This window comes from Aotus nancymaae, unplaced genomic scaffold (genome assembly GCF_030222135.1).
Source record: "Aotus nancymaae isolate 86718 unplaced genomic scaffold, 86718_ANA_hifiasm-v0.15.2.pri h1tg000046l, whole genome shotgun sequence".
Lineage (NCBI taxonomy): Eukaryota > Metazoa > Chordata > Mammalia > Primates > Aotidae > Aotus > Aotus nancymaae.
This window is the reverse complement of record NW_026988460.1, coordinates 24,681,239-24,824,942: the sequence shown is the minus strand read 5'-3', so window position 1 is coordinate 24,824,942 and position 143,704 is coordinate 24,681,239. Positions and strand designations below refer to the sequence as shown.

Sequence of the window (143,704 nt, the reverse complement as noted above, 5' to 3'; positions counted from 1 at the left end):
TAACCTAAATAGCATAGTACTGGTAAAAAACAAACAAACAAACAAACAAAAAAACAGACACATTGATCAATGGAACAGAATAGAGAGGCCAGAAATAAGGCCACACACCTATAACCATATGAGCTTTGACAAAGCTGATAAAAGCAATGAGGGAAAGGACTCCCAATTCAACAAATGGTGCTAGGATAACTGGTTAGCAATATGCAGAAGATTGAAACTGAACCCCCTTTTTATACCATACACAAATAACAACTCAAGATGAATTAAAGACTTAAATGTAAAACCCAAAACTACAAAAACTCTGGAAGACAAGCTATGCAATACCATTCTACACATAGGGACGAGCAAAGATTTCATGACAAAGATGCCAAAGACAATTGCAACAAAAGCAAAAATTGACAAATGAGATCTAATTAAACTTGAGAACTTCTGCACAACAAAAGCAACCATCAATCTATATATCACCCATCCTGCTGAAGTTCATTTAATCATCACTGTGATTGTCACCACAGAGGAGCCAACTCAGATTATTGGAGTGTGACCTTGTTTGCCCCTACAGTGAACCCAGACTTCTGTACTTTCATTTTTTTTTTTTTTTTTTTTTTTTTTTTTTTTTGACACCGAGTCTCCCTCTGTCACCCAGGTTAGAGTTCAGTGGCATGATCACGGTTGCTGCAGCCTCAATCTCCCAGGCTCAATCTCCCATCTCAGCCTCTGGAGTAGCTGGGGATTACAGGCGTGCACCACCACACTCAGCTAATTTTTCTTTTTTTTTTTTTGTAGAGACAGGGTTTCGCTATGTTGCCCAGACTGGTCTTGAACTCCTGGGCTCAAGGGATCCACCTACTTCGGCCTCCCAGACTGTTGGGATTACAGGCGTGAGCCACCGTGCCCAGCCTTACTCATTTTTAAATAACAGCTTTATTGAAATATGTCACATAACATATAATTTACCCACTTAAACTGTTCTACTTAGTGGATTTTAGTATATTCACAGAATTGTACATTCATGACCAGTATCTAGAGCACTTTCATCACCTCAGAAAGAAACTCTGCATGCCATGTGCCCTAGCTATCAACATTCTATTCCTGCATCCCGTCCTAGTCCCAAACAACCACTAATCTACTTTCTGTCTCTGTGGAGGTGCCCGCTCTGAAAGTTTCATATAAACGGAATCATGTAAGACATGATCCTGGCCAGGTGCGGTGGCTCATGCCTGTAATCCCAGCACTTTGGGAAGCCGAGGTGGGCAGATCATGAGGTCAAGAGATCAAGACCATCCAGGCCAACATGGTGAAACCCCGTCTTTACTAACAAATACAGAAAATTAGCTGGGTGTGGTGGTGTGTGTGTGTAGTTCCAGCTACTCGGGAGGCTGAAGCAGGAGAATTGCTTGAACCCAGGAGGTGGAGGTTGTAGTGAGCCGAAATCACGCCACTGCATGCCAGCCTGGTGCCTGGTGACAGAGTGAGACTCTGTCTCAAAAAAAAAAAAAAAAAAAAAAAGATTATCCTTTGTGACTGACTTCTTAGTGTCAGGCTCTCAGGCCCCTCCATGTCACAGCATGAATGTTAATCCTTCATTCCTTTTTATTGCTGAATAATATTGCATTGTATGGATATATGTGTTTTGTTTATCCATTTTTCAGCTCTTGGAAATCTGGGTTGATTCCACTTTTTGGGTATTATGATTAATGCTGCTGTGAACATTCGTGTACAAAGTTTCACATGAATATATGTTTTCATCTCTCTTGAGTATATACCTAGGAGTGGAATTTCTGGTTCACATGGGAATTCTGTGTTTAACATCTTGAGAAACTACCAGACTGTTTTCAAAGTGGCTGCACTATTGTACATTCCCACCAGCAGTATATGAGGGTTCCACTTTCCTCATATCCTCACCAGCACTTGTTACCTTTTTTTTTTTTTTTTTGAGACGGAGTCTTGGCTTGGTCGCCCAGGTTAGAGTGCAGTGGCTCAGGCTCATTGCAACCTCCGCCTCCTGGGTTCAAGCAATTCTCCTGCCTCAGCCTCCCAAGTAGCTGGGATTACATGCATGCACCACCACCCCTGGCTAATTTTCATATTTTTAGTAGAGATGGGGTTTCACCATGTTGGTCAGGCTGGTCTCAAACTCCTGATCTCAAGTGATTCACTCACCTCGGCCTCCCAAAGTGCTGGGATTACAGGCGAGAGCCACCATGCCCAGCCTGACTTTTTGATTCCAGCCATCCTAATGGGCGTCAAGTGGTACGTTACTGTGGTTTTGATTTGCATGTCCTTTATGACTACGTATTTTTATTCTAATATCTCTTTTCATTAGCTTCCCTATTTCCTCCCAGCCCAAGCTGTGACTATCACATTTCATTACTACCAGTGTTCTTGCCCTAAAAGCCCTTCATTTCCTTCTTAACAACTACCTTTCATTTACTGTGAACTGGAAATCCATATAACCCAACTTGTCAGAGCTATGTTCAAAGTCAGATTAGATGGATTCTAAACAAGCCCCACAAATAAGATGTGTGCTTGGATTTTGTGACTGCTTATCTGGCAGTTTTGACACTATTTCTGCTTAAAACCAAGATTTTATTAAAAAAAAAAAAAAAAGACAAAAGGGAAGGAAGCAAGAGAGGGAAGGAGAAAGGGAGGGAGGGAGGGAGCCAATGCAGTGTAGCCTAGTACAAGTTACTCTGGCCTGGGCTCTGATCCCAGCTCAGCTTCTCACTAATTGTGTAACCTTGGACAAGGTCCCCTAACTTCTTGAACCTCCATTTCCACGGATGGTGAGGGTTTGAGCTAGACGATCTTTTAGTATTTCTAGCTCTGCCAGTCTGCCTCCGTCCTCATGCAGGCATCCCATCTCTGCTCACATCGTGCCTCATGCTGCTTCACTCCTCTGCACCTTTGCACACTCCACTCCCTCTTCTTGTAATGAGCACCCTCCCACATCGTTTGTCTACCTGGCAAACTCCTATTTATTCTTTTTCCTCCAGCTTATGATTGACAAAAATTGTGTGTGCATGTATATATATACACACACACATATATATATATACACACACACACATATATATATACATACATATATATTTTTTTAAAGGCAGTTGCTCTATTGCGCAGGCTGGAGTGCTGTGAGACACCATCATGGCTCATAGCAGCCTCGACCTCCCAGGCTCAAGTGATCCTCCCACCTGAGCTTCCAGAGTAGCTGGGACTACGGGTGCATACCATCACACCTGGCTAATTTTGAAAATGTTTTTAGAGACAGGCTTTCACCATGCTGCCCAGGCCAAGCTGGTTTCCAGCTCCTGAGTTCAAGTGATCATCCAACCTCAGCCTCCCAAAGTGCTGGGATTATAGATGTGAGCCACTGCAGAGAATGGATAATTGCATTTTTCAATATGAGAAAGACATGAGATTCAGGGCACCAGGGACGGAATGATATGGTTTGAGTGTTTGTCCCCCCCAAATCTCATGTTGAAATGTAATCTCCAGTGTTGAAGGTGGAGCCTGGTGGGAGGTGATTGGTGGGAGGTGATTGGATCATGGGGGTGCATCCCTTATGAATGGCTTAGCGCCCTCCCCTTGGTGATGAGTGAGTTCTTGCTCAGTTCATATGAATTTGAAGGCGAGATTTGGTTGTTTAAGAGAGTGTGGAACCAGCTGGAGTTGCCTCTCTCTCTTTTGCTGCCTCTTTGCCATATGATGCCCTAGCTCCCCACTCACCTTCCACCGTGATCGTGAGTGTCCTGGGACCCTCACCAGAAGCCAATACTGGCAGTATGCTTTGTGTACAACCCACAGAACAGTGAGCCAAAACTAAACTTTTCATTATAAATTATCCAGCCTCAGTTATTTCTTTATATCGATGCAAGAATGGGCTAATATAGCCCCCAAATAGCCAAAGCAATCTTAAGAAAGAAGAACAAAGCTGGAAATATCATATGTCCTGATTTCAAACTATATTACAAGGCCATAATAATCAAAACATTATGGTGCTAGCATAAAAACAGACACATAGACCAAATAGAGAGCCCAGAAATAAACCCATACATATTTGGTCTACTAATCTTTGACAAGGGCACCAAGAATATGGGGAAAAAATATTCTCTTCAATACACGATATTGAGAAAACTTTATATTTACATGTAAAAGAATGAAATTGGACCCTTATGCCATACAAAAAAATTAACTTGACTTTGGGAGGCTGAGGCGGGTGCATCACGAGGTTAAGAGCATCCATCCAGGCCAACATGGTGAAACCCCATCTCTACTAAAAAATACAAAAATTAGCTGGGCGTGGTGGTGCACGCCTGTAGTCCCAGCTACTCGAGAGGCTGAGGCAAGAGAATCGCTTGAACCCAGGATGCAGAGATTGCAGTAAGCTGAGATTGTGCCACTGCATTCCAGCCGGGCGATAGAGCAAGACTCTGTCTCAAAAAAAAAAAAAAAAATTAACTTGAAATAACAGCTTAAATATAAGAGCTGAATAAAACTGGCTTCTAGAAGAAAATGTAAGAAAAAAGCTCTTTGCCATTTATCCTGGCAGCAATTTTTGGAATATGACTTTTATTATTTTAACTTTTTATAATGAAATTGCCCAAAAATCCACAAAAAGAGTATAATGAACTACTATCAATAATTACCGACTTCTTTTTTTATTTTTATTTATTTATTTATTTTTAAGATGGAGTCTCACTCTGTCACCCAGGATGGAGTGCAATGGCGCAATCTCGGTTCACTGCAAACTTCATCTCCCAAGTTCAAGGGATTCTCCTGCCTTAGCTTTCCAAGTAGCCAGGACTATAGGCACACACCACCATGTCCAGCTAATTTTTGTGTCTTTTGGTAGAGATGGGGTTTCACCATCTTGACCAGGCTGGTCTCAAACTCCCAACCTCAGGTGATCCAACTGCCTTGGCCTCCCAAAGTGCAGGGATTACAGGCATGAGCCACCATGCCCAGCCAACAATTACTGACTTCTGGTCAACCCTGCTTCATTTATACCTGCCCTCCACTTCCCACATCACTTCAAGCTGAATCCTTCTGAAGTAAATACCAGATAGGATACATCATTTGTCTTTTTTAGGGGGCGGAGGGGGGTAAAATGGTGTTATTGTTTTGTTTTGTTTCTGGGTGAAACTCATAGAACATTAAATTAACCATTTTAAAGTGAAAAACTGCATGGCATTTAGTGCATTCACAATATTCTGCAACCATTACATCTATCTAATTCAAAAACATTTTCATCAACCCAAAAGGAAACCCTATACCCATTAAGCAGTTGCTCCCCATTCTCCCCTTCTACCCACCCCCGGTAGCCACCAGTATGCATTCCGTTCGCATGGATTGACCTATTATGGGTGTTTCATACAAGTGTAATCACAATACGTGATCGTTTGCGCCTGGCTTGTTTCACTTAGCATGGTTTCAAGGTTTACCGGTGTTGCAGAGTATGTCAAGACTTCATTCCTTTTTATGGTGGAATGATATTTCACTGTATGGATGGACCACACTTTGTTTATCACTAGTTGAGGGACACCCGGGTTGTTTTCATCTGTTGACTATTGGGAATAGTGCTGCTCTGCATCTAAGTGTGCATGCACTTGTTTGAGTCTGTTTTCAATTTGTTTGGATATATATCTAGGAGTGGCACTGCTGGGTCATGTGGTGATTCTAGATGTAACTTTTTGAGGACTTAGGGAGCCTGTCCTGATGTCCTCATATACACACAGTTGAGCTCTCCACCTCTGTCACACTCTCTGTAGTAGCACCTATCCATAGGTGTAGCCACTGCACTTCTGGATTCTCAGCTGCCTCTGCTCTCAGACATCCACTGAGTAAAGGGCAGATGGGCAGGGACGGAGGCTCTTCGAGACTTTCCTCTTCCTTCTCCCTTTTCTCACCCACTCACATCATCCAAAGATCAAGCCCTGAATTGCTGAATTGGTTCTATTGGTTAATTTGAGGTTTTACTATACTGAATCCTTCTTCTGGTAAACTTTCTCTCCCATCTTCATTCCTGTGAACAAATGTGAACCTGAAAGAGCTAATCCTTCAGGATGGATCCTTAGTGGCTAACTGGGCCTAAATTTAAAGTAGAACCAAGTGGCCATTTGCTGACTAGAGGTCACACACATACTGAGTTCCCTGAAAATCCACACCTCTCTGTTCAACTTTGGGGTGTTCAGAGCTCACCTGCACCAGTCACTCACAGCTCAGTTATGTCAACCAATCTGAGCTCAACTGTATCAACCAATCAGGGCTCAGCTGTATTGACTAATCAAAACTAAGCACGTTTCAATCCTTCATTTGCATAAACAGACCTGATTGAGAACCTGGGCAGGGACTTTCCCTATAAAACCTAAACTCTCCCTTTGTTCTCTGGAATACACCTTCATTTTATACCAAAGGCTGCATCTCTCTGGCTTGCAAACTGTTCACTGGAATAAAGTCTCTTTCCTGGCCAGGCATGGTGACTTGAGCCTGCAATCCTAGCACTGTGGGAGGCCAAAGCCAGAGGATCACTTGAGCTCAGGAGTTTGTCAAGACCAGCCTGGGAAACGTAGTCTCTATAAAAAGTTTAAAAATTAGCAAGGCATGGTGGTGTGCATCTATAGTCCCAGTTCCTGAAGTGGCTGAGCGGGGAGGATCACTTGAGTCCAGGACGCTGAGGCTTCAGTGAACCATGATTGTGCCACTGTACTCCCGCCTGGGCAATGGAGCAAGGCCCTGTCTCAGGAAAATAATAATAAAATAAAGTTTCTTTTCTCCAAAATCCTTTTCAGAGAACTTTTGTTCACATTCCCTGTAGTTCACATGAATCTAATTCCCACCTGACCTCTGGCTCAAGGGATGGACAAGTTATCTAAGTCAGGCCAATTAGAGTCGGTCCTGGGACTCCTGATGGCTGCATTCAGAGAGGAGCTCTACTCCCTAAACTTACCACCTACAAGGACCCTGTGTAGCCAGAGCTGCCAGAGCACAGTCTGGATAGAGCTGAGCATGAAGTCACAAGGGAGGGGGGCAAAGCCCAGACACAGAGGCGAGAGTTGGGTTTCTGATAAAACCAGTCTAACTCCTGGATGCAGCCCCACCTGAAGCCACCTTCATCTCTTGAACCTCCCTTGTCATGAGCCAGTAAATTCTCTTTATTGCTGAAGCTAGTTTGAGTGGGTTTTGTAACCTGCGGCCCACTGACCCGTGTGGTGTTAGACCTGTAAGACACTGCCAGTGCCTCCCCTCACGACCACACCTCCCTTCAGCCTTGCAGTCTTCATGGGAGCCACCACATTCTCAGTGTGGGGCTGTGGAGCTTGGGACCAGAGGGAGGCAGTGCCAGTTCTTGGGGCCTAAGGACAGGTAATTGTGAATTTGATACCGGAGCACCGTTGGCAGGGAAAGGCAGCACCCATCACAGCCCCCGGGGTGGAGCCCACCCTCCTGTGGCCACAGCATACTCACCCTCTGCATGGCTCGGCTGCTCGGCCTGTCTTTTGATCATGTAAGAGATGCCAGTCCACTTTACACTGATCCCTTGTCTGGTCTAATGCTCTTCACCAGTTCTCCAGTGTCCTGTCTCTTTACCTCTTGGATCCTGCACCTCAACACAGCATAAGGGACACCCCATGACCCTGTGAGGACTCCACAGCCCTACATCTAGTGCCCAACATGTGGGTGCCCTACAGTCATTATTAAAGTTACAAAACAATGGATGCTGGCATGGGTGTGGTGAAAAGGGAATGCTTATACACTGCTGGTGGGGATGTAAATTAGTACAGTCACCACGGAAAACAGTATGAAGTTTCCTTAAAGAACTAAAAGTAACTCTACCACTTAATCCTGCAATCCTGCTACTGGGTATCTAACCTAAAGGAAAAAAGATATGAAAAAGACACTTTCACACGTGTATGTTTATAGCAGCACAATTCACAACTCCAAAGATGTGGAACTGACTTAAGAGCCCATCAACTAATGAGTGAATAAGGAAAATGTGATAAATACACACCATGCAGTACTACTTAGTCATAAAAAAAAGGAGTAAAATAACGCATATAGCAGCAACCTGGATGGAGGTGGAGGTCATTATTCTAACTGATGAGTAACTCAGGAATGGCGAACCAAAAGCCATGTGTTCTCACTCATAAGCTGTGAGTACATAAAGCCACACAGAGTGATAGAACCATCTTCAGAAACTCAGAATGGGGGGAGAAAGGGGGAAGCGGGGAGGATAGGAATAAATTACCCATTAAGTACAATGTACACTACCGGGGTGTCCAGTGTGCTGAAATCTCAGAATTCACCACTATATAATTCACCAATGTAACAAAATAACACTTGTAACAAAATAACCTCAAAAGCTATAGATAAAAAAAAATTTTTTTAAAGTGCAGACCAAGGCAACAGGTCCTTCACATATAGCCAAACAGCCTGTGCCCTGCACACCCCAGGTTGCACCATACGTAGACCAAAAGGTGAAGGAGTTGTTCTTGGGATTGCACAGTGCGCAGCCTGCACAACCAGACCTGGTATCCCTTCACATAATTCACTACAAATTCCTGTTCCAGAAGTCAAGAAGTCTGAGTTTGGACACTGATTTCTCCAGTAACTTACCGAGACGACTTAAGCAAGTCCCTTTCTCTCTCTCTCTGCCAGTTTCCTCTTCTGTAACAGGACTTGTGTCTGAAGTTTCCTCCTGCTATAAAATTCTGTGATTCTACAGAAGCAGATTTCAATTTTTGAAGGGCTACTGTACAAAACATGAAATAAGCTCCCTCACCTGGCTTGAGAGAGAAGAACCATGAGTTGAGGAGGGATATTAGATGGAAACAGTTTATACCTCAGTCAGAAATAAACTCTTCCTTATGAGCAGGGCACCCAGCACCGATGAGGCAGCTCTGGGAGTGATGGGCTCCCCGTGGCTGGAGGATTTCAAGTATACTGGGTAAGCACCTGTTAGAGGTGGGCGGTCTCTTCCAGCACGGAGAGTTTATTGCTGTAAAGCTTGGTTCGGCCTTCCCCAGTGCTAGGAGGCGCTCAGCTGGGCCTGGGTCTTGTCCACACCTGCTGATAGTTATTAATGCAATGGACTTGTCGGTTCTGCCTCTCTGCCCCTGCTGCAGCTCGCACAAGTCCACATTCTCCAAATTAAACTCAGTCTCTCGGGCCATGCTGGTGTTTACCTTTGCTCTGGCAAACCAATCCTTTCATCCTAGAAAGAACTAACAAATAAATAGCCTTACCCAGACTCGGGGCAGGGAGAAGATGGAGTCGGGACGGGGAACCACGCAGAATACTCGAGAGAATTATCCACACAAACACTTCCTAGCAGCTCTACTCCAACAGCAGCTAATGCTAATTGCAAATCACCCTTATCTAGGTAAGACCACGGGTCCCCTAGGAATCCCTAGCAGCAACAGCTGTGTAGGACTGGTTTAAGTTCCTGCACAGGAGGGAAAAGAATCAGAGGGTTTTTAAAAAACAAATCACAACCATTTTTTTCCCCTTAATTCAGATCAGGTGCCCCCAGACAGTGTAGATGGTTGAGGGTGAATTGCTTTGCCTTTAAGTTGCGTCCACAATTCCATGAGGAATGGCAAGATTTGGCAAACCCCACCTTCCCAATTCAGTTAGTCTTGGGAAGGTGGGGTCAGAATACCCCCACTGTTCAATAACTTCAGTGTTTTGCTCTCACTTTCAAAGTGAATCAATTTTTAAAAAATCAGCTTAGATGTAGCTCTTAAAGACTTCAATTCAGAAATTTAGCTCAGGGCACTGCTGGAGGCATTCAAACCAGAGTGACTCCATTTTGAGTGAGGGCTAGGAAAATGAGGCTGATACTTGCTGGGAGGCATTCCCAAAAAGTTAGACATTCCTAGCCTCTAGATGTTTACAGTTAAGGGAACAAATTAATAATGTTTACTAAACAGACCCAGACTTGGGAGTGTCCAGATATCCCAATATCCGGAGAACAAAGGCATTCCTAATTTTGCTTTAAAAATAATACTAGTTCTTGCAAGATATAGTAATTAAGAAAATCAATCCTTTATCCCAAACGCTTGTAGCAGAGCACATCTCCTGAAAATCTTTTTTAATCCTATACATAAACAAGCATTATACCTAGGGTGGATGTGTTTCTCCTCCTACATTCAGGAACACCCTACTCCATGAAGTGGCTGTACTTTCACTACTTTACTTTCTTAATAAACTTACTTTGCACTGCACACTCGCCTTGAATTCTTTCTTGAGTGAGATCCAAGAACCCTCTCTTGGGGTCTGGATTGAGATCTTTTTAAAAAATATATACTTAAAGTTTTAGGGTACGTGTGCAGAACACGCAAGTTTGTTAAATAGGTATACACACGCCATGATGGTTTGCTGCACCTGTCAACCCATTGTCTAAATTAGGTATTTCTCCTATTGCTGTCCCTCCCCTAGCCCCCCCACCCCCTGACAGGCCCCAGTGTGTGATGTTCCCCTCCCTGTGTCCATGGGTTCTCATTGTTCAACTTCCACTTACGAATGAGAACATCTGGTGTTTGATTTTCTGTTCTTGGGTTAGTTTGCTGAGAATGATGCTTTTTAGCTTCATCCATGTACCTGCAAAAGACATGAACTCTTCCTTTTTTATGGCTGCATAGTGCTCCATGGTGTATATGTGCCACATTTTCTTTATCCAGTCTATCCTTGATGGGCATTTGGGTTGGTTCCAAGTCTTTGCTATTGTGAACAGTGCCACAATAAACATGCATGTGCATGTGTCTTTATAGCAGAATAATTTATAATCCTTTGGATGTCAGTTTGGTAGAGACACAGGGTGCAGGAATGAGAGAGGCAGTCACGGTAGGTTCCTGTATATGGACTTGGACTTAATCCACAGGGTTGCCACAACCCTGTGCAGACTGTGCCTTCGGGTGCCTGGTCAAAGGGGCAAGTGGAACTGAAATTCAATAAGGCTCAGCTCGCCAAGTTATGTACCCTGTCACAGATTTTGATCCACCAGGAGAAAGTGGTGCAATTTCCACAGTGCCCAAAGGTGCTGTGTGGTCTAACAGGAGCCCCGTTTATCCTGACCCTGGCATCACACCTTCAAAGCCTTTTTACACACAACTCCATGTTCTGTGTTCTCACTGTGTTCTCACAACTCCATGAAGAAGGGATTGTGAGCACAATTTTATAGATGAAGAAACTGAGGCTGAGATGTGAAAAGACAAAACCTACAGGAGCCATTCTTAGAGGGGTCTCCTCAGGTTCCAGGGATTCCCCTTTGGCTAGAAGATCCTGGGAAAACCAACAAAACTCTTGGCCATTTGTCTTCCGGCAATCTTTTTGTCATGTGGAAAAACAGGTTTGATGTATACAACTGACTCATGGTGTACACTACATTACATAGCCACAGATACAAATTTTAAAAGGTGAGGTGAAATACTAACTACTTCCATCGTTCTAAGATTTCCCCCACCCCAACAAATTGTCTTTGTAGGAAACTCATCCATAAAGGATGCCAGCAGAGACCAGGTGATGTCTGTGTTTTAATTTTGGATGAAATTCCATTTTGTGGCCCCTCCTCAGCTGGGGAGGGGCCTGCAGTCTCACACATTTGAAATAAATTTTGCTGAGAAACCAGGGCAGGTAATATCTGATTCTTACCTGTACTAGCTTGGGGAGATAATAAATGGGACTTTAGGGAAATTGTCCCCAAATTTTTGGTTTATAAAAATTTTCATTCTTGGCTTAAAAAAATCAGAGCCTAACCAAGAGAAGAGAATTTCCCCTACGTTGGCCGAGTCCCCTAAAGCATAATGGCAACATTGTAGGAAAAGACTGTGAGTGAATTCAGATCCCTAATGAGCTTCTGAGTAAAATGGCATGGCTTGCTCTCTGAGGAGTAGATGATGGTACTGAAACCCTTGGGGGCAGTAAATGTCATAATACTCCCCTTCCTTTTTATATCTAGAAAATTTATTCAACACATGAAATTCATTGAGAATTGTACGAAAAAATATACGCGCTGTCTATAAAACAAATGCTAAGGGGCTTTCTAAAAGTTCCAATAACCAAGTCAGTTAATAGGTAAGCCGACACTCGGTGGCCATTAGAGAAAGCCTTTACTACAGTTCTGGCGCCATCTCGTGTCTAACATTGAGCTCGACACTTAGAAAATACAAAGAGCAGAGGAATGTACTGGGAGGAGTGAGAGGCCAGGTGTTCCTGAAAATTTACAGGAGGGATGGGGAGATGCAACCGGAAAAGTAGGTTAGGGCTCGCTTATGATAGTCTTCATCTCACAGGCACTGAAAGGTTTTTAGCAGCTAAGTCACATGATCAGATCTGTGTTTTAGAGTAATTCAGCAGGAGGCACACAGGCACGGTCGGTGACAACAGATTAGACAACTAAGGGCTCACTGCTCCCTACCCATGTTCACTGCTTGAAGTCTTGTGCCAAACCACTGGATCGGCAGCTCCTACTGGGATGTATGCAGGCATTACTGGTTGATTTGTTCACATCTATATCCCCGCTGCCTAGAATAGTGCCTGGTACCTAAACGTTTCTATTTTAAAATAAAAGGGCATTTTCTTCCATATATGACTACATGATAACACCGTTAAAATACAGAGCCCACACCCCATCCAGCTTCACAGCAGCCTGAGAGGAAGGCATCGCTTTCCTCATCTTACAGATGAAAACAGAGGGGCTCAGTGAGGTTGCCCTGGGAAGGGTAGAGGCGCAGCCCTCCGTGTATAATTCTTTCACCGCCTGGCTGCAGGGACCCCCGGCCTGTTGCAGGTAAAGGAGCTGGATTTCGGGATCCAGACCAGGCTTCCCTGGCGTCCGCTGCGTCACGCGCTGACCCTCTCTGGACCTTCAAATTGCAGCATCTACACAGGAGGCGCCAGGACCATTCCCCAAAAGGAAATTCTTTAAAGTGACATTCCCCAGAACCCCCACCCGCTCCCAGGTGAACTAGATCCCACGGACTCCAGAGGAAGACACCATATCCGATCCCACCCGAATATACGAAAAGTGGACCCTAGCGGGAAGCCTAAAGCTCCACACACTTGTCTTCGGGAGCCCTCCCCTGCCCTAAAGTTTTAAATGAGGACTCTGAGGCTGCCAATGAAAAAGATTCTCGTCGGTGGTTACAACTTGGGCAGGAGGAACCCAGGAGCCCTAGTTTCCCGTTGGGACGGAAACAGTGGGATCCAAAACCGACACTATGCAGGATTTCCAGAGCAGCCGTATCTCAACAGCTCCCACCGCCTCAAGCTGGCCCGACCCGCTCCGCCTCCAGTTCACCCGCTCGGCTCCGCCCACCCGCTCGGCTCCGCCCACCCGCTCGGCTCCGCCCACCCGCTCGGCTCCGCCCACCCGCTCGGCTCCGCCCACCCGCTCGGCTCCGCCCACCCGCTCGGCTCCGCCCACCCGCCCGGCTCCGCCCACCCGCCCGGCTCCGCCCACCCGCCCGGCTCCGCCCACCCGCCCGGCATCCGCTCGGCTCCGCCCGGCACCGGCTCGGCTCCACTCATTTCCACTTGGCCCCACCGGACCCTCGCCTCCTCTCCGTTCGGCTCCACTCGGCTACTTTCGGCTGTGCCCAACTCCCACGGCTCGTCCACTCGGCCCCACCGGCTTCGCTTGGCCCCGCCCCCTCGCTCGGCTGTGCTCGGCCAGCGCGCTCACCCTCTTTGGCAGGTGGAACAACGCGGTATCTCCTGTTCACCCCGCTGGCCTCCGGTGGAGCTGTCTGCTCCATCTGGCTTAGCCCATTTCGGCCCACAGCGGTTTGCGTCGGGTACAAGTAGTCTCCATCGGGCCTGCTTCGCTCCCCAACTTCGGTCACCTACGAGGTCCACGCGTGCACCTGTCTCCCCTTCACCTACCCCACCGCTCTGGAGCAGCTCCGTTCGAAACGACCCATGAGGGGTCTTGCAAAGTCTTCCATCATCGCAGGCACCGCGCGGCCTGAGGAACGAACCGAGCTCCGTATCTTAACTTGGCGAAGCGTCTGGAGCCCCCACATTACAACTGGATGCCCTAGGGCAGCCCTCTCACATCTAAGTCTCAGTCTCCCCATTTGCAAAATGCAGCCGTTGCTAATTCTGCTCTTCCGGGTCCGGCGGGAGAATTAGGGGCCAGTGAGCACGTGTTGAGCGCCCTCTGTGTGTTAGGCAGAGGTCAAGGCCCTGCATATGGAGGCCCACACAGAAGATTAAACCTGCCTGTTTGCAAAAACGCCTGGCCCTCAGCCTTTTCCGCTGGCTGTGAGACTTTGAACAAGTGGTCTAGCCTCTCGAGCCGTTTCCCCTTCCTAAGATGAGCAGAGGTCCTTGACAAGCAAGAACTGTCCGTGTGTGCCTTGCTCTCCAGCCCCAGACATCTCACAGAGGCAGCACAGGTGTCTGTGTCCTGCACCATCCTTCAGAATGTTGGGTCGCAGTTAGGATGGCCTATTATAATGACCTTCTGCATGACTACAATTCATTCCACAAACCTCTGAGGGCCTGGAACACAATGCTGGGGAGACAGGGACAGTTGGGTACTTAAGTTGCAAGCTGCAGAAACTGACTTGGCCACTTTAAATAAAAACAATTTGTTGGAAGGATACTGGGGAGGTGGTGGAATAAGGGAAGCTTGAAGACAATATCCAATAAAGCAGAAGTTGGGCTACGTCAGGTGATCTTGGTGCCAAAACCCTCTGAACAGTCACCGCTGGACACTGCTGCTATGTGATGCCTTTTTGCTATCCCGGTTAAGTCTCCAGAGAGAGGTTCTGATTGGCTGGGTGTAGGTGTCAAGGACTTCTTCACATTGAACTAGGTCTTGAAGGATGAGTAGAAATTTGCTAAAAGGAGAAGGAAAGAACATTCCAGGTGGAAGGACCAGCATGTACAGGGCATGTACATCACCGGAAAGAAATCTCAGGGCCATCTTGGACTTATGCTTTCCTCAGTGTCCCAGGTGCTTTCCTGGTCATGTCATTCAGTGCTCAAAAGAACCCTATAAAAGGGATATGATTAATTTTTTGGAAGAAAATATTGTATTGTCTTTTATTAAAAGGCGAAGTGCTTTTATAAACCATTCAAGCTATATAGCAAAGTGTTGCCAAAATGGAGAGAGGAGAGCAATCACTACAAGCCATAGTGCCCCAAACCCCAGAACTAATATTAGGCAGCATCACTCCAGATGTTTTTCTAGGCATATATTTGGAAGGAGGGGTGGGAATGAAAGAAAGGAAGGGAGATGGAAGAAAGGAAGGGAGATGGAAGAAAGGAAGGGAGATGGAAGAGAGTGAGGATGGGGAGCAGGAGGGAAAGAAGAGAGGCAGGGTGCAAGGAAGGAAGGAAAGGAATTTTATTAAAACGAGATTATATTACATGTGCCAATTTAAAAAATAAAATATTTGGAGCATATTTCCAAATGAATTTAACAAAAGAAAAGGAAATTTGAGTGAAATAAAAGCAGTTGTTAACTTTACATATTTGATTTGTTACCAAAATGAGTATTTTTTACAAGATTCCCCCAGGTTTGTGGAGAACATTGAGATTAAGGGCCATTTCCTCCCTAAATTACATGTTTAAATCTTAGCATTTATTTTTCCCTGTTATGAAGAATGAGAAAGTTAAGTCCTTCACACTTTCTATCATGCCCACACCGAATTGCTGTTGGTTATTGATTTTATTTATTTATTCATTATTTTTTGGAAACAGTCTCGCTCTGTCTCCCAGGCTGGAGTGCAGTGGCACAGTCTCTGCTCACTGCAACCTCCACCCCCCAGGTTCAAGCAATTCTCCTGCTTCAGCCTCCTGAGTAGCTGGAATTACAGGCGCCCACGACAACATCCAGCTAATTTTTGTGTATTTTTTAGTAGAGACGCAGTTTCACCATGTTGGTCAGACTGGTCTTGAACTCCTGACTGCAAGTGATCTGCCTGGCACACCCTCCCAAAGTGCTGGGATTACAGGCAAGAGCCACCACACCCAGGAGGGCTATTGATTTTGTAATGCCAAGGTCTATAATATTCACAGACCTTGTAATATTCTGCCACCTCCCTTCCCTTGAATATTTAATCCTAGCTCTGGGTTGGTCTGTTAGCACTGCTCACCTATAGTCCCTTTCTTAGTTTCTTTCTTTCTTTTTTTTTGAGACAAAGTCTGGGTCTGTCATCTAAGCTGGAGTGCCAGTGGCATGATCTCAGCTCACTGCAACCTCTGCCTCCTGGGTTCAAGCAATTCTCATGTCTCAGCCTCCTGAGTAACTGGGATTACAGGCATGCGCTACCACGCCTGGCTAATTTTTTTGTTTTTTTGTAGAAATGAGGTTTCACCATGTTGGCCAGGCTGGTCTTGAACTCCTGGACTCAAGTGATCCGCCCGCCTTGGCCTTCCAAAGTGCTGGTATTACAGGCAAGAGCCACCATATCCCTTTCTGAGTTTCTTATTCAGATTTATCTCTTGGTTGGCATAGACCCACCTTATGGATAGGAACATGAAAACTTGTTCAAAGACACATTGCCCGTGGCACATCAGTGCAGAGCCAAGATTCTGACAAATATTTGCCTGACTCCAGAGGGAGAGCTCAGGAGACCCATGGCAGCTGTGAGATTTTGGACTTGGGTGTTGGCATCCAGGGAAGGAGGGAGTCACCTTCTCTTCTTGAACTTTCTGGGGCTGCCAGAGGAACCTGGTCAGGACTCGGGGCTAACTCTGCTTCAAGGGGTCAGATTAAGAGTTGAACAGGTTTCCCATAGTGCCTCTTGCCCAGCCCTAGAGATCTAAGGAGGGAATTAGTGATTCCTTCCCTAGAAGGTGGCTGATTCTCTTGGCCTAGATTTTTCTTGAGACTGAGCACTGAGAACAGAAAGTAGGACAATGAGAAGGCCCAATGCATCTGTTTTTCTTCCACTAGAAACAAAAATCTCCCAACCCAGAGGCCTAAACAATAAGAGATTTTTCTGTCACTTAAAAAAAAAGCCCAGAGGCAGGCTGTGAGGCTGCTACAGCAGCTCAACCATGCCATCATGTCCCAGGTTCCTTCTCATTTTCCATTCGACCATCCTTCTCAAGATGGCTGCCACAGGAAGGGGAAACTCAGGGGCTTCGGATTACATCTCCTTCAACAGAACAGAGTCATGGCTGCCCCTAGCTGCAAAGGATGCTGGGAGGTGTAATTTCTAAAGTCAGTCACAAGCCAGAAAGAAGTTTATTTTCAGGATAATTAAGATTTTTCACCACTTTTTAGTCTACAATAATGAAAACAACTACACTTAGTCATTTGCAGATACTCATTTGAAGTGCCATCTTAGGGACTAGGCACAGAGCTAGCTGACTTGTGTAAACTGGTGAAAGAAGGGCTTGTCCTATCCTCACCTGACTTACTTAGGGAATAGTCACTGTGTTCAAAGTACTTAATATCTATTACTTCATTTAATGTTCATAACACTACTGGGAAGTAAGTATTATTATCCCCATCCTACAGACCAGTAAACAGAAGCTCTGAGAGGCTAATGATCTACTCAAGGCTCCATAATTATATAATGGAACCAGAATTCAAACCCATGTTGAGCTAGTCCAGAGCTTCAGCCATTAATTATTCCATTCTAGTAGGTTCCATCCCTAGCTGTGTCTTAGAACCTCTCTGAAAGCTTTTTATATGCTCCACAGAGATTCTAATTTAAGTGGTTGGAGGTAGGGTCCAAGCATCAGTATGTTTGTAATTATCTTATTTAATCCACACAACTGGAGATGAAGGTATTTATCTTTCTATTTAAAATCAGGGAAACTAAGACCCAGAGATGTGGGCTCACTTGCCTAAAGTCACACAACAATTCCACAGTGGAACTAGGATATGTGTTCACATCCATCTTCTCCAAAGAGCTGTCCTTAGCTCCAGAAAAAGGCAGCCTCCCTAAAGCTGGGGAATATACTGGCCAATCCCTCTGCTCCAGCCCCAGAAGCCTCCCAGGGAATGTGCATGAGGGGCAGAGCGCCAGGTGGCAACTGAGTGATAAACAGACCAGGACGTGCCAGGATATGTGCCGGAAGCCCAGCCCACTGAAGGCAGAGGTGTGGCTGGGCTGGGGTGGGGGCCGGACGTGGGGATGCACTTTTTCCCCAGCACAACAAGCTGTGGGCTTCCTCCCTCCCAGCTGAGCCCTCCCTGATATGGCAGGCCCAGAATGGGTCACTAGCTAGGGACTGGAGGGCTGGCAGGCGGGCAGGGGCTCAGGGCCAGTCCCCAGAGGAAGTCACATGGCTGGGGGCACAGGCATGACCCAGGAATGGTGAGGGGAGGGAGATATTTCAGGCCCGAGAGGAAGGGCCCAGCCCATGAGATGAATCACCCAGGCCGGAGATTATCCTGAGGAAGACCTTGGGGCTGGAATGGCGATAAGTGCTCTCCTCCCGAGGTGACCAGGAGCCCACAGGAAGCTGGCCAGTGGCCGGTGAGGCAAAGTGTGGCTGGGAGCACACAGATGAGTCTCAGAGTGCCCACCAGCTCCAGGTGCTTTCCAGAAGGGATGTCTCAGTGGCTCTACAACACAAGGGGAAGCCCTGGAGACCAGTCACTTGCACAAGGTCACAGGGCCAGAGATCGGGTTTGGACTGGGAGTGTGCCTTTCTGTTTCCACAGCGTGTCTCCCCAAAGCAGGGAGCTAAGACTGCCACAGCCCTCCTGCTCCAGGGGCTTCCTGGGTGGACATGAAGCATCACAGATAAAATACCAGGCTTTAGACTCCAAATGGCAAACCAGGTGTCAGAGCTTATACTTGCTCCTGGATGAGGCACTAGACTTGTCCCAGCTTCTTATTACAGGAATGGGAAGTCAGGAGTCCAGAGGCTTACCCAGGACTCCAGAGCAGGCTGGACAGAGGCCAGTGGACCTGAGTACTGCCTCCCGGCCCACAGGTGATGATCTTCTGGATCTCTAAGTGTGGCCATCAGCATCACCATGGAACTTGTTAGAAATGCACATTTTGGGGTGCATTTCATTCAGCTCCAGATGGACTGAATGTGAACCTGGACAGTGGGCATCCCTCTGTGTGTTAACAAGTCCTACGGCAGGGGATTCTCATGCCAGCAAAACCCAAAATCCACACCCCCCACACCCCCACACCCCCACACACACATTCATCGGTTGGTATTTGGTATAAAATGGCCTCACACTGGTCTTTACCTCAAATTCAATTAAAACAGTCCCATCCACCTGATGGTCCATCCATGGGCTCACAAACCATGAGAGTGCACAGGTCTTTCAAAATCAACAGGAATTTGTTTCTCACACTTGAGGGATATGTGGGCTCCTTGAAAGGGGAAGTTGCTTGTACATTACTCGCCCCCGCAACACAACACAACAGTGGTTTAACTAATTTTTATTACACTATTGCTTAGGTATATACTATCATGAAACTAAGTGTAGGCTCTTATGCTATTAAAATCTGCAAGTTCCAGATGAAATATAAACTAACATCAATGCTACAAAACCTCACTTTTAAATGAGTGATAATTGACATATGCCAGAGAATGTTACTTTGCTAAAGTTGAGTGGCAGCTTGTAGCCTGACCATGGTGTCACCTGCCACCACGTGGGGCCCTTTAAATTTGGCGCCATGTATCACCCTCCATCATGAGATGAATCAACCTCCCATCCCCTTTCCCCTAGCCCTCCTACTCCTAACCCTTTCTTCACACAGGGCAGGGGCTTCAGTGCATTACTGCTTTCTTCTCCTGGGCTCCAAATCACAAAAGTGGTTTTCCTGGGAACCTTATGACCATAAGCAAAAATGCAAACTCAAACAGGAAAGGTAATTAGAGGACAGTTCTCAGTTATAATGAGGTCATCCTGATAGTCTGAAATATGAGGATGTTAGATTCATGTTAAAATAAAAAAAAAAAAGATCATTTTGAAATTCTCACTCTTGGAGCCCTGAGCATGCCTCTCTGAAACCTGGGAGTCCATAGACTCCTTCTGGAGAGACACAGACTTAGAGATAGCATGCCTTACCCCATTTCCGAGCTGGAGAAATCAAGGCCCGAACAGTGGGGACCCACTTTTCCCTTCTCTGATCCCTCTAACCTCTATCAGCTGATTTCTCACTGGTATGAGGAAGAAGTGTCCCAGTCACCATTGTACCCAAATGCAAGGGGCGCCCGTGGGATGAGTGAGCCGCTCTCCCTGAGAGAGGTTTGAGTACGTTGGCCACTGCTCAGTGGAGACGGGATAGACGTCTCTCCACCTCTTCCAGGAAGTCCAACTTGGGAGGCCTTGAGGGGGACCTGGGCATCTGTTTCATACCCAAGTAATTTAGATGCACATAGAAGTTTGAGAAACAGTGGCCCCAATGATCTTTAAGATTCCTTCTGGGCCAGGTGTGGTGACTCACGCCTGTAATCCCAGCACTTTGGGAGGCCAAGGCGGGCGGATCACGAGGTAAAGAGATTGAGACCATCCTGGCCAACATGGTGAAACCCCGGCTTTACTAAAAAAATACAAAAATTAGCCAGGCGTGGTGGTGCATGCCTGTAGACCAAGCTACTTAGGAGGCTGAGGCAGGAGAATCGCTTGAACCCAGGAGGTGGAGATTGCAGTGAGCCAAGATTGTGCTACTGCACTACAGCCTGGAGACAGAGTGAGACTCCGTCTCAAAAAAAAAAAAAAAAAAAAAAAAAGATTCCTACTGATCCTAGAGGGCTGGATTCCGATACATATCATTATCGCTATCATCATCAAATAACTATCATGTGTTGAGTGCATGCTATGTGTCAGATGCTCTGCTAAATGTGTTACATATATGATAGCTATAACCCTGAGGTGGCATTATTATTACCATCTCCACACAGATGAAGAAACAGGCTAAGGGAGGTTCATCACTTTCCTAAGGTTACACAGCGAGATGTTGAGCCGACACTCAAAGCTGGGTGTGTTGCCCCAGTGCCCTCAGCAGTATTTCACATCCAACTCTGTCCCTAGCTGACCATGTGCCTTGGGAGCCTCTCAGGCCTGCTTTGGGGCTGTCTCCCCACCTGTGGGATGGATTGTCTCTTTGCAGTCTCTTCCACAATCTTGTCCCCCAGATTCACAAACCGGTTGATGGTTCAGCAAGGGAGTCAATAGGATTTTGGCAGCAGGAGGAGAGAGATACCAATTTTCCAGCCCCAAGGCCCATGTTTCAGCTCATCCCAGTCAGAACCACCTTACCCGTTCTGCCCCCACCTCGAGTTCCCTTGATAACGCTGAGTCACCAGCCTGGGTGAGGCCCACCTCTTGCATAACAGTGGGCATTAGGAATGCTGGGATGGAGATGAAAGCTATGTGGGTGAAATCAGTGCAAAGGACCCTATTCTTGGCAGGGATGAGGAGATGTGGGATAAGACAAAAAGGGAATGGCGACACGTGTTAAGTGCCAGACACTCAGCTAGGTGCCCAGCTAGATCCTGGGTAAGCAACTTAACCCTTCAACATCTCAATTTTCTCTTCTGGAAAATGAGGTTGTTTTGGGGAGTGCATGGGAATCATCCAATTATTCATTTGTCTAAAAACTATTCATCGATGGCCGCCCATGTGCCAGGCATCTTTCTAGGAAATGCAGCCATTAGGTAACAAATATCCCTACTTTGTGGGGCTGACAGTGCAATGAGGAAGACAAACATGTCAACAAATAAAGATACAATGTAAAGTTGGGGTGGTACTGATAAATAAAGCCAGGGTAAGAGGTGGTCTAGAAAGTGCCATGAAAGGGCAGGGTACTCAGGGGCCACCCCCCTGGGGTAGCCATGTGAGAGGTGATATTTTGCTTGAATGAAGTAATGGGTGAAACATACAGCTATCTGGGAAAAGTGCTGCCAGTAGCAAAGAAATGTAAGGCATCCATCAGACAGCCTGCACATAGTAGGTCCTCAGTAAATCATGGATGCTATGACAGTGCAAAGAGAGAGGCCATTTCCTTATTTGAGCAGATGGATGGTCTCTGTGTTCCTGCTGCTCCCCAGCTATAGGAATGCAGTCTTCAGGCCCCAGCATTTTGCCCCGCCTGGTCTCATCCAGGGAGCGAGGACCTGTGGGCCAACAGCTGCAAGGCAGGAGGAAGAAGAGATTCCATCAGAGGCAGCACAGCCTCCCACCAGCCTGGCACACAGAGGGGGGCTCCCCAAGCAGACACCATGGTGCCAGTCACAGGGGGTTGAATGCTGGATAGCCACAAAATAATAGAGGCTGATCTCACTTGTGAAAACCCACATGGGACTGTGGGTTTATTACTATTATTTCTATCACAGCCCTGCTCTGACAATGTGGGTACCTTCCCATCAACAGGATGAAGCCTACAGTCCTTTACAATTGACACCCTAATGGCCTCTGCCACCTCCTTCCCAGCTCTTCTTTTTTCCAACTCCTCTGCTTTCCACGGGCTGATTACCCGGAGTCCTGTGAGCATCACTGAGTGTGCAGCTCTGGGTCCCCTGTGGAGGTGCTCATGTCAGGGATGGGGAGCAGACAAACACACAGGTAAGGCTGAGCCGGCATGGTGGCTGCTTGTGCAGGGGCCAGCGTAGGGGCTGTGAAGGTCAATATCCCCTTGGAGGAGTTGGTCAGGGATGGCTTCTGGGGGAGGCAAAATGAAGCTTCAAGGGTGTTTTTCATTGTTCAGTTCTCAGCACATGTCTGCTCTTCAGAGAGGCCTTCTCTGGTCACGCTACCCGAGGTTTCCCACCGAGCTGCTCTGTGTCATAACTCTGAATTTCATTTTCTTCTGAGCACTATTCCATATGAGAGTATTTCTTCCCTTCATCCATTCATTCAACAAAAATGATGCTCCCAGTACAGGGCTCCCAGCAGCTCCAAACACTTTAGTACTAAAAGCTTTGGCTATGGTTTGTGCTGCTGAAATTTTCTTCTAAGCATAAATGAAGAAAATGAAGGGATCAAACACAGGTGAAAGACTACAGTCTCACCCTGGGGACCTGTCATTGGAGACCACCTTAAACACAAACACCCTTTCTTGATCCGTGGCGGCACCAATGGTGGCAGTGGCCTCTCTCTTAATTTAATTTACAAGCATGTACGCAGCACTGGCTATGTTCCCAGTAATGTGATAAACTTGACATATAATATCTTAAACCTCAGAACAACCCAAGGAGGTAGAAACCATTACTGATCCCAGTTTACAAATAAACTGAGACAAGGAGGGATTTAAGTAACTTTCCCATGGTCACAGAGATAATAAATGGTGGAGCCAGAATGTGGACCCCTCTAGAGGCCTCACTGACAGCAGTGCCTGGTATACAGCAGGACTCCACATCCCTTAGTGATTATCGTTGCTGCTAGAGGTCTAAGCTGATCTCCTTCTGTATCCAGCAGGGGGCGACAAAGCACCTGGCTGACCGTGCACCTGCCCCAGGTATGATTGGCTTGGCTTAAAGAGTAACAGTACCTGCTGAAGAGATATCCTTCTCACTCCCTAATCCAGGCAGAGGGAGCTAAATGGAGAGAAAATTCTGGACTAGCATGACTCTGCCAAAGAAGAACTTTCTGCAAGGGGTCCTCCCATTGAAACAGTCATGAAACCGTTATTCACACTAGGTTCCAGGTTTGGGAATGAATCAAGTATAGTTCTCCCCTTGGGGGAGCTCCCAGTGAAGTGAAGGATTAAATGACCTGAACATTATTCGGCCCACAGAAATCCGAACAAGTTAAAAATAAACTGTTCTGGATCATGAAGCTACTGAGTAGCAGAGCTGGGATTCAAACTCAGACTTATTTGACCCAAAAGTCTGCATTCCTTTTACCAAACCATGGTCCTCAGTTGATGCAAGCCCTGTCCTGGGTGCTGGGGACAGAGATGAAGAATACAGCATCTTTCCCACAAGGAGATTATGTGCTGATGGAAGAGAGAGGGAAGTGAGTTCAGACAACATTCAGGGTGGGAAGGGCTCTGCCAGATCAGCACAAGACAGGTGGGAGCATAGAGGAAGAAATGCGTTAAAAAGTGGTCCCTTTGAAGATCATGTCCACTGTGTTCACGGCTGTACCCCAGCATTGAACCCGGCCAAGGGCCCAGCACAGTTTAATCCTCAACAAATGTTTGATGACTGAATGAATGAGGAAGAGACCAAGTGCCTAGGAGTAATGTAGATCAAGGAAGGCTTTTCAGATGAGTTGATATTTGGGTGGGATTTGGAGGATAAGTTAGGAGTTTACCAGGTAGAAAAGACACCTAAAGGCATTCTAGACACATGCAAAGGAATGGCAGGCTCTCTCAACTTTTTAAAAAATCACAACCCGCAACGTATACACATACACATCCAACACACACAGACACACACGAACACACACACACAGTTGGAACCTTACGCATAATGCCCTCTGTTATTTTCTGATCTATTTCTTTTGGTAAATGCTGGTGGCAACCCACTAATTTGTTGTGATACAGGCACAAGTGTTTGGGGAAAGCGGAGGCTGTAAAGGTAATTTTGAGTTAGACTATAAAGATCTCTCAATGGTAGGCTGATAAGATGGAACCCTTTTCAGTTCTGCCACTCCTTCCTCCCTGTGAAGCCAGACACTGCAAACTCCTTTTTCCTTCTCTGGCTCTCTGATGAACTACCTCTCTTTCAGGCTTGTCTTTGTTAACTCTAGTCATTCCATTTCCCCAGCTGGTTCTTTAAATCATGCTGAATTCCTGGGGCTCTGCACTGTGCCTTCCCCACTCATCTCTCTTGGTCTCCCAGGATATCCTCTCCATGCCTTGATTTGAATGTCTGCCCACTTCTACCTAGCTGGGAAGATCCAAGCCAGAAGTGACAGCCTCAAGCCTCTCCCCAAGCACCAGTCACCCTTCAGTGACCTACAGACACTTCAGACTCAGCATGCCCAAAACCAAGTTCCACTCCCTGAGACTTTCTGCTCCCCAGTTTCCCACTCTGTGTTTTTCTCACCAGCCACACTCTCACAGGACAGGACACTGTCCTGAAGGCCTTTTCCATCCTGTCCACCCTGCCTTCAAACTCATTCTCAAATCCACTCCCTTCTCTCCCCACCATCCGCCACCATCTTGTCCAGGCTGAGCCTTCTCTCTCACGGGTAACTGTTTGAGACCTCCTGACTTGCCCTCCTCTCTTGTCCCTTATGTTGGCTCCCATGACAGTCACATGAACCTTCTGAAACATAAACCTGATCATGTAACACCCCTACCCCCTTAATATGCCCTGTGTCCCTAGACTGCCCATTGGGCCTCTTCCCTGCACATCTCCTTCCACCCTTATTCCCTCGAATCCCCCAATCTCCAGGCATCTTGAACCTCCACGGTCCTGTTTCCTCTGGTTTCAAAAACTCTACTTGCTTAATACCAACTCATATTTTTAGCATCCCACTTTAGGAACACTTCCTCCAGGAAGCCTTCCCTGATCCACTGAGACTGGATGAGGAACTCCTCTGTGTTCCAACGGCCCTTTGTGTACCGCACATCTTGTGCCTAATACCTTCTTTCCTATTGGAGTGTCCCAAGTCTTCCCCCCACCTCCATTAGATGGGCAGCCTAATGGGACAGGGTGGGCTGGGTTATGAACAGATGCTGAAGTCAATATTCTCTAGGTTTGAAGCCCAACTCAGCCATGCACTGTCTGTGGGAATTTGACAATTTATTTAATCCCTCCCTGATTCACTTTCCTCATACTATCAAATAATGATGGCTGTGATAATCATATCAACAAGTGGAGCACCTATCTCTTGGCATTTTCAGGGTATTGAGTGAGTTGATATGCTGAGGCCACAAATGACAGTGCCTGGCATGTAATAGTGCTACCTACATATTTGATCATTAGATCAGTCCTCAGACGGGTTGCCCCAGGAGGGGCGCAGACTGGATTTATTTGATCTACTGATCTGCCTTGCCATATTCTTCCCTCCCATATTCCTTCTCTTCTTTCTCCTCCTTTTCTCTCGCCCCTCAATGCTTGCAGCACCTGCACTGACCTGCTGGTATGTGCCTAGCACCTGCCCTGACATCGGGTCACAAGTACACCCCAGCATTCATGACATGAATGAATCTTTGGTTTAGGAATGATGGTGAATGCAGAAAATAAAGGGCATATTTGAGAGATTCTTTGGAGGTAGACTGCTCAGAGCTTGTGCTGACTGCATCTGAGGGTACAAGAGGAGGAAAAGGAGGAGGGAGAATGCAGGAGGGAAGAACACGGCCATGAGAGACCTACTGGTTCCCTTACCAAACCCTTAGCTCCTCCAACCATCTGCAGATCATTACATGGCACCTCCATTCACCCAAATACTCCAGCCAACATCGGGTCACTTATCCTCTTTCTCTACTCCTGCCCCTCTCCCCTAAATGCTTTCAAGTCTTATCAGTGCACAGACCTTATGTCCAAGGTCCCCTTCTCCTCTCTGCGTCCCACTTCCACCCTTACCGTCCCAGTTACAATTGTTGTGTAACAAGCCCCCCCCCCAAAACTTAGTGGTGTAAAACAATCAATATATTCACAAGTTACAGGCTCAGGAACTTGGGCAGGGTACGCTGGGAATACTACACAGACACCGTCCACCACGCCTTAGCTTGGCAGACACAAAGCCAGCATGACATGATGGTGGGGGTACCTTTACCCACATTTCTGGCACCTGGGCAAGGTGACGCCAGTGCTGGACTCACCTGGGACTGTGACTGGATCATGCACAGGTGGCCCCCGCCTATATCTGGGCTTCCTCACAGCACGGTGGCCTCCAGGCCTCTTCCGCGGTGCTCAGGGCCCCAGCACCAGTGCTCCAGCCAACAAAACAAAGACTGCTGCATTCACTGTCTTCTATCATGAAGACTTGTAATTTTTGAGCATCACTTCTACTACACCTTATTAGTGGAAGCCATCACAAGCCCCACCCCAGATTCAAGCAGGAAGAGCACAGAGAACCCAGCTGTTCATGGGAGGAGGGTCAAATAATTTTGTGGTCATGTTCTAAAAGCACCGCCCTAACCCGAACCACCAATGTCTCACCTGGACCCCCGCTGTCATCTCCTCTCTGGTCTGCTTGACGGCGCACTTTACTGGCCTATCTCTATCCGTACACTGTACTCCCACAGGACAGCCACAGGGAGCTTCTGAACACACAAATTAGATGAGTCACCCCTTCTTCATCCCTCCAGTGCCTCCCAACTGAACACACCACTGAAATCCAGCCTCCTTGATGTGCCCACACAGCTTTGTGGATCTGTGTAGCCCCGTCTACTCCCTTCAAGCCCAGGCCTTCTCTCTCTCTCTATCACAGCCCAACATGTCCTCCCTGGGGCTCATGCCCACCTCTGAGCTTTTGCACCTGCTGGTCCCCTTCCTGCAGTGTTGGACCCTCGATGCTGTGTCCTTCAGGCCTCAGCTCAAATGCCACCCCCTCAGATCTAAATGTACACACCAACACCCAGTATTCCCTCTCCCATTCCCTGGCCCCAAGAGGAAAGACTCTTGCCTTTCTTATTCCTTGTATCCACAGTGCCCACAATCATGATTGGCACAGAATATGGAATGTGAATGAATGCATGAATGGTGGCTTTCAGGGGTGTGTGTGTGTGTGTGTGTGTGTGTGTGTGTGTGTGTAATTTAGAAAGGCAATCTTGAAAGATAGGCAGGCCTGGGGGTGGGAGGTTACTACAGGTGGGCACACTTTGTTTCACATATGGCTGTGCCACTCGCCAGCTGGTGACTCTGGGCAAACACCCTCAACTCCTTGAGCCTCAGTTTCTTCAGCTAAAACCTGAGTCCAGGTTTGCCGGATCCGGGCATAAGGACAGCAGTTCCAGCAGGAACACCAAGCCAGGACCACAGCTGCTCCCAGGGAGCTCAGTCCCTGGAGCCCGAAAGGAGCGCTCTCAGGAGGCACGGGCATAGCGGCTCCTAGAGACTGGGCAGTCCCCCAGGTGGCAGGCGGGACAGGTACCCAGGGGGAAGGACATTCACTGACAAAAACATAAACCGCCGCTCGGGGTCTTGGCAACATTCAATTTCCAGGGACATTTAGACTTCCCTAGCTCTCTGAATGGGGTGTACACCAAAGAAGAGGGTCAGCCCTCTCTGTCGGCTAGCACGCTCAAAGCATTCTGTCCCCGGGAGTGAGGCCGAGGTGCACCACCCGCCGCGTCCGCCTGGTGTCGCCGCGAGTGCGCTCTGAGCGGCCAGCTGCGCCCCTCACACTCCCGCGGCTCAGGCGCCCCACAGCTGTTCAGCGCGAGGCCACTGGGCCTCAGCCAGACTCTGTTAGCTAACAGCAGGATCCCAGAGGACACTGCCTAACCTGGGCACCCCCCTGCCGCCACTCTAGATAGGTGGGGGTAAAGAAGAAATACACTGAGCCAATTATCCCGGTCCACCCGTCGCTCCGCAAAAGGGGGCGCCCTCCCCTGAAGCTGGGGTTGGGGAACTGGGGTGTGCCCTGTCAGCCCCAACTCCCTGTACCGGGCTTCAGGGAGCGGGGCGGCAGACCAAGGTACTAGGGCTCTCGGCCGAGTCTGGTCCCCTCCACCCGAGGGCAGCCTCTGGACGCCCACTCGTCCCGCAACCTGTGAGTTAGTGACAGGTGGAGGCGAGATGGCTCCTACCGCCTCCAACTGGGCTGTGCTCCCCGGCCTCCCACAGGCACCCCGGATCAGGGAGGGGGGCCCCCGGGAACGCGCATGGAAAGGCGTGAGCGCGCACCTGGTGCAGGCGGTCCCGTCCCGCGGGCGCAGGGGTGCGGGGCGGGCGCTCCAGGGAGGCAGGCGGGGGAGGGGGCGGGGGAGGGACGGGGGAAAGGAGGGTGGGGCGGGGGCGGGAGGTAGCAGCGCCCCCGCACTCCCCGTGTCTCACTCTCTTGCACCGGTCGCTAGCGCGCAGCCCGGCGTCGCCCCACGCCGCGCTCGCTCCTCCCTCCCTCCTCCCGTTCCGTGGCTCCCGCGCTCCTGGCGAGGCTCAGGCGCCGAGCGCGCGGACGGGCGCACCGACAGACAGCCCCGAGGACCCCTCGGCCCCCGCCTCCCGGGCGGGCTATGTTGATTGCCCAGCCGGGGCCGGCCCGCGGGATCAGCACAGCCCGGCCCGCGGCCCCGGCGGCCAGCAGGGACTATGAATCGGAAAGCGCGGCGCTGCCTGGGCCACCTCTTTCTCAGCCTGGGCATGGTCTACCTCCGGATCGGGTAAGGGCTGCCTGCGCCCTTTCCGCGCGTGTCTCGGCAAAGTTGGCACGGCCCGGGGAGGGAGGTGTGCCGCCTGCGAGCCTCTGCGGGCCACAACTTCCACAGCTTCTCTTAGAGGCCGAGTGGGCGCGATGTGGGAGCGGTGGGCGCACAAAGGCCCCCAGCAGGCGGACGCCCCAGGAGATATAGGCAGGGGGACTGGCCATCCTGAGGACGTCTGAGTCTGGAATCCCCCAGGACCAGAGACAGCCGGTGGGGACGCTCCTGCCTGAGGGACTCTGGGGAGGGCTAGCTGCTACAAAGGTTCAGCCCATCCCGGCGACCCTTCGGACCTGCGTACAGGGGCGGCAGGTCCAGCAGGAACACCAAGCCAGGACCACAGCCGCTCTCAGGGAGCTTAGTCCCTGAAGCCCGAGAGGAACTCTCTCCGGAGGCGCGGGCACAGCCGCTCTAGAGACTGGGCAGTCCCCAGGTGGCAGGCGGGGCCGGTCCGTGCAAACAGGGAACAGGTACCCGCGGGAAGGACATTCGCTGACAAAAACAGAAACCGCCGCTCGGAGCCTTGGCACCACCCAATTTCCAGGGACCCTTAGACTTCCAGAGCCCCTTCCCGGACCAAGGGGACAGCACGTCCCACCCCCCAACAAACACACACACAAAGGTGGGACGAGAGGCGGCCTGAGACACCCAGGGAGACAAGCTCTAGAGAGGGGCGAGACACCCCGCCTCCTGGAACTGGACAGCCTAGGCGGCCGGGCGCGCGAGCAGCACCCCGGCTTCACCCAGCGTTTCTGTGGAGGTGGGGCTCAGGGGCTCTCTGGCCGGAAGGTGGGAGGGGGCAGCTCGGGACGCGTCCTGGGGCTGCTTGTGCAAAGCCCGTCACCCTTTGTATTTAAGACATAATGGGTGTGAGGCTCGGAGCGGTGGGGGTTGGGGGCGTCTAGGCATGGATAGAGGTTCTGGCGCTGAAGGGTCCGCTTGGTAGGTCTCACGCACCCTGCCCCTCCAGCCCCCAGCAGTGAACCCGCTACCGCTCCTTTTGGGGAGGGGTGGACCGCGAGGCTGCGGCGAGGGGGTGTGTGTGGCAGATCCTTTGTGTTTTGTCACTACTACCCCCACCGCCTCCCGCGTCGCTTCCCAGTCCGCGACTCTGGAGCGGGGTTTCGCAAGCTGTCGGGCCGCGGCGGCTAGCAGGTGCGTGCGGAGCCGACCAGGGTCCGCCAGCCCGACCAGCGGCGGAGAGGCGGCTGCGGGGCTTGCGCACTGTCAGCCTGCCGGAGTGTTTTAAGTGTTATTGATTCGCCCGCGACTGGGTGGCTTTTCTTTTTTCCCCTGCTTTAATCTTCATCTTGGCCCGCGCCCCGCCGCCCCGCGCACATCCAGCATCCAGGAAGCCTGTCGGGCCGATTGGCTCGGGCCGCGTTCTTTATCTCCTTTTTAATTAGAAACCGGGAGGAGGGACCCGGGTGGCGGGGGAGAGAGAAAGGGAAAACAGCAGAAAATAACCTCCCCTGGCCGCCCCGCCCGCCCGCGGGCCGCCCTCCCTCCGGCGCCGCGGCCTCCCCGGATTGGCCCTGCGGGGGCCCAGCTGCCCGGGAGGGAGGGAGGAAGGGAGGGAGTCCTGCAGGGCGCTGGCCTTCCGCCCCCAGCTGCCCTCTGGGGTGGGGAGAGGTCCAGGTCGGGGAGGTGGGAGTTGCAGGTGACTTGGGGTCAGGAACTGCTGCTCCCTGCACCTCGGGTTACTCATCTGTAAAGTGGGCATGAGGGTTGAAGTCTGAACGTCCCTAAAAGGGTTTTTCCAGTTCCCCAGATGTGACTGGGTTCTACCCACTTCTGGCTGATGGTGGGGCATCAGTGGTATTCTTACTTTACTCGGATAGTTCAGGTGACTCCAGCACTAGCCTGTTACAACAATCAGATTCAGTAAGAATAATGATAATTACAACACCACTACCACATTTATGGAGCACTCACTATGTGCCTGGCACCTTCTAAGCACTTTCCATGTTCTAGCACATTTGGTTTTCACAGCAGCCAATGAGGTGGGACTAGTTATCAATACCCTAATTTAGCCACGGAGAAACCGAAGTGCAGAAAAGGAAGGAAGCTTGCCTAAGACGGCACAGCTATAAGTGAGGGAAGCTTAGATGGGAACCTAGGCCAGAGCCTTAGGGGCTAGTCTATTACACCTATGAATTTTTGGCCCCAGTGTGCCAACACGTCCACTCTCTGCTGGTGTAGAAATGTCCTGGTGGCCAGCTAGGTGCTCAGAGGGTCCTCCTGACAAATTATGCCAAAACATCTCCACTTAATCTTCTCATGCTGCTTCTTCCCTAGACATTCCTAGCATTCTAGTGTATGTTAGACTCTGGTTTAGGGCTGAGATGCAGATGCAAAGCCAGGCTCTCCCACCTCCAACACCTGCTAGCTGAGGACCTTCCTCCAGGTCCCAACCTCTGTGAGCCTCAATTTTCGGATATGTGAAATGGGTGTGATGATTGCTGGCCCACAGAGCTGTGTGGAAAGGTCACATGAGCTTCTGCTTGTGGCAGCACCCAGTATACTGCCTTGGCACATAGTAGGGACACTGCCCAAGTTTACTGATGCATTTCATGTATATTTGGGGGCACCTGCCATGTAGTAGGTACTCTCCCAGAGCCACATCTTTGAAGTGCCACAATCCGTTTTTTCAGTCGTCATTTAGTGAACCAGCAGACAGCCTCCCTGCCCTCAAGGAGCTCATCCTCTCAGGAGGAAGACAAGGGATCAAGTGAGCATGCAAATTAAAAACAAACACATACATGAAAACATTTTAGTAGACCATGAATAATCAAGAATATCCAGTAAACAAAACAGAGATCGTGATGGAAAGTTATTAGGGGTAGGGAGGGGAGGGAGGCTCCCTTAGCTGGGCTGGGCAGGGAGGTGACCCTTGAGGTCATGTGAATAATGGCAAGAAGCCAAGCTTGTGAAGATCAGGGGTGAGAGCACTTCCAGGGAGAGGAGCCAGCAAGGACAGAGTGCCTACTGCAGGGAGAAGGCTGGCACGTTGGGGGAACCTAGGGAAACAGGGCAGGACTGGTCAGCTGTGTGCTTGGAGGGTGTGGGCCTACTTCACCTCCGGAAGTTATTGATACAGGAGAACCTCACTGTAACAAATTGCAATTCCAGAACAACTGCCCACAGCTGAGCCCCAGGACAAGGCACTTGCCCAGTGGCTCTACCTGCAGCTGTAACACTGCCACCAGGCCAAGCCACCACCACCCTTAGCCTGCCTGGTCCCTCTGCTCCTGCTCTGGCACTGCACAGGCCCTTCTGACATGGAGCGGGGACCACCAGGTCATGTTACTGTCCTGCTTATGCCCTTCAGTGCTTCCTGATGCTGCCTGATGCCCTCAGAAAATGCCAGCCCTCAGCCGTCTCCCCTCCCCAGGATCTCCCCGTTTCTCAAGTCCCAGTTTTGCATCAGCTTCTATTCCTTGAAGATCCCGAGCTTGTCTCCCTCCTAAAACTTTGCATTTTCTGTTCCCTCTGCACAGAATACACTTCTCCAGATCGTCCCACAGCTGCCTCCTGGCCATTCAGATCTGTGTTCCAATGTCACCTTCTCAAGGAAATCCTCCTTGATCACCTCAGCTAAAGCGGCCCCCACTTCCCTCACCACCCCCACACTCTAGTTGCCATCCCACCATCTTCCTTTACTTTCTTCATAGTGCATATCATTGTCAGAGATGGCCTGTTTTATTCATTTTTGACACCTGTGTTGTCACCCTCCCTAGTTCCTTGAGGGCAGGGTCTTGCCCATCAGGTGCTCAGCTGTCTGCCAGCATGGTACTTGCCATATGATGGATATCCGATATATATCAGTGAGTGAGTTGAGGAAGATAAGAATTCCCCTCGTAATAGTCACACACATCCTTTAGGCCAGTCATGCCCGGAGTGGGATGCATATACTCCATTGGCAGCTGGAAGAAAATGCCAGGACTTCTACTTACAATTACTTTTTAAGGTATTTTCAATAATAAAGTATATGTATACATGAGAGTATATGTTACATATACATTTAAAAAACAGATTTTTTAATGAACGTTAGTGCACCCATCCCTCCTTCAGAGGCACCTGCTGCATGAAACTTTGAAGACATCATTTCCTTGCTTGCCTTTACAATTTTGCCAAAGAGATAATTCCTTAGCAATACAGGGTTTCTTTTACATGTTTTTGAACTTCATCTCAATTACATCCTACCATAAACTCAAAGGCAACTTGCCTTTCTCACTCAACATAATGTTTGTGACATACATCATCTTTTTTTGTTTCCAAAAAGGAAATCAAGTTTCAGTGATATTGAGTATATACATTGATACAAGAGCCTATGTAGAAATTGTAGGGTCTAGGCGAATGGACATGAGTTAGGGGTACAGGATCAAAAAAGTTGGGAGACTACTGCTGGGGGGAGCAGGGTGGCCAGGGCTGGACACCTAGGAAGGGTCCCTAGGCCATGTCCTTTCGTTGGCCTAATGCTCCATCTCTCTGTGTCTCTCCCTCCAGTGGCTTCTCCTCAGTGGTAGCTCTGGGCGCAAGCATCATCTGTAACAAGATCCCAGGCCTGGCTCCCAGACAGCGGGCGATCTGCCAGAGCCGGCCCGACGCCATCATCGTCATAGGAGAAGGCTCACAAATGGGCCTGGACGAGTGTCAATTTCAGTTCCGCAATGGCCGCTGGAACTGCTCTGCACTGGGGGAGCGCACCGTCTTCGGGAAGGAGCTCAAAGTGGGTATGTGCTCACCCAAGCACCCCAGCAGGGTCTTACAGATTATAGGGAGACCAGAATACCCTTGAGTATCCTCTGGAACTGCCTCGCCTACCCCTGCTAGAATGCCCTTCAGTAGGGGGTCCTGCAGGTGCATTGACTTGCATTCAGGACTCGCAATGAGGGTCAGGTCTCTGGTTGAATCCATACCCCCGCCAACTGTTTATTGACAGAGGTGCAAACCAGCAACCAGTGACATGAATGCTAACCTCTGATACACACAGTGCTAATGCTGTGTTTTGAATTGAAGCCCAAACTTTAAAACTTGTTGTTACACCTAAAAAATAGGAATTTCTGGCTTCTTTTGGAAAGTGGACAGATCTACTCATAATTTACATGTGTACCTGCGTGGTTGCAAAGTACTGAAACTGAGAACACAGCTCCCTTTAGTTATAGCAGTGAATAGGCAACCCATTCACCGCCGCAGTCCCCACCACTCCTTACTGCTATCCAGCCTGCACAATCCTGTGACATGATCCGCTGGACTCCTATGGACTTTTACTCTGCAACTGTCTTATGGGAATGGTGCCTGCAGACACACACATACACACAGAGTTTTGAGACGCACATTTGACTTCAGAAGCAATTATAACAAAAGTCCGTAGAAAAGGGTCAGAGAGAGCAATGCTGGTCTCCAGGAGGCCCTGGTCAGTTGGGGGAGGCCACACTGTGTGTCTTCTGGCCTGTGTGCATGTGCATTAGGGGACCAGAAACTGCCGCCGGCTTGCTTCTGCACCGTGAACTTCCCTGAAAGCAAGGTCAGCCTCAGATATCTTTCGGTATCCCCACTGCCTCCCCCTCATGTCATACTGCTGTCACATCTGGGCTCCCAGGCTGATCCGTGCTCCCCCACTTCATCTCCCTTTTGCCCTGGCCATCCGGCAGAACCTTCTGCACCCAGCATGCAGGATCATCCTTTTAAAATGGAAATCAGATCATGTCACTGTGCTGCTTAAACCCCTCTGGAGGCTTTCTTGCATCAGAGTGAAATTCCCTTGCTCATCTGGCTGTTGCTGACCTCCGCCTGCCTCTGCTTCCATCTTCCCCCTTCGCCTTGCTCACTCGGCCTTGTCCTTTTTCCCAAACACATCACACTGGACACCACCCATTCATTCTGCCTTAGCTCCTTTCCTTAGCCCTGTGCCCCTCACACTGTCTTCTAGAGCCCTGTTGATCACCTATCAAAAGTCCCCTCCCACCTCAAAGCTCCACCCCCTCGGCCAAGCACTCCACACTGTCTGAATCCATTCCCAACTGGTTTGCAATATCAGCCTCATGAGGGCAGGGCTCTCCACTCCCCTGCTTACCATGAACACTTTCTTCCCCGTGCCTTTTGGAAGGAAGCACAGCCTCACCAGCCTGCAGCAGGCCTGGTTTTGTCCCCATATTCTGTGAGTGCCTTCTTACTCACACCATATGGAACTGCAGGCAGGATCTCAGTATGGGGTCCTGCAGGGGCATTGACTTGCATTCCGGACTCCCAGTGAGGGCCAGGTCTCTGGTCGAATCCATACCACCCGATAGTTTATTGACGGAGGTGCAAACCAGCAAGCAGTGACCCAAATGTCACCCAGTGATACCCAGGGTCACTGGTGAAGTTGGCAGAGGGCCTTTCCACAGGTAAGCCTTTTCCAGGGTCTTTGTTGTGCCTTGCACCATCTTCCCTGCTTCTCCCTCTTCCAACCCTAGGGCTCAGTTATCAGGTGGAAACAGAGGCCCAGAGAGAGAATGGGACTGTCCCAGGTCACACAGTGAGTGGCATCAACACTGGGATTCCAGTTAGCCTGCCGAATCTGTCTTGTAAGGCTTCCCTTGCTTGTCACCTGTGGTTTTTGTGCTTTCTTCTACTCAGACATCACACACACAAACACACACACACACACCCCATTCCTGGGACCCAGGCCTGGGCTCCAGCATTGTTTTAAACCTGCACCTTCCAATATATAAGATGTTACAGATGAGGAAACTGAGGCTCAAAAGGGCCTCACCCAAAGTCAAAAAAAGTGAGTGGCAGGGTCTCTCAGGACTGGGTTCATTCCAGTACAACTTTCAGTCTCAGAACAGCCAGTACATCAGCTGGCATTGGAATAGTCCCTACAGAGGTCTGGGGCGCGGCAGGAGGGCTGCAGTGCAGGACAGTGTCTGGACAAGGATCCCCTCCTGTTGAGCAGCCCCCAGCTGGCCAGGGTTGTAGAAGTGAGGCTGGGGAGGAATACTGCCAGTGCACACCAGTGAGGAGCAGAGTCCACTGACAAGAGGCATTCTAGTGGGCTTGGCAGGCAGAGGTGGCTGGGGAAATTCCAGCAAAGAGAGGTGCCCGAGAAAATCCATGGGACAGCGATGCTAGGACGATTGGCCTGCGGAGCCTGGAAGGAAGTAGGAGCTGGAGCCAGGCGGTATGTAGCCAGATACAGATACAAATGTAACAAGTTTGAATTTCTGGGTGGGAGCTGCTGGAGGATTTTGAGTATGGGAGTGACTGCCAGAGGATAGGCTGAACTTATGAAATTGTCACTATGCAATGATTTTTGGCCCACAAAAATGGCAACATAATATGATTCAACCCAATAGGAATTTTAGAAGATTCATGAAAGAGTGGGTATAAGTTCAGTTCATTATAATACTTGTTGATTTATTCATGCATTCACCAAGTTATTGGGTGTCCATTGTGGCTGGAGGTGGCTGTTCCAGTGTGTGTGGCCAGGGAAGGGCTCTGGATTTGTGAGGAGGTGAGGTATGGGCATGTCTGGGGGAACAGCATGTCAGGCAAAGGGAACAGTAGGTGCAAAGGCCCTGAGGTAGAAAATGCTTTGGGGGTGGCATGAGGAACAGCAGGGCTGGGGTGGCTGAAGTAGAGTGAGGGAGGCTGAAGGGGAAGGCTTAGGGAGCCAGGAGCTGGATGGTGCAACATCCCTCAGGCCAGGGCAGGGGTCTGGGTTTCCCTTCATGGGAATGGAGACCCCCTGAAGGGGCGACAGTAAGGGAGGGACAGCATCCACCTTTGGGTTTAGCAGCATCACTCTGGCTTCTAGAAAAAGCACGAACTGCAGGGTGGGGTGGCAGTGGGGTCAGGAGTCTGGCTGACTCTTCCAGGAAGGAGATGATGGTGGCTCAGCCTTTAATAGCCATGGAGACCCGCTTTGAAAGCCACCAGCCAGTAGGGAGGGAGAGTGACAAACTAAAGGCTAGCTAGGAGGGAGGAAGGGTGACAAACCAAGGGCCAGATAGGAGAGAGGGTGACAACCTAAAGGCTTGCTAGGAAGGAGGGAGTCACCCTGGCCTGGGCTTCTAGGGTGGTAGCAGTGGGAAGAGGAATATGAGTCAAGACAACAGCCCTGACAGTCTGAAACCCCCCAGAGCGTAGGTTTCCTCATATGTAGACAGGTGTCCTGCTCCAGGACGTCGAGAAGCAAGCATCACATTTAGGGTCTCTGGGCTCCTCCCCAGTGCTCTCACCCCCATCAGGTTGCAACTTTCTGGGGATGACCAGCTAACAAGGGCTGTCTTGTTGGGGTGAGGATCAGGGCTGTGGTCTTCCGCATTTGGAGCTGTGGCCATCAAGTCCTGACTTTGAACAACAGGACCCATTGCCTGCCTTTAAAGAGAAACTTCCCAAAGCTCCACCCCATACTTCTGCTTACATATCATCGGCCAGAACTTAGTCACATGGCCACACCTAGCTGCAAGGGAAGCTGGGAAGCATAGTCTTGTATTCAGAGTGGACATGATACCAACTGGAGCTCTGTGACTGAAGAGGAAAAGTTCTTCGTCCCATGCTTGGTTCCCTTCTGAGTGTTCTGGTTTCCTGCATAGAGCTGAGGGGCAGCAATGGGCATGTACCAGGCAAGGCCCCCTTGCATGCTAGAAACTGAATGCCAATTTGAGCCGCCTCTGGTGAAAGGGGGACTCATGTATGCCTAAGGAACTGGGGTGCCAGGGGAAGGTGCTCACTTTTGGAATGGGCTGGATCAGAGGTAGTGTTGGCATCCGGCAACCCCAGGGCCACCTCTTGGGGCAGCAGGATGGCCTTTGCACCTCCAGTACCACAACTTCCAGGTTCAAGTACCCCCAGGCCTTGGCCTTTCTCTGGGAGCACCTGCAGAAGTTCTAAGATTCATTCGGGTTGGACCAGCTAATGGGGCTTGACTTTCGGTTGTGTACCCATCCCAAACTAATCACAGTGGCCAAGGGCAACAGTGCTATTTCTGGCCCAGCCTGGGAGCCCCACTCAGACCATCTCTCAGGGGAGAGGAACTACTCACAAGTGTACTAGTCTGTTAGGGCTGCCAGAACAAAGCCCTGCAGACCAGGTAGCTTAACCAGCAGAAATGTACTGCCCAGTTTGAGAGGCTGGACGTCTGAGATCCAGGTGTCTCAGGAGCCTCTCTCTTGGGCTTGCCACCTTCTCCGTGGGTTCTCACATGGCCTTTGCCCTTGTACATGTGCCCCAGGCATCTCATGTCCTGGTCTCCTTTTTTATAAGGACACGAGTCATATAGGATTAGGGCCCATACTAACAGTCTCATTTTAACCTAATTGTAAGACTAAAATTCCTATCTCCAGATGCAGCCACACTCTGAGGTATTGACTCAGTCCATAGCAATGAATGACCAGAGTGCAGCATGGTCCAGGCTTTAGGGAGAGGCATAGGGGGTATGGTGGACTCTCAGAAGTGAGACCTCAGGATGGAGGAGGGGTCTGGACAGTGGCGATGGCCCTTGATCTGGGACTTAGAAGGTGGGGAGAAATTTACCAGTCAGTGAATGGGATCCCAGGCAGAGGAAACAAGGCAAAGACATGGTCATGTGAGCGCTAAGGAGGGAGTGAGCAGGGGCCTGCAGCTGCAGGAGACGATGGCTCAGGGAGCCCTCTGTGAGATGGCAGGCTAGCTGTGAAGACCCTTGAATGCCAGGGATTGTCTGAGTGAGGTGTGGCCCCACATTAGTTTGACCAACTGCTACCGAGGTGCAGTGTGACCTTTGAGGGGTCGAAGAAGGCCTTCACTTCCCTGTAGACGTTTTTCTTTCTTTCTTTCCCTTCTTTCCTTCCTCCCTCCCTCCCTCTCTCTCTCTCTTTCTCTCTCTCTTTCTTTCTTTCCTGGCAGGGTCTTGCTCTGTCACCCAGGCTGTAGTGCAGTGGTGCAATCATAGCTCACTGCAGCCTCCACCTCCTGGGCTCCAGGAATCCTTCCACTGGGATTACAGACACATGCAACCTCACCCAGATAATTCTTTTCTGTTGTTTTGTAGAGACGGGGGTCTCACTGTGTTGCCCAGGCTGGTCTCGAATTCCCAACTTCAAGCAATTCTGCCTTGGCCTCCCAAAGCAATGGGATTGCAGGCATGAGCCACTGCATCCGGCCATTTATTTTCTTAAATAATACAGTGACCTTCCTCAAATTCACCCCCAACACAACTTGTCATCCACCTCTGTGAGCCTCCCTCATGTCCCTCCTGCCTCTCCCTCCCTGGCTACGCTTTCCCTGTCTTCAATCTTGAGTTTCCCATTCCCTTGCTTATTTGTGTTTAATATATCATATGGAGATCTTCCCCAAAAGTAAATGACTTCATTTTGGTTGGATTGAGTTGCTATTGTGCCAAGTTCCTCCTCCGCTGGCCAGCGGCACAGCTCCAACACCGGGACTGGCCAGCTGCTTGTCTGCCCAGTGAGTGGGTGAGAAAGGCAATCTCACCAGCATCCTGATTTTCACTTCCCTGAGAAGTGATGAGCTTGAAATCTCTTCCTGGCTGTGCATGTTCGCTCTTCCCTGAGTTACCTCTTCGTGCTTTTTGCGCATTTTTCTGTTGGGTGGTGGGTTCTCCCATTGGGTTTGGCCAATGTGATTGTAGTCACAGTGCAGGGAAACCAGGCAATGCCTCGGGATGAGTGGGTTCCTTGGGGTGAGTGGGCTTTGGGGGGTTTCCCTCTATCTTGTATCTTTTCACTGAGGATCAGTGTGGACCAGGAGCCAAGACAGCACTTTCTCATCCATCACCTCATTGGGTCCTTGGCACCCCTGAAAGAAAGTATGTCCACCTCCATCTCATTCCCAGGAGGCAGGCTTAGAATCAGGCAGAGGCTGACCAAGATCATGTGGCTGGGTTTTGTGGCAGAGCCGGAATCCATTGTGAGCTCCTCCTTGCTCGAGGGATTCTTCTGTTTGCGTGATCCTGCCAGAGTTGAGATTGTCAGTTTCGGCCATATATCTGAGAACCCCCCGTCTTGTTGCAGGTGTGGGGCTGCCAAGTGAGCACTGAAATCAGAGTCACATGGCCAGCTTTGCATCCTAGCCCCATCCCTTCCTTGCAGATGACTTTAAGTGAGTACTCGCCTTTCTGATAGTCTACAGCATGGGGGAGTCACACACCCACCATGCTAGGTGGCAGTGGCATTACATGATACGGGATGTAAGAGCCTGGCACATCGTTATCAATTGGATGCCATCCCCTTCCTGCTTCCAGGAGGCCTGTGTGCCCATGTCACATGAACACAAGCTTAAGGAACCCGGGACCCCTGCTCTAGATTTTATTGGTGATTATGAACCTAAGCTGACCATTTTGACTCTACCTCCAAAACATATCCCCCAATTTGTCCAGTTTTCACCACCTTCACCACCACCTCCTGATTCTAACCGCCATCTTCAGGGACTTGTTGCCAGGACAATGACATCAACCTCCAGCTGCACCCCACCTCCTCCCTTTCCTCCTGCAACCCGTGCGGCCATCCAGCATGACATCTTCCCGTGTTGCTCGGAGCGTGGCATCCTGCTGTGTAAAACCCTCCCGCGGTTTCCTGTTGTTCTGAGAATAAAATGCACATCATCCCCTGCTCCTTTATGGACCTCTGCCAAAGTCCCTCCCGCCTCAGGGCCTTTCCCTCGCTGTTCCCGCTGCCTGGATGCTCTTTGCCAGCTTGGCTCGCTCCCTCTGTCTTTCTATCCTCTGCTCACCTGTCGGCCCTCGGAGAAGCCGTCGTTACCCCGCTCTAGTGTACAGTGCCTGTCCTTGTCCGCTTTTCCCACTTCATCACTCCAGGATGTATTCTCTCCGACTTGCTCAACTGTGCAGCACTGTGTAGCAGTTCAGCCCTGAAGCTTCCTGCTTGGTCATTTACCAACAGTAAGCCTTGATCAAACGGGAGTGATGATGGCATCGTTCTCACAGGCGGGAGGATGAGGCTACTTACTGCACTCAGAACTGTGCTTGGCACACAGGGAGTGCCCCATACATCATAGCTGTGTTGTTACTATTGTCTATCTGTCTCTCTGGCCAGAAGGCAGCTCTATGAGGGAGCAGGGGCCTCTGACCCAGTGCTTGGCACATGGAGGGCACAGTCCCCGTGGAGGTGATCAGCAGGTGTAGGGACACCACGGCTACCAGAGCAGCCCCCCTGCCCCAACTCCTCTCTGCAGCAGGAGATGATGCAGAGGGCACTTGGGAGAAGCAGCTGAGTGATCTCCACTCAAAGGCCACCTCCTCCAGGAGGTCTTCCTGGACCATCCTGCCTGAGACAGCACCCTCCACCCTTCCTCCACAGGGCACCCTGCACTGTTGTCTTTACAGTACTTACCACTTCGGGAAGTGACTTTGTTTACTTTTGCGAGATCCCGTCTGACATTTGTTTTCTCTGCCATCATGAGGCTCCATGGGGCCCAGATCTGCTGATCCTCTTCTCCCCAGACCCCCCGCGTCTTTCCTGGGGCCTAGCACACAGTAGGTCCTCATGGAACACGTGGAGAAGTGCATGGCCCCCAGGCAGGTCAGCTCCTTTCTACCTCATGTGGCCCCAGTTGCTCTGAGCCCTTGAGGACAGGCCTGGCCTCGTTTATCTTCTGAAGGCTGGGTCTGGGAGTAACTCATGCACAGTAGGTGCTCCATATTCTGTTGTGTGAGTGACCACTGTTCATTTCTGACCCCAAATACAAAACTGCACGTTCATGTCTGCACATTTTCATTTAGATCCATTCTAGCCAGGCAGTCTCATTCATCAAGATTTTTTTAATGTCAATTTGACCAACCATTCTGTTAGCTCTCCTGTCCATCTCTGCATTGGCTTAAAATGGGATAAAAATGTTGACTAAGTCAATGCCTAGGGAAGACCCCTACGGCATGATTCAAGAGGAGCTGTGCCCAGGATCTGCTCAGCAAATCACCAGGTCCCGGGCTCCACACCCCCACTACTGCCAGCTGCCCTGGGGAGAAAACGATATTTCCATGGACAATAAAATGGGAGGACTCAGCATACTGTGCTCCGTGCTCCTGGAGAGTCAGGATGCCTGCCAGTATATTAAAGGCTCTGAAAAGTCCTGCAGACAAGATAGCAGCTTGAGCCGACTCAATCTGCAGGGTCTGCTCATTTCCATCCATGGACCCGCTGACTGTACAGTGGAGCTGCTCTTCAGGGGCACACACACTGGGGAATATCACCCTGGAGAGCCTAGCAGAATGACCATACTCAGAACATGGTTTATGGATCAACTTGGAATCTACCAAAAAGTATATTCACCCACCACCAATTTCCATATCTTTCCCCAAAGGTACAGAAGACGCACATCCTAGCTTCTGACTTTGCCATGGACAGTGAAATCTATTCTAATCCATATTACCCTTGAAAGTCCCTTCAATCATACATAAAATTCAGAATACCTGAGTTTCCATACAAGTACAGGAGAGCATGAACTTACATGCAAAATGCATATACAGCAATGCAGTATATAGAATGAAGAGTATATATCTACAATATAAGTATAAAATATTTCAACTTTTTTCTGGTGCATTTGGTTCAATTTATGCAAGCTAAATGTTCATGGGATAAGACTCCCTCACCTCTATGTTCACTCATTTATTTATGTCTTCATCCCACAGAAATTTAGTAGAATCTCTGCAGTAAATGCTGGGGTGCAGGCTCTGTCTGGGGCACTTGCTGTCTGGTGGGGGTAAACTGGGAAGTCAAGGCTGAAGAGTGCTCTGGGGATCTGGTGGAAGAGACACAGGCACTGGAGATGAGCAGAGAGCTGCCTTCAGGGGTCACCTGAAGTAGGGGCCCTCCACAATCCAGGAGGGGAAGAGGAGCGGCGGCAGGAAGGGCTTGGCGAGGTGGCCCAGACAGGAGCCCTGGGATCCAGAGCAGCTTGGCACGCGAGACCGCAGGGTGTGGGGTGTGGAGGGCAGAAGAGGCTGGGCAAAGAGGTGGGGCCAGGCATCCCACAGGGTTTTGGGACCAGACTCAGGGGGTTTGCTTGGGAGGGCAGTTGTCAGAAGGATTTAATCAGAGGAGAGACAGGATGTAGGAAGATAATCAAATTCTTTGCACACACAGAACTTTGCTATGTCTCCAGCATTATCATCGGCAAAGCCATGGTGATTTCCCGCCATGTGCTCCTGGGGATGGGTACATTCTTTTCCACATGCTCACGACCTCTTGTTTGGTACCCTCCTGCCAGAATTTTTCCAGGGATGGGCACAAATGACCTAGGAGTCAACCCCTGGAGTCCACCCTCCTCTGTCTACAATCTAGGAAACTCTGATGCATTTCTGGGCTTCTGCCTCTGTTGAATTTGTCACCACTTCTCTTGGACAGTCACTTAAGCAGCTCTCTGCTCTCTCTGAGGTGACTGCCTGGGATGAGGGTCCCATGTCTGGGGATCCACACACCTTGCAAAAAGGACTCCATCATTTTTTCCCTCTAGGGCTGTCAGAGTGCAACACATGTCTGGTGAGCTGGTGAATGCTTGGAAGGATGGATTTGAAGACCTTTCCAGTGAGAGAGACAGAAGCAAGGGGCGGGCCAGCTCCACTTTCTCTCTGCCATTTCTTAACAATGCGCCATCTTGCCCAAGCAAAAGACCTATTCTTTCCTTATTCTTGCTTAGAATGCAGCTAACAAAGGACTTTTTGTCTCGTTTGCATTTTTTTTTTTTTTTTTTGCAAGCCTCAGTTCATCCTGGGTTTTAGCTCTCCTGACACTATTCTTTGAGATGAGTCTTTTGTTATAATGTTCTCTTTCCAGCTTTCATATGGTAGGCAGACAGGCAGGCAGGCGTGCGCACACGCACGCACACACACACACAGACACACACACTTGCTTTCACAAGCACATTCATTCATTCATTCAACTGTTGAGGCTTCACAGATAAACAATTTAGGTCCCCACAAGCTAGCAGCAAGAAACTGATCATTCAATTCAATACAAAATAAAGATGTACAAGGTTCTGGGCCACAAGTGGAGGGAGGGGATATCTGGGAGGCCTCTCAGAGTAGGGAACTTGGGAGCCGTGGCTTGATGGATATGGTGCTAACCAATAATGCATCTAATAGGAGCTGCTGTTTATTGATCCCTTACCAAGTGCAGGCTGAGCTTACCATGTGGCATTGGCTTATTTAATCCTCGCAGCAACCATGGGAGGTAGATATTTTGTTACTCCCACTTTACCAATGAGGAAACTGAGGCCTTGAGAGGTGAGTTAACTCACTCAAGGTCCCACCACCAGGAAGAGGGAGCCAGGATGTAAACCCAGATTTATCTGCCTCCAGGGCTCTGCTTTAAAACCTCCTGGGCTACATTCATTGCCCCTCAGCAGGCAGATGGAACAAGAAGGGCCATTGCAGGCTGAGGGAACAGCATGTGCAAAGGTGTGAAGCCAGGAAGGAGCAATGTTGACCGTTGGGAAGTGGTCAGCAGTGTGCTCTGGCCTTGCTCACTGGGAAGAGCGACCCTCGGATAGGGAAAGACAGAGGCTGGGGCTTGCACACGCCCTTCCCCAGTTTCCCTAGCTGTGGGCCTGTCACCTTACCAAGCTCAGCCCAGACACAGCTCCCTGTACCCCCAAATCTTCCAATTGTTCACTGAGAGGCTCCCTACTTCCTCTTGATAAGATAGCCCCATGTGGCATTCTGAGCCCAGGGGGGTCGTGAACTGCCATGCCACGAGGCTGGCAAGAGCAACATTTTTCCATCTGTATATTTTCCAAATCATATATTTCAGCTTGTGTCACTGCAGATTGCTTGCTCTCTGACCCACTGGCTTTAAATAGCAAAAGAAAAAAAAATACAATGCACTTTGTGGTTTCCAGTAAGATACCGTAAATACACCCAGATAATATTCCGGTGCAAACCATTTACTGTGGCTGCATAGGGCGGTGGAATGGAATCTTTCAGGCAGGCTTGGACATCAGTTTATTTCCTCTGTACCCGCCGGGATCGTTATGGAGTTGGAACCACAGAGGGCATCAGCTGGGTTCCCCATTTTCATCGCAGTGATAATACTCATTGTTCTTTATCGAGCACCTTCTGAGGGCTCCATAGAGGCTTCATTCCACAGAGGTCTCACTTAATTTTCACAACTTGGCAATGTCCTCCTAAGAGTTCCCATTTCATAGATGGGGAATCTGAGACTCAGGAGGCAGAGTTCTTGCTCGGGGTGCCCCAGTGAATGAGAAGTAGACAGGAGAGACTGACAAGTTCCACCTTATCAGCGTTCTGAGCTGGTCACCTGAGATATCCCAGGAGGGAAGGTCCCTGGGCTTCTGGGAGCCAGAGGAGCTTCTGGTCTTGCTGAGTCACTGGTGACCTTGGGCAAGTCTCCCATCCTCCTGGAGGCTATCATTCCAGTAGGAGCCCTTGGGCTTTGTGTCTGTGGCTCTAGGAATCTCTTCTCAGATTCTGGGGAGAGGTAGGGCTGGCAGAATTTACAGCCGCCCACAGCCTCACCTACTCTGGTGCCGCGCTGGCTCACCGGCTTTCGCCACTAGCTGACCACATCATGTCAGGCCATGGCTCAGGGTGTCCCTTGGCCCGATGCCTTCTCTGCCCCCCCCACTCAAGTCACCACCCCAGATGTCCCCCACTCCCATCACTGCCCTGTGTTACCTTCTTCAAAGTCCTCAGCTGCCACAGAGTGGCATGATCCTGCTACTTGTCCTTCTACGAAGGCAAAGCCATGTCTGAACTCCTCATCTGAGTATTCCCATGCCCTTGAACAGTGCCTGGCACATAGTACATGTTCAAGAAATATCTGCTGAGTGAAGGAACAGATGGCTTGGTCAGGGAGGCGGAGGGGAGGGCAGGATTTGAGGGAGGTTCTTCCTCTGCTGCTGGGCAGGAGTGAGAAGCAGGTCCTTCACAGCAGGCTGTCCCCACTGCCAGGAGTGGAGGGTCTTATCCTAGAGGGCACACAAGCTGTGGTGGCCAAGCCCAGGGTCCACTCACAGGCTCCACATGGATGATCTGGGCAACAGTGTGGGCCTGGAGTCAGTAGGACTGGAATGATTATCAAGACCTTGAGGCAGGGAAGTGGATCAAACTCTGGGGTCAAGCTGTCCAAGTTTAAATTCTCACAGGCTGTATCACATGGGCCTCAGTTTCCTCATCTGTAAACTGGAGATAATAGCGACCCCCACCTCACAGGGTTGTTGCTGTGTATTGTAGATCTATACTGAGTGCTTAGAACAGAGCCTGGTGAATAAGAAACATTTTGTATGTCTTTGCTCGGCTTTTTATGAACTATATGCCATTGGGCATATGATCTCATCCCATTCCCGCAGCAATACAGACATCTTCGAACCACCCTTACGGTATCTCCTAAGAGAAATGAGATGGCATTCGGGAAATTACCCACCTGAATGAAGGGGCTGCCCCAGGCAGCTGAGTGAAGGGCTGTTCCCGGAGCAGTGGGCATGCCCAGGGTCCAGGAGAGTTCTCAGGAGTGGGGAGGCACAGCAGGTGACCTCCAGGTTTGCATCCTGCCTCTTCCTGAGCAAGTCACCTCACCTCCCCAAGCCTCAGTCTCCCCACCTCACCTGGGATGAGTAAGGAGACAGGCATGGATGGAGTCTGAGATTTATTTTAAGATTCCAGGAGCCTTTTCTACTTTCTTTCTACCATCAAACCCTGTTCTCAGCTCAGCAAGCCATCCAATTTGAACGGTTCTGATCCATTATTTATTGATAAGTTTTAATTGATAACAACTGAACACCATCTCCTTTTAGAAGTAAGTACATTTTGACAAGAGTTGATGTCATAAGCCAGAAGAATCTCTAACCGTGGGGTTTCCATGCACTGATGGGCCAGGAAGGGAGCTGGCGTGGGGCTGAGGAAGGATACTGCCCAACTTGGGCCTTGAATCCCAGATCTGGCCGGTTTCTAGCTGGGTGACCTCAGCAAATCACTCTAACTCAGAGCCTCCATTTCCTCAAGTGTAATACCGTGGGGAATGACGTTCACTCGGTGATAGCAACAACAGCAAAACTACAACGCAACGGCTGATATTTCCCAAGCACTCACTACACGCCGGGCACTGTGCTCAGCACCGCTCAGCACCCCCGGTCGTGATTCGGTTCACTCGGTGATAGCAACAACAGCAAAACTACAACGCAACGGCTGATGTTTCCCAAGCACTCACTACACGCCGGGCACTGTGCTCAGCACCACTCAGCACCCCAGGTCGTGATTCGGTTCACTCGGTGATAGCAACAACAGCAAAACTACAACGCAACGGCTGATATTTCCCAAGCACTCACTACACGCCGGGCACTGTGCTCAGCACCGCTCAGCACCCCAGGTCGTGATTCGGTTCACTCGGTGATAGCAACAACAACAAAACTACAACGCAACGGCTGATGTTTCCCAAGCACTCACTACACGCCAGGCACTGTGCTCAGCACCACTCAGCACCCCAGGTCGTGATTCGGTTCACTCGGTGATAGCAACAACAGCAAAACTACAACGCAACGGCTGATGTTTCCCAAGCACTCACTACACGCCGGGCACTGTGCTCAGCACCGCTCAGCACCCCAGGTCGTGATTCGGTTCACTCGGTGATAGCAACAACAGCAAAACTACAACGCAACGGCTGATGTTTCCCAAGCACTCACTACACGCCGGGCACTGTGCTCAGCACCACTCAGCACCCCAGGTCGTGATTCGGTTCACTCAGACACACAGTGCTGTGATACTGTACCCATTTCACAGAGGAAGCAACGAAGGGTCAAAGAGGATGACAGGCCTGACGTTAGTCACACAGCCAGCTGGATGCCCAGGGCGGTTTCCTCCATGGTCAGTGTGGGCTGGAGTGGGCTTGGACCATCCCAGTCTAACGTGGGTGGGTTAGGGCAATGTTAAAGTTCATGGCAAGAGTCCAAAGTGACTATTTTGCGTCCGGAAGCATTGGACTTTACCAGCCTGTATCTGGGTCCCCGAGAGCTCTGAAGCCAAGAATGACTGCCCTTCATCCACCCCTTGACTACAGCCTTCACTTCTCAGGGCAGTGAGTGCTGAGGAAGCCCAGCTTGGTGGGGAGGGAAGGCCACCGCACGTGATGAGACCGCACTCTGGGCTGTGGGGGAGAAAGCTCTCCCTCTGGAGCTCAGGGAAGTGAAATGCGCCCCAGGGTACAGCTGCCCTTCCCCACCTTGGGGGTGGGATGGGGATGGAAGCCTTCTGCAGTTAGCTGTCCATCTCTCACCATCTGCACCATTGTGCACTGCTCCAGAGACAGAGACCCAGGGACGGTCACTACTGGGCTGTAGAGCAGAGGGCATGCAAAATTACCACAGGAGTCTTGGGCGGGCAGCCTCCTCCTGTGCCATCTGCTTCCCCCACCAGAGAGAAGCCAGGGAGAGGGGCCAGTATTAGAGGACAGGACAGGCTCTCTGTGCCCCCTCTACTCACACACTCCATTCTTGGTCTGATAAAGAGGACACAGTCTCCTATCAACTGCAGGACCCTGCCAGTGGTGCCTGCTCCCCGCACTTGGGAGTCATGTCATCCCTGGGAGCAGTTATTAGTCTATATGGGGTGCCCACAGGCTGGGTCTGCAGCTCAGCTCTGCTGCCCACATGTTGAGTGTCCTGAGGAAGCCAAAACTTTCTCTTGGCCTCAGTGTTTTCAACTGTAATTGAAAAGCCCTCCTCCTTACCTCTCGGCCCTCTTCTACTTGTAGAGACTTGTTACCTCCATCATAGATAAGAACTGTAATAATTGGAGTACTCGGGGCCACATTCTCATGCCAACCTCTGTGCTAGTGCTTTAGTATTGTTAATCTTTACCATCACATTTTACAACAGAGGAACTGGAGCACAGAGAGGTTAGGTGACTCACCCAAGGTCACACAGCGAGAAAGCAGTGGAACAGATTTCTTCCCCACCCTCCATCTGATTGTCCTTTTCTCTCATGTCCTTGAGGGTCTATACTGATGTTGACTGTCTCCCGAGGGCTTGGTTTTCTTGTGCGTGTGATACTCTGGAGTGTGAGCTGGTGCCTATGGTTGGAGAGCTTTCTCTTTGCTCCTCCAGGGGCCTGGGGAATCACTGGACCAGGGGTGAGTCTTCCCACTTGCCTTGGAGCCACTGGAGCATGCAGGGGGATATGTTTGAGCCTCAAATCTGTGCAAATGCAGGAAGCGGCGACCAATTTCCAGGAGATTCTGGCTTCCTCCGACCCCACCCGCCCACCTCCTGCGCTGGCTGTGGACCTGCGTGCTTGTCTAGCTTTGCCGGAGGATGGGGACAGGTGCAGACTTTCCATCTGTCTGCCCTTTCTCTGCCCGAGGATCTATCCATCAGGCTCTATCTCTTTTCAAAGGCCCTGCCTCAGTAGTGCTCAAAGCCTGGTCTTCTGTCACCTTGTGGGCTTAATCCCAAAGCTCCCTCCTTTGCGGAGCTCAGCAGCGTGAATTCTGTTCCCACCTATCTTGCTGGCAGTTCTGTCTTCAACTTGTGGCTGAGACAGGTTCCCTTGTCCTCCTGTGGCCCAGTCCAGCATGGCAGATCTGACACAGCATTTCTTGATTTCATGTAGCAAAAGCATTGTTGGTTTTATTGCTGGACCGGAAGTTGAGCCTGTGGATGTGCGCCATGGCTCCCCTGTCCCCGCTGCCCTGTGCCAGGCCCTCTGATGGGCACGTGTTGCTCAGAGATGTTTTCTTTTCCTTTTCTTTTCTCTCTCTTTTTTTTTTTTTTTAAGACAGAGTTTCGCTTTTATTACCCAGGCTGGAGTGCAATGGCGCGATCTCGGCTCACCGCAACCTCCGCCTCCTGGGTTCAGGCAATTCTCCTGCCTCAGCCTCCTGAGTAGCTGGGATTACAGGCACGTGCCACCATGCCCAGCTAATTTTTTGTATTTTTAGTAGAGACGGGGTTTCACCATGTTGACCAGGATGGTCTCGATCTCTTGACCTCGTGATCCACCCGCCTCGGCCTCCCAAAGTGCTGGGATTACAGGCGTGAGCCACCGCGCCCAGCCTCTCTCTCTTTTTTTTTTAAATGGAGTCTCACTCTATCACCCAGGCTGGAGTGCTGTGGCACAGTCTCGGCTCACTAAAACCTCCACCTCCTGGGTTCAAGCAATTCCCCTGCCTCAGTCTCCCAAGTAGCTGGGATTACAGGCGTGTGCCACCACGCCCAGCTAATTTTTGTATTTTTAGTCAGGATGGGGTTTCACCATGTTGGCCAGGCTGGTTTTGAACTCCTGACCTCAAGTGATCCACCCGCCCCGCCTCAGCCTCCCAAAGTGCTGGGATTACAGGCGTGAGCCACCGCACCCAGCCCCCTCAGAGATGTTTTCTAGTGCAAAGGAAATGACAAATACAGAGAGTAAGGAGCCCAGTAGGTGCTCAAATAATATCCTTTCCCGATCCCAAAGGTTGAGTTGAGTTCCCCAGGGGCTCCATTCCCCTTGGTGCCAAGTTTCATGTTTGTGGAGCCAGAAACTGGCTACGCATTTCTGCATTTGGCATGCCCCCTCCTCTACCTTCTCAGCAGCTCCTGTCAGGTAGACGTTGGCACTCTCCACGTTTCATCAACGAGGAGACTGAGGTGCCGAGAGGAGAAGGAGCTCGCCTGAGTCCCAGTCAGTAAGTGGCAGGGCTGGGACTTGAGCCCAGGCCTTCTGGCTCCAGAGCCCCTGTGTTAGCAGGGACGCCGTGGGTGGGCTGGCATGGCACACCACGGCAAAGCCAGCCCTGGCATGGAAGCCGTCCAGGCCGGCAGGTGGACAGGCCTACCTTCTGCAGGGTGGGAGGGCAGCGATTTGGGTGGGGGGGCAAGTTTTTTGTGTCGATATCCCTCCTGGGGAGAGAGGCCCCAAGGCGAATGAGGAGGCGGGTGAGGAAAGGACCTCCCTGGGCATGGGACAAAGTGACCTGAGAAGCAGCTTGGAGCAATTCATCCACCTCCTCACGCACTGCTTAAGCCATCTCCATCCCAGCATTCTGAAACACCTTCTCTGGCCCCCCTTTGCCTGCTCCGGGCTCAGGGGCCTCTTCTTCCAGGTGCCTTCCCTGAAACCCACCCAGGCTGCATGAGAGAGAACTTGCCCAGTGCTCCCCGGGGCTTACACCACTCACAGGGCTTCTCATCGGTTGCTTTGGTCCGTCTTCACTTGTAAAGCAGACATAGCCCTCGAACCCATTTTGCAGCTGAGGAGACTGAAGCCCAGAGAGGCTAAGAGGCTAGGTAGCAGCACCATATTTATGCCAGCTCTGAGTACCTGCCTGCCCGCACTGTCTCCTGCACCCCAGCTGCTCAGGACCCTGTCCCTCTACTGGAGATACAGTCTAGTGAGGGGGCCACAGAAGAAGGGAGGGGATGGACGTCTGAAGTAGCAGGCGACACACAGAAGGAGTAACGGTGGTCATGGAGACAAGAGGCAGGGTGCAGGCGGGTGCCATGAACCCAACATGGAGCCGAGAGCTTTGCATGGACCAACTCTTGTTCTCCCTCATGGCCATGAGAAAGCTACCAATGATATGCCCCCATTTTACAGCCAGAGAGACTGAGGTGCAGGAAGGGGTAGTCCTTGGCTAATAGTCACAGAACCAGGGATTCATGTTTCTGGGATTCAAACTCAGGCCTTCTGGCTCCAGAGCCAGTGCCCTCTGTGGGTGTTGGAGAAACACTGCTCTACGATGCTGTGAGCTTTGTGCACGTGTGCAGGTTACATGGTCATGTCAAGTGTGCTCGGGAGTGAGGAGTGGGGACTGATGGGCTAGAGGAGTCCCCCGATCTGGCCTTCCAGAGCCTGGGCAACCAGCCCACATGCCTTCCCCCTTTATCACCCAGTTGACTCCCCAGGGAACTGGGGGTTGAATGGATGTGTGCATAATGGGAGGTGCTCAACTCAGCACCCCAAGAGGGAGCTTTTTTGGAAGTTAGGAACGGGTACTCAGTCGAGCTTTGGAGAGCCATTGCCTCAAGCTCAGCCTCACTCCTTAGTCAGGCCCAGCCTCCTCCCAGATGCCTGGGACCTCACCCCAGCTTGTCCCCTCTTCTCTCCTCCTTGCAGGGAGCCGGGAGGCCGCGTTCACCTATGCCATCATTGCCGCCGGCGTAGCCCACGCCATCACAGCTGCCTGTACCCAGGGCAACCTGAGCGACTGCGGCTGCGACAAGGAGAAGCAAGGCCAGTACCACCGGGACGAGGGCTGGAAGTGGGGTGGCTGCTCTGCCGACATCCGCTACGGCATCGGCTTCGCCAAGGTCTTTGTGGATGCCCGGGAGATCAAGCAGAATGCCCGGACTCTCATGAACTTGCACAATAACGAGGCAGGCCGAAAGGTAGGCAGCCAGGGAGGGCAGCTGGGCGGCGCTCGTGGAGACGCTGCAAAATGGCTTGTTTGTAATGTCTGGTGCTGGGTGTCTGGTGAGGAGCCACAGGGCTCTGCCCTCAGCCGCATTCTGCTTGGTGCTGGCATCAGCTTGTGGCTGGTCAGGATTGTGTATGGCATGAAACTTGTCAGTTACTGGAGAAGCTGGATAACTGAGTCTCCCTTAAGACCAATTGGATGTTACCCAGCAAGATGGGAAGAGGGACAGATGTGAACTCTTATCCTTGGGAGGGGCCAAATAAGCCTTTCTCCCTTGCTCCCTTCCTGCCTCCCTCCCTCCTTTTTTCTCTCCCTCCTTCCCTCCCTCCCTCCCTTTTCTCAGGCTTCTGGCCACATCCTGTGTGTCAGAGCCTCCCAGGTGGCCTTGGTGAGTCACACAGAATTGCTCACCTGGTCTGCCCCAGGATGATGTCCTGGGGGAAATTACCAGGCCCTGCCTGTCTAGTCCCATGTCTGGGAGCACCTGCCCAGGGTGGCACATCCCTGCAGGGGTCCCAGCTGCTCCTTCCTCCCAGTTTTTGTGATCAGATCACCCTGCAGGTCTCAGGTCCCAGGTCCCAGGCTCCCTCCTGCCCTTAAAGCCCTCACTTTCTCCAGGCAGACTGGAGGAGGACAAGTGGCTTCCCTCTCCAGCCTCAGTTTCCTCACCTGGCTGGGCCATAGTGAGAATTAAAGGAGAGAATAGTACGTGGCCTGCAGCAAGTCAGGGCCAGGCTGGGTCCTGTGGGAGTGTTTTCTGTGAGCCACACAGCTCCACCGGGTGTGAGGCTTATGGTGGTTGCTCTGTCGTGCTGCCATGAGCCCGTGGGTGACACAGACACAGGGAAGTGTCAGAGGTTATAAGACCAATCTCGGTGGGCTTCCTGGAGGAGACAACCCCCAAAAGATGAGTGAGGTTTGACTAGGCAGGGAAGGGAGATGGAGGCAGCCAAGATCTGGTGAGTGGGGGAGAAATGGACACAAGCTCAGAGGTAGGGGCAGGGGGCCAGTTAGGAACCACACCGACTGGTCTGTGGACCTCTGAAAGGGGAGCCCCTGCGGGATGGGCCGAGGAGCACAGCCTTATGTTCTGCCCCTGGATCTGCCTGTGGCTGCCATCTCCTTGTCCTTCACGTTTCGGCCACGATGTTCTATGCCCAGAGAGGCCTCCCTTTCCATTCCTTCCTAGCCTTTTCTCGGAGTTGCCTCGTGCCGTGACTTTCTCCCCTCTCTAGACTGTGAGCACCCTGAGGACGGGGGCCTGGGCTGTCTCAGCCACAGCAGCACTCCAGAGTCGGGCACACAGTAGGCACTCTACAAATAGGTATGGAGTGAATGGATGAGTGCTTTGTGGTTGCTGGGGAGCCACTGATGGTTCTGGGGCAGGAGAGGGGCAGAAGTCAAAGACCCTTGGGAGGCAGAAGGCTACCTTGAGTGGGGTCAGGAACTGGGTCTGGGTGGAGTGCAGGCCGGGCCTGACCTGATGTTTCTGAGCAGGAACAGCTCTCCCAGCTCAGGGAAGCCCAGCGGAGGGCCACACATCCCCCTGCCTGCCCCGTGCTCTCTGGTTAGGGAGGACCCTTGGGGCTGGCTTTCTAGAAAAGCAGTTCGGTAGGCACTATGTACTTCCTGAGCCAAGAGGTGGGACTGCGGGCTCCCTGGTATCTGCAGAGAAAGGCCTGAGCCACACCTGCCCCGCCCCTTTGTGCCACAGGGGTGGAAATGGAGGCTCAGCGAGGGTACCAGCTGGCCCTTGGGGACTTAGGTCAGTGACCACACACACCACTCAGCCAGAGCATGGCAAGGTGATCTTCTGGCCTGGCCCCAGGTGGCCAGACCCTCACATGCGGACACGGGTCACCCCAAGAGCCCCGACAAGGGCAGAAACAAAGACAGCCACCAGCTGCTGTGGGTTCCAGACCCTCCTGTGACCTCAGTTGCCACATCTGTTGATTAGGACTATGACCCTCACCCTGTTCTGACTGGTGCCAGTCGGTTCCCCAGGATTTTGCAACACGCCATTTACTCGGAGGCTTGGGACCCCACCCCAGAAACCCCCACCCGACAGGCTGCCACGGGCCCCACGCATGGCAGAGCTGGGGAACCAATGGGAGCAAATGGGCCAGCCTGCCGCTGCTCCTGGCTGAGCGCCTCGGAAAGTCTCGCAGATGTGTTTATCACCCGCTCCCTCACTCCTGCTGCGAGGAAACAAGACTCAACCTGACCACAGGCTCTGGGGCTTGTTGGCAGCTGGTGTGAGAGAAGGGGAAGTGGGGAGGCCAGGGTGGGGGGGTGCACCATGTGGCTTCTGCAGACCTGATGAGGGGCTGCCCCAGGGCTGCAGAAGAGCCCCCGACTCCCCTGGCAGACAGGGGGGAGTGAATGCTGCAGGGATGTCCTGCCCTCACAGGTCTCCAGTTTGAGTCTGAGCCCAGCAGGGTGTGGGCCATGGGGCAGGAGCAGCACCGCAGGGAGGCTGCGGGGCATCCCTCCTTTCCCTCACTGCCTCATCAGTTGTGTGGTCGGCAGGCCGAAGCAGAATGGTTAGGTGCCAACATCTTTTGGTGACATGATTTTAGAATTACAGTTTCCCCTATTGGCATTTTGGATTGAAATCAGTGGCCGCTCAGGTCGGGGTCCTAGAATACGAAGTTCACAGCCTAGCATGTGATGTGTGGGATCACAGGCTCCTCAGGTGGGAGGAAGGGAAGGGTCAGAGGCATTGTGTTGAAATCACTGGATGGTGGAATCTTTGTGGCTTTGAATAATTTCTTTCCAGCCTTTTGGACAGCAAGGAAATTAACTACCCACAGTTTTTGCCCTCAAGACTAGATGCTCAGTCTAGTGAGAGAATCAGGTACGAGAAGCAAAACTTGTGATTCAGGGCTACACATTGTAGGAGAAACGTGATACAGAAAGTGCAGAAAAGAGGTCAGAGGAAGAGTGGTTTGTTTTCTCTTGAAGACTGAAGAGTGCTGGGCAGAAGAAGGGAACTCTTAGCAGGGCTTTGAAGGCTAAGGAGTTCTCCTGGTGGACGAAGCATCAGGAAGGAAGAGGGCAGTCCCAGCAGCACAGCCATGTTCAAAAAGCATGAATTCCTAACAAGGCTACTGTGGGGGCTCCGTGTGGCTGAGGGTGGGGAGGATGAGTGATGAGGCTGCAGAGGGGGCTGCATCAAACACTTGGCCTTGAATGTCAGAACAAGGAATGGGACTTCGTGTTAGGCTGGAGGTGCCCAGAAGAGGCTTTGGTGGGGCAGTGCTTGGCAGGTTTCTGGCCCTGTCTGGGATAGAGTGGAGTACAGAGTGAAGGGGCTGTGGCCACGGTTGGTGCCTAAACCCAGCAGGGGCCTCGGGGCACATGGCTGGGGAGGCTGTTTAGGAGGCATAATGGGTAGGAGCTGCCTCAGGTGTGTTTGGGGTAGAGGGGCAGGGGGGTAACGGAAGCCCTGGTATTTGTAGGATTGCCTGGTGGGAGGGTTAAAGGGGGAAAGCAGGAGAGAGCCTGGCCACAGCCTGGGCAAATGGGTACTCAGACAGGAGGGCTATGGGAGGGGAAGGGCAGTCAGGGAGGCTGGAGGAGAAGCAGGAGAACCCGGGCCTTCTGGGTGCATTTGTGAGTGCATGTAGACATCCCTCCTCGGGGGTGCAGAGAAGCCTGGGCAGCTGCTTCCTAGACCTGGAAAGCCAGCCAAGAGCCAGGGGTCTCTGAGCCTCCATGATAATATTGTACCTGGCAAGCCAGGCTTTAGGACTTACTGTACAGAGAAAGAAGTGCACCAGGGAGCTCCAGGGGGCCTGGGGGAGGGGGGCCCTCAGCAACCCCTTCATGAGAGTGTGGTGACTGAGCCCAGGAGAGGCAGCCCTGGGGATGGGGGCCCAGCTGGGATGGGGCTGGCCCCTGCTGGAATGTGCCGCTTGCTCCAAGGGAGGTGAGCTCAGGGGGATGGAATTCCACCGGAGTGAAAAGTCACCTCCCAGTCCCTGCCCAGCCTCTTGCACACGGAGAGGTGTCGGTCTTGTCCCTTCCTGCCCTGCCCCGTCTAGTCCGGGTGCTCCTGGGAGCTGGATTCCCACCCCTGCCCTGGCTGCAGGCGGGCGTGTGAGTCAGGGGACACCAGGGACCAGCCCCTGGCAGCTGGGGTGGAGCCCAGATAAGACCTGCTCAGCTATGCTCCTCTCTGCAGTCCCGAGGGCCACTTGCATATTTGACCAGATAGAGTGGCCAGTGGTGGCATGTTGAGGGCCTGAGGAGCCAGGCCCCGCCCAGCCCGAAGCTGACTGGCCAGGCCTGGCTGGGAGGAGGCATCCTCAGGCTGCCGTGCCCTCCATTCCTGCCCCGCCCCTGGGCACAGGTGTGGGTTCTCGCCCTTGAGAATGGAATTGCAGCCAGGACTCAGGGGACTTGAATCAAGAATAGCCTTGGGCACATCGTAGCCCTTCAGAGCCTTGGCTTCTTCCAAGGCAGGAAGAAGGGAGGGTCTCCAGGTCTGACATGCAGGGTGGAGAAGGACACGGGGTTCTCGGGACCATTGGACCCCAACCTTGTCTCCAACTACTCTCCCACACACACCACCCTCCAATCACACACTCCCGCAGTCAACCAAGCTTGTTCCCACCCCAGGGCCTTTCCACGGGCCGCTTCCTCTGTCAGAAAAGCTCTTCCGTTGAATCTTTGCAGAACTAGCTCCTTCTATTCCTTGAAGTCCCTGCTCAGGTGTCGCCTTGCCAGGGAAGTCCTCCCCGACTTCCCTCCCCACTGTCTGCCTCATCTTTCCCTATCATCCTGCTTTACTTGCATGTGAAACCACCGCACAGAATGATCTCACTTGCACAGCTCTTTGTATCTTTATTGCTTGTTGCCTCCCACTGCAGGGTCAGCACCACAAGGGTGGCGATGGCCTAAGTTCACCCCTGTGCCTAGAACAGTGCCTGGCGCATAGTAAGTGCTCAAGAAATATTTGTTGAGTGAACAAATGACATGGCAAGGACTTGCTCTTTCTTGGGGGGATTTCCAGGAGGAGGGTTGCCAGGTATATACAGGACTCCCACTTTGAGTTGAATTTTAGATAAACAACAAATAATATTCTTATAAGTATGTCCCAACTATCGCACAAGACATACTAAAAAAGGATTTGTCATTTATCTCAAATTCCGATTGAACTGAGTTTATTTTTGAGCTGAGCTGATAATTGCAGATTCACATGCAATTGTAGAATACGGAGAGATCCTGTGTACCCTTTGCCCAGTTTCTCCCAACGGTGACAGCTTGCAAAACTATGACAACGTCACAACTAGGATGCTGATGCTGGGACAGTCAATATGCAGAGCACGCAGCGGTCCCCAGGCTGCCCTTGTATAGCACTCCTTCCCTCCCCTCCCTAATCCCCAGCAAGTGCTGATTTCTTCTCCACTTTTATAGTTTTGTTGTTTTAACAATGTCACACAGGTGAATCTTACAGCATAACCTCTCGAGATGAGCTTCTGTTCATTCAGCACAATTCCCTCAAGCCTCCTTCAAGTGTTGTGGATCAGTGGCTGTTTCCTTTACCTCGCTGAATAGTATTCCAGGGCACAGAGGCTCCACAGTTAGTTTTGCCATTCACCTGTTGAAGGGTGTCTGGGTTGTTTGCAGGTTTTGACTGTTACACATAAAGCTGCTGCGAACATATGTGTACAGGTTTTTTGTCAATGTAAGGTTCGATTTCTCTAGAATGAAATGTCCAAGAGCACAATGCACAGTAGCTATCTGTATAGCTTTGTAAGAAGGGGCCAAACTGTTTTCCATCTTGTGGAAGAGTGTTTGTGCCGTTTTATATTCCTGCTGGCAATGTGTGAGTGGCACCGTTTTTCCGCATCCTCAGCAGCATTTGGTTTATCACTGTTTTTATTTATTTATTTATTTTTTGCCATTCTGATAGGTGTATGCTATACCTCATCGTGGCTTTGATCGGCATTTCCTGAATGGCTAATGACGCTGAACATCTTTTTAGGTGCTTGCCATCTGGGTGGTCTCTCTGGTGTAGCATCTGTTTATGTCTTTTTGCCTGTTCTCTAAATAGGTAGTTTACTTTTTACTGGTGAGTTTGGATATTTCTTTATACGTTCTAGAAGCTAGTATTTGGTCACACACGCAGTTGGCAAATATATTTTCCCAGTCTGTAGCTTGTCTTTTTTATCATCTTCGTAGGGTCTTTCACAGAGCAAAAGTGTTTAACTTTGTTAGGTTTTCATTGATAAGGTTCAGTGTATCTATTTTTCCTCAAATGGATTGTGCCTTTGATATTTTCTGAAAACTCTTTGCTCAGCCCTAGATCCCAAAGATTTTCCTATGTTTTTTTCCTAAAAGTTTTATGTTTCGCATTTAACTCTGACTTGCTTTTTAAAAAAATTTGTTAATTAAAAAAAATCAACTAAAATCTCTTTCTTTTTCAAATTGTATGTTACATGTTTATTTAATTGTGATAAAATATACTTAGCATGAAACTTGCCGTGTCAGGCATTCTGAGGTGTGCACCCAGTGGCATCACGCACACTCGCACTGTTGTGTGCCATCCCCACCTTCCATCTCAGAACTTTACCATCTTCCCAAATGGATACTCTGTCCCTGTTCAACAACCACCTCCCATGTCCGCCCCCCACACACACCCCAGCCCCTGGCACCCACCTTTCCACCTCCCATCTCTATGAATCTGACTGCTCTGGGCACCCCACATAAGAGGCAATTATATAGTTTTTGTTCTTTTGTGCCTGGCTTATTTCAGTTAGTATAATGTCTGAAAGGCTCTGTGATCGCTTTGAATTAACTTTTCCATGAGGTGTAAGTTTAGGTCAGGGTTCATTTTTCAGCCTATTTATGTGCTAAATCTGAGAACCCTCCCTAGCCTCCTCTGTCAAGAACAGTGGCCTCAGGACAGTGCGAAGGAAAACTGTAGGGTTGTTTTAGAGCTGGAGATTCTCTCTTCTGGGAGCATTTAATCAATGAGAGACTGAGACCCAGACCTGGAGGGCCCCTGCCAAGGCCACACACACCAAGGAAGTGGAGAGGCGAGAGCTGCCCCAAGGCCTGGCTCCCGGCTCAGACCTCCCTTCTGCTCCCTGGAGCTGGCCAGGGCAGGGGAGCTGGGCTGGATGAGAGGCTGAGGTAGAGGCCAGGAGGTCTGTGGTGGGCTTGAGAAAAGCCTAGTGGGATGACCAGGCCAGGGTGTGTGGGCCCAGAGGAAGGAGCCCAGACGACACCAGAGAGGAAGCTACCAAGGACGGGTTGGAGGGGGACCAGCCCAGGCTGGGGCGGGGGGTGCCCACGAGGCCGGAGGTTTTGCCAGTTTTCTCCGATGACACAGCAAGGGCAGGGCCCAGCCAGGTCCTGTCAGAGATGCCACAGTGATAGCAGCGGATGGTGCCCAGGGAGGAAGGGGATGAGATAAGACAGTCCGCATGGGTAGAGGCAGGGGCAGCCCTTCCCAGAGACTGGAAACATCTGTGACCTCAGCTTCACAGGACCTGGTCCCTGGCATCCCACTTTGGGCTGAGCTGCTAAGACCACCCAACCCCCAACCCAGATGGACATGGGCAGCCGGAGCAGGCCCTGAGGAAGCGCTGGACACCCAGGCCTGGGAGGAGTCAGGTGGCTCAGCCTTGAGTGGGGCAGCCTCAGGAAGGTGTCACCATCCTGCAGTCCTTGAGGACTGGGGGTGGTGTGGTTGGGAGGGTGGCAGGCAGGACCAGGACCCACAGGATGGAAGAATATGGGGAAAAGGCAGTTCAACTGAGAAGGAACTTACTCTCAGGAAGCAGGATGTGGTCCCTGTCAGAGCAGGTGGTGCAGGTGGAGGGAAGGTTTTCATTTGCTGGGAGAATATGGACACAATTCTAATATATCACTTGAAATATAGGTACTAATTTAATACCCACCTTAGTCGTATGAGGTTAGTATTCTCTGTTCTCTCGGTTTTACAAATAAGAAAACGGAAGCACAGAGAGGTTAAGAAAGTTGCTCAATGTGACACAGCTGGCAGGTGCAGCCCTGGGATGTAAACCCAAGCAGTCCAGCTCCAGATGCAGGTCTTAACCTCAAACTATGCTACCAGCCCCAGGGGTCTTGGACTCAGATACTTTTAATCCCACAGTCTCCTGATTCTGAAACGCTGTGATTCCAAGATGTTACCCTAAGATTCACAGATCCTCTGAATTGGGGAACTTGGAGACTACAGTCCTCAGCCCCCAAATGCTATGTGGTCATCTGGGTTGTCGGTCATCCAGGCATGCACATGTGTGTCCTCTCCCACTCTGTCACTGCGGCCTTGGGACAGTCCTTGGGCCACCACCCTCTGCCTGGGAGAGGACACGTTAGGGCCAGGGAGGAACCCGGTTGTAAGAGAAGGTGATTCTGCATGGTACCCTGGCAGGTGAGGGGCCCCAGGCTATCATGGGGGTTCAGGGTGAGACTGCACAAGGAGAGGCCCAGACAGGGACCCATGCCTGGTGCAGGGACCAGGACACCTCCTCTTTTAGCAGAGTTTCTGGGCTTGTTCGGCCTGATGAAGGACAGTGAGGGAGCCTTCCAGGCAGTCATGAGACTCGCCTCGGTGTCTCCCAGAGCCCCGCCTGGGCCTGGCATACTCTTGGTGACATAAAGTGGCACACATCCTAGGCCATGTCACAAACAGCGACCAGAGCACCGCAGGCAGTGGGACTAGGTGTGTCTGTCTCTGCCTTCTCATTCCCACGCTTGCACAGGGGGCAGGCGGGAGGAGGGTGCGCCTTGTGCTTTGAGGTGGGCTCTGGAGTCCACTCCTGGCTTTGCTGCTTGCTAGCTGTGTGGTCTTGGCCATGTTACCCTGCCTCTCTGTGCCTCAGTTTCTCCAGGGACACTTAATGGCGCCCTAGAGTATTATGAGGGTTACATGATTAAAAGAATTTAAAGTGCTTATAGCTGCACTGTCCAATATGATCACAAGCCACATGGGGCTACTTAAATTTAAATGAATTACAAATAAATAAGATTTAAAATTCTGTTTCACAGTCCATGTTTCAAGTGCTCGGTAGCCACCTATGGATCATGGCTTCCTACTAGATGGTTCCATGGTGGCAGGAAGGGCTGAGATGTTGGTGCTACTGTGAAGGGACCTGCAAAGGTTTCAGATGCAGTGGAAGCTCATCCTGTCACCTCCCTGGCCTTCTGCCAGCCCAAGGGGTTCTCAGATGCTGGCCGTCTGATTTCTCTTAGAAGGAATTCCCAGTGTGGCTGCTGGCCCTGCAGCTGGGAACTCATTTGAAACCCAGCTGAGGTGGAGGGGGAGCAGCATGGTGAGGCCCTGAGAGCCCCCCAGGTGAGGTGGAGTCAGGGGCTCAGTTACACCACGGTGAGACCAAGTCAAAAGGCACCCACCACGGACAATTGCCGCCTTTGTCCTCAGGAGGGGGACTGGGGCTCCTGGGTGTTATCAATCTGCCTGGAAGAGGGAGAGAGGGTAGCCGAGTGATGGGAGGAAGGTGGGCAAGAAGAGGGGCAGGAGTGGTCCCAGAGGGAGGGAGAAACAAGGTGTTCTGGAGGGTCTGGCACCAGGAGCTGGCAGCTGTCACTTTTCCTAATCCTCAACACTTGTGTCTTTTGAAGAGAAATCCAGCCGCAACTGTGTCCCTAGGAAGGACTCCTTGCCTGACAAAGGCACTTCTTTAAATCACCGCCTTTCAGTGTGCACGGAGACACTGTCAAGGCTGCTCACAGTGGCGAGCGCTTGCTCTTGCTCTTGCTCTGTCCTGGGTGGGGTTCTAGGTGCTCTCCCCGGGTTATTCCACTTGATTGGCCCAACATCTTTGGGGGACCTTGGTAACTCCATTTCTCAGATGGGCAGCTGAGATCTGGGCAGTGAATGTGAGCAGGATCCCAGGCTCCTGGGCATGAGAGCTGGATTCAGGGTCTCACAGCCTCCCCAGGCCATGGCAGGCATGGGCAGTGAGGCCAATACTCAGCTGCTCGCTGCCAGGCACTGTGTGCCCCTCTCCAGGCCTGCCCTTCCATGTGCTGGCCTCATCCCAAGTGCTCTTTGTAAACGATCTCACGGGAAAGGGTCAGTTGTCATTTCTATTTAACAGATGAGGAAAACTGAGGCACCGAGCAGTTCAGTGGTGTGCTTGAGGTTGCCCAGGTAAAAAGCGTCTGAGCCAGGATTCCCTCCAGCCATCCCAACTCTGCAACCCAACTTCTGTCCATCCTCGGTGCAGCCTCTTGTTAGTCCTCAATTGTGTGTGTGTGTGTGTGTGTGTGTGTGTGTGTGTGTGTTTGGACCTGGATGGACTGGTAGTATTTTGAAATAATAAAGATACCAACAAAGCCAGGCATGGTGGCTCACACCTGTAATCCCAGCACTTTAGGAGGCCGAGGGTAGGTGGATCACCTGAGGTCAGGAATTTGAGACCAGCCTGGCCAACGTGAAGACACCCATCTCTACTAAAAATACAAAAATTAGCTGGGTGAGGTGGCGTGTGCCTGTAATCCCAGCTACTCAGGAGGCTGAGGCAGAAGAATCACTTGAACCTGGGAGGCAGAGGTTGCAGTGAGCTGAGATTATGCCACTGTACTCCAGCCTGGTTGATGGAGTGAGACGCCATCTCAGGGAAAAAAAAGAGATTCCAATATGACATTGGTAAAACACTTTGTGATTCGCAAGACCTTTTTTTTTTTAACATCTTTTCTTGGCCAAGTCTCACAGCTGTCCTCCAGGTGAGCAGTATAACTGCTTGTTTTGCAGGTGAGGCAGCTGAGGCTCTGGCTGGGGACTGCTCAGTACCCTGGAGGTGTTATCTGCTGGGCTGACTTTTGGATGGGAGGCAGGTCAGGAGCTCCTGGCCAGACCACGCGGGGAGTTGCAATGTTCTGGATGTGGAAAGAGCTCCGATGAGAGCCCTGACTGTGCCACTTGTTTCATCTGTGTCCTTGGGCAGTCACCGTTCTCGAGCCTCAGTTTCCTCACTGAGAAGAAGGCAGTGATAATCTGTGCTTGTCAGAGCTGTTGTGCAGCTTATGTGAGTAATGCCCCTAGAGTGCCTCGTCCTGTGCTCTCAGGCACGATGAGTGCTTGGAAAGCAGTCGCTGCTGTTATGAATATCATTGTTAGTATCAGTAGTAGTAGTGATTTTAAAGCCACAGGCAAGTCTTAATTGTTACATTTTATTCCTAAGGACTGTTCTAGCTCTGAAACTCTGCTTTGTCCAGGTGCTGGCTGTAGAGTGTGCTGGTGGACTCAAGGGAAGGAGCGGTCCAGGTCATCATTGAGATTTTCTGCTGCACTGAGCAGGGAGGGCCACAGGACACCAAGCCATGGCAAGGCCACGCTGGTCCTCCTTTATCCAAGATAGGTGATGTCCACCTGGGTCTTTCAGTCCTGCTGAGTAGCCACCTTCAGAGGGGGCCTCTGCCCTTGTCCTTTCAGCCCCATGCCACACATACCCAAGTACACACCACCTGCCAGGACCTTTAAAGTTGTCTATAAAGTCCAGTCTCCAGCCCAGACCTGCCTCCCAAACATAAGCCCCGCGCATCCAGCTGCCCACCCTGTCTCCCTGCTCCAGATGTCTACTGGTCCGTGAGCACTCATCTATCCCAACCTAACTCCTGATCTTTCTCCCACAAAACTGATCGTTCCTTTGTCTCCATCCCCTGGTTCGGTAAATAGTGTCTGCAGTCTTCTAGTAGTATAAGCCAAATCCTGGCCCTGGCCTTGGCCATGACACTTTTCTTTCTTTCACACTCCACATTCAACATGTCAGTTCCACCTACCTCTGTCCAGAATCTGCCGCCTAATAACTTATACGCCGAGCTCATGGTCCAAGCCACCAGCATCTCTTCCCTACAGTGACACAACAGTCCTCTACCCCAGAGTCCAAGCCACCAGCATCTCTTCCCTACAGTGACACAACAGTCCTCTACCCCAGAGTCCAAGCCACCAGCATCTCTTCCCTACAGTGACACAACAGTCCTCTACCCCAGACTCCAAGCCACCAGCATCTCTTCCCTACATTGACACAACAGTCCTCTACCCCAGAGTCCAAGCCACCAGCATCTCTTCCCTACAGTGACACAACAGTCCTCTACCCCAGACTCCAAGCCACCAGCATCTCTTCCCTACAGTGACACAACAGTCCTCTACCCCAGAGTCCAAGCCACCAGCATCTCTTCCCTACAGTGACACAACAGTCCTCTACCCCAGACTCTAAGCCACCAGCATCTCTTCCCTACAGTGACACAACAGTCCTCTACCCCAGACTCCAAGCCACCAGCATCTCTTCCCTACAGTGACACAACAGTCCTCTACCCCAGACTCCAAGCCACCAGCACCTCTTCCCTACAGTGACACAACAGTCCTCTACCCCAGACTCCAAGCCACCAGCATCTCTTCCCTACAGTGACACAACAGTCCTCTACCCCAGACTCCAGGCCACCAGCATCTCTTCCCTACAGTGACACAACAGTCCTCTACCCCAGACTCCAAGCCACCAGCATCTCTTCCCTGACACTGCATGACAATCCCCTTACTCCAGGGTCCAATCCACCAGCATCTCTTCCGTGACATAGCACAGCAGTCCCCTCACCCCAAGGTCCTATCTATCAGCATCTCTTCCCTGCAGGAGCACACCAGCCTACTAACTTGGGCCCCTGCAGGCTTTTTAAATGTGGGTTAAACCCTGCCACCTCACTTATAATCTCACAATGGCTCCCATCCCACCCAGAGTACATGCAGAATCCTTTACCGTGGCTCACAGGCCCCTCCCTCACCCCGTCTCTGTCTCCCTGCAGCGGTCTTCCTGCTGCTCCTCACACCCACTGGGTATGTCTCTGCCCCAGGTCCCTCGCACTTGCCATTCCCTCTGCCTGGAACACTCTCCCCGCAGACACCCACCCTCTCACCCCCTCAAGTCTTTGCTCAAATATCACCTCTCAAGGAGGCCTTTCCTGAGCACCATATTTGAACTCGCCCACCAGTCTGTCTCGCTGCTTCCTGCTCCCTTCCACGTTTTGTTTTTCTGCGTAGCACTCATGGCCACCTGACATAATATTGGTACTTTGCCAAGTGATCCCAGTGTGGCTGGGAAAAGTTAGAGTGGCTGCTGCAGAAGGCCTCCTGTGGGAACAGCGCAGGCCCAGACAGAAGCTGCCCTCCCAGCTTTTTCCCTCTGCGCCTTCGATACAGGCTCCAGTGGGCCAGCAGCACATGAATACTTTATACCTGTACAGCTTTTGTCTTACTCCAACACGGTTCTAATTACTTCATATGCATGAGTTCCCAAAATTCTCATAAGAACTCTGTGAAGTCAGCCCTGGCATTGTCTCCCTTTTACAAATGAGGAAACTGAGGCACAGAGGTTCAGCGGCTCACCCAAGGTCATAAAGTTGTTGATAAGCAGAGAGCTGGGATATGAACTCAGGCAGTACTCTAGCTCTACTTCCTCTCTTTTGTGTATTCATCCACTTACTCATTCATTAAGAATTTATAGAGTGTCTTCTTTGCCTTAGGTGCAAGATTTTAGACACCAACAGATGACTAAAAACTGATCCCTGCCATCAGGAAGCTCAGTCTAATTGGAAACGCTGAACAAGTAAATAAGGGAAAAGGAAAAACATTTATTCAGCCAGCATTCACTGGCACCTGAGATTATTTCCCAGCCTTTAAAAAGTTAGAGGGGGCCAGCCCCTGGTGTGTTCCCTGATAGTGTTCATTTCTAAGCCAGAGAGCCAAATCCCTATATGCCAACTCTGTTTTAGGCACTGAGGTCTGAGATGAATAATATACCATTTCTGAATTTGAGAGGGGTTACATTCTAATGACAGAGGAAGAAGAGTGAATTGCTGCATGTAAATATGACAACATGAACCGGATTTGGTAGAGGAGCATGTAGGGGACTATGGGACCCCAGGATAGGAGCTCTAACCATTTGGGGATTGGTTTGGATGGGTGCATGACTGAGTGGTAGGATGAATGGATGGACGGATGGATGGATGGATAGACGCATGAATGGATAGATGGATGGATGGATATTTGCTAGATAGTAATGGGAAAGCTGGTTGAATGAATGGAATATGAATGAATGAATAGATGGATGGATGGTTAAATGTATAGATCTTAGCAGATGGTTGGATGGATGTTTGGGTAGTTGGATAGATGGCTGGCTGGCTGGCTGGCTGGATAGATGGATGGATGAATAGATGGCTAGCTATTTGGAAGGATGGTTGGGTGAATGGATGAGTAAAAAGCTGAGCTCACTGCTGGAAAGTTGGACATTTTCCCAGTGAGATCACCAGACCAGCTGAAAGAAAGGGATGGAAATCCATGCATTCATTCATTCATTCATTCATTAACAAATATTTACTAAGTACCTATTTATGTGTCTTGTACTGTTTTAGGCTCCTGGCTTAGACATGATACTTGCCTATGGAGCTGACATTCCGGGGGAAGGGAGACAGCAAACAAATAATCGAATATATATGGAATCTATTGTCAGAGAGTTATAAATGCTATGATGAACAAACGAAGCAGGGTAAGAAGGCAGAGATGTCAGGAGCAGGGGCATTTTACTTTAGGCAGTCAGGAGAAGCCTCCTGGAGAAGGTAAGTTCTGAACAGGAAGTAAGGAAATGAGCCATCTGGGGAACTGCATTTGAGTGAGAGGGAATTGCAAGGTCAAGAGCCCAGAGGCAAAGAGGCCAGCGTGGCTCTTAGGGAGGAGAGGAGGTCACAGAGAGGTGTGTTAGAGAGTGGGGAGTGCAGGGCGCTTTTCCCCTGTGAGAGAAAGCTTGGGTTGGCTTGTGTCTTGGAAGCCCACAGAGGACATTGAACCTGGGCTGATCAGCGTTAGGAAGGGCACCACCCTGCCTGCGCCCCGCTCGCTGATTCCCAGCCCTGCTCCCTCCTGGCTGCTTGGCATTTGGGAGGCTGTCAGCATTTTAATTACAGCTCCACGCTTTCAATGGTTTACAACTCGACCGTAAAACAGGCCCTGGGCAACATGCGGCACCTCTGAGTGATTTACTTGCTCACCATTTCTATATTTAGTGCCATTTAATTCTTGTTGGCCAAGTTTTCAGAGAGTAAAAGAAGGAGGAATTTGGTCGTAGAGTGGGGAAGGGGTCGGTTAAGTTTTGTTTGCTTGTTTTTAAAACACTCAGATGTATTTTTCAGTTGTTTTCTGAGATTATTTCCCAGACTTTAAAAAATTACATGGGGACCAGCTCCTTGTGTATTCCCTGATAGTGTTCATTGCTAAGCCAGAGAGCCGAATCCCTTGCAAAGCTGCCCTCTCCTTAAAGTCTGTTTGCACTTCCTAGTGAGGGTTGGGTTTAAAGGACACCACGGGCTGAGGGTGTGACTAAGGGGCAAAGCCTTCGATGACTTAATATTTCACCTGACACGGGCTGGGCTTCAGGCCACGTGCTCCCACCCGCTATCTGGGCTCCCCTCTGAGACTGCCAGCCTCAGGCTCTTCCAAGCTTCTCAAACTTCACCTGGGGAGTGTGTGGAAAAGCAGCTCCTGATTCCATGTGTGGGTCTGGGGTGAGGACTGAGATTCTGCATTTCTGACAAGGTCCCAGGTGATGTGGATGGCGCTGGCCCAGGAACCACACTTTGAGCTGCAAGGATTTCAACCAGCACCATGCAGTAGAAATATAATACCAACCACATGGGTCATATGACATTTGCTAGTTGCCACATCAAAAAGGTAAAAGGAGGTGACATTAAACTTAATAAGATATTTTATTTCATTTAAGATATCCCAAATATCTATCTGATATTGATTACGTATCATTTCAATATGTAATCAATATACAAATACTGAGATACTACTTCATTTTTCTGTAATAAGTCTTTGAAGTCTGGCATTTGTTTTACATTTACAGCACATCTCAGTTCAGACTAGCCACAGTTCAAGCATTCATATAGCTCATGGCTCCCGTTTTGGAGGCTGCAGGTCTAAATCCAGATTAAATACCCCTGGTGATAGGGAGCTTGCTACCTTCTGGAGAGTCCACTCCATACCTACAGGATCCTAGCTGACAGTTGCCCCTTGAGGTTAGCTGGGGAGACCCAGCTTCACTTTCTGGGTCCCTAAGTCAGTTGGCATTCTCTGTCCAGGACAGTCCTGCAAAACTTTGGGGGCTCCAACCAGGAGCTCCTCCTGTGAGTCTCTGCCTCAGCCAGCCCCCACAACAGCCTGAGATGGTTTTTGAGGTAGTTCATAATGATTTTCTTGTTGAAGGACCAGCCTCAGAGAGGTTAAGTGGTATCCTGAGAGTGAGCCAGCCAACAGGTGGCAGAGCTGGGGCTTGAAGTAAGGACTTTAAAACCTTTTCTGCCTTTGCTGTAGGAGACTTCAGTTCCTTCCGCATACCGTGGTTTCAGACGACCTTTCAGGTCCACTGTTGCTCCTGCACACACGCCAGCCAGCAGGCCTAGATGGTGCTAGCAGAGCCTCAGGGACTGCAGGAGGGTGAGGACCCAAAGCCGCGCAGCTGAGACAGAAACCCGCATCCCTCTGGGCCCTGGCTCTCTGCTCCTGCAGCAGCTCCTTGTAGCTCAGAGCACTGAGAAATTGATTATTTCTCAACTACGCCCCCCATGCACTCTGCCCAGGAGAAGAGGCCCCACCGCACCCTCAGCTGGAAACTGCAGACACACAGAGATTATTGGGGTGTATTCCCATTCTCCCGGCTGGAAAAACTCTACCCAACCAGGGGCCGGAACAGAGTATCTCAGAGGAGGTGCCTTTGTGCACGTCCCAGCGCTGCTGCAGGGCAGCATGGAACCTCAGTTCAGGCCAGGCCAGCCTCCTGGATGCCAGCTCCTGCACGCTGGACGCCAACACAAGTCAAAAGAGGCCAGAGATGCTCCTCGTGTCTCAGGGAGCTCCCGTCTGGGATGCGAGGTTCATAGGGCTTCATTCGTAGCTGGCCACCTGGGCAGGGCCTTGCTGGAGCCCAGACGGCTCAGATGGAGGTGGTTAAGGGCACAGAGGGCGTTCAGTTAGGTGTGACCTGGCTCCTGGGCCCTTTCTCCATGTTCCAGAGTTTCGCCACCTGTGTCCCTGCCCCAGAGACTCTCAGGATGCTTCAGCCTTGATCTTCTGTGGTCTAAGCCAGGGCCTCTTCTAAAAGAACCCACCGTGAAAGAATGGCTATCTAGACTCCTGAGCAAGGGTGAATTCATTCATTCACTCAGCAAATGCTTGCCGGGTGTCTCCCAAGAGGCAGACCTCCTCTAGATGCTCCTGAATACAGCAGATGGGGGCTCTGTGTTTCTGGAGCTGACATTCAGGGGAGGAGAGAGCAAGCAAGTCATCCCAAAGTGCCCCGCATGGCTGTGGGGATGTGAGATGGGGACGTGAGAGGGGCTGGCACGGGACACTGTGGAGAGGGGCCAGCCAGGGTGGCTTTACGTTGCTGAGCCAGAGCTGAGGAATTGGAGGAAGGGTGTCACAGGCAGAAGGAACAGCTGCTGCAGAGTCCTGGGGCAGGAATGGGCTTGGTGTGGTCCTGGAATACCTAACATTAAGTGTTCACAGAAGGGTTTTGGCAGTGCTGAGAGGCAGTAGGTGCCCTGGGGCCTCAGGGGACAGGGCAAAGATGGCGTTCTCATCCGAGGCTACCACTTGGCCTCTGGTAGCTGCCCACACCCCCACACCAGACACCCTCAGTAGTGCCCCGCAGTATGCTGGGCTCCAGCCAGGAGGAGCGAGGCCCCTGGGCCTCAGCACTCACAGTCTCGTGGCAGTTCCATCCAGGCCTCCCTTCAGGTTCCAACTTGCCTTTCTTTCCTACCTGGGGCTGTCACGGCTACACCAAGCTTCTCTTCTGCACCCACACCCGCTCCCTTGGTTTTTCCAGCCCCAGGGCATTGCACTCCTGCTCAGGCACCGGTGACACCCTTCCCTTGCGTTTCCAGTGGTGAACTCCTCTTCATCCTTCAGACCCCACAGGTCACCTCCTCCAGCTGCTCACGGGCCCCATGGCAGTACATACAGGCCTTCACTGTGGACCAGTCTCCCTTCTACAGGTCTGCTTATCTCCCTGACTACCTGGGTGTTTCTTGAAGACAGAGACTTTGTCCAGCCACCCTCACTTCACTGGCACCCAGCACAGGCCCTGCAGCGGGAGCTTCCACTGGAGGGTTCAGGAACACCCGTGTGGATGGAGGACATGACCAGGGCTCTCCACCCCTGGCCACATGTGAGATTCCTGAGGAGTTTTTAAAATAGCAGACACCTGGCCACACCTGAGACCAATGAAATCTAACCTCTGCAGGTAGGGTCCAAGCATCAGCAGACTCTAAAAGCCTGGGACTCTGCAGGTGACTCTGAAGCAGAGCCTTGGGAGAGTGTGTGGATGCTGCCATGCCCATCTGGAGGCCAGGGCTGAGCCCTGCACACCCACACGAGGGCTGACGCCCCATCACCACACTAGCAGCTGTGCTCCATGGGCCCAAGTCCCTAGGGACACTGGCCCAATGGAATCTCTGGTCTTTTTCTTTTTTAAACAGTGTTACTGAGATATAATTCTCATGCCATACGATCCACCCTCTTAGAGTGTACAAGTCCATCGTTTTTAGGGTATTCACAGTTGTGCAACCATCACCACAATCAATTTTGAAACTTCTCAGCACCCGTCAAAGAAACCCTGTACCCATTAGTCACTGCTCATTCCCTGTCTCCCAGGCCCTGGCAGCCGCTCCTCCGCTTTCTGTCTCTGGATCTCCTGTCCTGGACATTGCCTACACATGGAAGCATACACTCAGTGGGCTTTTGTGTCTGGGGTCCTTCACTCAGCATAATGTCTTCAAGGCTCATCCATGTTGCAACATGTGTCAGTACTTCATTCCTTTTTATAGCTGAATAATATTCCATTGTACAGAAAGACAATATTGTGTTCACCCATTCATCCGCTGATGGGCGTTTGAGTTGTTTCGCCTTTTGGTTATCATGAATAATGCTGTTATGGACATTCGTGGACAAGTTTGTGTGTAAGTGTGTTTCTGGTGTTACTGTTCCCCCAGGCTTGTGGGGAGGCCCGATCCGTCTTTGAAGTCCACCATCTTTGGGGTTGTTCTGAAAGAGCCAAGGTCTCTGGCCAAGAGAGGAGCATCTGGACTGATGTAGGGGGCCATGCTCTGGTCCTCTAGCTCTGTGTCCTATAGCTCTGCATCCCAATGGGGTTGGCCAGAGCCAGGCAGGTCAGCAGGAGCTGTGGACGCTGGCTCGGCCCTCATCAGTTGCACAGATTGTAGCTGATTTACCACCAAAGGGGCTCACAGAGGCCTTGTCCTGGCAGCTGGCCAGGTGGGCGGTCCTCTGGTTTCTGTGCGCTTCCCCGTTCTCTCTCTGGTTCTGCCTGACTGAGCCTCCACCCTGTGTCTTCCTGCATCATAGGACCTTCCTGCTCAGGTCTCTAGTCTGTCCTCTGCATGAATGCCTGAGAGAGCTTCTCCAATGCCATTCCACATGCGCTCCTCTGACCCCAGCGAGAACCATCAGGACAAAGACCCCGCAGGCCCTCCAGCCTGGCCTACTTCCCTCCTTCCTGTTTCCTGACTGCTCCCTGCTTCCTTCTGCCCTCGGCCTTTGCCCATGCTCTTCCCTCTGCCTGGCCTGCCCTTTCCTCCCTTTTTGTCTCATCAACTCCTCCTCAATATCTGGTTCTCAGCTCAAGAAGGTCACTTCCTCACCTCATCACTCCAGCCACTTTCTTTTTTACTGCTCTCATTCATTTGCAAGTATTTACTGAGCACCAGCTATGTTCCTGGCACTGGTTGAGCTGCTGGGGACACTGCAGGGTATGGACAGACTAGGTCCTTGCCCCTGGGCAGTTTACATTCTAGAGGGAGACATGATAAACACAACAACTAAAATGTGTCCTGTGACACATTTGACGCAAGCAAGGGAGCAAAACAAGCCAGGGCAGGGGTGGGAAAACCAGGGCAGAAGTCAGGGAGAGCCTCACAGGGAAGGTGAGATTTGAGCAAAGGCTGGAAGGACTGAGGAAGGGAGCCACATGTAGAGTGGGGAAGAGTACCCAAGGCAGAGAGCAGCAGGTGCAAAGGCCCTGAGGCAGGAGTGTGCCTGGGGTGCTGGAGGAACAGCAAGGAACCCACTGTGACCAGCGTGGAGTGAACAAGGGCATAGGAGATGAGATCAAAGAGACAGCAGGGGATGCCTGAAAGACAGATGGAGAGAAGACAGTATAATGAGCTCCATGCACCCAACTCCCAGCATGCACCTGACTTCCAGCATGCACCCAACCCACAGCATGCACCAACCCATATGCTCTGCACCCAACCCACAGCATGCACCTGACTTCCAGCATGCATCCAACCCACAGCATGCACCAACCCATATTTTCTGCACCCAACCCACAGCATGCACCCAACTTCCAGCATGTACTCAACCCACAGCATGCACCTGACCTCCAGCATGCACCCAACCCACAGCATGCACCTGACCCACACAGCATGCACCTGACCCACGGCATGCATCCGACTCCCAGCATAAGCAACCCCAGCTCGTGGCCCAAGTCCTCTACTTCGTTTTCTCTCCTCAGGTCCCCACAACTGGAAAGTTTTAAGGAAAACCCTAGACAGCATGTTATTTAACCCACACATGACTGTGTATCTCAAATCAATAGGGACATCTAAAAAAAAATAACAATGGTGTCATTACCACCCTGAGTAAAATCAGCAATTGCTCAATGCCGTCTAATACTCTGCCTGATTCAGATTTCTCTTAAAAACATTTTCCATCCAGGCTGTGGAGGGAACTTCTGAGAGCTGTGACCACAGGAGCGGGGGCAGGTTTGTGCTTTCCTTCAGAGCCACCATTGGTGGAAGCTGGTATCAGCTTAATGCCCCTGTGACAGTTGGTGGCACAGCCACCCCCTCCTCCAGAGCTTAAGCTTCAAGGGAGTCGGGGGCTTGCCTCTTTCTGCCCACCTGACCACCAACCTCAGCACCTGGCTAGGGAAGGGATTAAGTTAATGTGTAGTGGAAAGATGAATGAGTGAGTGAATGAATGAATGAATGACTGAATGAATGACTGAATCCCAAATCCATTTTATGGTGCTCCAGCAGTTGGGAGAAGCACATGGGTTCAGCAGCTCCATGTCCCCCAGTCAGCCTCCCTGCCCCTCATGCTGTGGTTGTGGTCACCCGATTGCCTCACCCCAGGCCACAGTCCCCACTAACTTAGACTCTAGGACAGGCCTGCCCAAGGCAACCCCTGACCCGTAGTCAACCTAGCAGCCTCCAGGAAGGTTGCTTATGAGAGAGAGGCAGCCAGAATATATCTGGGAGAGGCTGCACTGTGTGGGGCTCGACTATTCCATCTCTGAAATGGGTCTGCTACTTTAAATGCTCCAGTTTACAGGGTAGCAAAGCTGAGACCTGGCCCAGGGCCTGCGGGATCAGTGTGCAGTGGGTCCATCTGCTAGCTGCCGCCATATGGGCTCCCTTCATGTTTGAGGGTGTGTGAGTGTGTATGAGCTTGTGTGCCAGGAAGTGTGTGGGCAGGACTGTGTGTGAAGGGCTATGTGTGCATATGTTGTGTAGGGATGGACAGCATGACAAGTACCTGTCTGTGAGCATGTGGGTTGTGCATACCTGCCTGTGAGGGTGCACGCTGTGGGTATGTGTGCACGCTGTGGGTATGTGTGCACGGGTGTGAGGGTGTGTGCTTTCAGTGTGCAGCGAGTGTGAAGGTGTGAGCCTGTGGGGGGTTGCATGGGGCTGTGCCTGGGGAGGTTGTATGTGTGTAAGCACATGGGGGGATGACTTTGTGCAAGCCTCACAGGTTACCTGCGGGGGGTAGAAGCCTAGAAAGAGACAAGTCTGGGGTGAGGGACTATGTGCCCACGGTTCTTGGGCTCCTACAAGGACCCAAAGTTGGGCAGAGACCAGTTCATGGAGAGCCTCGAGAGCCAGCCAGTGGAATCTCCACTTCAACCTCAGGAGCCATAGAGGGCATTTGAGCAGTTGTAACTTGGCCAACACTGAGTTTAGAAGGCCCCCAATGTAGATCAGGAAAACTCTCTGGTTTGGGTGGAAACCCCTCTTCCTGGACCTCCCAGGCTGCATTCCAGGGGCCCCATCCTATGGGGTGCACCTTTTCCCTGCCATCCACACAGTGTCAGGCAGGAATATTTGCTTGAAGTCAGTGCATCCAGAATGACTTAAAGAATGCACCAAAAAGAAAATACTTCAAATGTTTACAGAAAAAAAAAGCCATTTTTTCCACTCTTTCATCTGAGTCGCCCAGAGGTATACAGCTGCAGCTGGTTGAAATGCAGCTTTCTGAAGATGGATCGACATGGGGAGGGAGAGGAGGAGGAATAGGAGGAGGAGGAGCAGGAGAAAGAGTAGGAGGAGCCTGAAGAAGAGGAAGAGGAGGAAGAGCAGGAGAAGCTTGGAAAGAAGGAAGAGCTTGAGAAGGAGAAGGAGCAAGAGGAGCTTGTGGAGGAGGAGGAATGGGAGAAGCCTGTGGAGGAGGAGGAGTGGGAGAAGCCTGTGGAGGAGGAGGAGTGGGAGGAGCTTGTGGAGGAGGAGGAGTGAGAGGAGCCTGTGGAGGAGGAGGAATGAGAGAAGCCTGTGGACTAGGAACCTGTGGACCAGAAGGAGTGGGAGGAGCCTGTGGAGAAGGAGGAGTGGGAGGAGCCTGTGAAGGAGGAGGAGTGAGAGGAGCCTGTGGACTAGAAGGAGTAGGAGGAGCCTGTGGACCAGAAGGAGTGGGAGGAGCCTGTGGAGAAGGAGGAGTGGGAGGAGCCTGTGAAGGAGGAGGAGTGAGAGGAGCCTGTGGACTAGAAGGAGTTGGAGGAGCCTGTGGAGGAGGAGGAATGGGAGGAGCCTGTGGAGGAGTAGGAGCAGGAGGAGGAGGAGGAGGAAGAAGAGCAGGAGAAGCCAGGGACGAAGAAGGAGCCTGTGGAGGAGGAGAAGCCTGCAGAGGAAGAGGAGGAGCAGGAGGAGGGGTGGAGTAAGAGGAGGCAGAGGGGGAGAAGGAGGAACAGGAAGAGCCTGAGAAGGAGGAGCAGGAGGATCCTGAGGAGGAGGAATAGGGGGAGGAAGAGGAGGAACATCATAAGGAGCAGGAGAAGCAGGAGCAGGAACAGGAGGGGAGCGGGTGATGGCAGCTCTGTAGTGCCTCTCCTGTGTCGGCATCCACACTCATTGTCTCCTGGGGTGGGGGTTCCAAGGCTGCCTGCCCACTGAGCTCCACATTGTCTTCATTCAGTGCCTTGGAAAGGGCCCCTGATTTGGACATTTGCAAGCAGGACAGGTCCTGGGCAGGACTCTGGGGAGATACACCTAAGCAGTGAGGAAGGCAGCCCTGGGCATTGAGAGAAGCTGGCCAGTGATGCAGCAGCCACAGGGCCTTCTGCTGGTCCCATGAGAAACCTGGAGCTGGGTTAGCCCCATGGAGGCAGGGAGACAGGTCTTTGTGCCCAGCACCAACCAGTCTTTGGCTGGGGGACTGCCCAGGGAGGGGGTCACAGCCTTGGGTGAGACAGCTCTCATCAGAGGAGGGCAGTGCCTAGAAACTCAGCTGCTAGCCATCAGCAGCAACACTCCTAGCAGCTGCAGAGGGAATGCCTGGTCCTGAAGGACAGATCCTGGTGGCATGTGACAGTGTCCACTACACGAGCCAGCCCAGGGACCATCACCAAGGCCACAAGCCCATCCTAGCCCACCCACCTTCCTTCTATTACACTGCATCACAGCTCCAGAGCCAGACTGCTGGGTTCCAATACCAGTTCCGTGCTTCCCGACTGTCTGACTGTGGCCAACACTGCCACCCCTTGGCTCCCCGGTCTGCTTATCTGTGAAACGGGCTGATGATGGTCAACCTGCCTCAGAAGGTTTCTGTGTGCATTGGTGTCAGGCACTGGACACCGCAGCTACCTGGGAGGCAGCGGCTTTGATCAGAGGTGGGCATGGATGCTGCCCTTGTGCTGCTCAGTCTGCTGAGAAGTTCGGGCACACACATAGGAAGAAATGACACCAAGCAGCTTGGGCCTGAGGCCAGCGTTGAGCCCTAGGCCGAGAAATTGTCCCCCTGCAGAGCCTTGAACAATGGCACAATCCTACATCGTCACAGTGGTGATTATGAGCGCCTCCTTCCCCGGGACTCTACCTTCAGTCATTTAACCCCGATGCTGCACCGCCAGGTGTGTTCCATTGAGCTCATGTCATGAGGAGCCAGGGTCTCGGAGATGGCGTAGTCAGGGGTAACAGAGGAAAGTTCGGGTTAAGGATGACCACAGGGGTGAGGGCAGGATTTAGGGAATCCTAAAAAGGCCTTGGGGCTGGCAACAGTGGGGAGTTTTGACTGTCCTAGAAGGCAGTGTTAGTGGAGAATGTGCGGCTTGGGGAGAGGGGCCGCCAGGCAGGTGCTGAGGTTCCAGGTAGAGGGAGGCAGTCACAGCCGCCATGTGGTCCATAGACAGGGAGTCCAGCATGTCAAAGTCCAGCCTGTATCTCCTCCTGCCCTCCAGTCCCAGTGGGATTTCCCTGAGGCATAGCGGGGTAAGCAGCAGCTAGGGATACCTTCCACCACACACAGGGGACATTGGACCCATGTGTCACTTGGTTGGTGCAGGGTGGGTGCTTGGAGACAAGAAACGTGAAGAGCTGAGGCACAGGGCACAGGAAGCCAGCGGGACTTGGTGACCATCTCCTGCCTCAAGTCTCTGGAGTCTGACCCAGGCATGGCCTTCTGTGGAAACCAAGCCATCAGCCCTCCAGCCTGAGGGTGAGGGGCCTCCATGCCCAGCAAAGCTCCCGCCTGCTTTCTGAGCATCTCCTTGACCAGACCCGCCTTTACCATGTGGTCAGACTGACTTGGATCTTTTTGAAGAAGGTTGAGGAACAAACATGCTGGGGAGAGGGTGGCTGGGGTCTGAGCATGGGAGACAGCGGTACCAGCAATGTGGGTGGGAGAGGACGCTGCGGGGACCAGGAACATATCGTGTGAGGGGAGAACAAAGGTAGCTATTGCAAGGGCTGCTTAAAGATGCCCTGGGGCTGCCACGCCAGGTGGCAGCAGCACAGACAAGCTTCAGGCACTGGGGAAGCATTTGCAAAGGACAGGGGTTCTTTGGTGAGTTGACCTGGGTGTGGGAGAAGGCAGGAGAAAGGACAAACGGCTGGGGCTTCAACAGCAGGGCTCCCCAGGAACTCCTAATGACCTCTCGGGGAAATGGTCACTTTCTCACATCTCTGCAGCTGTTGCACTGCACAGAAATGGACTTTCACCCCACGGACATCTGGGAGAGTATGGATAACTTCAGCCAACCTGCTTCGCTCCTCCCCTTGACCTCCTTGTCTCCCTCTGTCCCCATCTTTCCTCGCCGAGATCACCCTGTGGTGCTGTAGGGAAAACTGAGGCTCAGAGAAGGAAAGGGACTTGCCTGCAGCCACGCAGCAGTGTACAGACAGAAGCAGGACCTCCATCCAACAGCTCCTTCCACCCTACAGCGCCGCTCTCCCTGCCTGCCCTTCCAGCCCTGTGCGCGCTCATCCCAGCATCCACTGCTCAAAATGAGACAAGTTCCCACAGGCTGGCCGCCAGTTCTGTGAGATGCATGGTGCCAGGTCTCAAACAGCCATCTCCTGTTTAACCCACTGTTCCCTTTGAAAGGACTTGTTCCTACTTTACAATGAGGAAAAAATCACTTAGGATGCCTTTGGTTGCAAGTAACAGAATGCCTTACTATTACCAAAAGTGGCTTTGATGACAGGAGATTTTTTTTCCTGCAGAATAAAAGTCTGGACGTGGTTTCAGAGGCTCAACAGTCTCTTCTTGGGCCCCGGCTCTTTTCACCCTTTCACTCTGCCATTGTCACTTTGTCAGCCTCTAGGTCTTGCCTAATGGTCACAAAATCACACTCTTATACCACAGCATCCAAATGCAGAAAGTGAGAAGTTGCTCTCCCGGTTCTCTCTTTTTTTCAGGCAATGCGTTGTGTTTTCAGCCTCCGTGCTCAGAAGTAGGCCAGCAGCAATGAGGAAATGGAGAGCCAGAGAGTGTACCATGTTCCCTTGGGCCATTTCCGCCATCACCAGCATGTAGTGGCAGGGGTGGGATTTGAACTGAGTTTCTTGGGCAACCTGACCCTACCACAGTGCCTGCCCTTCTGCTTCGGGCTGCCTTTCGCCACACGGCTTTTGTGGAGACTGGTTCTGATTGCCCAGGTCACTGCTCATAACCTGAGGTGCAGGTGGTCCAGAACTGACCACTCCTTGAAGAGGAGCCAGGCTGGCCAACCTCAGAGGGGCTCCAGAGGGGAGGCAGCAGCAGATACCCAGCTAACCCAGAGCCTCGAGCTCCAGCCCTCGAGGTCCTGGCCTTCCAAAGGCCTTTTTAGGCAAATCAGTCCTTGGCTCCCCAGACCCATGCCATGTGTGGCTTAAAACTCATCATTTAGGGGCTGGCTATCTGCTTTACAAAGGGCATCTCCACCACCCAGATGAAAGGATTTGTGTTCCAGTTATGGTACTTTAAGCTGTAATAGATAGAAACCCAACTCAAGCTTGCTTAAGAACAAAGGATATTCATTAGTTCCTGGAGTGCAATGGTCTTGAGTTAATGAATTCAGGTCCAGCTTGATCCAGGGTGCAAATGATATTCCCAGGACCCAGCTGCATACACCCCTCCCTCACTCCCTCTCTGTTTCTCAGCTCTGCTTTCCTAGTTGGGGCCATTCTCAGCCCCATGTGGTTGCACGATGCCTGTCCACAGCTCTGGCCCCTGCGTTCCCTCATATTCATATCTGGTGGGAGATAACCAACAGAATCCCCACGACCCACTTCAGTTTGACCCTGACTGGTCTGAATCACCCATCCTTAGCAATGACCAGTGGGGCTACTATGGTGTCGGGGGCTAGGGAAGGCCTCACTGAGGAGTCACTGTTTGCAAAGCTTCAAGGCCTCACTGGACTTGCTAGAAAATAAAGCACCAAGATAAGGACATCAGGTGCTGGGGTCGGGTGGGGCTGGGACAGAAGGCTCTGTGGAGGAGGTGGCACCGTGGAGGGCTGTGGAGGGCTGGGCTGGGCTGGGCTGGGCCTGCGGAGATGAATGGGGACACATTCCTGGAGCAGGGGAGTGCAGGATCGATCCCGGAGCGCCCAGTGCTTCAGGGTGCCTGCCGTGGGTGCTGGGGGCAGGGATGACAGTGAGCAGTGTGTTTAACGCTGGGAAGCAGCTTTTGATTTTTAAAATTAGATGTCCCTCAGAATGCTATGGAGGGTGGCGACTACTTCCAGTCACAGGAGCACCATGTGGCATGGACCCTATGGGAGCCAGAGGTCGCTGTCTGACCTCCCCCTCCCAAGACTCCTTCCTTCTTTCAGGAAGTTCACCCCCAAGTCACCTGGGCAGCCTGAGGGTCTGGGACAGGCCCAGAAGTGCCGAATTCGATAGTATCTATTTGGCATTATGAATCAAGGAATTTTCTGGAGCCAAGTTTCTCTCCAGGCCCCTCCCAGGCCTGAGAACCCCACCCTGAATAATTCCGGGCTCTGGGCAGCACCTGGTACATTGTTGGCACTTCCTGGGGGATCTGTCAGAAAGAGATTGATTTTTCTCCCTCCAGTGGTGCAGAAAATCCTTCCTGCTGCTCCAGACAGGTTTGGGGCATGGCTGGGAGGCAGAGAATGCTCTGGGTTGCAGCCCCACCCAACCTGGTGCAGGAATCCCCTTTACAGACCCCAGCTGCTGCTTACACACATTCCAGGACAGGGAGCTCATTACCTCACCAGCAATGCTCTTGAGCCCTGGTGAGCATTGTTGGGGAGGTTGGCCTCTCACTGAGCTGGAATCTACTGTTCTGTGACTCCAGCCATCAACTGGGGTCCCAGTTCTGCCCTCTGGACACACAGTCCCTCTTGCTCTCTCTGTCCTGGGTCAGGCCTGCAGAGCACGTGGAGTAGTGACCAGGGATCCCAGAAACTACCTTCTCCAGGCTGAGCAGCTCCAGCTCATTCAATGTGGGTCCTCCGGCCCTCTCCTGTAGACATGCTCTGTTTCTTTCCATCTGCTGAGGCATAGTCCCATTCTGAAAACTGCATAGCAAGACTATCCCCTCCTTTATTGTGGGCATTAGGCCTTAGTGAATATGGCCCCCGAGTGTTGGCTTTTTAGTAGCCTCTTAGCTCATATTGAACTTGTGGTTACTTTCAATATTTCTCAGTCTCTCTCATATTGTGATTTTGCAATCAGTTTTTTAGATATCAAAAACTGTAGGTGTTTAGCCCTCTTCTGGCTGGTTTCAGCCGCTTGTTTTATTCTGTGGAAGGAACTGAAGTCTGCCTGGCACTTCACTCATATTGTCCTCTGTAGGTGCCTGAGCTGGCTGGAGTCAGATTTCAGTAGCACCAAAAGACCCTTCTACTCCCCAGGTGCCCTTGTTCCTGGCCACTCACTGTGCCTGAAATGTCCTCACGATGTGCTCAACGTATGCTCTTCCTTAAGCCTGCTCCCTCTTCTGGTTCTCTGCTCTGTTCTCCAGTCTGAAATGCCTTTTCCCCATCTCCCTGAGTTTGGCCAATTCTAAGTTATCCCTCCTGTTATCTTACTCCAGCTCAGCCCCGGCCTTCTTGGGGGAGGCTTCCTTGAGATGCACACAGGAGCAGCTCCCACAGGTTCAAGTTTCCTTCTCTGTCACTTTCACTCCTTCATAGAACTTACAGTGTATGATTAGATGCAGGGGAATTATTAATTCCATAGCTACTTATGATTTGGAATCACAAGCTCAGAGGTGGCAAGGACTGCAAACTCAGGGAAGGTGGGGACTGGAAGCTCAGAGAAGACCGCAACAGCATCTGCTTGTGTCATCATCCTCCTGGGGACTCCCCTGCAGGGGCGACGCCAAATAGCACACAGTAGGTGCTCACTGTAAAACAGGTGCATGAGTGAATGCGTATGTGGACAGACACGCCCTAGATCCCATTCCCCTTACAAACACCAGGCAGCACCGTTTGCATGCAAAGTCCTTCGTCAGAGGCTGGGAATTTAGAGGTGAATGACCTGGCCTGGGGCCCAAGGAGTGTGGCAGGTGGGGTTCTCTGGAAGCGGAGGCTGACATGGAGTTTCAGGTCCCAGCTATTTATTGGGGATCTGTATAAAGGGGAAGAGGAGGAGCAGGGCTGGACAGAGGGAGGACTCGAGCTTGGATGCTGGCCAGCAAAGCCTTGATGGGGAGTGCTGGACTCGGTCCTGCCCATCACAGTGGCCTGCCTCTGGCTAAAACAGCCAGACCTTTAAACCCCTGACTCTCTCGGTCCTCAGATACAGGGCCCCACACCCTGAAGGACCTGACAGCTGGAGGCTGTGTGCTAATCACACTTCCAGGCCAATGGTGTGTTGGGGCCCACTCTGTTGGGCTGGAAGACCCACTACTAAATATTCAGGGATTTGTCAATTGTTGAACTGTCGGTGGCTTAAAGTCAGTCACGGTGGGAGCGTTTACTTTATTCCTCAGAAATTGGGAAACACTACATACAAGGGCTTTTTGGTTTTTTTTTTTTTGAGAGCCAGTTTGGGCAGCATACCACTACCTGTAGCTGTGAAGCAAGTCCTCCCTTGGAGGGCAATTGGGATGCTCTGTCTCTGTGTCCACCACAAAGAACTGCTGGCCTGGGGGGATGCTGACAGATAGGCAGAGCATCCCAGTGCGAAAGAGACAAGGACTCTAACAGCGCAGGCCAGACTCGGAAACCATGAGGGAGTGACTGTCTATCCTGACAATCAGGGAAGGCTTTGTGAAGAGGTGACTTTTTTCCTGATGTGGCAGAAGATTTAAATACTACAAAAGACAATCCCATGAAAAGTAAGGCTCCTGTTTGTCCACCTAGTACCCTGGCACCGGTGTCCTCCCCAGAGACAGCTGCTCTTACCAATTCCCCTCATATAATTCCAGAAATACCCTGTGCTCTTACAAGCACACATGTATGAGTCTTCTTTCTCATATACACAAGCTCCCATGCTGCAAGCTTTTCTGCACCTCGCTTTGCTCTCTTAACTATGGAGTATCCCCGGTTAGTAAGAGCCACCTCATTCTCTTTAGCAGCTATAGGACATTCTAACTCATAGATGTGCCATAATTTATATATCCAGTCCCCACTGGCAGATCTTCAGATTCTTTTGGCCTTTGGCTATTTCAGGTAAGGCCTCTGTGAGGCTGACATTTTGCACAAGCACAAGCCTCCCCACAGGGTACATATTCGGTAGTGGGATTGTGGGGCCATCGTCTGCAGTGGTGATAAAGATTGGCCTTCCAGATAAGGAACGGCAGGTGCAGGGCCGAGAGGCATGGAAGGGTGAGCTTGCTGAAGCGGAGGTGGCTGCTGCGGAGAGAACACGGGCCTGGAGGCCAGGAGGGTGGGGCCCGGCTCCGCCCTGCTGCAGAGGAGCCAGGTGTATCCACTGTGGTCATGGCTGGATGCCACAGGCACACTCAGACTGAGAAGTTAAGGAGTGTTTAGAAAGAGACCGATATTCAACAACCGATGGATGTGTGGATAAAATGTGGCATACCTGTACCAAGGTATGTTATTCAGCCATGAAAAGGAAGAGAATTCGGACACATGCTACATGTGCAGACCCTGAAAACTTGATGCTGAGTGAAGGAAGCTAGACACACAAAATGCCACATACAACGTGATTCCATTTATAAAATACATCTGTCTAGAACAGACACATCTACAAAGACCGCAGGTAGATTAGAGGCTGCCTGGGACTGGGAAGAGGGGAAATGGGGAGTGACTGGAATGGGTAGGGGGTTTCTTTTGGGGGGGTGACTAAAATGTTCCAGAATTAGATTGTAATGATAATTGCATAACTCTGAATATACTAAAAACCATTGAATTGTACACTTTTGATGAGTGAATTGTATGGTATGTGAACTGTACTGCAGTAAGCTATTTTAAAAAAGAAAGAGTTTGCTAATAAGACAGAACAAAGGTAAAGGAACTCAAAGAGATGGTGCAGCACCCTGGAGCTGGCTACACTGGGGAGCTGTTACTCCTTAGGCCTGAAGACAGGGGAGGCTGAGCTGCTAGAATCCAGGGGGCTGTATAGACAGGACTTCCCTGCAGGAGCTGTGACCTTTGATAGGGGAATGCAGACATCTTGAAGGACCCCATAGGGAGCAAGCAGGGGGAATAACTCTTAGAACTTTCCTCTGTCCTCTGATTCGCTGCCAGTGCCTTCCACTGGCCAGACTGTCTGAAAGGGCCTACTGAGGCCAGACACCAGATTCACAGATTTACTTCCTCATTTATTTTTGTCATGTATTGTGAAATCTCAGCATCACAAGATGGCAAAATGGCAAACTCTAGCAGTTTCTTTTCTTTTCTTTTTTTTTTTTTGAGATGGAGTTTCGCTCTTGTTACCCAGGCTGGAGTGTAATGGTGCGATCTCAGCTCACCGCAACCTCCGCCTCCTAGGTTCAGGCAATTCTTCTGCCTCAGCCTCCTGAGTAGCTGGGATTACAGGCACGCACCACCATGCCCAGCTAATTTCTTGTATTTTTAGTAGAGACGGGGTTTCACCATGTTGACCAGGATGGTCTCAATCTCTTGACCTCGTGATCCATCTGCCTCGGCCTCCCAAAGTGCTGGGATTACAGGCGTGAGCTGCCGCGCCCGGCCCAACTCTAGCAGTTTCATGCAGCTGGTCTTTAACCTGCAACCCAATGGTGCAGCCGCCAACATAAAATACTGACATTCTGCCACTGCTCCAAGCCCCTTGATTGTCCCCCTGCTTTGCCAAGGCTTTTCCCTGAATCCTCTCGACTTCACCTGTATCCAGCAATGGGAGGTTGATGCCTGGCCATCCTGGCAGGGCCTGTGGGACTCTGAACATTCAACTGACAATTGCTCAGGCCTGGGACACACTGTTTGTGGAGTGATTTGAATGCACCCTGTTGGTGAATTGCCTTCAGGCGTTTTCTGTGCACCTGCTGTGTGCCAGGCTCTGAGAAGCTGCATGGAGCCGTGTCATCTTAAAGCCTGAGCCTGAAAGCCCTCAGAGCTCCTGACACTTAAGCACAGAGCCTAGGCTGTTCAAGTGGGGAAGGAGCTCAGAAGGTCCCTCGGGCAGCTCAGGAGCCTGGCCTCGAGCAGTGAGGTGCAAAGAGTGCAGCTTTGTCCCTTATACACTTCCTCTGCTGTTGTTCCCTGCCTCGGGAGAGGGCTGAGTGCCCATCTGGTGACCAGCCCTGGCCAGGCAGCTGTGATTATGCCTGGCTTAATGTGGACATAATGCAGTCACTGCAGCTCTCAAAATGCAGAGTGTGCAGGGCTAGCGGGCGGGATGTCACCTGATTGGGGCCCATTCAACACTACCACAGCGTCAGGCCATCAGTGGCCTCAGAGGAACAGGGAGGCCACATCGGGGGCCAAGAGGGCAGGAGGGGCAGCGACTCCCACCCAGGACCCTGGAGCCGCCTTCTGCACTGGGGCCATTGCTTAGGGCCCACCACAGTAGAAGCCCTCGGTATCACAGATGTGGAAACACGCAAGCCTTGGTATTGCTTTCCCACGAGAACCTTCCAGGGGCTTCCCATTGCCTTTAAGAAAACAACTACTGAGGTACAATTCACATGTCATACAGTGTCACCACTTAAAGTGTCAATTCAGTGGCTTTTAATATATACTCGCAGATATGTGCAACCATCACCACAATCAATTTTATATCTTTTTTGTCACCTTAAAAAGAAACATTTACCCATTAGCCACCACTCCCCATTTCCCTTCTTCCCCCAACCACTAATCTCTCACATATCATTATGGATTTGCCTATTCTAGGCATTACATATAAATGCAATCACACAACATGTGGCCTTTTGCGTCTAGCTACTTTCAATTAGCATATAATGTTTTCAAGGCTCATCCACGTTGTAGTGTGTGTCAGTACTTCACTCCTTTTTATGGCTGAATAACATTCCATTGTATACCTCATTTTGTTTATCAATTAATAGTTGATGGAGTTATTCCCTCACATTTTAGCTGTTGTGAATAATGCTGCTATGAGCAATCATATACTCATTTTATTGTGGGCATATGTTTCCATTTCTCTTGGGCATACACTTAGGGGTGGAATTGTTGAGTCACACACTCTGTGACTAACTTTCTAAGAAGCTGCCAGACTGTTTTCCAGGGCGGCTGCCTCATTTCAGATGCCTACCGGCAGTGCAGGGGGGTTCTGATGGCTTCACACCCTCGCTGACACTTGTTATTGTCTTAGCCTCTTCGTGAGCATAAAGGAGCATCTGGTTGTGGTTCCGATTTGCCTTTCCCTGGAGACCGGTGCTACTGAACATCTTCTCATGTGCTTTTGGGCCGTTGATTGTACCCATTGCATTTTTATAAATTGAGATATTGCTTATGTGGAAAAGGTGCACAGAGCACCCCTGTTCACTTAAAAGAACAGTTACAAAGCATGATCCATGTAACCATAACCCATATCAAGGAGCAGAATATTGTCAGGACCCCCAGAAGACCACTGGGTGCTTCTGGCCAACCACAGCCCCTCCACACCCTGGGGCTGACCTTGTCTTGATATTGGTGGATGGGCTCCTAAACAATACAATCCAGTTTTGCCTGCCTTTGAACGTGATCCAAATGAAATCACTCTGTGGAAATCATTTCTGACTTGCTTCTGTCCCTCCACACTGTGTTTCTGAGTTAGTCCCTGTCAGTGTGGCTTGCTAGAGCTGTTCATTGTCACTGCCCTATTGTGTTCTGTTGAAATGCACACGCTGTGGTTTCTCCACTCACTGTGGATGGTCATCTGGATGGTGCCCAGGTCAGAGCGATTATGAACATTGCTGTGTGGACATTCTTGAACCTGTTTCCTTTGCACACACAGTGTAAGTCTCTAGAGTATGTGTCTTGGAAATGGAAGGTCTGAGTCATAGGCATGTGGATCTTCAGCCTTACTAGATACTGGAAAACGGGTTTCCAACATACGTGTACCACGTGTGCATGCCTCCAGCAGTGTCTGAGCATTCCAGGTGCTCCGTATGCTCGCCAAAACTCAGTATTGTCGGAATCCATTTTGAGCATCCCCCAGGCATCTCTGTGACAAAGCCTCCAGCTCAACTGGGCCTGACTGCATCAGAAACAGCTGCCTAACTCTGCCCCCAGTTGTGTCATCACATCTCCAAGTCTTTGCTCTTTCTCTTACTACTTAAGCCAAGGCAGAAAGACAGGCTGGACATTTGGGAACTATCTCCTCACTGACAACCAAAAGGGATATCTATGTTGTTTTGGGGACACAGCCTGCATTTGAATGGACTGCTTATCCATCGTGGGTTGCATGCGTGGGGGTTCTGGGACAGTGCTGCCTACAGGAGGTGTTCTGTGATGCCAGGTGTTCTGGAACCAGAGCCTTCAACCAGCCAGTCCTGTTCCTGAACACCCTGGATGCCTGTGGCATCACTGGCTCATTGATTGCAGATACTGAGGTTGAAATGTGGTGGCTCTCCCTCCCTGGTGGTTCTATTGACCAAATACTGGTCACCACTCCTGGAAGCAGAGCTTTTAGGGCTAGGAGGACCCTGAACACAGACCCAATTTTCAGAAGACAGGGACTTAATCTTTTCACCTCGGAATCCCCAGCATCCTGAACAGGACTGGGGCCAGAGGCAAGACTAGTGAGTGTTTCTTGAATGTCTGATTCTGTTTCAGCACCCTGATTTTGGCAGAAAAGATGGAATTGTCTTCCCTATATGTTAGAGTTAAGGGAGCTGAGGCCCAGAAAAGCAGCACCACATGGGAACTAAGTGGCCAGCAGGCACTGAACTCACCCCTCAGCTCCAAGCCCCTTGCTTCAGACTGTCTCACAGACCAGCTCTGAGACTTAGTTGAGCCTCAAGGTTTTTTTCTATAAAAAGGAGTCATAATCATACTAGCTTCATGGACTTAATAAGATGCCAAACATAAAGGCATGGGCCAGTGTGTGTGCAGGGGGTTAATAAATGTCCACTCACTTACCCCTTCATCCATTCATTCTTTCATGATATAACAGGCAAAAGCAATTTGACGACCTGAATGAAGGATGATGAAAATGCTCATACACAGTGACCAAGCAACTGTGCTCACCGGGAAATCCCCATCTCCATGCCTGGTACACAGTAGGAGCTCAATTCGTGTCTTAGGACGGAGGAGGAAGGAAGAGAAGCTTTAGTCCCAAAGATATTTCTTTGTAGTTTAAAAAGGAAGAAAGGGGTGGAGGTAGGAGGGAAGGAAAGCAAGAGAAAGAAAGAAAAACAATTTTTTAAAGTACCCTAAATAAGTACCCTAAAAACAACCTGAATATCCTGTACACTGGGTAAAATATTGCCTTCTCTTATTGCTGGGCTATTCTAAAACAAAGGTATGCAAAATATGGCTCATGGCCCAACTCTAGTCCACTGTCTTTGTAGGTGAATAAAGTTTAAATGAAGAACGCCCACTAGTCAATTCTTGAACTTCATATAAATGGAATCATAAAGTATATCCTCTTTGGTGTCCAACTTCTTTCACTCAACATTGCCTCTCACAGATCCAGTCTTTGTGCATGTGTGAGCAATTCATTCATTCTCATTGCTGTGTAGTATTTCATTGTATGAGTATGATTAAGCACTACTGTTATCCTCATTCTACATAAGGGGAAACTGCTGCACAGAGGGCTGAGGTGGCTTGCACAGCACAAAGGCTTGAGTGAGAGGGCCTGAAATCCAGGTCTGAGTTTCCCACACAAGAAAGAAAACTAAAGTCAGACCCAGGTGGAGCAGGGGTGGGGCGGGCTTGGCCTTGGCCTGCAGTGACCTGTGCTGTGCTCTTCCCTGCCCTCCCCTGCAGATCCTGGAGGAGAACATGAAGCTGGAATGTAAGTGCCACGGCGTATCAGGCTCGTGCACCACCAAGACGTGCTGGACCACACTGCCACAGTTTCGGGAGCTGGGCTACGTGCTCAAGGACAAGTACAACGAGGCCGTTCACGTGGAGCCCGTGCGCGCCAGCCGCAACAAGCGGCCCACCTTCCTGAAGATCAAGAAGCCACTGTCCTACCGCAAGCCCATGGACACGGACCTGGTGTACATCGAGAAGTCGCCCAACTACTGCGAGGAGGACCCGGTGACCGGCAGCGTGGGCACCCAGGGCCGCGCCTGCAACAAGACGGCCCCCCAAGCCAGCGGCTGTGACCTCATGTGCTGTGGGCGTGGCTACAACACCCACCAGTACGCCCGAGTGTGGCAGTGCAACTGCAAGTTCCACTGGTGCTGCTATGTCAAGTGCAACACGTGCAGCGAGCGCACGGAGATGTACACGTGCAAGTGAGCCCCGTGTGCACACCACCCTCCTGCTGTAAGTTAGATTGCTGGGAGGACCGGACCATTTCCAAGCTGCGGGCTCCCTGGCAGGTCACGGCCTGGATCTTCACAGGGAACCACAGGAATTCTGAGCTTGTCTTTTCTGCTGAGGAGTGTACTTTTCCTGGGTTTCCTGCAGGTATCTGCGGGAAAAAAATCTCTCAGAGCCCTCAGCTATTCTGTTCCACACCCAATGCTGCTCCACCCTCCCCCAGACACAGCCCAGGTCCCTCTGCGGCTGGAGTGAAGCCTTTTGCAGCAGGAACTTTGGACCCCTGGGCCTCACCATAGCAATATTTAACAATTTATTCTGATAAAAATAATATTAATTTATTTAATTAAAAAGAATTCTTCCACCTCGTCGGGATCCGTTTTCTGCAATCAAAGTGGACTGCTTGCTTTCCTAGCGGGATGATTTTGTTGCTAGGACGAGGAGCCGTGTAAAACTGTACATAACTATTCTTTATGCAGACATTTCTACTAGTTGATTTTGCAAGTACCCACCCCCCGCAGTACTAGATGTTTAAGTACAAAAGCAGGCATCCTTTATACATATATAGATCTATATACACACACGTTTATATTTTTTTGCTGTTTGCTGCTACTTATCCAGAAATTTAAGCTGGTCTAGATTTGGAGATGTTTTTTCCAGAGTATGTTTCCCATCCTTTTGCCCCCCAGCCCCACCAAGTTCAAATGTCACCATTAGAAAAATCCAGTTTGGAATATATAGAGAGGAAAAATAATAATAAATTCCCAGCAGTTTCCATCTTTCGGAAAGTGAGCCACTGGATAAGAGAGAATATTTTGTAAGAGACTATTTTTATATGAATATTTTATTTATATTGAGTCTGCTGTATCATTCCACGGCCTGTGCTTCTTCTTAATTCTGGTACTTAATTTGGGGTAAGGAGGGGCGATGCCTGGGTGTGGGGTCAGGCCCCACGGGACCCCTCACACAGCTGGATTCTTGAGTTCTGTTTGCCAAGTGGGCACAAGCTCCCCCTGGATGCCTGGGGTTGAGGCGTCATCTTATCTGTGTTAGCTGGGAAAGAAATCAAATCCCCGGCCTCAGCCTGTTAAGCTCAGGCCTTTCAAGCAGGGCCACTGAGTAGCAGCCTCAAAATGAGTCATTGTGGTGGGTGGTCATGGTGCCCGTCACAGGGACTTGGCCGTCATCATGTAGCAGAGGCCTGCTCAGGGAGCCCCATACCTCACCAAGACACCTGCCATTGCCTACGTGTCCCAGAAGGTGAGATGCAGTCCTCAGATGAGGGGCCAAAATAAAGGTGGGGTGAGGGGCTGATGAGCAGCTGGGCCCAGCTGGGCTTCCTGGATATCCTGTTCCCAAGGCCGAGCAGCAGGGAGAGGCATGAGTGAGCCCACTTTGCTTTGGGTCCAGCTACGCCCAGAGCCTCAGCCTGAAAGCTGTCCTCCAGCAGGCTGGGGGTATTCTAATATGTGTCCATTTGCATTTCTGCGTGTGTGTGTGTCCTTAGGGACTTGGAGGTAGCCACATGACTTGGTGCCTTCTAGTGCCTCTGCTGTGCTCCTGTGTATATGTGTTTGTGTGTTTCCAGGCTACCCAAGTGTCTGTTTCTCTCCATGTGCCTGGGATGTCAGGTCTCAGGCATGGAGCTGCGTGCCTTTGCATCTGCTGCTCCCCAGGGTCGCTGCTTGCATATGGGGGCTGGTGGTGTGAGGCAGACAGCAGAGACTGTGTGTGATTGTGTTGAGCCACCAAGAGATGGCACCTCTGAACTCTGTCCCCACAGCCATGGGTGAAAATCAGACACCTCTGAGACCACAGCCCCGTGGCCCCACCTGCTAGGAGCCTTTCAGTATCTAGGCTGTGTCTGATTCCTCAATGTCCACACTGAGCCTGGATCATAGCATGGGCAAATAAAAGTGACTGGATGGTTACTTGGTTTCTTCCGTTGGACGCTTTTTCCCCCATTTTTCTTTTACTTGGGTGTCTGGAGGAGTGGGCATGTGAAGGAGCCATGGAGTGAATGGTTGGAGGTAGGTGAATGGGTGAATGTGTAGATGAATAAGCAGGTGGGTGGGTAGATGAATAAATGGATGGATGGATGGATATATGGATGGATGAAGGGATAAACAGATGGATGGATGGATAGATAAGTAGATGGATGAATGGATGAATAGATAGGAGAGTAGGTGAGTGGATGAAGTAGGTACACCTACAGATAGGTAGGTGAGGAGTTTCTTGGGAGTCCACAGGTCACATTTTATCTTTGCCTTGGAAAACCTACTGGGTCTGCCATGAGCAGGGTGGCTTCCCAATCCTGCAACACTTCTGCTTCGGACCTCCTTAGCACCTGGGAATGGGGGAGATTCTGACCAGCCTTTCCAGATGAGTGTTCAATGCTAATTATGTAAACGCAACCTCAGAAAAGTCATTCTTGTGTTTTTCCTCACTGTAGGTTCCCAACCCTGGGGCCTGTCCTCTATCTGGGTACCCCACTCAGCTGTGCTCTGAGCCCCAGTTTCTCCACCTGTGAAATCAGAATAATAACACCTACCTCACAGGGCTGTTGTGAGGACCCTCCGAGTAATGACTGTATGGAACTTTGAGTTGCAAAGCAATGGATGAATGTGAAATATTATTAATTATTATTATCACTATTCTCTCCACAACTATGGGATTCTTCAAACATGGCTTATGGTAATAAATATTTGGTTCTGTGTTGGGCAGAGGTATCCACCAGCCCCTCTGGTCTTTTCCTAAAGTTGCTTTTCAACAAAATTGACATTACAAAGGCCAAAATTGTTAGAGGCTGAATAAAACATCAGAAAGCCCAGGACTATAGTGATGAGAAAGCAGATGCCTGGGGTCTTAGCAGGAACCCAGTCTCATAAAGTGAGCTGCTCAACACAAGGACATTTTTGCCACATGGGAATGTGTGCCTCTTCATGGTCAAATCCTCCAATTTTTCAAGAAAGGACAAACATCCAGGTTTTTAAGTAAAATCTCCCACTTTTCAATACTTTGACAAACACCATGAAGATGAAGCAAAACATGACTGCAGGCTGAACTTGGCCTTTATGCTACCAGCATACAGTCTCTGACTTGGGCTCATCTCTTGTTTTAGAACTGGAGAAACTGAGGCCCAGAGAGGGGCAGGGCTTTACTCAAGGCCACACAGCAAGTCTGGCAGAAAGAAAACCAAGCCCAGGATGTGTGCCTCCTGGGGATGGCCTTGCACCAACTTAGTGCACTGATGGAGGCAGCAAAATAATTTGAGGGAGGGGATTAAGAGGGATAAAATTCCTACACACACACACACACACACACACACACACACACACACACACACCCCGAGAGAGAGAGAGAGAGAGAGAGAGAGAGAGAGAGAGAGAGAGAGAGGACTTGAATTTAACACTAGCTCAGGACTTCATGGAGCAGGAACCAGGCTTTCACAAAGGCCCTGAGGAGATTAGCCAGTGCCTGAACCCCTCTGCAGAGGGTGCCCTGCCAGTTAGCAAGACAGCCCCTCTGCAGGACCTGGGTCAGAACAGACCTGGGGAGGCTTTTCCCATCCTGGGGAAGCTTTTCCCACTCAAGGTCAGGACAGTTCTGAGAAGGCTTTTCTGCCCAAGGTCAGGACAGTCCTGGGGAGGCTTTTTCCACCTGAGGTGGGGCTGTCCCCTGCATACATCAAGTCCAAGACATTAGGAAGCCTCTTGCTCCCACTTAACAGATGACAACCAGTCTCAGGTTGTTACCTCTTGCTTCTGGATGGTGGGGCCTTGAAGAGGTGACCAGTCTCCTCCAGGTCTCCCTGCTTCCACTCATACCCCAAGCTCTGGCCAGACCTCCAAGCTCTGCCAGACCAAACCACATCATACCTACCACCAGCCATCGCTTCCCATTGTCCTGTAGTTGACCAGTCTCACCTCTTTAATGACCCACCACCCAGAAGCAAGGGAAGGAAGGCTATCATTTGGACTGTTCCACATCATCTGAGCCATCATCACCTGAGCCTTCCACCACCTCAAACAGAGGCTTGAGGAAGATGGAGGGAAAAGGTTCACGCTGTAGACCACACAGGCTGTCCACGCCAGATGCAGATTGCCATTGTCAACTTCCTCCCCATCACCAGGCACTTTCAACAGGCTGCCAAGCTGTGGCAGTTTCTTCCTGGGGCATCTCATGAGTTTCCTCACTGCCCATCACCTCCTTTGGCCACCATTTTCTCTTTCAGGTGAGAACCTGAAAGAATGCCAAGGCCTCCTCCAGGTCTCCCTGCTTCCACTCATACCCCAAGTTCTGGCCAGACCAACCCACACCATAGCTACTACCACCCACAGCTTCCCATTGTCCTGTAGGTAAAGTCCAAGTTCCTTATCCCACAGTGACCTTGCACCTGCCATGCTGGTGGCCTTTTGCACAGCAGTAGTAGCTTATCTCCTGCCACTTAGGAGATAAGCACTCTGCCGGACAAGGTTCTAGCTGTTCACATGCCCTCTCTCTCATCACCACACCCTATTTGTCTCCAGCACAGAATTACAGTGGTCCCATTTCCCTGTACATCTTGTCCTTTGTCTCTTCTGCCTGGAACACTCACCTTTCTTTCTCCCACCTGACAAACTCCTCTGAAGACGCCTCTGAAGAGTCTGTTTGTGCTGCTGCAGGGAGGATGAGACCCAGGGCCACCCACATGCAACCCTTGCCCACACTCTCTCCCTGACCTGCTAGAATCAGAACCACACTCCCTGATGGTGCTCCAGAGCCTGCTACAGGACCCACTTACACGAAAAGTCACTGACCAGCACAGGACTGGAGCCCATGTCCCAAGCTCGATGACAGGCTCCTTTCCTGCTTATGGATTTATGTCAGTGAGCTATGGCTGAATAACAAACTACCCGCAAACTCACCACCTCCAGACAATATGGATTGATCATTATTCATGAGTCCATGGGTGTGCTGGGCACTTCTAGTCTCTACTGGGCTCTCTCACACACCTATGGTCAACTATGGGTCATGTTGGTGGTCCTGCTAAGTTTAGCAGAATCTTCCACATATTTTTGGGGTCAGCTGTCTATAGGCTGTTCTAGGATGGCTTCTGCTAGGAAGACCAGGGCCTCTTCCTCATGGTCTCATCCTTCAGCAGGCTGGCCCAAGCTGGTTTCCATCAGAGAGGAAGTACTCCAAAAGTGGGAACAGATGCTACAAGGCTTCTTGAGAACCTGGCTCAAAGCGTCACTACACTTAGTTCCTCCATGTCCTACTGGCAAAAGCAAGTCCAGGCCAGCCCAGATGCAAGGTATAGGGACGCAGATGCCACCTCTTACCAAGAGGACCTGCCCAGCTACATAGTAAAGGTGTGGGAACAGGGAAGGGAATGAGTTCCCAGAACTCGACTACGGGACAGAAGACATTTACATCAGGAGAGCTCCTTAGCACTGATGCTGTGGTGGGGACAGAGCACTCTGCTGTGTGGACCCCGGGGCCTCAGCTGCTCACCCTGACAGCTGTGCAGCCCTGGAGTCAGTAGTGGGTCTTGTCTTCCCCTACTCCATTCATCAGCAAGTCCCATTGATTCAACCTCAAACTCTCCCCAAATCTGAGCCCTGTCTGTCTTCACAGCCACCAGCCATTCATGGAGCTAAGTCTGGCTGGCTTTTGTTCGCTTTTTGTTTTCTGAGACAGAGTTTCTCTCTTGTCACCCAGGCTGGAGTACAGTCATGTGATCTGGGCTCACTGCAACCTCCACCTCCAGGTTCAAGTAATTCTCCTGCCTCAGCCTCTGGAGTAGCTGAGATTACAGGCACCCACCACCACGCCCAGCTAATTTTTGTATTTTTAGTAAAGACGGGGTTTCGCCATGTTGGCCAGGCTGGTCTCGAACTCCTGACCTCAGGTGATCTGCCCACCTTGGCCTCCCAAAGTACTGGGATTGCAGGTGTGAGCCACTGCACCCAGCCTTGGCTGGCTTTTTGCCACTCCTAGTTCCTCTTCTTCTTGGCCATGTGACTGCGTTCTACATGATGGAGTAGAGGCCATGTACTCCACTTCCTGGCCCATCAACACCCCCCACACTCCTTACCCATGTGGGCCACAGAGTGCCAACTGTGAAGCCACAGAGGGAAGGGCCCTGGGTTTCTGATTGGCCAAGTGGAGGAAAATCAACCTGCTGGTCAGGAATATCCACAGGTAAGAACTACATGGCTGCTGTGGGATCCAGGAGTTAGTCTAGTACATCACAGAGCCCCTTCCTATCCAGGATCCAGCTACTGTGACCTTCCCCCTCCTTCTGTTCTTCTAACAAGCCAGCTTCCACCCTGCCTCTGGGCCTGTGCACATGCTGCTCCCTCTGGTCATCATATGGCCGGCTCTTTCTTGTTAATAGGGCTCATGTCAAATGCCAACACTTCAGGATATACTCACAACCAACCTGGCTCCCAGCACCCCCTCACCCACTATTTTTGTTTCTTTGTGGCTCTTAACCATGATCTGAAATGATACTTCTCATTAGTTAGAGGCTACACAGTATAGTGATTAAGAGCATGGACCTGGCTCTATTTACTGGCTGTGTGGTTTGGGGCAAGTAACTTAACATTTCTGTGCCTGTATTTTATCATTAGTAAAATGGGAAGAGTAACGGGATTATCACAGTGACTAAATGAGTTAATATATGTAAGTTGCTAAATGTAGTGCCTGGCATGCCGTGAGAGTGTGGAAGTGTGAGCATTGCGTATTAATATGGTCATTAAGTTTCATGAGAGCAGGACTTTGTCTGTCTTTGTGGCTGCTGAGTCCTCAGTGCCAGCACACAGTTGGGGTTAATAAATATTTGTTGAATGAGAATGAATGAGATCGGAGCCTGTTCCCAGACTTGCCAGGCCCCCTGCCTGGGCCCAGCTCAGGGGCGGTGGGCTTGGGCTGGCGTCTGAGTGGAGGAGTTGGAGGACAAGCAGAAGGTCTGTCCCGACGGCCGCCTGCTTGCTCAGGGGCCAGTGGGGGAGTGGACACAGATCAAGCCCCTCGACGTGGTCACAGGCACATCTGCCCCATTGACAGGGCAGCCACCAGTTGCCACAACAACTCTTCTGGCCCCAGAAGAATGTGCTGGAGACAAAGGGAGAGCTCTGCAGCCACTCCCCAGCTTAGGCCTTGAGATGGCAAGCTGCCCTGACCCAGAGAAAGTGTCACATCACGCATGCGCACGAGTGCAGGCACGCACGTGCACACACACACACACGCAGAGTCACCGAGCAAGAGACCCAGAATGAGCCACACAGCCCCGAGAGAAAGCAGATGCTCACAAAGGGAGAGACAGAGCACTGACAGATCCTGTGAGAGGCTTCAGAGACACACACAAGCCACCCTCAGGGGTACAGGGTCAAAGACATATAACGCACACTGGTCCAAAAACAAGCCACTGACCGGGGCTCAGGGAGGCCCCTGGCAAACCTGTCTCATCTAGGGGCCCCTGGCTTGACCTACATCATTCACCTGCAGTCCCCACACCTGCCCAGCAGTAGGCCCAGTGTGTGGATTGCGGGGAGCTGATAGGCAGGCGGGTGAGGGTGTATTGGGTGGAGGGTGATGTGGTGGACTTGGGGATGTGCAGGTTGGAGAGAGACCCAATGCCACCTCCCCGGGAGGTCATATCAGGCAAGAGGTACTTGAGCATAAAGAGAGACAACCTTCGAGGCCCAAGAGAGCACCCTTCTGAGGCTCCCTCCTGCCTCACGCAGAGCAGTGCCCCCTGCACAGTCCCCATTCGTGGCCCAGAAGGCTGGATTCCAATTACAGCTTGCCCCTCTTAGTGTGCAGAGGTTGAGTCATGCCCTTCCACCCTCTGAGCCCTAGCGTCCTCACTGTAAAGTGCAGGGAAGTCCCAGGCATGCCTCCCCAGTGCTACTGCTAGACTCAGCCCCCAGCCCAGCAGGTGCCAGGTGGGCATCAGGGGCTGGAGAGGCCCCTGCCTGAAATAGACCTTAGACAGTGATTCTCAAAGTGAGGTCCTAAGATGTCTCTGAGTATCAGGAAAGCAAAAGGACAAAACTATTTTCATAGCAATAGGAAGATATTTGCCTTCTCACACTCATGCTCTCACAGGTGTGCAGTGGAGTCTCCCAGGGCTACACGTGGTATGATAACATAGCAGAATGAAGACAGCAGCAGATGTGAGAGTCCAGCTGACTTCTATTAAGCCAAGCAGTGAAGAGGTTTGCAAAAATGTAAAATGAGGTCACTTATCACTTTCATGTTCTTTTATAGGTTTTAAAATATAGAGCTATTTTTCATTAAAAATATATTACTTATGTAAACAAAATAGGCTTGTTAACATTTTCAAGTGAATTAATTTTTTCACAGCTTTAATTTCTATTATTGTGAATATGGATAGATACGACAGACCCATACACATCAGCTGAAGGTCTGCACTAATTTTTCTAAAGGTTAAAGGGTCCTGAGATCCAAAAGCTTGAGAACTGCTGCCTTAGACACACTGCTAGCAATTAATTATAGCTCCCCTGTAATATGTAACATAAGTAGGGAGCACATCACCAGGTCTTCACTGTGCATCAGGCCCTATTCTGAGGGCATTAGAAGAGTTACCTCACAGAATCCAGCCCAACAAGATAGGTGCTATTAAGATACCTGCACACACCTGTATATAGCAGCACAATTCACAAGTACGAAAATATGGAACGAGCCCAAATGCCTAGCAATCAACAACAATGTTATATATATATATATTATATATAATATACAATAATGTTTTTTATATATATATAGTGTTCCATCATATATATATAATGGAACACTACTCAGCCATAAAAAGGAACAAGATAATGGCATTTGCAGCAACCTGGATGGAATTGGAGACCATTATTCTAAGTGAAGTAACTCAGGAATGGAAAAACAAACATCGTATGTTCTCACTCATAAGTGGGAGTTAAGCTACGAGGACGCAAAGGCATAAGAATGACACAATGGACTTTGGGCACTCGGGGAAGTGTGAGAAGGGAGTGAGGGATAAAAGACTACACATTGGGTACAGTGTACACTGCTCGGGTGATGGGTGCAGGGAGGGAGGGATAAAAGACTACACATTGGGTACAGTGTACACTGCTCGGGTGATGGGTGCAGGGAGGGAGGGATAAAAGACTACACATTGGGTACAGTGTACACTGCTCGGGTGATGGGTGCAGGGAGGGAGGGATAAAAGACTACACATTGGGTACAGTGTACACTGCTCGGGTGATGGGTGCAGGGAGGGAGGGATAAAAGACTACACATTGGGTACTGCGTACACTGCTTGGGTGATGGGTGCAGGGAGGGAGGGATAAAAGACTACACATTGGGTACAGTGTACACTGCTCGGGTGATGGGTGCAGGGAGGGAGGGATAAAAGACTACACATTGGGTACAGCGTACACTGCTTGGGTGATGGGTGCACCAAAATCGCAGAAATCATCACTAAAGAACTTATTCATGTAATCAAACAACACCTGTTCCCCAAAAAAACTATTGAAATAATAAGTAAATAAATAAATAAAATGAAACCATTAAATGTATGATTTTAGGAAAAGATGGAGGAAGAAACCAAGGCTGAGTTTCCAGCAACTTGATGAAGCTGTGCGCTTGCAAGTGGCAGAGTCAGGACTCAAACCGAGGCCATATGAAGTGAGTCCACCCCACCCCATCCCACCCCACCCCACCCCACCACCTCTCGTCTCTCCCTGTGCCTTGGAATGCCCAGTTTATATTAGAATTTCTGATAAACAACAACAACAAAATTTAGTATAAATACGTTGCAAATATTATACAGGATATACCTATGCTAAAAATTGTTCATTTTTATTTCATCTGAACTTCCCCTTTTCACCGGTGTCCGATATTTTTATTTGCTAAATCTGGCAACCCTAACTGTTCCAGGCTGCTCTGGATGCTGAATAAGACAGGCAGACCCCTGCCTCCTAGATTTCTGGCCCAGACAGGACTACCCGGCTGTTTCCGCTGTACACCTGCAGCCAGTGCCTCCACCTATCTGAGCTGCAGAGGGAGGCATTCTGGTCTCTCTCTCTAGGGCGGAGATGGGGGTAGGTAGTGTGGGCAGCTGAGATGTTGTGGTGATTATGGGCACTTCTCTTTCTGGCAACACTTTTCCCCAAATTCGGTCTCCCCTCATAGCCAGTGAGGCCTGCTTTGAGAGGTTGTCCCTAGAGCTGTGGAATCTGCATACCCCACCTCCTTCCCCTCTGCCATCCCCCAGAGGTGGCTTCCGTCTTCCTTCTGCCTCCCCACCCTGAGTGACCAAGGAGAGGAGAGCTGTGCGCTCTGCAGCCTGGCTCTGACCCTCTCTGGGCACAAGTGTCCTCCAGGAGGACTGGGCTGTGGAGATTCTACTTGACAACAGGATCTGGAACATCTGCAGGTCCCAGGGTTCCCCCATCTGTAAAATAGTGACACCCATTTTACAGCTCAGGAAACTGAGGCTCAGCTCTCAGGATGTGTCCTTTAGCATTTAATTAGGTGTCAGGTGGGCCCTTCTCTCCATAGGGACATCTTCTGCTGGTCCCCACCTGCAGGCCAGCACACCTGCACAGCGGCAGAGTTCACGTAGCAGATGCTCTGACGTGGCTGTTGCCCTTGGAAGACAGCCAGGGCCACATATCCATCAGGGATGCGGGTGGAGAATCAGTGAGAACTCAGGTGGACTTTTTCACTTAATATGTAATTACTTCCTTGAGTAACATCCTTTTCCCGCCAGCCTGGGCCCCTCTCTGCTATTTCATTTTTTTCTTTGATCTCCAAAACAATTTCAGTTAACATGGCTGAGCACCAACCAAGGGCATGGAGGGCACAGGTGGCAGGGATCCTGGCAAAGTGTCCTCAGGAGAGAGCCAGGACTGGAGTCCAGACAGGGCAGCAGGGTGGCCGGGAGTACACGGTCAGGGCGCACACACTGCGTGTGGTGTGAGCCAGGGCAGGCTGCTCAGCCTCCCTGGGCCGCAGCCTCCTCATCCTTGATTGCGTGCTAGGGCGGCCAGGCCTCACCCCGAGCACGTATGCACTCCTGCAATCCTCACAGTAACACCATGGGGCAGGCACTGCTGTCTCCCCTCATAGCCAGTGAGGCCTGCTTTGAGAGGCTGTCCCTAGAGCTATGGAATCTTGCTGCATTTGTTTGCTAGGGCTGCTGTCATGAGGTACTGCACACTGGGTGGCTTCAACAATGGAAATTCATTTCCTCACTGTTCAAGAAGCAGGAAGTTTAAAATCAAGGTGTGGGCAGGGTTGTTTTTTCTCAAGGCAACAAGGGCTATGCTGGACATTAAATGCCATAAGCCATAGGAAGTGTTTGGAACAGTACCTATTAGCTGTTAATATGAGAGTCTGCCAGACCTGGGTTCAAATGCAGCCCTGATCTCTCATGGCTCTGTGGCATGGGGGTTGGGGTTTCATTCCTCTCTCAGATTGGGTAGTAATCCTTCCCCAGACATCTGCTGCCAGGTTCCGACGGGCTCCCAGATGTCCACCTAAGCACATGCCACTGGGCACTGGAACAGCACTGCCATGTGAGTCATTTCTCCTTCTCCCCAGTTGCTGGGACCCTTGATGTCCAAGGCTCTTTAGACCTTGTGATCCCACCCTCCCGTGGCGTCCCTTGAGGCGCAGTCAAGGGCCTGACCCAGGGGACCTATCAGCCTCGGTTGGCAGAAGGGAAGAGGGAGGAGAGGAGAAGAACTGAGTTTAATTCAGGTGAGGAAGGCACAGAATCACTGGGGAAGATGGAGTCACGGCAGCCAAATTTAGGCTCTTAACGTGAAACAAGCAAAGCAGACAAATCCCGGAGACAGTGATTTTCAAGGCGCTGGATTTCAGGCAACAAAGAATGCAATGGTCACCCAGATATGGCCTTGAGAGCTTCCAGGTGGTGGCCCGGGAAGGTGGGGCTACACAGAGCCCGGAGAACTCCTGGGAGTCCAGGAAGACGAGGGCAGCCACAGTTCACAGAGCAAAGTGCCAGAGAGAAGAGAGGAGCTCTGGAGACCTGTAGAGGGCCCCCCCGAGGAGTTGCAGAGCACCAGTCAGGGCGTGTGCATGAGGAAACTAGTTGAGGCCAGGGAAGAACCATTCGAAAGGATTAGAAAGAAGGTTGCCTGCAGTCTCCCAGGGCTGGGGATAGTACATGTTCCTGCCAGCCAGACTGAAAAATCTCACAACTGCCAGGGCAGCAGCTAGACTGCTCAGGAAGGTCTTGCCTCCGTAGTGGGGAATGATTAGTCCTAGCCTGGGCACCTGAAGAGGTTTCAGACTTCTCTATCAAAGCATAAAAGCAAGACCCCAAAGCTCAGGGAGATTCACAGGAACAAAAAAATATTCAGCACCCAACAGAGAAAAACTCACAGTGTCTGGCATTCTACGATTACCAGGCAGGCACAGGAAAACGCCACAAAGAGGAGAAAAATCAAAACCAACCCAGAGCTGGGCTTGGTGGTTCATGCCTATAATCCCAACATTTTAGGAGGCTGAGGTAGGCAAATTGTTTGAACCCAGGAGATTGAAACCAGCCTGGGCAACACGGCAAAACCCTGTCTTTACAAAATATACAAAAATTAACCAAGTGTGGTGGCTTGCATCTGTAGTCTCAGCCACTGGTGAGGTTGAAGTGGAAGGATCTCTTGAACCCAGGAGGTCGAGGCTGCAGTAAGCTATGATCATACCACTGCCCTCCAGCATGGATGACAGAGAGAAATCTTGTCTTCCCTCTCTCCAACTCCAAAAAAAACCAAAAAACAAACAAAAAACAGAACTGCTACAGACAGTAGAATAAGCAGAGAACATTAAAATCGTCATTGTAACTGCATGCTGTATGTTCAGAAAGTTAAGTTGAGATACATATGATATGAAAAAAGCCTTCTAGAGATGAAATTTCTAAAGATGAAAACTACAAGTTCTGAGAAGAAGAAATATACCAGACAGGGTTACCAGTAGATTAGACACTGTAGAAGAAAAGATCAGCAATTTGAAGACAGAGCGATAGAAACTACCCAACATGAAACACAGAGAAAACATAACTTTTCAACAAAAAAGTGCATCAGTGATCTGTGGGACAACTTCAGGCAGCCTAACATGCAAGGAATTGGGGTCTGGGAAGGAGAAGGGGTTAGGGGAACAGAAAAAATATTTGAAAAAATAATGGCCAAAAATGTTCCAAATCTAAGGAAAACTATAAACCCACAGAGCCCAGAGCTCCACAAACCCCAAGCACAGAAACATGAAAGAAACCACACTAAGGCACAGCATAATCAAATTGCTCAAACTCAGTGAAAAAGAAAATCTTAAAAGCAGCCAGAGGAAAAGAAGGCGTTACTTTTGTAGACACACAAAAGGTGAAAGAATTTATTACCAGCAGACCCACGCTACCTGCAAGAAATTCTAAAGAATGTCCTTTAGGCAAAAGGAAAGCACCACCAGCTGGAAACCTGGATTTATTCAAAGGAACAAAGAGCATTGGAAATGGTCATTCCACGGGGTGATGTAAAAGATGATTTTTGTGTTATTTAAATATCTTTCAAGAATAATTGACTGTTGTTTTTAAATGTAGTTTTAGAGATAGGATCTCACTATTTTTCCCAGGCTGGTCTCAAACTCCTGAGCCCAAGGGATCCTCCTGTCTCAGCCTCCCAAGTAGCTGGGATTATAGGCACGCCCCACCACACCTCACTGTTTAAACAAAAATACCAGCCTGTTGCAGAGGTTATCATTTAAATGTGGAGAACAAGGGACAGAAAGGGTAAGTCACCTGCTGCACGTGTGGTGGATGTGAATCCAGGCTTTAAGAGTTTGGTTTCATTTTTGGTGGAAATAAAAATATACTAGTTTTAAGTACAGTTGACTCTGGAACAACGTGGGGGTTAGGGGAACTGGCTCCTCTTGCAGTTGAAAATCTATGTATAACTTTTGACTCCCCAAAAACTTAACTACTAATAGCCTACTGTTAACCAGAAGCCTTACTGATAACATCAGCAGTCAGTTAATGCATACTTCGTATGTTTTATGTATTATGTACTATATGCTTACAGTAAAGTAAGCTTAAGAATATAAAATGTTAGTAAGAAAATCATAGGAAGAGAAAAGATATTTACTATTCATTCAGTGGAAGTGGATCATCATAAAGGTTCATAAAGGTCTCCATTCTCATCTTCCTGTTGAGTAGGCTGAGGAGGAGGAAGAGGAAGAGTTGGTCTGCTGTCTCAGGGGTGCCAAATACAGAAGAAACTCTGAGAATAATTGGCTCCAAGGAGTTCCAACTGTGTTGCTCAAAGATCAGCTGTGAGTGGATATACTTACATATGCATATATATGTATATGTGTGTGTCTGTGTGCATATATATATGTGTGTATATGTATATGTTTGTGTGTGTGTGTGTGTGTGTGTATATATATATATATATATGCCTAGATAGTGAATCTATTTACATGAAATTTGCTTGGAATGGTGTATACAGTGGCTTTCCCAGATGGTGGGCCTATGAGTTTTCTGGAGTTTTTTGCTTATCTGTATTTTGTAATTTTTTTTTTTTTTTTGAGATGAGTCTTGCTCTGTGACCCAGGCTAGAGTCCAGTGGTGCGATCCTGGCTCACTGCAACCTCTGCCTCCCAGGTTCAAGCAATTCTCCTGCCTCAGCCTCCCAAGTAGCTGGAATTACAGGCGTGCCCCACCACATCTGGCTAATTTCTGTACTTTTAGTAGACACAGGGTTTCACCATGTTGACCAGGCTGGTCTCGAACTCCTGACCTCAGGTGATCCACCTGCCTCAGCCTCCCAAAGTGCTAGGATTACAGGCGTGAGCCACCATGCCCAGCCTGTATTTTGTTATTTTACTTCATCCTGATTTGGTACAGAAACTTTAAATCGCCTAGAGAAGAATAAAGCCCCTAGTTTCATGGGGGTGTGGAGACTGTTTTCACAATCTATTTCCTTTCTTATCCATTTTTGAGTAGGTCTCTACAGGGCCCCCATCTCAAGAAGCCCCAGGCAGCATGACTCCCACTTGGAAATACTGTGGCCGACATGGGAGCCCAGAGGCCTGCAGCCACCAGCAGGACCTCACTCCAGAGCCAGCTCTCTACTTGCCTCCTAGACATTGCCATCTGAATAACAGTACAAGAAATAATAGCATCAAAACTATAAATAAAAAAGCAGCTCCACCAGTCAGGCTCCCCGGGTGCACCAGGCACAGCAGATGCCACAGCAGTCCCCGACCTTGGCTGCACATAAGCATCACAGTGGAGCTTGGAGAAGACAAATGCCCAGAGCCTTGGGCTGGGTCGGGGAGCAGCCAGGGCTGGTGGCCATAGTTGCAGCACTTACTTGACCTCCCTAGAACTGCCCTCTCCCCCTAGAACTCTGCAAGGCAGATACTTGGCATTCCCCAGTTATGGATGATACAGTAAGACCCAGAACGGGACTGAGTTCTGACTTGTCCCAGATCACGTAGCCAGGCAAGGGCAGACCTAGGTTGGAACCCTGTTCCCTGCTACAATGCAGCACAGACTCCTCACTCCCCACCTGGCCGAGTCTAGACTCAGCATTTTCTACAAGAATTGTTCTGTATTCCCTATTTGCAGTCTCAGAGAATGGTCCTTCTCCAGATTTTCAGTAACCTAAGGTGGGACCCCCCACCAAAGCCAATCTTGGTTCCCCTTCTCCTCCCAGCTTGCACATCTAATCAGTCACCAGGTCCCACTGATCCCATGTCCCAAATCTCCCTGCTCCAACCCCACTGTCATCACCTACTCAGGCCTCCCCAGTCTTTCCCCGAAATGTGGCCAGGTCTCCCAGCTCTCCAAGCTACGGTCCCACTCTGGGCTCCTCTGACCCTGTACTCCTCTCTCTCTCCCATTGGCTAGTAGCTGCCTATCTATTCCTGCCTCCCCCCACCAGACGGGGAGCTCCTCAAGGACAGGGACCATATCGATCCTGCAACAAGGCCTCAGCACCCTACACAAGCAAGGCACACCGTGGATACCAATAAATGCTTAGTGAATGAGTCAACAAATTCAATGAATGAATTGATGAATGAGAAATTCCCTTCTTCCCCATTGGGCTCCGAGGATTCAAAGTGAAGGATTCTTTCATTCTGCTCTGTGTGCCATACTCTCAGCACTGGCCTTGCCTGAGCAGACCCTAATGAATGTTTGTTGATGGAGTAACAGAATGGGCCTTCTGTTTGGAATGCTCTGCCCCCAGACATCCCCATGGCTCACACTTTTGCCTCCTGCAAGTCTTTGCTCAAATGTCACCTTCTCAAGGAGGCCCGACCACCCTGTTTGAAACCAAAAGCACCTGCTTCCTTCCAGGACTCCAACCTTCCCTCCCTGCCGCTCTGCTGTTTCATCTTCTGACTTAGGATCCCTTTCACTTGCTTATTATGTTTATCATTTATCATCTGTGTCCCACCTGCCACCAGAATAACAATTGCTTTAAACACAGATCTTTGTTTTGTGTAATTTCCCCAGTGCCTAAAACAGTGTCTGTCTAACATGAGTGTCCAATAAATACTTATTGAATGAGAAAATGGCTCTTGCTCTGTGCTGACTGCTCTGTGGTCTGGGGCCAACTCCTTAATCCCTCTGAGCTCCTGCATACTCATCCTTAGAATAACAATAGCAACAACAACAATGTAATGAAGGACTCTCTAGGACCTTGGCTGCCATTGGGTGGGTGGTATGGCAGTCATTGGAATGCTCATAGATATTCCGTCTGTCCAACTTCCAGGCACATAACTGGGCTGTGCCTCCTGCCCCACTGGGGTTCAGCATGTGACCCACCTTGGCCAGTTTGAACGGAAGTGATGAGACTCCATAACTGCCAGCGTACGACTCACCACTCTCTTCTCCCCTCTGCCCAAAGATTGGCAGTGTTCCCAATGGTGGCTGCCCCATCAGCCTGCTCCCCCAGTGAGAATGGCACAAAGTAAAGCCGCTGCTGGCCCATTTGGACGTGTGGCATGCATGAGCAATAAGCTTTGTTGTATTAAGCCACTGGGATTTGGGGCCTTTTGTCACTGCAGCATAGCCTCGCCTCTCCTGACTGATGCCAACAGAATAAGCTCTTTGGTCCTGACAGATCTGAATCTGCAATCTTTGTCTATGTGTTACCCTAATAGCATGCTGCCCCTGCTGCCCACTCCTGACACTGGGGAGGGTGGCCTGGCAGGTGTCATAGTAACAGTAGTTTATCTGTGTTGTGTGTGGACCACCCGACAGCTGCCCCACTTCATCCTCAGCACAACCCAGTGACCAGGTACTGCTATTATCCCTTTGGAGGCACAGAGGGGCAAGAGGACTTGCCCAGGTGCAGAGCTGTGAGGTGCCAGGGCTGGGACTTACCTCGGACGGGCTAGCTCCAGGATCTGGACTCTTTTAAGTGAGCCCCACATCGGGTGGCTCTGTGTTTCTGCCTCTTTCATGATTCAGGTTCTCGCCACCCCCATCCCAGCTTCCAGCTTGCTGTCCAAGGAAGGCTTGCAGCTCAGTGTCAGGCTTCCCCGTTGGATATATTTGGGCCCAGATGGAGGGCAGTGTATGCTAGGCTCCAGCTGGCTTTGCTAAGGGGGTTATGTGGGAGAGGCGCTCCTGGTCAGGGCAAGGACAGAGGTCTAGCAGGCACCAGGACGCAGCCTCTGGCTGCTTGGAACCCTTTAACATGCCCCACACAAGTCAGTGTGTAGATCATCCCATGCTTCTTTGGGATTCCGCTCTTCCCCACTCTGGGCAATTTCTTCAAGAGCATCCACTGCTCCTGGTCCCTGACCAAGTAGCATTGGTTGGGTCATAGAGTATCTACTCACCTGGACCAGCTGGTCCAGCCTCTGTATTTAACAGTGGGTGGGATGGAGGCCCCAAGATGAATGGGCACTTAGCAGAGGCTGCACAGCAGGCACGAAAGCTCAGTTTGCACAGAGCTCTCCTTTGCAAAACTGGTTTCCATGATTAGACACACCCCTGGAGAAGCCATTCTCATGTAAACATGGAGCAGTGATGGCTGATTTCTCCCTCAACTTGGGAAGTGGGGAGAAGGGAAAGAAATATCTTTCTTATGCCAGGAGCTTGGCATAAGAAATCTCACTAAAGCCTCTGAGGCAAGTCTCATGAGGGCCCACTTCACAGGTGGGAAACCTGAGCCTTCCAAGCACTGGCTGCTGAGTGGCAGAGCCAGGATCCACACTCAGGCTCCCAAAAATAGCCAGGGTGTGTAACCGCAAGACCACATTTCACTCGAACTTACAGCCTCCATCTCTGCAGGAACTGCCCCGTTAACAGGGAGCAGAGTAAAACCATTGAAGACAGGACTCCTCTGGGACCTTGGCTGACTTTGGTGAGGTAGAGTCACACACCTTAGCTACTGACTCTCTGCGTGTCTTGGTCCAGGGCTTCCACCTGCTGAGAAGCCTGTCTCCTCAGCAGTCAAATGGGAATGATAAGGGATTCTTTCTTCAATGAAGGAACGAGATCACATGCCTTTCACCACACCTGGCAAGTGGAGGTTGGTGAGAACTGGTCCATCGGCACCTGAGTGGTGGGCACCCTGCAGGGCACATCCTCACACACTGCATCTGGCCTAAGGGACCTGAGAGAATGTCTCAGGATAAATATTCAGGAGCAGAACTGATGCTTCTCGGGTGGGTATGACTTCATGTGCATAAGAACCGGGAGATTAGGAGACGGCTTTCTTGACTGGTTCCACCAGTCACCACTCCCACTCAGGACACCAGAGGGTCTCTATGCCACGCCCACGCCAGCCCTTGGCATAACCCAGCTTTCTAATTCCTGCCAGTCTAATCAATATAAGGTGATAGCTCATTGTTATTTTAATTTGCATTTCTCCGTTTACTAATGAGCTTGCCCATCTCTTCCTGAGCTGTTTGGCCTTTGCCGTTCCCAATTCTATGAATTGCTATTTTATACCTTTGGTGCATTTTCCCACTGGGTCCTCTATCTGAAAAACCTCCTCTGAGCTTCCTATCTGGCCAGCCTCCCTGGCTCCTTCGGAAGCCTGCACCAGCCCCTCGTGCCCTGGGTTCTCTGCACTCCCGTAGTTCCCTGGGCACCACCTCCCCAGCCAGAGGCAGAGACTGTGCTGCATCCTCACTCCTGCTCACCTGTCTGCCTCACTCATTCACCCACTGGGTTCCCTTCACACCTGGGATAAAATTCAAACTCCTTACCACGGCCAGAGGGTCCACTCTGGCCCCAGCTGACGCTGAGCACTCTTCATGTCTCTGCTTGCTTGCTTAAGCCACTTGGGCTTCCTGGCTGGGTCTGACCTGCCATGCTCCACCACACCCTCCCTTCCTTCAGGCAGGTTCTCCTTTAGAAGTCACTGCGTCCTGGCTAGGCTTATGCCTATAATCCCAGCACTTTGGGAGGGCGAGGCAGGCGGATCACGAGGTCAGGAGTTTGACACCAGCCTGGCCAATATGGTGAAACCCTGTCTCTACTAAAAATACAAGAATTAGCCAGGCATGGTGGCAGGCACCTGTAGTCCCAGCTACTCAGGAGGCTAAGGCGGCAGAATTGCTTGAACCTGGGAGGCAGAGGTTGCAGTGAGCTGAGATCATGCCATTGCACTCCAGCCTGGGCAACAGAGTGAGACTCTGTCTCAAAAAAAAAAAAAAAAACTCACCTCCTCCCAGAAGCCTTCCTGACCTCCCTGCCTGAAGTACCAATGCATGGATTCCTGCCTCCACTCTACCACTGAGCTAGCTTGTCTTTTCCTGGCCCTTACCAATCTGGTCATTAGGTCATGCATGTTTTGTGGGGTTTTGGAGGTGAGGCAGTTGATGAATACCAAGTCCTTAACAAAGAGTGTAGCCCCTGTACAAGAGCCCAGGCCCCTGGGTGCCTTCTCCACCCGACCCTGACGTGGTGCCCAGGGCTGTTTAAACTCTAGTATTTATGAGATTCCACCTAATACCTCTCCCCTGGCTGCTCCTAAGTCATGGCGGCTTAATCGGTGCCAGACAAGATCTTGGCAGTGGAGGCAGAGAGGCCGAGCACATTTGTGCTTCCACCTCCTCAGAGCACAGCCACTTCCTGCAGGCCCCAGCACGGATCTCCCACCCAGCCCCAGTCCCAGCCCTGTGCACTTAGAGGATGGTTCTGTAGGACCGCTTCTCTCCAGGGAACTATGAGCAGGGGTGGAAACACACCACAGCCAGACCTGGGTAGGGGAAGCCGGTGGACCTAGCCCACCTCTATTCCTGACAGTCACCTTAATAGAGGAGCCACAGGTGGCAGGAGGCTGGGCCCCACCTTGCCCATGGGGACCCCCTTCCTGGATGCTCTCCTGGACTGCTGAAACCTAAGAAACCAACCTCCACGGTGGGCCACCAGGATGCCTCGGTTTAGCCACAACTGGAACAACCAACTAAAACATGGATTGAGGCATTAAGGCAGGTCCATCACACTTGCTGTAGGTGGAAACCAGAGTAGGCCAGTTCCCGATCCATCTTAGTGAATGAACCCAGAGATAGGATGGACTGAGCCAGCCCTTGCCTCTCTGTGCTCCCTCCAGTGTAAAGAAGTAATATCCATATATATAGTTATAGTTATTGTTGTTGTTCAACAGGGTCTCACTCTGTCGCCCAGGCTGGAGTGCAAAGGTACAATCTCAGCTCACTGCAACTGCTGCCTCCTGGGTTCAAGTGAATCTCCCACCTCAGTCTCCCAAGTAGCTGGGATTACAGGCACGCACCACCACGTCTGGCTATTTTTCATATTTTTAGTAGAGATGGGATTTTACCATGTTGGCCAGGCTGGTCTCGAATTCCTGCCCTCAAGTGATCCACCCGCCTCAGCCACCCAAAGTGCTGGGATTACAGGGGTAAGCCACCATGCCTGGCCATATCCTTTATATTTTTATTAACAAAAGTAATACATGTTCCCTAGTTTAAAATGTAGAAGTATCTAAAGCAAAGGGTTAAAATATACCCATCTCCTCCATAATCCTACTCCCCAGAAGTAACCCCTATGACCAGTTTTGCCTATGTGAATGATAAACATATACACACATATTCCCATTATATGACTGTTTTACAAGTTGTTTTCTGAGTGTCATGAGATGGGCAAGTAAACACACCTTTCTCTTTAACAGCCATAGAGTATTTCACAGCCTGAAGGTATCCAAATGTATTTCATCAGTCTCCTATTTATGGACATTGAATAAGATTCCGTGTGTTTGCTGCCATCACAAACAACATCCTAACAAAGATCCTCAAACATTTCTCTTTTACACAAGTGTTGCTGTGAGACTGGTTCCTAGCAGCGGGGTTTCGGGGCCGACAGTGGTGGCTTTTACATTTTTGTTAGATTCCCTGTCAAAAGAGATGCCCCCACTGACTACTCAACAGAGGGTGTCAGCACCTGGGGGCTAGAGCACTGTGCGTTCTATACCATGGCCCTGGATAAACCCCGTAGAGCTCGGGAGGTAGTGAACTTCCCTTTGCTGAAGGGATGCAAGGGGCTTCAGACAACCACCCACAAGGATGCTGCAGGCGGGGTTTCTCCATCAAGCGCCGGGTGCCCAGGATGACCTGTCATTTGTTCCTACTAGCAGATTTCATTTTCATACAAACCTCTGGGGGCCGATCCTGGCTGAGAGCTGCGTGAGGTTCCTTCACAGCTGAAGTTCCCTCTCCCAGAGCCTGCTTGGGGGAGCTAGAGCAATCCTGAGCCAAACAAACAGCTTGAAGATGAAATTTTCCCAACCATCTCTCAGAGACAGCCTTTTAGAATCAGTGCCACTGTTTGTCACCAGATGTTCAGAGGCTGGGGTGCTAATTTATGCAGGCAAGTAGGAAGAGGAGAGATGAGCAGAGGGGGCTGGAAGATGGGAGGGGGGCCGCGGGAGGAGGCGGCAGGAAGACAATTCTAACCACAGTGCTATAGGATGAGCAGGCTGGGAGAGGCCTGTGCTGGGGGTTGCAAGGAAATGCATTAGCAGAGGGACAGAGGAGATGCAGCTGGGATTTTACCACGTAAAATGGTAAAGAGGAGAGGAGAGGCAACCCTAGAATATTTAGGATCTCTTTTGGCAATGAAATGTGATGAGCCAGAGACTCTAAGAATCTGATTTCGTTACAAGATTCTGTAATACTGTTGAGAATTTCCATAATCAGATTCCTGGATTCTGTGATTCTGTTTTTCAATGCTCTGATCTTGTGATTCCGAGCCTCTCGTTCTACGTTGAAGCTCCAGGGAGGCCCCACAGGGCAGAAGTCTTTGGAGCGAGGCTACTGAGTACCAAGTCTAACTCTGAGTAGTTTGCAGAACCTGGGCACATTGCAGGCCAGCTGTGTGCCCATTTCCTGGGTTGCAGATGGGGAGAGAATGTCTGGGCTTGTGGTGTCATGAGAGCATTCAGGGAGCACTGGAGTGGGGCGCAGCACACAGGGAGTGTGCAGCTCATGCTGGCTTTGGCGCCTTGGTCCTGAGCTTCAGTCGCAATGAGTCCAGGAGTCAGTCCTGGGAGCAGAGGCCCGGGACAGAGCTTTTGTTCTGGGTGCTTCTCCAGGTCTGGAAGTATCCGGGGCTCCAGGGCCCAGGTCCACTGGGCGGCCAGCTCTCCACAGCAGGCAGCCGCAAGAAAGCAAAGCAAACGTGCAGAGGGAAGGAAGCTCCTCGGGCTGCGGGAAAGCAAACAAGGGCCATTTCCTCCAACTGCACGCTGCGGACGGCCAACCTTTCCCAGGGCCGATCCTCAGGAGTCCTCCTCGGGCGCCTGGCTGGTGTTTGGACAGCTTGAGGGGCGCGGGGGCAGAGAAAGTAAAGATGCGAGAGCCAGGTCCAGCACAGCCCCCTCCTGACCCGCTCCTCTCCAGGGCACTGCTGGGCAGTCTTCCTGGCCACGTGCCCAGCCCTGAACCTCGGGCCCTTCTGTCAGGGGGACAGGCCTGTGTGGGGCCTCAGCATGGGGTGCTCGAGCTGGGAATAAGATGACATCAGTGATAATCACTGTTGACAAAATGCCTACTAGAGGCCAGGTGCTATTCTTAGTGCCACGTGCAGATTATTTCATTTGGTGATCATCGCACCCTCTGTTATTACCCTCACTTAAGGACACTGAGGCAGGGTTGAGCAATTTTACAGCCCAGATGGTCTGGCTCTGAGCATTCCACAGTCAATAAACCACAGATTGCCTTCCAAGAGATAGCAATACTGAGGCTAGCAGAGAGCAGTTTTGGAATAAGCCATTTGGTTTATTTCTTTCAGGCCCCATAATGACCCTAGTAGGTGGGTACCATTAATGTTCCCGTTTTTAGATAAGGTAAACTGAGGAGCAGAGAAATGGAGCCACTTGTTCAAGATTATCCCATTAGAAAAGGGAGTAGCTGGGATTCAAACCTGTTTCTATCCTGTGCCAAAACTCACGATTGTCACCTCCATGCTAGTGTATGACTTCCCTCTCGCTGCTGAAGAAAATGACCACAGACTCAGTGGCTTAAAACAATACAAATGTATTTTCTTACAGTTCTGGTGGCCAGAAGTCTGTAATCAGTTTCACTGGGCTGAAGTCAAGGTGTGAGCAGGGCTGGCTCCTCTGAAGCTCTGAGGGGAGAAGCTATGTCCTTGCCTTGTTCAGCTCCTGCACGCCTTGGCTTGAGGTTCTTCCCCAGCTCCAGAGCACAGGGCTCCACTCTCTGCTTCCATCCTCCCTCCCTGCCCATCCTCCTCTGACTCTGACCCCCCACGTCCCTCTCGTAATGACCCTCGTCATTACATAGTCATGCCTGGCCCTCATGCATAATCCAGGGTGATCTTTCTATCTGAAGAGCTTTCATTTCTTCCCAGAATCAAAGTCCCTTTTGCCACATAAGGTAACATACTCCCAGGTCCCAGAGACTAGGGCATGGACGTATTTGGGGCCCATTATCCTGCTCACCACAGCTGAGCCAGATGTTTTGCTGAAGCAGAGGTAATGATCTCCTCCTTCCTACATGTCTGTAAGCACATTTTGGGCCCACTGGAAAATCTGGTGGTGACGCTCCTGGATGTTTAACTCAGAAGCTGAAGACCCGGGAACCCATCCTTAGCCCATCTGGAAACATTGAAGCATCCTGGCCCTACACTGGGGGTGACTTCTCCTCCACGGGGCCCCCAGCACTTGGCTGCACACGCAGGTTTGAATGACTGGGATGCTTGCCTGCGAGCTGGCAGAGGGCAGAGCTCGGCACCCCTCTTTCTATCGCCGGCCCATCCCATGGTCATGTTTAATAAACGGGCATGGAGGGAGCAAGCCATGGAAGATCAGAGGGCTCCTGTGACTGTCACGTTCATGTGACATGTCATATTGGAGGCGCTCAGCAGTGTGTTGAATTAATCCCCCACAGCCTGCAGAGTGGCACAGTCCAGGTGAACTTTCTATGATGATGAAAATATTGTATTCTGCACCACTGAGTGTGGCAGCCACTGGCCACGGGTGGCGACTGAGTACTTGAAACAGGGCTGATGCAGCTGAGGAACTGGATTTTGCATTTTTCTTTTTGTAAATTTAAATAGCCACCTGTGGCTAGTGGCTTCAGCATTGGACAGAGCAGCTCTAGCGTCTTCCCAGGACCTGGGCCCTCTACAGACTCCGACTTGGTTCCAAGGGCAGGCCTTTACTTAGAATGATCTCCCCAGGACCCCAAATCCCTGCCCATGTTGGGCCTCTTCAATTTACCTCCCCCGACACCCCACTGCCCCATCTGAGAGGTGTATTTGTAAAGGTATCAATCCCAATTTTAGGACCTGGGCCCAGTCCTTCTCACCATCCCACGTAGAAATTCTCATCCCTGACAGCCCCATTCTTGTTCCTGTCTGTTGGGCTTTCCACAGCCATGAGCAGCATTAACTGAGGGCATGCCAGGAGCCGGGTATGCACAGGGAGAGAGGAATCATTGTTACCCATTTTGCAGAGCAAGAGGGGAAAGATTCAGCAGGGGCCAGAGGCTTCTTCAGGTCCCCCAGGAAAGCAGAGGCCGCACAAGACAACAAACCCAGACCTCCCATATGCTGCTGCAGAGAAACTTCTAGAGCCAAGGAGCCCAGGGTCTTGCTGCAGAGACCAACGAGGGTTACCTGAGGCAACAGCAGCACCCCCATCACCTCCCTCACCACACCCGACCTGATTCCTCACCCGGAGCTGGTGTCCCACCAAGAGTGGGTCGGGGGAGATGGCTACATTGGCAGAGCCCCCTGCGGTGCCAGGTTCAGTTTAGTCCGGGGCTGAGGAACAAAGGGCTTTCACGGGGTGTAATCCAGGCCGAGGGGAGAAGAATGGTCAGGTGTATTGAGAGGCAGGTTCACATGGAGGGAGAGAGTGAGGCTTGCGGGCCTGGCTGGCACAGGGGCCCCGGTTCCGGCTCGCACTCCCAGGGCGGCAGACGGTCGCTGGCAGCGAGTGAAGGCCCCATTTGTGTGCTATGTCAGCGGGGAGGGAAGGCCTTTTAAGGGGTGAGATCGTGTGGCCCGATAGCAGGCCGGGGCCTCTCCCTGGGGGGGCCCAGGCCCCCTGTGAGGACTGTCGGCCATTGTTAACTGCGCCGCTTATGAAGGAAAACGGGACACAGGCAGTCAGCTGATACCTGTGCGATCTGGCCACCGGGGTACTCAGCTCCAGTGCCTGCAGCTCCAGTTACATGACCGGCCGGGCAAGGGGGGTGCACCCACCCTGGGAAGGGCCCACGGAGCTGCTGGCCTGGCTGACGTGCCTCCATCCGCCACATGCCCAGGACAGGTGACAGGCAGCCAGCCAGCGGAGCGAGAAGGTGAGAAGCTGAGACAAACGAGGCCGGCCGGGAGGTGGCGTGAGGTGTGAAGAGGGCACGGCCCTGTGAGACTTCCCCCAGGTGTGAGCTCACCTCGGAAGGCGGGGCTGGGAGCCCACTTTAGGGACTGCTTGACTGTGTCCAGCTTCCGAAAGGAAGGGGAAGTTGAGGAGAACATGGGGAAATAAAGTTGTGAGTGGAAAGTGAAGATGAGCGGGCAGGAGGCTTCCAGCTGCGCTGGGAACCAGCTCTGGCATTGGATAGCCAAGGGAGAGCTGTATTTGGAAATGTGGGGATAGACAGGATGGCCCAGGCTCATGCCCTTCTTGTTCTACAGATGGGGAAACTGAGGCCCAGAGAAGTGAGCAAGGAGCCTCAGCATTAGTTACAAGGAGAAGGTATAGGACTTGGAAGGTGAGCAGGAAATAGGGGTGATTCCTCATGCCAAGCACAGAGAGGGTGAGTAATCACGGGTGAATGAGAGAGTGAGTCAACAGCATTAAGGAGGCAGGGAGGGGAAGGGGAAAGGGAGGATGAAGAAGCCTGAAGGGCTTTAAAAGATCACTTGCATCCTGCTGCTGCTTAAGATGCTAGACCAGCTGTCACCATGGTAACAGGAGAAAATCACAGAGCAATTTGTAATCAGCCATGGTTCTTGCTGCTCCCTGGGAACATTGCTCTCCATCTGCATCTCTGAGCAGGAGGAGCCCTGCAGATCCCAGAGGCCAGCCCCACCGGATGCTTGAGACCCTTTGCATCCCCCTCCATGCAGAGCTGTCCATCCACAGCTCACATAGCTCCCTGAATAGGGAGCTACCTCCTTTCGGGCCAGCCTGCCCCAGCCCTGTGGGGTCTGCCTAGGAGCAAGCTTTCCCTCCAGCCAACCTGGAGCCTACCTCTCTGTGCTCTGGCCACTGGAGCCCAGCTCTGCCCTCTCTACCCACAACCATACTTCCTCCCCTGCCCTAGGGCAGACTTCAGTGACTGCCAGCAACCCCATTCTCCATTTGGAGTATATTCTGCAAATGGAGAAGCCAAATGGTTGGCTTCTCTCAACCAGCCCCAAGGACACGATCCAGTAAAAGTCTAAGCAGCATAAAGCACGAAATTCACCTCCTTCATTTCTGGCATAGACCTTGATTAATTGGACCTGAGTTCAAGTTGACCCAGCCGTGGGCTTACCTCCCCGTTGTCTTCATTGTCCTGTTCATTGAGGGTCTCACACACATGTGCAACATAATAAGGCTTATACGAAGCTCCTGATTATTCTCTGGGATCTTGTGCATGTCCTAAAGGTCCAAGGTAATTCTCACATTGTCCCTGACTGCTCTGTGATCCAGGGGTCCCACAGAGGGCCTACCAGGGTACCTGTCCCCATTTTATATATGAGAAAACTGAGACGCAGTGAGAAGTGACCTGGCCAAAGTCACACAACACATAAAGGTGAGAAGCAGCAGGACCAGCATCCTAGGGCAGACAGAGTCAATCCAAGGTAGGGAAATAACAGATTTGGGAACCTCAGGCTGGACCCCTTAGCACTGGAGTAGGTGGGGGGTGGGCTTGTGGCTTGGGCTGCTGGAACCTCCAGACCAGGGGGAGAAGGGGCTTGGACTCCAGATTCACTTATGATGTGACCTTGGACAAATTCCTTTCCTCCTCCAGGCCTCAGTCTCCAATTCTGGACAATGGAGCCATCAAGCTAACTTAGGAGGGCTGGAGGGAGGCTCAGCGGAGGCACAGGATGGGGTGCAGGGGAGGAGCTGGGGGCTGAGGGAGCGAGGACAGGCAGGGCACCACCCCTTCACTGCATGGCAGCCGTGGGGCTGTGTCCTCTGCAACCCAGTCCCCGTTACCTCTGAGGTCGCCTTGCACGGCTCCATAACTCACTCTGTGGTCCATTACCGCCTATCCCAACTCCGGCCCTGGAAGTTGTCCAGTCACAAATAGAAAGGCGCCAGGGGTTGGCAGAGCAGGCAGGTCTGTGGTTCTGAGGATGGGAGCCTCCTCCGATCAATGGGGACTGGGGAGAATGCTGCGGGGAGGGGAGGAAAGAGCCCTGTCTTGCCCCTGCCTTGGCCTCCAGCCCCTGACCTGGAACCCACCCTTGGTGACCTGCACACACTGACACCCCCTGCCCCCCCGCTGCAGGGACCCTGGACCCGCACATGCAAAAACTGGGGTGGAGAGAGGAAAGGATCCACTGGAAGTTGCTCAGCAGATAGACCCAGCCAGAACCAAGGTCAGCCATCCTCAATTCCCAGTGGAAAATTCTCCCCAGTAGCTGCTTGCTGGGTTTGCATCCAGGGGAGGAGGATTTTTGTTTGTCAGCGGGAGAATCTCATGGAGCCCTGAGGAACCTGATGACAGGGAGATGCTCCTAGTTAAAGTTTGACAAGAGGCAGGAGAAAGTTCTGCTCAGCCACTCCCTCCCTGTGTATCTTTGGGTGAGGGGGCCTTTGTTTCCACTGCTGCAAAACAGATTTATTATGGGGAGACTTAGCATAGGGAAACAATCTTTTGGGGACCCCCCTCCCTGACTTACGGCCCATCTAGATCACCCCTGGCCCCCATCCCGGGATGCAGTGTATTGAAGATACCTGGGCTCTGCTTGTGCCTTAATGGATAAGAGACCATCCCAGCCACAGTCTGAGGGGAAGACCCCTGTGGGTAGTGGGGCTAAAGAATGACCCAGAGGCCTCTGAGAGGCCCTTTCAGGGTACCTATCCCCAAGCAGCCTGGACCCCGGGGATTACTTTGCTCCTCTTCATCAGCCAGAAATTGATTCTCAGAGAGGCAGAGTGACCTGCCTGGGGTCATGGAGAAAGTAAGCAGCCTAGGCTGGAATTGAGCACATGCGCTGGTCCCCTTTAGAGCTGCCCTGCCCAGCCCTGCAGCCACCAGCCACATGTGGCTCCTCAGCACTTGAAACATGGCAAGTGCTGAATTGAGATGTGCTCTAAGTGTCAGATGCACACCAGACTTCATAAAGAAAAAAAAAATGCAAAATGTCTCATTCGTAGTAGTTGAAATATAGATTATATGTTGAAATAATATTTTGGGTAGATTGAGTTATGTAAATTAGACAATTAAATTTGATTTCACCTGTTCCTTTTGACATATTCTTTAATCTAACTTCCATGAAGTTGGAAATCTCATGTGACGCTTGCACTGTGTTTCTATGGGACAGTCAGGCCTACCCCCTACGCCACACTGTGCCTCTCACACCTATCATTTAACGTCCAGGGCCTCCATGGCCTCCTCAATCAGCGGAAGGCAGTGAGAAGGGTAGAGGGAATATATGCCAAGCGCTGTGGCCAACGCTCAAATGTCCCCCCTTACGTGGTGGGTGTTGCCCGCTGCTACTATTATTACCAGCTTAGGCCCAGAGAGAGAAGCAGCTGCCCTGGGGGGACACAGCAGGATGGTGGGACCAGCAGTGGGATCTGAGAGCCCCTCCACCCACACCCCAGGCCTCGGTAGCAGGAGGTGGGAGGGAGGGAGGCAGCTGGGGAACCCTTTGAATTGCTCAGGTCCAAGCGCCTCACACAATGGAATCACTGACCAGGCCAAGGCCGGGGGCCCAAGGCAGGCCTGGCCTCTGTCTGCTTAGCATACCAGGCGGAGGCTCCCACCCCTTCCTGGAGAGGGTTCCAGGAGCAACCATAATGTCCCGATTGTCGCACAATGCCATGATGGAGGGCCCTGTCACATTTTTGTCCCCGTTACTGGGGTCCCCATTCACGGCCACTGTCACTGCACTCAGAACAAGCCAGGCCAGGCCGGGCAGCCTCCTTTGCATTAAAATGGGACGAGAAATAAGCCTTCTCGGCTGTTCAGCTGGGCAGAAAACGGGATTAGGCCAAGGACAGGGCTGAAGGCCCCTGCGGGGGGGCCACCCCAGAGAAGGCCGGTATCAGCCACTGCCCACCCAGCCTGAGCAGGCCTCAAACCTGCAGCTGAGGTTCCCAGATGACCTGGGGGCACACAGCCCCCTCCCTGGGCCTCAGCTTCCCTAGCCCTGAAATAGGGAGGCAGAGGAAGGCTCCCAACTAAATGAGTGCCTTCAGACTTAGTTCTGTAGCTGAGAAACTCCAAGTTGACAGTAAAAAAATGCATGCAATACAGGACAAAGCACAGCTGTCCCACTTGGGTGGGGGCAGGACAAGAGGGTGGCACGGATGTGCCTGGCTGTCCATCCTTCGGGGTGTTTCCCAGCAAAACTCTGGAGATGGTGAATCATGGAGGGCCCATGGGATAAGGCTTTATAACGCGGTTTAGCAGCAGCACTCAGCAGCTGAAAGGTGTGCGAAATACAAAGGCACTGAAAGCAACCTGGAGGCCCAACAATAGAGGACAGGCCAGCTCACTCAGGGGACCGCGCCCTGCTGAATATGTCACCAGCAGCAGATTACACATGGGAAGGTTCGTACCAAGACACTCGCACGGTGAGGCGCGGGATAGCAAAATTCAGAACAGCCCAAATGCCCATAAATAGGGGATCAGCTAAGTACATCACAAACCATCCATATGCTGTGACCCCACGTGGCCACTAAAACGAATGGGGGAGGGCTGTGAAATTTGCAATGGAAGAGAGTCTAAGAAATATTAGCAAACGAACAATGAAAGGTACAGACGAGTGTGTTTAGCGGGGAAATAGTGCGGAGATGCACAGAGAATGAAGCACAAAAAACTGCTGACGTTGGTAATCTCTAAAAATTCAAGAGGTTGAAAAGGAAATTTACTTTGTAGCTTATGCACTTCTTTACTGTAATATACTGTTTCCCCTATGAACATGTATTTCCTTTAAAAGTAAAATAATAGAAAGGCAACCACCCTGGTACAGAAGTCCTCTAAGGCAACCAGCCGGGCACAAAAGTCCTCTAAGGTCCTCCCGGCTTGCTATTTCAATAGGATCAGTTCAACCCCTATTGAGCAAGTTCTTCAGGGAGCTGTGTTCTGTGTGGTCATGATCCAGCCACCAAAACACCCCCCCTCAGAGACAGAGACAAGCCAATGGCCTCCTCAGCTTGATGCCATGAAGGCAGCCAGTGCGCATCAGATATTGCCCCAGAGGAGGGAGGGGAGCGCCAAAGGCTGGGCAGAGGGAGAGAAACCAGCTGGGTCTCAAAGGATGAATATGAGTTTGCTGGACAGATCAACAAGGAAGAGTTTTCAAAGAGAGAGAGAGGAAAAGAGGATGGGGTGTGTGTGTGTGTGTGTGTGTGTGTGTGTGTGTGTGTGTGTGTGAAAGTCTTTATCTGTCTTGTCCTTTACCCTGTCCTCTACCTTGTCCTCAATTCTCCAGTACATGGTAGGCACTCATTGAGATGTACTCCAAGAGTCACATCAGATGTCAAAAGCCAACATTGCATATATCAGTGTTAGCTACCATTTGTGAAGTGCCAGCCGTGTGCCAGGCGCTGTTCTAGCCCTTCGTATTCATAAACTCTGCATAACCCTCTGAGGTAGGTATCACTCTTCATTAGTTTCCCCAGTCTATAGATAAAGAAGCTGGGACTTTAAGAGCTGAAGCAGCTAATCCAAGTTCCAGAAGTACACTGGTGCCTGGGCTGGGATGGGAACCTGGGCCATCTGCACCTGAGCTCACACTGCACTACATTCTCCTTGCAGCTGGAGAACTTGTTGACTGAACCCTTCAAGAGGGGCATTGTAGATGTGTGCACACTCTCTCTGGCACATGGTAAAGCACAGAGATCTCTTCCTTGCCCATAGCCCCTCAGCTGGCAAGGGACAGAGTGCAGACTTTAATGCTGCGGGTCCAGCTCCAAAGCCCGTGTTCCCTTGACCACAGACACTATCTCTGGAAAGGTGCTGGCAACTCAGTGCCAACAGGACCCAGGTGGTAAAGGTGAAAATGGAAGACAGCAGGCTACAGGAAAGACGATAGAGAATGGTGGGGAGTGTGGTTAAAAGGCAGCATGAGCCTCACCTAAGGTTTCCACATGTATTATTCCAGAGCACGTGAGGCCAAATAATACACACTAAGGGCCACCACTCTCTAACCTCTGACTTGGCCCAACCCCCGCCAAAGGTGCAGAGGAAGCCAATTCAGCCATGCCCCTGTCTCTGAGCTCCTTATCCTGCCCTAAGCCAGCCCAGGGAGGCAGCCTTCCTCTTCCATCTTCCAAACTGTTCCAGGTTCAATCTAGGTTCGACCTCTTGCTGCAATCCTTCCTGGGCCCTAGCAGGGGGCCACACTTCATGGACAGGGGAGAGGGGAGAGTAAAAATGCATGGCAGCTGGTGTTTGCAGTCTGGCCTTATGCCATTCCTGTTGTCTTGGTATTAGAAACCAAATGCAGGCCACCCTCCACACCCTGCCCTTGCCCGAGCCCCAGAGACACTGGCTGGGGTGCTCCACGTCAAATTAAATGGCATTTATAACAGCTGTCAGCACGTTTGAGCTGATTACCCTATAATTTGTATGCAGTTGCAGGTCATTACCAAAATTACAATTAAACACTGGCACCCCGTAATTAGATGCTTTTATGAATTAGGTCCCGAGGTATTAATGGCAAATTTGTAAGTTCTGCCCCTCCCCCAACTCTGATGCCCTTTCCCAGCCAGTCAAGGGTCTAAGGTCCACTTCAGCTCTTCAGAGGACCCAAGCTGGCTTCAGTGAGGGCTTTGCCACTTCCTGGGTGGTGGCCACCAGTGCCGGGGTTTGTAGCTCAGGATAGCAAAAATCAGAAGCAGTCCAAATATCTAGCAGAAACAGGGGGCTGACTAAATAATTCATGAGCCATCCATGCTCATGATGCATGATCACTAAAAAAAATTGAGGAGGGCCATGAAATTTGAAGCAGAGGATGTCCAAGAAATATTCACAAATGAACAAAGACAGGCATCAGCTCCTTAAGGAAGAGTCTGCATCCCACACGTCTACTCCAGGCACACAACCTGCACTCATCCCATCGATGTTCACTGAGAACCTTCCGGGTGCCAGGCACGAGCTAGGGGCTGAGGTTACAGCCGTGAGTGTGCCAGGCAGCAACCCCTCCCAGTGAAACTGACAGTCAAATAGCAACAACCGCAAACGTGAGGAAGGTATTTGGTGTGGGAGAGCACAATAAAGGCTAACGAGAAACCATGACCCTGGGAAGGGAGATGGGGCGTGCTGCGTGGGCCAGGTGTGGAAATGTTAGACACTGTGGTCGCAGAAGATCTCCCTGAGACATGAAAGGTCTTTGGACCCGAGGCAGTGAGCCAACCGGACATCTGGGGGAAGAGATTTCTGGGAGAGGAAACAGCCAGTGCAAATGCCCGGGGCAGGAGAGTGCTGGGCAAAGCTGAGAACGTGTGGCCAGAGTGCAGTGACCACAGAGGGTGAAGGGGATGGAGTGAGAGAGGTCACAGGACCCGGATCACAGGGGCCTTGTAGGCCACTAGGGACTTAGGAGGGTGCTTGAAAAATATTTGTCGAAGGAATGAATTGGGGGAGCTGGAGGGAACCTGAGAGGCAGTCTAACTCCATTCAGGCATCAGAAAAGGCTTTTGAGCATTTCCTTTCTTTTCATTATAAACACTCATCCCCTGACCGCATGCTCTGTGCAGGGATGTTGGCTCATGCATGTCAGTCCCTAAGTCCACGGGGAAGCCACCATTCTCCCCAAATCACAGTGAGGAAAGAGCCTGAGAGGGGCCCGGCATGGCTGAGGAAGGCTCGCAGCCACGGGAGGCAGAACAGCTCAGGACTGATGAGTGTAGATCCAAACCTCCCCATCAGGTTCAAATATCACACAGGTTGTGCACCTGAGGCAGCAGATGGGTGATCACACCACACTGCACCTGTTCCCTCACCTATACAAATCGGGCAGCATGGGGTCTACCTCAGTAGGTAGTTGTAAGAGAGACCCCGCCCAATATCTGGCACACAGCAAAGTTAAAAAGTGGCAGTTAGGGCCAGGCACGGTGGCTCACGCCTGTAATCCCAGCACTTTGGGAGGCTGAGGCGGGCAGATCACAAGGTCAAGAGATCGAGACCATCCTGACCAACATGGTGAAACCCTGTCTGTACTAAAAATACAAAAATTAGCCAGGCATGGTGGCACACACCTGCAGTCCCAGCTACTCTGGAGGCTGAGGCAGGAGAATCGCTTGAACCCAGGAGGTGGAGGTTGCAGTGAGCCAAGATCGTACCAGCATGGTGACAGAACGAGACTCTGTCTCAAAAAACCCAAAAAGGTTGTAGTTAGTGCTGTCATCAGCTCTGCTCCTCTCTGCCGTGTGACCTTGAACAAGTCTTTCCATGTTTCCAAGCCTCAGTTTCCTGATGCTTGCACGGTGTTTGTGAGATACCGGTGGGGGAAAGCAGGTTTGCGTGAAGCAGTGAGTGTGTGATGGGTGCTATTGGTATTGGTATTGCTGGGGTGAGGGCACTAGAGTCAGACCCTGCAAGGATGCCCCATGATTCCCTTGAGAATGATGGAGCTAAAAAGAGGCAAAAAGTAAAACGCCCAAAATGCAGATGTCATAGTAAAGCCAAGTGAAAAGTATTAATACTTTAAGGCCTACCTGAGAACTGACTGGCATCGACAGTAGGAGAGCTTCTCTAAAGAAGAAAGTGCATAGTTGAGATTACATTAACCAAGACCTATACCCAGCACAAGGGAGGTGATTGTTCAGTTATATCCTGTACTATGCAGAGTCCTCTAGAAGGAACTGGGTCCTACCCTTGAGGAGAAGCAGGAACATCCTAGGTACATTCAGAAGAGAGGAAGAGACGGGCTGGAGACTCCAGCCTGGGAGGAGCCAGAACCATAAGGAAACTCACAGGGAGGCCAACTCAAGTTCCCTGGAAGAAAGAACATCTTCACTGCCAGAGCTGTGCAGGACTGAATGGGTGGCCTAAGGTGTTGGGGGATGGGTACCAGCAGGGTTAGAGAACAGCCTGCATGGGGGTGCTGGGGAGCCGACTGTAGCCCAGGGTTGGGGTTTGAGCCCTTGATCCATGATGTCCTTACCCAGTGATGTCCCTCTACTCACCTCCCCATGAGATCTGGGTTTGGGGATGTAAGGGAGCCGGCAGCACAGCAACTTGCCCAGGTTTGTAGATTTTAGGGCCTAACTACATAGATTTGAATCCTGGCTTCTCTGGGCCTCAGTTTGCCCACCTCCAGCTAACAGGATTGTTGTGAGAATTCAGCAAGTAAGAGCAGCTAATGTGTTGAGAGGAGCGCCTGCCACCGTTATTTAGGATGGGGGTGCTTAGGCTGCAGGTCCCTGAGTTCTAAAGCCTCGGGAGGAAATAGAGATGTCACGCCACACAGGCATGAAGCTGTCTCCTGGGAACTGGCTTCTCTCCACCCCCAGCCACTGAGGGAGTCCCCTGCGAGTCGCCACTGCCCTGGAGATGGTGAATGGGCGCTTTGTGTCACCACCCCAGCCTGTTGCTGCAGGCCCGGCCCCTGCTCCCTCCCTGGCTCCTTCCCGAACCTGTGGCAGGAAGCATGCGTGCTTCATCCCCAAGATACAGGGCACCTGGTAGCAACCCAGCCAGGCTGCCTGCCCCACACATCCAGCCCCACAAGTGGCCTGGCTTCCCGGACAGCAGATGGACAAGAATCAGGGTGGGGCAGGAACCCTGAGTCCCCAGGGACCCCACCCCACCTCCCCATCCCCCTGGCACAGCCAGGCTCAAGCCTGGAACAGGTGAGGACTGCTGGGCTGCTGTTCAACACCCACCAGAGAATGCCCCATCCTCTGCTCCACACAGACCCCTTCCCAGTTGGTCTGGTCCCTACTACTGGGCTAATCTGGGGGACAGCTTAGGACCCCTAGAACAGAGATTTCAGAGCGGCATCTGGGGTGCTTACAACAACCTCACAGATGGGGCATTCACAATGCAGAGTCCCCGGGCTCTATCCCAGACCTACCAATCCCAAATCTCTGGAGACAAAGTTCATGAATCTGCATCTTAAACAGTGTGACCCCGTGCATCCTCCAGTTTGAAGAGCATTGCCTTAGCACTCTAGGATCTTTGGCAGTTTGAGAACTTTGCAATAATTTGATCTTTTAGGTCACTTAAAATCTTTAGAATTGGGGAATATCGATTTGGGAGAGAAGGGAGAATGTTTGGAATCCTTAGAACTTCCAAGTGTTTTGATTTTTAAAGAATTATTCCAACTTTTGAATGAGCAGACACTTCTGAGTGAATTTCTCCTGAGTCCGACACTCTTACACATCCTGCAAAACTTTTGCCCTCTCCACGTAGACCCTACTGATTTTCTTTCATTTTCCAATTCAGTCAGATATCATTTATCTTCCTTTGTAATTTGTTATTTTGGAATAATTTCAGACTCACAAAGTTTTCCTGTGTAGCCTTCACTCAGCTTCCCCATGTTTGTATCTTGCAAAATAAAGCACAATGATTGAAACCAGGAAATTGTCATGAATAAAATACTATTAACCAACCTTAAAACCTTATTTGAATTTTGCCAACTTTCCCAAAATGTCCTTCTGGTCCCAAATCTGATCAAGATCCCATATTGCCTTTAGTTGTCACGTCTCTGACAACTTGGGACCATTCCTCATTCGTGATTGGTCACTTACGTTTTACTTGATGTTTTTAAAGAACACAGGTCAGTTATTTTGTAGAGTGTGCTTTGGTTTGGATCTGTCTGATGTTTTCTCAAGATCAGAACGAGGTTATGTATTTTTGGCAAGAATGTCACAGAAGTGAGTTGGGGCACTTCCCAAGGCCTTGCTCAGTGGGGTGCACAATGGTGTGTCTTATCACTGCCCACCTCTCCTGTCACCTATGTCTTTGCCTAAACCCACCCTCTTCTTTTAAACTTATTGCCTGATTTAATGTAACCATAAGCAAGAACATCCCTCAAACTGTGATGGGTTTGACATGCTACAGCTACTAAAACAGAAATATCTTTTCCCTGTGCCACCTAAAACCATCTCAATGGCCTCCAAGGCTATGGCTGCCACTTTTGACAAATACTGATTTATATTCTTTAGCAAGCTCGTCCAGCCCTCGGCCCACAGGCAGCATGCGTTCCAGGGCAACTTTGAATGTTGCCCAAGACAAATTCATAAACTTTATTAAAACATTATGAGATTTTTTGTGTGTGATTTCTTTTTTTCTTTTCTTTCTTTTTTTTTTTTAGTTAATTAGCTACTTAGTGTATTCTATGTGTGGCCCAAGACAATTATTCTTTTTTCAATGTGGCCCTGGGAAGCCGAAAGATTGGACACCCCTGTTATTTAGGATTTTTTTTTTTTGAGTGCAAAATGCTGCTTTGGTTTATTGATGATTATTATTGCTGTTGTTTTGAAAGAGTCATCAGAACCGTCAGAACTCTTGGCTGGCTCTATCGTTCTTCAATGCAGATGCTGACCACCATTAGGAGATAAGGTCTGAGTCTTCTCTCTCAGCTTCCCAGCCTGTCTTTGCAGCGTCTACAATTGCCTGGAGCAATGTAGCTTGCTAAAAATGCAGATTTCTTGGCACCAAGTAATCTTGGCCTATTTAGTAGCTTTGGGGTGAGGACCTGGGCTCTACCATTTTAACAATTCTGCAAGATTGGGGTCCCCACCCATGTGGAGATACCCTTGTCCCTTCAGCATCTTGCACAGATATGTCTTAGCCCACTCAGGGTGCTATAACAAAATACCGTAATACCAGACACAGTGGCTCACGCCTGTAATCCCTGCACTGTGGGAGGCCAAGGCAGGTGGACCACTTGAGCTCGGGAATTAGAGACCAGCCTAGGCAACATGGAGAAATACTGCCTCCACCAAAAAAATGCAAAACTTAGCCAGACACAGTGGTGTGCGCCTATAGTCCCAGCTGCTCAGGAGGCTGAGCTGGGAGGATCGCTTGTACTCAGGAGGTCAAAGCTGCAATGAGCTGAGAGTACATCAAGGCACTCCAGTCTGGGTGACAGAGTAAGACCCTATGGGGAAAAAAATACCATAGACTCAGTAGCTTATAAGTAACAGAAATTTGTTTCTCATAGTTCCAGAGGCTCGAAGTCCGAGATTAACAAGCCTGCAGATTGGGTGTCTGGTGAGGGCCCACTTTGTGGCTCACAGATGGTTTCCTTCACTGTGTCTTCACATGGTATAAGGGGCCAGGGAGCTCTCTCCGGCCTCTTTCATAAGGCACTAATCCCATTCATAAGAACTCTGCCCCATGACCTAATCACCTCCCAAAGGCCCCACCTCCTAATGCCATCATCTTGGCGGTGAGGATGTCAACATATGAATTTCAGGGGGTCACAGATACTCAGGGCATAGCACTAGGCATTTATCACACGTCATTCCATCAATACAGTTCCATATAGGAAAAGTCAAGATATCTGAGAATCTGTGGGGTCTGCCTCCCAAGAGGCAGTCATGAAATGAGAGCTCATGCAGAGGTTCATGGAAGCCACCATGTCTGCCCAGGCCACGCCGTCTAACCCTACCACGTCCAAGCCACGTCCACTCTACCTCCCAACCTCACATGGATACCACTCATTGGAAAAACTCTTTCCTGGACCAAACTGGAAGGGATCTCTGAAAACATTGCTCCTAGCCTTTGTAATGTGCCAAGCTGAATGACAGATGATCCAACACGACCACACCTTGTCCAGTTGGCATCCTGCACACCTGTTTTAACCACATTTAACCCCTGAATGAAGACCATAATACTGCACTTATGTCTAAGCCAACACAACTACCCCTCAAGCAACTGGAAGCATCTACCCTCTCCCCCAAGAGGAGACGCATGTTGCACATGTCACTTCCCCTCTGCTAGCTGAGGCACACGCCCCCTTTGATGTCTTTAGATGTCTTTAACTTGAATGCAGAGATACAGATTCGTTACTGTTCATCTACTTTGTATTTCAACAGTATGGAAGTGGGAGAGGGAGGAAAGAGAAAGAGGGTGGATTAATCTATACAGGTATATGCACAGAAAAGCAAGAAACACACACACACACACACACACACACACACACAAATTCTGCAGCCTCTATTTCTGCAACTAGTCATGTGGCTGTCTTTGTAACTTCCATCTTCCCTTCCCTATTCCATATCCCCTTTGCCCTCATCTGAGCTTAGTTCCTAGCCTGACAGCTGCATTCCTGGAGGGATGATGTTATTCATGGTTCTGCCTATACCAGGCTGCTATAGTTTTCTAGTAACAACAAGATTCAGAAGTCCCAAGAGGTACCCCAGAGAACACCTAAGTACCAGCTCTACTCCCCTCTGTCTGCCCTCTGTTTCTGATTCTCAGTATCAATTGCCCCAGTCATGAGAAAAACACCTCTCTAAGCCCATTAGTTCAGTGGTATGAAAGGCTAGGTGGCAGTTTTGACTTCCAATCGCTGGGACGATTTTTTGATGTCTCCTAGTGGGAGCATTTCTTCCTTGAGAATCAATATCTCTAAACCAGTATAGCATAAAGTTGTTGAGAGAGGAAGCAAACCATTGGCGAATGGGATGTCAGAGGTCATGGTGAGAAGATCCACTCCCAGCTCTAGCCCTTGACATTCAGATCTGTGAATCCTGGTTTTGGGAGAAACCACACAGATATATTGGTCACTGTGTCAGAGCACAGGTCACATCCTGTATGACATTCCCTCAGCCCCACAAATTGTCATGCAGTTGGGAATCTTTAAGCAACCACTCCTCGGTTCTATCAGGCCAGCTGCTTCAGGGAGATGGGGAGATGTAAAGACCAGTTAACTGCACAATCACAAGCCTGTTGCTGCACTTAATGCATGGCAAAATGAGTTTTCCTGGCTATATGCAATGCTGTGCAGAACACTGTGGACAACGGGTTGAGCATTCTGTGAGACCACAGATGATGGCTTTGGGAGAAGCAGTGAGGATGGAAGGAAAATCCATATCCAGAAAAAGTGACAATTCCAGTGATGACAAATCATTGCCTTTCCATGATGGAAGTGTTCCAATGTCATCCACCTGCCATGAGGTGTCTGGCTGGTGTTATACCAATAAGGGCATAGAGGAGCTCAGTACTCGTGTCTGCCGTTGGTGGGATAGCATATCAGCAGTGCCTGCAGCTAAATCACCCTCAATGAGTGGAAATCCATGTTTTGCTGAGCTCAAGCAGAACCTCGATTTCTGCCACCATGGCCACTTTGTTCATAAAGCCATTAGTCAATGACAGATGTGGCTGAGGGAAGAGGTTGACTGACATCCTCAAGACAGATCATCTTGCCATCGGATTGCTGGGAGGTTCCTCTGCTGAGCTTGCCCTTTGGTGGGCACGATGATGAGATACCAATGTCTGACAGTGTGTGCTCATTTGCAAAGGTCTAGCCACATACTTCATCACAGGCTTCCTTGTCACTCATTTTCCAATAGTGTTCCTTCCATCCTTCTATGTTCCTCATCATCCAGCCAAATCATTAGCCGTTGCCCATGAACCTATGTAGATCCATACCCTTATCTCTCCCTGAAGCCAAAATGCCCATCCAAATCCACTGTTCAAGTTCTTCCCACAAAGAGAATTTTTCTTCACTGCTGTCCTTCAGGGCCACGCTGAGAGGAGCTGGAGTGCTGTGGCTGTCTGTTGAGTGGTGTCAACATATCATGCAGAGTCGTCTGTCAACTGGGGTGAATGTTTTCTTCCTCCACTAAGTACTCATAGCAATCTCCCCACAAAACATAGGTATGAGGAGAGGAGAAGCAGGTGACACGGGGGTCTGAGCCGCTTGTTTATAATGCTCACTTGTGTCTCCAGCACCTGTTCCAGCCCAGTGTTATATATGCCATTTCCACCTGCAGGTGAAATGCTACCGAGTGCACCCAGTTCTATGCCTTGTGAGCCAGACAGCACTCAAGCCATGACAGGCAGCTCGGTGGTATGGTAACTTCATGGCCCATGATCAAGCATTCAGTCTCTCCCAGGTCTACCAGTAACAGCCCAGAAACTCCTTCTCCAAAGGGAAATAATTCTCTGAAGATGATCATATGGCTCTGTTCCAATACCCCAAGGGTCCTTCCTGCAATTCACCTGTAGGAGCTGCCCAAGGCTCCATGTAGCTTCATGATCTGCCATTGCCACTTATAACACCATTGGGTCTGCTGGGTCGTATGGCCCAAGTGACAAAGCCTTTTGTACAGCAACCTGGACCTATTGCAGAGCCTTTTCTTGTTTGGGGTCATACTCAAAACTGGCAGCAATCTGGGTAAGAGTCACACACTCAACACTGTCCTCACAATCCAAGGCCCACTAGGCATGGCTTCTTTCTTAGTGGCAGGAGGAGTGAGGTGCAGCCATCCAGCCATCTTCACCCAGAAGGGGATACCCTGACATGCCCCAACTTATGGGACCCCTAGCAGTTTCACCAAGGTGGCAGGTTCCTGAATTTTTCTGTGGCTTTTTGGGTATCTCCTCACAATATGAATCTGACCAAGGTGGCTAAGATATTCACTGTTCTCATTTCCCAGGTCCAAATGGCATGTTATCAATGAAGCAGACCAGCGTGGTGGCCTGCAGGATGGCTGGCTGCTCTAGATTTCAAGGGAGGGCTGGTGAGTTGATAGAACACTGAGGGAAGGAAGGGCAGGGGTGCTGCTGCCCCTCCAGATGGCAGCCAGCTGCTTCCAGGGCTCCTTGAATGAGAAGAACAAAGAAAGCAGGTGTCACCAGCTGCAAGGGGCTGTTCTGATTTGCTCTAGGTTAAAAACAAGCAAACAAGCACGGAGCAGCCGCCACGATTGAGCCACCATCTCATTAAGTTTACAACAATCCGGCCGAGCGCAGTGGCTCACGCCTGTAATGCCAACACTTTGGGAAGCCAAGACAGGTGGATCACATGAGGCCGGGAGTTCCAGACAGCCTGGGCAACATGGTAAAACCCTAACTCTATGAAAATTAGCCAGCCACGGTGGTGTATGCCTGTGGTTCCAGCTATTTGGGAGGCTGAAGTAGGAGGATCACCTGAGCCCAGGAGGTATAGGTCACAGTGAGCCCAGATTGCACCCTTGCTAAACACTTACAGGCAGCTCACTGGTTGGGTCATCCCACACTCACTGGTGGTCAGCCCCAGCCAGGCAATCCCACAGGCACTCAGCTACAGGCCCCTCAACCCAAGTAGGAACCACAGAACTGCACAGCTGTAAATACACCCACCCACTCATCTCACACACACTCATCTTTCTCTCTCTCTCTCTTCTCTCTCTTCTCTCTCTCTCTCTCTTTCTCTCTCCCTCCCCACACACACACCCTATCTGGGTTCAGACCAAATATACATACTCATCCCCACCCAGTCATACACAAATAGCCCTCACACCTTCACCCCTGCACACTGACAGTTCTCCCCCTCACTGCCACTGACTCAGCACCTCCCTCTGGTCCTAAGCACCCATAGTGTACACATCCCACCCCACACACAACCTCCTCACCTCTCCCAGTACCTGCCCAGTTGAGACACACACTCACAGTCCAGCACTGCCACACACCCAAACCAAATGCACCGGCAACCCCACAGCACGGACACATACCATCGTGATGTGGTGCATGCAAACCTACAATCGGCCCCCACTAAAGATCAACCCCAGCCCTCCTCCAAGACACACTGAGGCACAGGCACACGCTGCCCTGACACACACACACACCTGCTCAGATACATCCCATCTAAATTCACTCACATACCCGGTCCCGCTCAGTCACTATGCCACACCCACTACACTGCACACACATGTGCACACACAGGCTGTCCCAGCCACAGCAGCACAGGGCCTCCATTGCCTTCAATGGGCTCTCTCTCACCCTTCCCAGGTGATCTGCAGGGCCCAGAGAAGCTGAGCATCCTCTCCCGGCAGGCAAACTCCAGTGCCAGGTGCCTGGACAGGTGGCCATGAGGGGCAGTGACCTCCTGGTGCCCCAACAACCCCTGCTGCTTGTGTCCCAGGTCCTGCTCAATGCTCTCCCAATTTTTGGAACCAAATAAAATATTAAAATAAAAATAATTCTCAGGAGGCAGATCCCTTGGTAATTATGTGCAGGTGTGAAATCACTCCTGGCTCCCTGGCTGCCCCCCGCCCCACCTCCCATGTATGGCAGGGTGATCATTCCAAAGCCAGTCACCCATTAATCCCTGCAACGCGCCAGGCCTGCCCACCCACCTACCCACCCACCTGGCAGCCCACGCTCAGAACCCAGCTCCCCAGGAAAGCAGGGGGGCACACCCAGCAATCCCATGGGACCAGACCTGGCACCATTTGCAAGGGCCTCATGCTCACCCTTTGAGGGAAGCTCTGTGATTCATATCCGCATCCTGGAGCAGGAAACTAAGGCTGTGAGCAGGGCTGTGACATGCCCAAAGTCACAGGTAAACTGGGGGTACCCCACCACCTGGTCCTGCAGGATGGGACCTCCTCCGACTCTGCATCTCCCAGCAGGAAGAGCAGAAACAGGCAGGGAGTCACAGGAGAAGGAACCAGGCTGGAGATGGGCTTCGAGGAGTAGCTGGAGAATTTATCATGGTCCCCAGTCCCTGTGGGGCTGCTCTACACCTATGTCCCCAAGGACAGAGCCCTGGCCTGGGAAGGGGCGGGGTCATGGGAAGGCAGACTCAACGTGCCCTGTGGAGAACGGCCGTCCCCATCCTGAGCTGCTGTGGAGAAGCAGCTGCCTCGTGCTGGAAGGTGTGTAAGCCGGGGCTGCCGGCCAGCCTCCGGGGGGCTATCTTTGCTGGATTGTTGGCTGCCTGACTTTCCAGCACCCCTGCAGCAGGAATACCCAGGGTCCCTTGTTCTCCTCATCACCCCAGGTGGCCCCATTCTGAGCACACTGGGAGCAGCAGCCACTAGGCCTGCCATGACCACAGAGTCTATGGAAGGCCACATCCACTCGGGAGCAGCCAGGCCCCTGACAAGTCCTCCTCCCAGCTTCCCGCACTAGCCAAGGCCCCCAGCTCCCAGCCTCATTGGCCTCCTTGCTGCCCCAAACACCCCCACACCTTTGCCTGGCTCTTCTTACACTGGGCTGCCCTGCCCTGCCCTGCCCTGCAGATACCCATGCAGCCTTCCCACCAGTGGGAACGCCTCTGCCCCGGGAATCAGTCCTCCTTCCATCAGCCCCAGCAGCAGCCACCCTCGCCCTGGAGGCCACCAGCGCCCCTCTGATGTCCTCCTGTCATCCACCTCACTTCACTGGAGCTATCTGACATCCCTCTCAAGGACCTGAACCATGCCATGTCCACCTGTCCGTCCCCAAGCCCCTCTGGCCCCCACCCCCACCCTGAGGCATGGAGACTTCCTGACCAAGCCAGTCTCAGCTCCTGCATTCCCACCACCTCCATAGGAACAGTGAAGACAGTGGGCTCACTCTGGGGGAGATTCTTTTCATCGCCGTCCAGCCCTGGTGCGAGTCAGCAAAGGGCTGTCCCCAGCTCCCCGACCCGCTGGAGCTCCCAAGACAGCCTCGTGGGGGATCCCCCATTTGAACCTCTAGGCAGAGAGCAAGACCCTCATAGGACAGACAGGGAAACTGAGGCTCCCACCGCCCATAGGCAGAGGCAGGACCAGGTCTCATCTCCCTGTAGTGCTCTGGCCACCCACGGTGGTGGGCTCATCCCTCCTTTCCTCCCCGCCTCCCCTCAAGGCTAAGTGCTTGAGCACAGTGCCAGGCACAGTGCCATTCACAATCTCTATGTATGTAGGGTACAAGAGCCACAAAACAGGCACAAATCCCTGCCCTCATGGAGCTGGGGTTCTCCTGGGGAGGATGGATAATAAACAAATGAACAAGTAAACCCGTGATGCAGCAGATGGGCGAGGGCCAGGAAGAAAACCAGGTCAGGTGATGGTGCCCCAGTGCGCGAGCCACTGTGTAATTCTACAATTTCTCGTAGCTGCTTGGACAAAAGTAAGAAAAAATGGATGGAACTAACATTAACAATATAGGTGATTTAACCTAGTAGGTCCAAATATTATCATGTCAACATGCCATCAATGTAAAAAATGATTAATATGTTACTTTGTTTTTTTCATGCCGTGTCTGTGAAATCAATGTGTACTGGACATTATGCACACCTGGATTGTGACCGGGCACATTTCAAGTACTCAGGACTGCACGTCGCTGGTTGCTGCTGTATTGGACAGTGGGGTCTAGGGGACCGGGGAGGAGCTAGGGGTTTTTCTCATACAAGGGTGGTCAGAGAAGGCCTCTGGGAGAAGGTGATTTCTGAGCAGGGCCCTGGAGGCAAAGGACTAAACCAAGCAGCTGAATAGGGAAGACTTATCCCAGGCAGAGGGAACAGCAGGGCAACAGCAGCATCAGCTGGAGCAGAGTGAGCAGGAGGGAGACTTGAGGAGACAAGACAGGGCTGTGGCCTCTGTGAGAATTCCACTTTTCCTCTCAGTAGGTGGGAGCTATGCAGGGTGTTAGGCAGACAGCTTGGCCCCAGCCTGGCTCGGGTCCTAAGGAAAGCACAGGGCATTACTGCACGAGCTCTAGCCCTAGATGCCCGGGAGTGAAGCACACCACATAGTGCCAGGTACACGGTGGGCATCCTCTAAAAGCGTAAGTTAACCCATGCTCCATGAGTCTGATTCTTCAGGTAACACACACCCCAGGTGCCAAGACTCTAGGCTTCTCTACTTCTTGAAAAAAGGGCTGGGGGGATCCTTTGGCCTCCCACCCTCCGAGCTCTTCTGACTTTGGCCTAGTTCCACATTCCTGGAATTGCTGCAGGTGATAAATGGCTCTGCAGCCAGGCTGTCCTCAGGCATTCTGACAAGCATCCTCCACTTCCTCTGCCCTATGGTGGGTGTGTGTGGGGGGGGGTGGGCTGGGCAGGGCCTCTGACCCCACCAGGAAGCTGCCACACCCTTTCCTGGCCCCAGGGCTCCTCACCCCCACTCCACCATGTGGTTACAGCGCAACCTCTGATTCCTGACTCCTGAGTGTAGGGCCATGGGCAAGGCCTTCTCCCCTCTAGTCTGCACATCCTCTGCTGTGTACAGAACACACGCCTTCATGCATTAAATAAATACTTAGTGAGTGCCTGCTCCGAGCCCACACTGCTGTAGCTATGGGGATTAAAGAATGGACAAGACAGACAGAGGCGCCCTCCCTGTGGAGTGGGGCTTCCAGGTTGTAGAGGTCACTTAGTGACTCCCTAGTCCTTGTTTCATGGGATACTCAGAACCCCTGGTCTCTCTGATCGCATGTCAGAGAAGACCCTCTTCTTGCCCACCCCTGCAACCCAGAATGGCATCTTCTCAGGGGCTCCCCAACTCTGGAAGAAAAGCACATAGGAGGAATTTAGGCTAGAAGCAAAAAGGACTTGCTGATCACCTGGAGAACAAACCCTAAAATAGGAAAGGAAAAGTTAGACCTCCCAGCGCCTGCAGAAATTTTAATAAACACTTTAAAAAATACACATTACTAGAAAAAAAGGAAAGAAAAGTCCGCTGGCCAGATCCCATCTCTTAATAGCAGCTACCCCTTGGGGAAGGCTGCAGGATTCTGAGTTTTTGCTGGTCTTTTACTGTCCTATTTTCCAGGTTTTCTGCTATGCATATATATCTGCTGCACACTCAAGGGTTTAACCAAGAAAGACAACAAAATGTGATGAAACGATCCCAGTTTTAAAAACTGGCCCCTCTTAGAACCTCCTGGCGTGAGTGCGTCTGGCGGGCAGGACCAGAAACTCACCAGACGGTGCCACCGCTCAGACTGACCCTAACCCAGGGAGCAGGGAGACTGGGATTGGACGCTGGGGCTGGGCCTGTGGAAAGGGGGAAAAGGCAAGACAGTCCTGTGAGGGGGCAAGGGTGCAGCCAGTGGTGAAGGGTTAGTCCAGCGGAGGGCATGGGGTTCAGGAGCCCCGGGCCCTGCACTGGTCCTGTAGGCACTGGGAAGTCACTGAAGGCTTGTGAGCAGGAGAGGGTGGTGGCCTAGAAGGCACAGTGAGGCCTCTCCCGGGTTCCTCTTCCCTTCTTTATGGCATTGCAGCCACACTTCTTTAGTTTAGAAATCCTCAGCCTTCTCTGAAAGGGGCTCTCAGGCCCAACAGCCTGGGTTCAAATCCTAGGTCTGCCGCTTCCTAGTTGCGTGTTGTGACCTCAGCCTGTGAAAATACCAACCTCATGGCTGGCGGAGAGCCTCAGATGAGTTAAAACATGGAAAGCACTGGAAACAGGGCCTGGCATACAGTAAGTGCTTAGTAAACGCTGGTCACTGTTATTCCCTCCCCACAGCATCAACATGTTTTAATCTCCTGTATCACTTTGAGAGTTTCTCTAAGGCAAAGACCAGCTCAGACTGGGTCTGTCACCAGGTAGGTGCTGAGAGTCAGACAAAGGAGTAAGCAGCCATCTTGCCTTCCCTCAGGAGACAGAGTCCCGAGCCCCTTCCCCTCTTTATCTGAGGTGCCTTGCGCAAGGCGAGCCCATGGCTGATGAGAACCAACACCCAGGGGTCCCCTGAAGATAGGGCCACAACTCCTCTCAGCTTTCTCCATCTCTCTTGTCTGCCCAGCAACCCCGTGAGAAAGGCGACTCTTATCTCCACCTTACAGAAGAGGAAACTGAGGCTCGGAGGGGTGCAGGCCCTGCTCTAGATGAAGCCCACCAGCCTGGTCCTTCTGTCAAGGGTCCCCTGCAGCATCCTGTGCAGGCCTGGTACCTACTGGGTACTGGTAACACATCTTCCAAGGCAAAGGGGACTCAGTTGGAAAGGGTGGGGCCTGGGTGCGGGTGGGGGTGGAGAAAAGAGAAGCCCTCTGGTTTTCCAGGTGATGGAGCCGGCTGGGAACCGGGAGCAGAACTGGGGCCCCAGGTGAGGAGCAGCGGAGATGGGGGGGTACCTCTGGCCTTTCATCTGGAGCCCACGCCTGGCCTTTCTCCTCCACTCCTCAGTGGGAGGCCCCAGGAGCACTCACCTGGAGCAATAACCGGGCTGGTTCTGAGGCCCACCTGTGCCTGGAAGGTTTGCCAAGACCAGAGAGCGGGAGGGTCCCGAGAAGGAAGCGTCGCTCACCTCCAGCTCCCCATGCCAAACTTTCGAAGACTTAAAAAGCTCCCAGACCTTCCGTCTGCCAAACCTCACCTGCCTGCCTGTCAGCCAACCCCTCCCCAAGCCCAGCTGGGGTCTGAAGCCCTGAAGCCCGGCTGGGAATCTGTTAACCAGAGGCTGACCTCTCCAAGCCCTAGTTTCCACCTTGGGAAAGGGCAGGGGGAACATTCCAGGGTATCTCAAGGAGATGACTCCAGTCTGGGGGTATCAATATCGAGAGTCTACCTTGTGGCCTGCCCTGGCCCAGTGTGGCCGGGCGAGGCCTTCCCGGCTGTGGGGCGGAAGCTGGCATCCTCGCACCCAGCGCTGTCAGCTGCTCTGCGGTTCTGAGCTGGAGTTTGCCCTGCAGCAGGCAGGCTGGCTGGGTGGTCCCTAGGGAGACAGCCGGGAAATCAGGCCCTGACAGCAGGCTTAGCCTTGACCTGGGGCCGTGAAGATGCTGTCAGTTCCATCTCAAGACAGTGATAGGAGGCTGGGAGCTGTTTATTGAGCACCTGTTGTATGCTGGAACCACTGTGGTTGTCATTTTGCTGAGATACCGAGGCTTAGAGAGGCCAGGCCCCAGGCAGGGGTCACGAGGCTGGGAATTCAAACAGCTCTGAAGCTCTGGATCCCAGCAGCAACTGGCAATCAGCTTTCCGCAGGTGGGGCCCGCCCAGAGAGGACACTAATGCAGCTCTCCTTGCACCTCCTTTCACCATGCACCAGAGAGCTGAGATTCAGAAGATGGATTTTCTAGAAAAACAGGTATGGGGTGAAATGATGGGTACATACCCTGCCCTAGCATAAGGGAGCAGTGAGCCTCACAGTAATAGTCGGCCCAATAAGGCACTCATGAGGGTATTTTCTTTCTTTCTTTCTTTTTTTTTTTTTTTTTTGTCTTCAAAGTGACTTGCAGAACCTAGGCTAATTAATTTTCCCCAGAGCAGCAAGGGCCATCACCTGTCTCCTACTCAGCGACCCACCCCAGCCCCCAAGAGCATCTGAGAGAAGGAGATGGCAGAGAGGATAACTCAGCTGGCAGAGGACTGGGGGAGGAACGAGGGTGGGACTGGCCCCTGGGAGGCAGCCTGAGGTGCAGGGGGAGAAGCGGGATTAGAGGAAGCAGGAGGGCTAGGCACAGGCAGGCCTCCACCCGCCCACCAGCAGCAGGCGCCTGGCCCACCTTTGTGGAGTTGCCTCAACCACTGGAACAACCATTGTGCCAGCACCTCTTCTGGACTGTGCCCTGCTCAGGAGAGAGACCACCCTGGCCTCTGCCCTCAGTCTGGCAGCTGAAAACATTCGCTCATTCATTCATTCACTGCCTTGCTCATTTAGCTAACCAACAAAAATAGTCAGCTCCTGATCTGAGCTCTCCAGGCCTTGCATCAGGAACAGGGAGCACAAACACCAATGAAGCACGGTCTCTAGCTCTGGGGAGGGCCCAGTCTATAGCAGGAGAGAACATCAGCCGATGCAAAAGAGCAGTGGGGCAGAAGGAAGCACAAATGAGAGATGGAGCAGAGGCTCGGAGGCTTGGCGGCTCAGAGGAGTTTCACAGAAGAGGCAACAACTGGGCTTTGAGGGGTAGGTATGAGTTTGCCAGGAAGATGTGAGCAGATAGGGCACTTAGGTAGAGAAGATAGCAAGTGCGAAAACATGGAATTAGACAGGGTCTGAGGTGTCTGGGGAGCAGGAGGAGTGGAGGGAATGCAGATGGGGTGGGGCTGTTCAGGGTGGGGCATGCAACTCTTGGGCCCTCAAGCAGTGCTTCCCAGCTTTCACCCTGTCCTGCCGTGGTGTGCAGAGAGATGATGGCTCATCTCATCATCGGTGGGAAATAGAAGGCACCGAGGCCACTTGGCCCTCTCCAGCTGCCTGGAATCGACTCAGTACAGATGCTCCACAGCTTACAATAAACCCAGCATAAATCAAAACTACAACTCACCTACCAAACACGGCAGCTTAGCGAGCCTCCCTTACACGTGCTCAGAACACTTACATTAGCTACAGTTGCCACAGTGTCTAACGCAAAGCCTATTTCATCACAGAGTGTGGAATAGCTCATGTGATGTACTGAGTACTGTACTGAAAGTAAAAAACAGAATGGTCATATGGTTATTCAAAGTATCGTTTCTACTGAATGCATATTCAGTAGCACCACTGGAAAGTTGAAAAATCCTAAGTTCAACCATCGTAAGTTGAGGACTGTCTGTACACTGAAAGCTGTTTGTCACTCACTAGCTAGGAAGTTTTGTCTAAAACGTTAGTGTTGACTGAAAAAGAAGTTCCAAGATAAGGACCCTGGGCTTGTTCAGGGGTTCAGTGTTGTCCCTGAGGACATAAGTCTTTCTAATTCTACACTCTTTGGATGCCACGATATCACAAGACCTCATGGTCACAAGATAGCTGCCATATCTCCAAACATCATTTCATGAGAGCAGTTCAAAGCAAAAAGTAAGGAGAGAAAAAAGGGCTTTCTCCACACATGTGCACTTCTAAGAAAATCATTCCCAGGAGCCCCTGGAGGTCTTTCCCTTAAGCCCTATTGGCCAAAGCAGAGTTCCATGACCATCCCAGGACCCATCCCTGGCAAAGGAGAGTGGGCCTGCCAAAATCAGCCAAATCCAATGAAAATGTGTCCTCAGAATTAGCCACCAAACTGTCACAGCAACAAAATCTGGATTCTTTTTTTTTTTTTGAGACAGAATTTTGCTCTTGTTACCCAGGCTGGAGTGCAGTGGCATAATCTTGGCTCACTGCAACTGTCCCCTCCTGGGTTCAAGCAATTCTCCTGCCTCAGCCTCCTGAGTAGCTGGGATTACAGGCACCCACCACCACGCCCAGCTAATTTTGTATTTTTAGTAGAGATGGGGTTTCACCATGTTGGCCAGGCTGGTCTTGAACTCCTGACCTCAGGTGATCTGCCTGTCTTGGCCTCCCAGAGTGCTGGGATTACATGCATGAGTCACCACACCCAGCCAATCTGGATTTTTTAAACCAGCAAAAACAAAATAGGTTCTGATCAACCCTTACATTTTAAAATATATTTTTTAAAACCTCTTTTCTCATTCTGCTCCCTGATCCTGCTATGTTTTTTCTTATCTGCTCTTAACTCCACATCATCTTATATATATATATATTTTTGTTTGTTTGCTTTATCTTCTATATATCTCCCCACCAGAGTATCAATTTCATGAGATAGGGAATCTCTCTGTTCAGATTCACTACTCTATACCTGGCCTCTAGAGCAGGGTCTGGCACACCGTGGGTGCTCAGTAGGTATTTGTTGAATAAAGAAATGAATAAACTAGCAAGGGAGGGCAGGAAGTAATGGAGCGGAATCTGGAACAATCAGTGGGTTCAAGTCACCAAGGACCTGAGTGTCCAACCAGAGATGGGAGTGACAGAGGGTTTGAGCAGGGGCTAGACCAGTGAGGTTACCCGTGAATTTGGGGACTATTTTCTCTTGGCAGAAGGTGTCAGGGCTGGACTGGAGGCGCACAGCTGGGGCTAGGAAGCATTGTTGCAATGGTGCAGATCAGGGTGTTACCACCTGAAACAGGCTGGTGGTAAGCAGAGTGATTTTTCATTCCCTTCCATGTTCCAGCCTCTCAGATGTTGGATCCAACACTTCTATCCAAAATGTCCTTCACAGAGCTCCACATCTAAGCCCTCTTCACCCTCAGGGCCACACTCGGTTCCTCATCCTCCAGGAAGCCCTCTCTACTGCCTTGAAACAACACAGGGCCTGTGTTGAGCCTTACGTCTGAACCCTAGTCTATGACTTCTGTTATATATTCACGGGGCTTTTGGGACACACAGCAGGTGTCCGGGCAATGTTGGAGGGAGACAGCTGGAGACCATTAGAGATCACTTCAGGCTTCTGGATGGCACTGGCCTTCAGGGGGACAAGGGAGCTCAGATGCAATGTGAGGCAACCCACGGAGGCTGCTAAAGCAGGCAGGGCTAGAAGGGCCTGTGCCCAGCATCCTGGAGTGTAAGGAAGGGTGGGGGATGCAGGGCCTGACTGAGGACCACAGAAGAGACAAGAGAACTGTGCTAAGCGCCTGCCGCGTGTGAATGCAGCATCTTATCTGACATCAAAAAGCCCCACTTTACAGAGAAAACCAAGGCTCAGATAGCAGTTTGCCTATGGCTACACAGAGTCCACCCTGGTCCCTGCAGCGGTCAATCTCTTTTCTAGACTAGAGTTTTTCAAAGGTAGTTGTATTGCCCCAGGGACATGCAGACATTTATGGGGTGTTTCTGTCGACCAGTGGTTGGCAGGTGGAGCTACTCCCGTTTTGCAAACAGCATCCTGGGATGCTGGACATTGGACCAATGGACATTGGACAGAGAGCATCTGTTTAAATGGAAAATTGAGTGAAATTTTAATTTAGTATCTGTTTAAATGGAAAATTGAGCATCTGTTTAAATGGAAAATTGTCTGCTGTTTGCAGACAGCATCCTGGGATGCTGGACATTGGACCTATGATGAGCAGTGTCCTATGTATAAGTGGTCCAGACTTTCACTCAATTTTGCATTTAAACAGAGTGGCTTTATTATTAGCAAGGTTTTTTAATCCACATGAACTTACCAGGTATGATACCAGGTATCCAAGGATAGCTATATTTTCCTTTCCTAGGACTTTTCCAGAAAATTATTCTTTTACTCTTTCAGAAAATTTTACTCTCTCAGAAAATTACCTGCAGCGCCCAGTAACCTGTGAACCACCCCTGTGTCTTTCTGTGTTTGCAGTTGTATTCATGGTGAATTCTATGCATATGTATAAATGTATATTTTTAGCCCTTTATTTCAGTGTTACATTATTCAGTTACAGTGTCTTATTTCTCTTAAATCTATATGCATTCATTATTAAATAGGCACAATCATTTGACAACTTTATCCTCTCTTTTGGGGTAGTCTTACCCAAGCATTTACTTAATGAAATATATATTATTTTATCACAAGTTATTTTTCTTATTATTTCACTTTAATATGACAGCTAGGGCATTATGTTGATTTGTTTAAATTATGGGTTGTAAGTAGATAATATTATGCATGAATTTGACTTCAGGAGAAGAAAGGAACCATTACAATATACTTGTTTGAAAGAGCAGACAGCAGTTTGAACTCTAAGCCATGGCAGGCTGGCCCAGAAAGTGGCTCAAAGTGACATTGTCTAGAGAACAGGTAGGGGCAGAGGTGGGGATGGGAGAAGATGAAAAGAGCTCTTAAAGCAAACCACAACTTAGCAAATTGCCTGGATTGAGCTGAGCTGACTATGTACAAAAACAGCTACAAGGGGGAGGATCCAAGACGGCCAAATAGGAACAGCTCTGGATTGCAGTTCCCAGCAAAAACGCAGAGGATGAGTGATCACCGCATTTCCAAATGAATTTTTACTGCCCACAGACCAGGAGATTCCCCAGGTGGAAAAGTGCCAGGAGTCTCCAGGGTGGCTGTTTCAGCCAATGCAGCAGGTCTCTGCATGAAAACTCACACAAATCCAGGCACTGTTTCAACTGGTGACTGGAACGCCTGGGGGACAGAGTCACCTGTTCAACTGAAAAAAAGGGGGCTGAAACAGGGAGCCAGGTGATCTGACTCAGCTGGCCTCACCCCCACAAAGACCAGCAATCTGAAACACTCTGGATTGAGAGTTTCACAGCAAGCACAGCTGGACCTGGGACTGTCCAGCTATGTGGGGGGAAGGGCATCCACCATTACAAAGACAGTCCACCACTACTGAGGCAGTCATCTGCCATTACTGAGGCAGTACACCATTACCAAGGCAGTCCACAATTACTGAGGCAGTCTGCCATTACCGAGGCAATCTGCCATTACTAAGGCAGTCTGCCATTACAGAGACAGTCCACCATTACTGAGGCAGACCGCCATTACCAAGGCACTTCTAACTATACCCCTATAAACAAAACTGCAAGGAAGTTCACACAGCAGCTAGGCAGAGCCCATGGCAGCTCAGCAACACCTCTGCTGGCAGACTGTGACTCGGCTACCTCCTTGCTGGGCAGGGCATCTCTGAAAAAAGGCAGCAGAATGACAAGAACTTACAAATAAAGCCCCACCTTTCTGGGACAGAGCACCTGGGAAAAAAAGGCAGTTATGAGTTTCGCTGCAGCAGACTTAAACGTACCTACCCAGCAGCTCTGAACAGAACAACGGAGCTCACAGCTCAGCACTTGAGCTCCTATAAGGGACAGACTGTCTCCTCAAGCAGCTCCCCAACCCCCATATAACCAAAGAGACACCTCATAAAGGAGAGCTCAGGCTGGCATCTGGTGGATATCCTTCTGGGACAAAGATAACAGAAGAAGAAACTGGCAACAACCCTTACTGTTCTGCAGGCAAGCAGGGTCTGGAGTGGACCTCCAGCAGTCCTACAGCAGGGGGGCCTGACTGTCAGAAGGAAAACTAAGAAACAGAAATAAATAACTTCATCAGCAACCAAAAGGACATGCACTCAGACACACCATCTGAAAGTCGCCAACCACAAAGACCACAGGTAGATAAATCCACAAAGATGAGAAGAAACCAGTGCAAAAAGGATGAAAATATCCAAAACCAGAATGCCTCTCCTCCTCCAAAGGATCACAACTCCTCACCAGCAAGGGAACAAGGCTGGATGGAGAATGAGTGTGATGAATTGACAGAAACAGGCTTCAGATGGTGGGTAATAACAAACTTCTCTGAGTTAAAAGAACATGTTCTAACCCAATACAAAGAAACTAAGAACCTTGAAAAAAGTTTTGACAAAATGCTAATGAGAATAAACAGCTTAGCGAGGAATATAAATGAATTGATGGAGCTAAAAAACACAACACAAGAACTTTGTGAAGCACACACAAGTTTCAATAGCTGAATTGACCAAGCAGAAGAAAGGATATCAGAGATTGAAGATCAACTCAATGAAATAAAATGAGAAGGCAAGTTTAGAGAAAAAAG

General features: G+C 50.9%; 1 protein-coding gene across 1 annotated transcript; it reads left to right on the top strand.

Moving 5' to 3' along the window:
- Nucleotides 1-29,088: 29,088 nt before the first annotated feature.
- On the top strand, nucleotides 29,089-90,860 carry WNT7A (Wnt family member 7A). The gene is made up of 4 exons (XM_012472516.3): nucleotides 29,089-29,159; nucleotides 33,708-33,934; nucleotides 52,249-52,520; nucleotides 88,426-90,860. Exons 1-4 carry the CDS (start codon nucleotides 29,089-29,091, stop codon nucleotides 88,903-88,905), a joined length of 1,050 nt encoding a protein of 349 aa, XP_012327939.1. The 3' UTR covers nucleotides 88,906-90,860.
- Nucleotides 90,861-143,704: the final 52,844 nt, after the last annotated feature.

Bases quoted from the DNA above. Each gene is read 5' to 3' on its own strand.
- WNT7A (XM_012472516.3), top strand. From the start codon at position 29,089: ATGAATCGGAAAGCGCGGCGCTGCCTGGGCCACCTCTTTCTCAGCCTG. The intron at 29,160-33,707 runs GTAAGGGCTGCC...CTCTCCCTCCAG, and splicing joins ATGGTCTACCTCCGGATCGG to TGGCTTCTCCTCAGTGGTAG. The intron at 33,935-52,248 runs GTATGTGCTCAC...TCCTCCTTGCAG, and splicing joins CGGGAAGGAGCTCAAAGTGG to GGAGCCGGGAGGCCGCGTTC.